The sequence below is a fragment of the Anabrus simplex genome, chromosome 11, assembly GCF_040414725.1.
Source record: "Anabrus simplex isolate iqAnaSimp1 chromosome 11, ASM4041472v1, whole genome shotgun sequence".
Lineage (NCBI taxonomy): Eukaryota > Metazoa > Arthropoda > Insecta > Orthoptera > Tettigoniidae > Anabrus > Anabrus simplex.
In genome coordinates, this window is record NC_090275.1 from 133,616,603 (window position 1) to 133,760,781 (window position 144,179).

Sequence of the window (144,179 nt, forward strand, 5' to 3'; positions counted from 1 at the left end):
TAATTCTTCATTCATGTATCCAGAATTGCTTTAACAACTTTGAAGTTAATATTTTAGCAACACTTTCTTTCTAGCCGTAATTTATTTATCTATTTCTGTATATATATTTCCATTGATATTTGAATTTGGCGCGAATTTTCAGGTCACGCCACTAGGAGCGCCACTTGCGAATTGTCTCCCATTTTAACAAGACTAAATCCGGGAGTGTCGCGTATTGTCTCTACTGTATTTGCGCATACTGGGTGTGATGCTTCAAAATCACGTCCGTTGTATTTGGAATTAATGTTCTCTGGTTAGTAATGTTTATCGGGAGGGTAAAGGCCTATCTGTATTTCCAAAAACATCTCTCACATTTGTCGTCTGGAAAAAATCTACTACTGTGTATTTGAAATTTTAAGTCTAGCATGTTATTATTATTATTATTATTATTATTATTATTCCTTCGTTATGCCCATTCATAGAGCGCGTTTGAACTTGATAGTTGGTTTGATGGTTTGTGCCTTCTTAACCTCCCAAAATCTCTTCATGAATGCACTGTGTTGCATCTTGCGTTCTGTCGACCACTTCCTACCAGTTGTCTTTTTTGGTTTCTCCCTAAATTTATGATTAGCTACTTTGGTTCTAAAAGCTCCACGATTTTCCATGATGTCGTCTGTAATATTTATTTCTTGGAGGTCCGCCTTAGTTTCTTCTAGCCATTTTATTTTGACCTTCTTTGAGTTGATTACTATGAATAATCTTTTAGTTAGTCTGTCGCTGTTCATTCTGTAGATATGGCCATAGAAATTAAGGCGCCTTTTCCGTACAGCATCAGTAAACCTGTCGGTGAAGGAGTAGAGGTCCGCTGTTTTCCTCTTAATCCACATTCCATTTTCTCTCGTAGGACCATAAATTTTCCTGAGAATTTTCCGCTCCTGCTTTTCAATTTCTGTAATTTTAGAGTGACCACCTAAGCATATGGTTTCTGAGGCATATAAAGCTTCGGGCAATACAACTGTCTTGTAGTGTCGTAATTTTGCATTACGCGATATGACTCTTTTGTTGTAGTAATTCCACGTCAGTCTGTATGCCTTATGTAGTTTGGTGTTTCTTTCTACATTGGCACTACTGTCTAATCCTGATGGTAGTATAATTTCTCCAAGGTATTTGAAGGAGGGCACCTGTGAAATTGTGCCGTTTTCCATCTCTAGCGGAGTTCTTTTGCTATTTTGACGTAGATTTTCCATGTACTTGGTTTTCTCGTAGGATATCTGGAGGCCTGCCTTTGATGCTATATTGTGTAGTCTCTGTATGGCATACCTTGTTTCATCCTTGGTCTTAGTAATGATTGCGAGATCATCAGCAAATGCTAAACATTTCACATTGACCTTGCTTCCCAAATTTCCGATGTTCACACCCTTGATATCCTTTTCCCACTCTCTAATAACTTTGTCTAGAACTAAGTTAAACAGAATAGGGGAGATGCTGTCACCTTGACGAACGCCCGTACATATTTCAAAAGGCTCAGAGATTTCTCCAAGGAATTTCACTTTAGAGGTCGTACTTGTGAGGGTCTGCTGGATAAGTGCTCTGGTCTTCTTGTCCACTCTGAGTTCTTCTAGGGTATCAAATACTGTCTGTCTGTCCACAGAGTCATACGCCTTCTTAAAATCCACAAAGGTGACGATCGTGCTGGCACTTCGGCGAATCCTTAATATCGTCTTCAAGTTCCATATTTGTTCTGCACATGATCGACCTTTCCTGAAACCCGCTTGGTACTCGCCAATCAGATGATCTGTCTGTTCTTCTAACCGGTTCAAGAGAGCTTTGGAAAGGATTTTGTATGCGATTGGCAGTAGAGATATGCCTCTATAGTTGTTTGGATCTGCCTTGTCACCTTTCTTGTGCAATGGGTGTATTAATGCACACTTCCAATCCTGTGGAATCATTTCGGTTTCCCATATTTCTACTAGGATTGCATGAATTTTGCTTACAAGGTCATCTCCAAGTTTACACATCTCCGCAGTGATGCCGTCCTCTCCAGGAGCTTTATTATTTTTAAGCGATCGTATAATCTCTGCTGTTTCCTGTATTGTCGGTGGCTGTGAATCGGGGTTGGGCATGGGCTTTTCAAAGTTCAGTCTTTCCTTTGGAGGATCACAATTGAGGAGGTCTCGGAAGTAGTCAGCTAGAATAGTGCAGTTCTCTTTGGTGTTCGTTTCTAATGTTCCATTTGCTCGACGGAAACATAAATATGGTGGTTGATAGCTAGATAAATTCTCACGGAAGGTCTTGTAGAAATTCCTGGAGTTGTTTCTAAGGAAATCTTGTTCGATTTCCATGAGTCTATTTTTGTCATAGGCTCGTTTCTCCCTGCGGATTATTTTTGAGGAGATTTTCTGAACTTTTAGGAAGGTCTCCCATCTCTTAGTTGTTTGATGTCCATTCCACTGATTCCATGCTTTCATCCGTTCATCAATGGCTTTATCACAGGTCGTGTTCCACCACCTATGTTTGCGTTTCCTTGGAGGCTGCCCTAATTTCATGGCTGATGTCTGAAGTGTTTTACGAAGGCCTGGCCAGTCCTTGGGGTCCTGGTCTCGTATGTCTTGTAGAAAGGTCGTGGCGTTCTGTCGAAGACATTCTGGATCAACTCTTAGAGATCTTTTGTGTTTAGGTCTGCATCTGTTGGGTTGGAATATCACTTTGATTTGTGTTAGGTAGTGGTCCGAGTCGACAAATCCCTTCCGTACTCTAACATTTTGGATCTCACACATATTCTTTCTGGAGATTGCGACGTGATCGATCTGGAATTCGCCCAATAACGGGTTTGGTGATTTCCACGTTTTCTTCTTATGTGGGGGTCTCGCAAAATGCGTAGACATTAGTTTTAAGACAAATGTTTTACAGAAGTCTATAAGACGTTCTCCATTCTTGTTCGTTCTCCAATGTGCCGAGTGATGACCAACAATCCATTTGTGTTTCCTCTCTCTGCCAACCTGTGCATTAAAATCACCTACTAAGATTTTCACGTGGTGCTTTGGAATCTTGCTAGTGGTTTCTTCTAAGAGTTCCCAGAAGGCTTCCACTTTCTCTGGGTTTTTTTTATTGTCAGTGTTTGTGGGAGCGTGGGCATTGACCAAGGAGTAAGCTTTATTGCCAGATTTCACAGTAAGTACTGAGATTCTTTCAGATGGGGATGTAAAGTCAAGTACAGAACTGATGATAGTTTTTCGTACCGCAAAAGCTGTTCCAAGTTGTGTTAAGTTCCCATGGATTCTTATGGCAGGTTTACCCTTAAATATCCTGTACTCTTCAGAGTCAAAATGGTTTTCATCCTGGTAGCGCGTTTCCTGGAGTGCTATGATTTGAATATCGAACTTATCCAGGGTGTCCGTTAGCTGTTTAAGCTTGCCTGTTTTCAGTAGGGTGTTGACATTAATTGTACCTAAGAAGGTCTTTTTCTTGGGACGAAGAGATTTTGAGAAGCTCCGACTCTTCTCTGCATGATGCTCCCGATCCCCCAGAATCCGATGATCGGGAGAAACCGGACTAGGTGTGTCCAGAGCCTGGGGTATTTGCTGTGATAACGTGTTATCCATCATGCCAATGTTGCAAGTTGAAGATACATGCAGGGGGTGATCATACTGGTATGATCACAAGGTTACAACTCGATAGTTAAGATCGAGAGGTGCCTCTTGGTGTCTTCCGGCTAAATTATCATTTACGATTACTTAGGAGTCCGTGGTTAGAACTTCGGTTGTAAGCCAAAGAGCCAGTTCTTCCGCTCTCTCAGCCGTTGGGAAATATCCTCTTCCGCCGTCGAGACCGTTGACTGCAGTCCTTTTTGCCTCAGTTGATCCGCGGGTGCTTATTTGGCTTGGCCTTATTCACACCTGTCCTGCATATCTACAGGAGCATCCCCTATCAGCCATATGGGACGCGCCGTGTCGGGGTTGAGGCCCCCCGCCCCAGTGTCTTCCGAGGAGTTATGTCTAGCGCTTACTCAATTCGGTGCCAGACCCCCACGAAAGCTGGCTGGGCACGGTATTATTATTATTATTATTATTATTATTATTATTATTATTATTATTATTATTATTATTATTATTATTAAGGGTATTTCTCAAACGAAGATTTATGGATGGTAATTAACCAAGGTAGTTTCCACAAGGGTTTTGAGATTTTGGCTTTATCCCAATCTTATATTTACCTTTTATTTCTCTTTTAATTTTTAATTTATCTTGATATTTCTTGGGGCCTTTGGCTGACTTGATTCTCTTTTGTTCTTTCAATGTAATCTCCTCTTGTTGTCTTACAGCCTTGTGATTGGCCCTTCCCTTTATATTTCCGTGTATACGTATCGGTGGTGATCATAATACCTCGATTACCGGTTTTTAATTGTTGTTGATTGGTGATTGAAGTAATTCATTTCCCCTGAGTAAGATTTGGTCTTGGTGGTGTTATTACATGCTGATTTTCGTCTTTAATGTCCTTTGGTGCGTTTTCTCACCTCTTCTGCGTTGATTTTCTTTCCCCTTTGCGTTGGCTTTGTAACCGTATTAATTTCTATCTTGGAAACGTGATTCAATTGTTTTCTTGTGGTAACTCCTTGAATCTAAACCAACTTAAAAATGGCCGGCCAGTCATGATAAATTAAAGTTACAACTTTTCCTACAACTTAAATCTTCTCAAACCTTAGTAACCTTTTCTCACTTAATTTCAATTACTAGGGTTATTTTTTACTTCGTTTTTCTCTTTCTTTAAATTCGATGTATTAATTCCAAATTGGTCCCTAGTAATTTTAAATCTTTAGGGTTAGTTAATTGAGCACTAAGTTAGTCACAACAAGTTTTGTTTCTTTCAAACGAGGGTGTCCATCTTATCTTGTTAACTTCATTTTAATTATTTTCTTAATTAAAAACATTTTATTTTCCGAAAGAAGAAAGTGTTGTTTTTCTTTGGTTAACGCTTAACAATTCTATACATACAGTAACAGGTATTTACCTTAATCCACGGTTCATTTGATGACACGCCTACTTGCTCAAGGTATACTAAGTTTTTGTCTATTTTGGTTTCTTGTTGTGTCTTTTGGGGATGGTTTTTACGCCTCCTGGTCTATTCTTGCTCGTACTGGCTCATGGGCAGTATAGCCCTTGTCGGCAAGGGAAACTGTAAAGATGACTATCAAAATGTGGTGAAAGTAGGAAGAAGGATATCACTGATCTAGAATGTGATGGCTTATATATAAAAAGCCCATCAAATTTATCAACAATAACATTACATTGACTATTATATTTTCGTGATACGCTTTGTCTCTTCTCCCACCACGCATCTCCAATAGATGGCATCTATGTTGCGTGCACACCTTGCCTGAATATTGGGGGGAAGTAGTTAGCATGGCATTGCTCAGGTCATTAGCTAGTGGTACGTGACGCGTGGGTTCAGCTATTCGATCCCTGCTATGGGGCGCACACTCAACGGAAAACTGCAGACCAGTGTTTATGGCCGGATAGTTCCAGCGCCCGCGCAGTACTCTTGGTGAAAAGTGAGAAACTGTTCCGTTTGATCGTCTGACGCACGCATTCTCCACAAGGGGTACAGACTTTGACTTCCTGTCGCAAAGAAGAAAGTATAATAATTTGAAACAAAGTTGTCACGATCGTTACAGGAGTGCCAATGGCTTGCTGATCGCAACAACGACGATATTCCAGAATTGGTTTTAACGCGACATTGCAGTCCGTTAATGTCTGACTTACAGCATAAGTTGTTGGCTATTTACTTTCCGATATAGTCAAAACTAAGGACAGTCGATAAGGAATGTTGATATCGAGACGTTGTACAGTCTTTGTACTTCTATCAGTAATATTTGAATATCAACCGGATTCTTGGCTTTCTTTAAACGGTAGGGAAGAAAATATCAATAATAATACTAAAAATAAAAATATGAAAGTACAAAGGTCCACAAAGAGCAAGGACAGGTGCACCTCCAAATTTCCAAAAATAGAACTCAGAGAATTAGGATAGGTGAAGCTTTATCTGTCCCTGTAAAAATTAAGAGGGGAATTCCTCAAGGCAGTATTATTGGACCTTCGCATTTCCTTATATATAAATGATATGTGTAAAGAAGTGGAATCAGAGATAAGGCTTTTCGTAGATGATGTCATTCTATACAGAGTAAAAAATAAGTTACAAGATTGTGAGCAACAGCAAAATGACCTCGATAATGTTGTGAGATGGACAGTGGGCGATGGTATGATGATAAACGGGGTTAAAAGTCAGGTTATGAGTTTCACAAACAGGAAAAGTCCTCTCAGTTTTAATTACTGCGTTGATGGGGTGAAAGTTCCTTTTTGGGATCATTTTAAGTACCTAGGTATAAATATAAGGAAAGATCTTCATTGGGGTAATCACATAAATACGATTGTAAGTAAAGGGTACAGATATCTGCACATGGTTATGAGAGTATTTAGGGGTTGTAGTAAGGATGTAAAGGAGAGAGCATATTTGTCTCTGGTGAGACCTCAACTTGAGTATGCTCCCTCCTATGGTTAATTACTTGATTCAGGAACTGGAAAAAATCCAGAGAAAAGCAGCTCGATTTGTTCTGGGCGATTTCCGACAAAAGAGTAGCATTACAAAAATGTTGCAAAGTTTGGGTTGGGAAGACTTGGGAGAAAGGAGACGAGCTGCTCGACTAAGTGGTATGTTCCGAGCTGTCAGTGGAGAGATGGCGTGGGAGGACATTAGAAGACGAATAAGTTTGGATGGTGTCTTTAAAAGTAGCTAAGATCATAATATGAAGGCATAGTTGGAATTCAAGAGGACAAATTGGGGCAAATATTCGTTTATAGGAAGGGGAGTTAGGAATTGGAATAACTTACCAAGGGAGATGTTCAATAAATTTCCAATTTCTTTGCAATCATTTAAGAAAAGGCTAGGAAAACAACAGATAGGGAATCTACCACCTGGGCGACTGTCCTAAATGCAGATCAGTAGTGATTGATCTCGGGACCAAAATGTAAACATGCACACGCTAAATGATTTCTGGAGCTAGTTGGTGCAATGAAGAAACAGTAGAATGAGTTAGGAGATCCGAAAACACAAATCGTGGCTTTACGAGCAAAACTCGTTAAGTCAAAAATTTTACTTCTGAGAGAAGCAATTTGAAAATTTGATATTTGTCATTGGTGATAGAATAGGAAAATTTGTGTTTGAAATTATAAAGTGGTCTTGTTAGAATACCCTGTACCTGAATGTCCTGCCTGAGTTCTTCCTTTCACTAACTTTAATAGTTCTCACTTATTCTGCTCCCTCCTATGGTTCATTATCGCTACTTGTTGATGATGCTGGAAGGTGCCGGGAGTGTCTGGTCACCTGCTGACCTGCACGCTACGTGGGAGACAGTGAAGAACCACCATCAAGAGCTTCATATGAACACTACCGAGAGGTTTAGAATTCAGGCCGAGATTTTAGCACGCAACCAACACCTTTCCTAAGCTGTTGGCCCACCAATGAGACCCGAACCACTGGGTCACCATGGAAACACAACCATAAGCTATATCGGCAAAAGAATGGGAGGGATCATGTAGCAGTTTGCATGTATCCTTCGTGAATATACGCCAAGTTACATGTTAAGTACGATACAGTTCCTGCTCCCAAGTTGTGCGCTTGTTTCTCTGGCTGAAGGCTCGTGAAACCTCCCTTATTATCTGTAAACTGGCTCTTCAGTTTCTCCCGTGAAGTGACACGCACCAACTTACTCTGACAATCCGTTAATTACAGTCGTACGATAAATACACTAAATAACAGCCTTTTGATAGACCTAATTTAAAACATTTAAAATATTTATTATTAAAATTCGATATCCATAAAACGTCTTAGCCAAATGTCTTAAAGAAGGCTGATTTCATCCAGCTCTCTACCAGGCGCTGGATGTGACATTCCTACGCACTAGAGCTATGCTGATGTGTTGAATAAGACACGCAGTTGATCGGGTATCGCCAGAAATCCGAGCAATTGGTTGGCCAAACTTTCTGATAAAATTAAGGCCATCATTACCCCAGCCAGCAGTCAATTCAATGGCTACTAGCAGGAAGAAGAATTTGTCCAACAAATCGCTGTATTTTGTTCTTTTAGTATTGTCCCTATTCACGCCGGATGTGTCTGCCTTTACTTTTCACAGAAGATAAGCCATGGGGGCCACGTCGGTCAACGTAGGCACCACAAGCTGAGCAACAGCTGCACCCACACGTAAAGCCACAGAGATATGGAAACCGTCATCGGAAGGATGAGGACGAAGAGAACGCGAAGGTAATGCTTGGAGCCATGCACCAGATTCAGCAGACGAAGCAGTGAAGAGACTGGCTCTGTCTTGAAGACTACCAGTTGGCTCCTGTAGGAACGATTGGAGTTTGCTAATAAGAGGAGAATCCCAAGCAGATTGAATACTTCTTTTGCCAATATCAGAGGGAACTAAGTCGACTAAGCTTGACCACCGAGATGTGCTCTCTTGTACGTCAGCATCTGGATCCAGGCATCCACCAGGTGGAAGGAGAGTCTCGACAGAACGTGTAACCAGGGAACAATTGAGGCCAGTTTTTAAAACACAATCGAATTCCTCCAATAGTGGGGTCTCACGCCAATACTCACGAAGTACATCAATCGCGGGATGGAAAACGAAGCACAGACCAAGAAGAAGGCTGAATGTGCCGAAATCATGGAGAGGTGTGAAATAAATAACTTCAATTTCGACGTCTTTTCAGCAAAATAACCTGCACAGAGCTTCAGGGGATAGCGCAGCGCCACGTAGACAAGTATTGGATGTTGTTACCAGGGGCAGTATCTCATCTTATTCCCAATGCACGCCAAGAAAACCTGCTTCGCACATAGACAAATTAAGATGAAGACGAATGTTTGAAGCTTATGTGCAAATGCTATCAAGAGATGAAAGGACGAATTCAGGTTCATCAGCAGTAGCGCTATCATCGAGATGGCTGAACTCCACATTGTTATTATTATTATTATTATTATTGAATTTCCCATTACAAACCCTATTTTACAAGTACTATATTAGGGTTATAGATAGTGAGACTAAGTTAATACATGACAATTCAATTAAAATAGAGATGACTTATAAATTAGATGGAGAAATTTAACAAACATTTTATAACAACATCTTCTCTGAAATACCATAGTGAGAGGTGCTTGGTATTCTATATTACACATGTTTAAATGCATTAATATTTCATATCTACTCCTGTTAAAAATCGGACACTCAAATAAGAGATGAGGAACAGTTTGTTCCATTTCACAGGTACAACTGTGGAGCTTCTGAACGCTGATTCCAAACCTCTCGAAGTATGATCCAAACTTTCCATGTCCTGTCAAAAACTGAGTTGTAATATGTTCATGTTGCAACAACCTACTTTGTAATCTGTCTTGGATATTTGTTAAGAACAACTCTCTTGTTAGCCGGCCATTATTGCTGGTGATCCATTGGTTGTTCCACATATCTTGGGTATACTCCCTCAGTTCCTTTTGTACATGAGACAAAGGAGACTTCAACAAGACGTCAGAAGAAGTAGTAGCTGCTTTGGCAAGTTCATCAGCTCTCTCATTTCCGTCTAGCCCGTCATGACCTCGGACCAATTTCATGCAGATATGGTTACTGTATCCTAATATGTGTGATCTTATATTAACAGCTACCGGATGAAAGTTATATTTTTCTTGGATTGCTCTCAAAACTGCCTGAGAGTCACTCAATATTTGTGCAGCACTCCACATTGATAAAGTGTAAATTCTTTACCAAAGAAAAGGTCACTAGACTGGGAGTAGCACTGATAGATGGAAGGAAAGTAATTCTTCACTGCCAACAACATACCATCACGATGTAACTCGTTGCAAGCATTGCGAAAATCTAATATAGCGAAAGATTTCGGGCACTGATGAGGAGACGAATAATCGACACGTCCGGTATGGACATTGGGAACACACACTCCAAGTTGATAGGGAGGTAAGAAGTGTGTACGGATTCTGTAGCATAAAATTTTCGCAGCCAGTCGACGCCAAACGGTACCGACAGCAAGAGGGTGGTTGCCACCACATTTCTTCAGAGGAGTGAGAGAGGTACCAAGAATAGAGGAACTCTGCCGGAGATGATGAGATCAAGTTGAGTTGTTCCTTACACATTGGAGAAGGTCTTTCAGGGCCAACGGACGAAGGTCATCCACTCCACCAGCAGATCCTGAAGGAAAATAATTTCTGCGGTCGTCACTCTGGGAACAAATGTTCATGTATTTGGACGATCCAGAAAACGACTGTGCCTAAGTGGGCAGGATGAGAGTGTACTCATAAATAAGCAACCGAACGTCACCGCCAAGCTTAAGACGGCATCGCAGTGAACCTCATTCCGGCATTGAACTCCCAGTTTAACCATCTTATCTGATGTCTGAGGAACACGGAGAACAGCAAAGATCAGTCCGGGCACTAGCATCGTTGGTAACCACCATACGGCCAACAACTTTACATAGGGCGTCAGCACCTACAGCCGCACGGCGCAGAACAGGGACACCAGATTTTAAATTGACAAGAAACGGACCGATTTTCGATAGTGCCACATTCTTCATTTCCATGCTGTTAATGGGTATACGTTTCGATGATCCTTCTTGATGTTGGGTGACTCAGAATTTCTTCTAAGTACGTCAGTATTTGACTTACTAATATGGATCGCAAGACGCACGAAGAATTTACGGCAGTGAGGACAAGACACTTCGTTTATACATTTTGACACATTACTAACGCTACTTGTATCCTTAACAAACCCTACTGAAGGAACTTCATTGTCCTTCACGTTAAAACCGTTTTGAAAAATTGTGTGCAATCGAAAAGGAAATTTTGTCCCACTTTTAGCACAGAACGCAAATTTCTTAATAATTTGACCACGGATTCTCAGAAATAATGTAGATGTGCACGACGTCCTGAGATTGTAAAAGTATGATGTTGTGATGGTCTTGAAATTCGGCACGGTGTGTGTTTCAGCTAATAGAGTCAAGAGCTAATTGTGACGGTGCTATGTATGAAATCCGGTGACATTCATTAGTTCCGAGTTCTTGCTAACTAGTTGATGCTGTTCCGCTTCTGAGAGGAGCACGACCTTGTAGATGATCACAGCCTGCTTGCGATTATTATCTTCCAAGTGGTTAAACAAAAAGGCTGCACTTCAAGACTCGAAACAATCAGAAAGAATAAACACAAATCTCATTAGAACACCAATACGAGTGAAAACTCACTTATTCAGTTAAAGAGAGCAACCCTGTCCTGAATGAGAGTGATGACATGTGTGCCATATCCAGGCCACTTCTGCCTTTATCTGGTTCGGTTTACTGACGTGTACCGTACCCAGGGGTAATAACCCACCAGGACGATCCTGTTTAAACATCCGACTAACTCAGGTTTGGGTAGAGAAGTGGGTTGGTTGTCGAAGGGCAAGTCTAAATGTCAAAGTTTACCACTTAATTATAAGTATATGACAGGAAATGGAGGTTTAACTCGAACGAGAAACAAAAATATGGTGTAGGATGAGTTTATTCAATACAATAACCCCGAATCATACTAACACAAATGAAATTCAAGTAATAAAATGATTATAAAATTGTCAAAGAAATAAAAGAAAAAAGAAAATGGACATCAAAAACGTTAAGTACGCAATCAATTAACTGCAAAATGAAAGTTCAAACACAACATTGAATATTTGTGAACTTCAAATGACTTCACATCAGTGTCCAGTGTTCACGTTCATATTTGTATGCATATGCGAATTTGATTCGTATGGAGTAACACGATTTTAAGTACCACAATGATACGGATTTAAAATTCAGGAGAGTTGCCGCAAAAATTAACATTAAACAAAAATTAAGACGCAATGGGACATGATATGAACTATGAAAAATACTAGTGGCATTTACCTACGCTATATTTACAATGATCACAAAATAATTAATATATCTCAAATATTTACATCGGATTAGGAAAGGAAAATCTTATATACTACACTGACTCGACGTGAAACGTGGTTCACCAACGAGATCTAGTAAGAACTAGAGATTGACCACCAACATTCACTCAGCACTCGGGCTGTTCCCCATTAAACAACAAGACAGCATATCAAACAACATGAAATTACACAATCAGCATCCTGTGAGATAAAAACATATAATGTACTTTACTTTGCTAGTTGCTAGTTGCTTTACGTCGCATCGACACAGATAGGTTTTATGGCGACGATGGGACAGGGAAGGGCTAGGAGTGGGAAGGAAGCGGCCGTGCCTTTAATTAAGGTACAGCCCCAGGATTTGCCTGGTGTGAAAATGGGAAACCACGGAAAACCATCTTCAGGGCTGCCGACAGTGGGGTTCGAACCTACTATCTCCCGAATACTGGATACTGGCCGCACTTAAGCGACTGCAGCTATCGAGCTCGGTATAATGTACTTTAATAAACACGTGGAAAGCAATGGGCAACATTGCGTTCCTCTGCTGCATTTGCGCACCAGAAAGTGCGTTCATCTGTCACATATTTCCTGCTTTGCTGTGGGCTGAAAAGAAATATTAAAAGTCGATACTGCACTGAGGGCTTGGTCACTGTTCGACAAGATTGTATTACGGAAACGACATCTCATTCACATTGTCTATGTAAACACGGCTGATACGTAAACCTGTAAGGCGAGCTCGTATTTCCTCAACTGCTCGGAAATTCACATACAATCGTACTTCTTGCTAGCATACTATTATAATTCAACACACACATCAGACTCACTGGCCTGACATTAATTTCCCGTCAATTCTGATTCTCAATAACCTCTCAGAATACAATTGCACCACTATTCTCACTGCACACAATTCTTATCACTTCATCAGGCATGCAATCGGCCTGCATAGCCAACTTCATAAATCAGCATGCATTAAATTCACTTGTTTTTCGTACAATCCCATCAGCCTTTCTCATTATATATCCGGGTTCGATTCCCACTTAAATCATTGTACGAAACAGTTTCCAACCCCCTATTCTAGTCAACGTTGCGATGCAGCTGTGCACGGGTCACAGCTCTTGAAATAACATGTGTCATGCAATCTAACTGTTATGAATCTTTCTAAATGGAACAATTGAATTTACTCTCAACGCAGCAAGTGTTTAACTCGGAAAGTGGATGATATTGTCAATCTAATCCTCCTACCTCTAAGATACAAGAATATCAGAATGATCCTAAGCTAAGTAACATGCATAATGGCACAAAAACAAAGTAAATCCTAAAGTCTCCCTCAATATCCCATCTAACTAATCGTAAAGTAAAAGAAAAATATAGAAACCATGCGTTCCCCTCCTATCCGTATCTACAGCACCACAAATGCAAAATAAACACATGCCGTCCGGCAAAAATTACGTTAAATAAAAATCCCTACACTAAGCTTCACTAGTATTAAACATAATTCATGTAACATGCGTCTTCATCCTCGCAGCGATGATGTTCTACTCCATCTTCAGCACCAATCTTCTTTCTTCTATGGGCGGTGCCATCTTCTTGACTCTTCACCGCTCTATGTGCATGTGCCGAATAAACCCTTGTCAGCTGTGAACTAAGCCAACAGAACAGCATACGTAAAATTAAGAACACACATTTAGGGTTTAACACAGTTAGTTAGAGCAGCTCGCGGTTCGGTACGCAAGTCCTTCGGTATATGCGACCGACTCGAAAATACGATGCAGCTGAACGTCCTCCTTCACTCACCAGTCTGCGGCTGATATTCCTGTCTATGACTTTAGAGTAAAACTTTGCGCCATAATATAATCCACTGCACCAGTTAATTTAGCAAACTTCACAACTAAATGCACTGTTTTTCGGTCGAACTGTTATATGTCTACCCACGTGGCAACATTATATAAGAGCAGTATAGAACAACGTTCACTCCCGACGACTCACACTATCAGAATGACGCTCCGAATGCTTGGGACGCTTACGAAGCTTAGCTAACGCCGTTGTCGCTAGGGGATTCCCGTCTGTTTTGAAGAATCACCAATCAGCGTGCTTCTTATTTACAATAACTTTTATATTAATTAAAATTAACATAAAATACACTCCTGATGACTTAAAATGACTCTAGATTATTTCTATGGCGTATTCCTGGTTATTTTTCACTTTCAAACCTGTGGAAATCCATCAACTAACAGAACTGATTCCTCTATAGCGATGTCTTCTTCATGCAGATATCCATCTTGGTCAACCTGGGATTTTAATTCCGTGCGATCCCGACTTCATACTGGCCACACCCACGCGTTCTGATTGGCTGAATGTTCCTCTTGGCCAACGTCTTCTACACGTGCCGAGATGTGCAAAATTCTGGTAACGCTGAACCTTTCCCCGGTCACAGGGAAGCATCGCGCAATATTCAGCGACTTTATGTCTCCATGGACTTCCGGTCTCAATTATCCTGCGATCTACTACTTTTACAATGCCTGACTGAAATTTATCTCGACATAATTATTTAATATGGCAAATATATATCTAATTGTCTACTAGGATACGGCTCAGACGAACTACTTGCGTACTCATTGATTTCGATATCATGGCCGACACTTTGAAATATACTGTACAAGCAAATTTAGTCCAAGGAGATCAAGATGTCACCTTTGTCCTCCCGTAGCTTTACGACGTCTGTTCCCGATCTTGTCTATCTAGTTCTTTCTCCATTGCTCTTCTTCAAAGACTTCATTCTTAGTGAAGAGTTATGGCAGGCGACACAATGTTCGCATGGCTTCCAACGTGCCCTTGCACATATACAGTGTGTACGGCCTCATTAAGGTAATATAACTCTCATTCAGTAATGGGTGTGGCATTTATTTATTTTTGGCTGGTTTTTCTATTCATGTCGTTGTCCATATAACGTTATTTATATTCAGCTATGTCTTTTCTGTGTCACAAATCGGTACATTGATCTGCGTCTTACTATTACGAGTGTCTGTATTGCGTGAATGAGCTCTGTTTTAACTTGGATATATTTTACGCCGCATTTATTCTGCGGTTCATGTGTGGAAGTGTCTATATTATTATAATTCATATACCAAATTGCTATCCTATATCCCCACTATGTTTTCGCGTATTGGAATGGCCTGTACATGGATGGTTTGTGCTGTTTTGGCATTTGAATAGTATATAAGAGACGTATTGATGATGTGAATTGGGCCTCCGATCTTGTGTGGTTTTGGACTTGAATATACACACGAGACGTTATTTAAAAACTGTACTTCTACATTTGGGTCCTACGGATCATTGCTCTCTTTTATGCGTTCCCTGTTTCTTGGGCCCTTTCAACCTATTGTGCGTGTGTTCGAATGTGAGGTATGTAGGACTCATATAATTTCCTTAGTGGTGTCGTTTATTCTTAATTTGCTTTTGGGGCCCCTGGCATTTTTACTGTGTATATATTTCCCCTGGTTACGCTTTGTTTATATCTGATACCGGCCTCCATGCCTGCGCGCGCCTCCTTCTCTTGATCTTTGGTCCGGCCTTACTTGATCTTTCTTCCTTTTGTGTTCGTTGGAAACCATTGTTGAGTGGCATCCCATTAAATGGCCGTGTATAGCGACCGTTAAAGACTCGCCCTATTGATATGGAGATAAGTAATATTTTATTATTTGGGGTGAGTTATGCGTCACACATTCTTTGTATAATTGTTCTCAGGTAACAATTTCTGTAATTATTTTGTAATTGACTGTGTTCTGCGTGTGATTGAACCTGTTGGTTGATTCAGGTTATAAGGAGGCGCGATGTTATGAGGAAAGTGAATTGTGTACCGAGCTAATTTTGTGTTTCTATCTGAGCCTATTTCCCATTTTTGGTGTTATTTTATTTGCTCTGATTTATGTGTGGGCATCTATGATTTGATTTAATTCTTATTTAATAAACCCCTTCTTTAAATCGGCGTATTATTTTTGTAATAGGAGGGGTAGGTAGCCTTTTAAATTTTATCTGTTTAATTTAATAGGCTCGAATTTAGTTCAAGACTTCGTCTCTAGACATTTCGACCCCGTCTACGTGAACATCTTAGGTAAGTATTTATGTATCGGCCCGTTACCTCTGGTTGATTTGAGTTTCCACTGATTTTTTATTGTTTCCACTTTTGATTATCTTTCTGCCTGTATATGTGTTGTGTTTCATGGTGCCCAGATATGCCGTGGATATGCGAGAAGACTAACATTTAGTATTCGTCGTGGAAATTACAGATTCATTTTGCATTGCATTGGTGTAAGGGGGTGCAAATGCCATGTTCACCGCCTTGTTTCGTCATGTCGGAGTGTAAACTCACTGTTTAGATCCTCCTGAAAGACACCCAGTTTATTCAGGGATTTGGTAAAAGTTCAGCTTTACTCACACAAGTTTATAACATAGTAATCATGGCTGACGGTGGACGAATGGACACTGCCATTGGTAGAAGGCTACTCCAATGAAATGTCGTTCCCATAATTCAATACAGGCAGAAGTTATGACAACTTACGCGATGGAAATACCTAAGAGTGAGGCAATGTAAAAGAATAACCATATGAAACAAATAAGACTAACAATATCTGCCTATCTTGAAGTATGGCAGTGACATTTCATAGGGCAAATCTTCAGGCGATGGCACAGTCCATTCGTGCCACCGCCTGCAACGCCCTCAAGCAATACACAAAATGACAAGCGTCATTGGGACGTGCGCATACAAAATAACCAGTAAACAACATCAACAAAAGCAAAAATGGAAGTGTGCAGGACCAAACCCAAAGAAATAAGATTAGAGGATGGGATCATTAGGAATTGCGACAGGCATCGCCCAAAAAACACCAACATGAAATGTTAAATTAATTTATACTTAAAAGAAAATTCATTCTTACATATTATTTAAAAATAAAAGACAAATCATTAGACCTCAATTAACGTAATAAATAAAAAAATAATTATATTCCTTCTGGCATCCACCAAAATAAAACAGGTGACAAATCTAGATATAAATAAAATTAATATTCTTTAAAATAAGTCTTCTTTGTAAAATAAAATTCTGGTGCACCAGTCAGCTAACTAAATAAATAACTATAAGTTTTCGTGAACAACATAAAATATTAATAAAATTTACAATGAATTATTTAATAGAGGGCTTCGACACGTCCCAGCCGAAGGATTATTCCTCACAAACTCACATAACGTAAATAAACAATGCAAGAAAAATAACGGGACATTACACTACAACCCACCAATATGAAAACACAAAACGTACAATAGTTAAAATAAAATCAACACTAATACATAATAAATAAAATCACTACACATAGTAGATGTGGGAATCGGTAACAACACGACCAGAAGTGTGCAATTTAATGAGGCGGAACCCACATTACAAGATAGAAAAACACACGATTTTTCCACAATACCGCAAAACAAAACATCATACTAATGACAGCGGTATGCGACAGCCGATGCTAATGCCCCAAGACAATAATGAACAATAACCGTTGCGTAACTGCCACACGGCGATAAGATAAGATAAGCAACAATACCGAGAAAAGAAGATAAGCCCCAAGCAACAATCACTCCACACTAGGGATGCCCAAAACCCTCAATTAAATCTTCAAATTTTTACATTGTTAAAGAATTTCATCGTAGTAATAAATGTAGGTATCCTAATATTATAGGGCAATAATAAAATAAACCACCCGCAAAAATGCAATAAATATACAATCCTATTCCCTAGTCATACGTATGAATTAAAATAACAACTATGAAAAATCCAACTAATAATAATAATAATAAAATAATGATGCCCTTAAAAGGAAATGGGTGGCTTTCAGTGCAATCGTGGTAGTTAGGTCGTAACACGAGTAACGGAAGGCCGAAACACGAACCGAATCACAAACAATAATATGGGAACAAAATATCAGAGAGAACAGACGAAAGAGTGCATCACAATAAACACGGCATAATGAAGATGCAATTTAATAAAAGAAACAGCACACGGATCAAATAATACACCAAAACACACGTAGATACATCAGAAACAAGAATAAACGAAGAGAATCACAAATTTAGAAAAGGCAGGAACGGATTTTGACTGTTACCTGGAGCACACTGCACTTCGCCGTTACGCAGCACACACTTCAAATATGAACTCCATCACCAAGCCGTAGCTTACTTCACTTACAATAAATACACTTATAGAATACAGAAAACTACATCAAACGGTATATACACATTAATAAGACCTAAAGGCGAACTTTGAGGTGATCAGTAATGCTCAGGTAACATCCTCGTGCTATCACGGCACTTCACAAAAAGAAAAATTTACGAAAGACTTACATTCTAAAAACTAATATGATTAAATACTAAATTCTACATATTAACTTCCTTGTTAGGCGAGGTGTACTCGTCTTATCACCCGATACCTACAGTTTGCATTAGAATTGTTTTAATTACAGAGTAGCCGTTAAACATGGCTTAGCTGCCAGCCACGAGCGAGTCCAACAGCTAAAAGACGACTTTCACACACCGTCACTAGGCGCGACACAGTCTCAACCCCCGCTACACGCTCTGGCGGAGGCCGCTGAACCACCAAGATAAGTTCCTAGCCACTCTCACAGATGGCGTAGGCGTTCATGTATCGTTCCACTATGAAATCATATCATGCAGAAGTATTACCAAGCACAAAACAGTGTTCCGAAAGGTCACCATAGCCACGTTTAGACAGGAAATATGACCAATATTCCAACAGCTCACAGCGCTCATGTTTTAAAATAATCAAGTCTACCAGACTCAAGGTTTTAGTCTTTCCATAGAGTAGAATAACAGTTCCATATGAACGGGAAAATCACGCCTCAGTGCAATACTTAGCCCGTGAACATAATGTCCGTAGAGGAATTAGTAATTGACCATTTCCGATGAGAGACACCATATAAATGTATGTCGCGTAGATAGTAGATAGTTCACACATATATATATGTATCACAGGTAGCGTGTTTATTAATAACGCTACAGTCTCCCCCGCCGAAAGAGGACCACCAGGGGCCACGATGAGCAGGTAGAGTTCAGTCGTATGCACCAGGAGAGGTACCACACAGTCACAAGATACCAGAACCTTTCTAAATGTTCGGCACGTCTTCACATGTCAAGTCCATTATAATTTAGGCGTCACAAGTTTAGGGTCAGAATTTCTCGACGTCGAGTATGTTTCCATTCATGCATATAGAATAACCTTGGAATAGTCTTACTTGGTAATGGGTGACATGGAAGAAACAACACTGGGCACACATGGACTGTTCAATGTGCAAGAAGACGGTGTTCAAATGGCCAGTAAGGACAGCGTACAACGCACCAGGTGGAAAACAGACACATGACTTGCAATCAGCAGCACCAAATGTTGAGCTCCCATGACATCCTGTGATGTACCAGTCCTCGGGCGCTTCAGGAAACAGCAGCTTCAGGATGGAGTATGCGCGCACAAGCTACAACATGAACGAGGAAGCAGACGAGGGAACAAGCACACCACACATATACTAATAAATGCAAAATGGTCCAGTCACATATATTTAGGGTGTACATTTAATACGAACTGTGTTCTCATGACCCGGAGTAACGATAAGGTTTTAGAAAAATCACGGGGCAATAGTAAGTTCCAACACTTACAGTGACATGAGATTTCATCTCAAAATTTTCGATAAAAAAAATACTTGCACACAGCACGGGAAACAGTTTTACAATTCGGCAAGGTCTACCATAACAGGTACCGACTCACAAAATTATTGCACGGAGTGATAAGGCGCACCAAATCCTCACTACTTACATAGGAAATACTTCTGCCATCAAGGCCATACACATGGAATGTTACATATTAAAACATACAATTAGAGTCTAACATTTACAACGGACATAAATTGATAATTTAAGCTGGTTTTACTTGGCCGAGATGAACTCGCCTGATTCTTTTAGAAATGGGATCATTTACCAAAACAGAAACAGGGGTCAAAAACTCTAAGATAGTACAAGGACCATGGAAACGGGGAGCAAGCTTACGACTGAACTTATCAACCGCCTTACTTTGGTAATGAGTCTTGATATAGACTTCGTCACCAACAGCCGGGTCAGTGGGTCGACGGCCCTTAGTATACTGCTTTTCCACTTTAGCATGTGAAACTTTTAATCTATCTTTAGCTTTCTTCCACACTCTTTTAATCTCCTCAGGATCCTTTTTCTCAGGAAGCAATTCATCAATCCTCAACAGATTAGAAATGGGTGAAAAGGGGGTGAAGGAGAACATCAGTGACATAGGAGTTTGCATATGAGACTCATGAACAGCTGAATTTAATGCATATGTTAGCCAGTGCAGAGAGGAATCCCAATTTTGATGATCCTTATGATGGAACGCAATCAACGCAGATTTAAGATTCCTATTCACTCTCTCAGCATACGATGGGGCAGGATCGTAGGGAGAAGTAGTGACATGGGAGATAGATAGCTCAAAACAAAATTTCTTGAATAGATTACATGAGAAGTACTTAGCATTATCAGTTACCAAAAATTTAGGAGGCCCAAAAGAACTAAAGATGGAGTTTAAACATTTAATAACCGTAGGAGCGTTAGCCGACCGAGTCGAGAAGGTCCACGAAAAACGGGAATATCCGTCTACACACACAAGTATGAATCTGGAGCCTTGCCTCGAACGGGGTAACGGACCAACGAAGTCCACAAACAGTCTTTCCATAGGGGAGGAAGCTTGGGACGATGCTAACATACCAATTTTAGTGTTCAACGCCGGTTTGCTAATCGCACACCCACGACAAGACCTTACCATTTCAGCAATTGGAAAATCCATGCCCTTCCAAATGAAGAAATGTCTGATATTTTGACGGGTTTTGAAGATACCAAGATGTCCACCAATAGCAGAATTATGGTAGTATTGAAAAACAACCTGAATCAAGAGTTGAGGACATACAATTTTCCATTTCTTATCGTTACGCGCCTTGCAACACAAGATACCATTACGCATACTATAGGATTTTACCATTTTACCAGCTTTGATGTCATTGATGATCAAATTCAACTCAGGATCATCTTTCTGATGCTTACTGATGTCTTGATATAACAGAGGGCAGTCAGATAATAGAGCATTGACACAACCGGAGACACAAAGACATGGTTGAGGAAGATCGACAGTTACAGGATCAATATTCTCAACAGGGGAGTCACCAAACATACGACTTAGACAGTCTGCAACAACATTATCAGTACCTTTTATGTGACGTACTTCAAACTTGAAGGCAGAAATGCGAATTGCCCATCCAGTAAGACGACCAGTACGACGCGGGCGATTCAGAAGCCAACTTAAGGCATGTTATCAGTTTCCAAGAGAAAGGGGGCATGCTCAATATACATTCGAAATTTTTCTAAGGCAAAGATGACTGCCAAACATTCAAGTTCATACACGGAGTACTTAGATTCTAATGAACTCAATGCACGAGATGCATACGCAATGGGGCGTCTTCCCAGTTCAGACTCCTGAAGAAGAACACCAGCAACAGCCGAACAAGAAGCATCAGTCTGTACTATGAATTTTTTGGAGAAATCAGGAATGGTCAAGACGGGAGAGTTGGCCAATGCGGTTTTCAATTTTTGGAAAGCTTCTTTTTGGGGTAGGTCCCATATAAATTTGGCATCTTTGCGCCTTAACGCATTGAGAGGGGCAGCGATTTCAGCGAAATTTGGCACAAATTTCCTAAAGAAATTAGCCATGCCAATGAAACGAGCAACGTCTTTTTGGTTTTTGGGAAGAGGGAAGTCGTGAATGGTTTGAGTTCGACTTTTATCGATAGCACCCCTTCGGGAGATACAATGTGGCCGAGAAAGGACATCCGGGGTTTTGCGAAGGACACCTTAGCGATTTTGACAGTCAGGCCAGCTTTCTTTAACCTAGTAAGTACCTCATGGATATGTTGGACATGTTCCTGGAAGGTTTCAGAATAAATTATCAAATCATCCAGATAATGATACACGTAGTGAAATTTAATGTCCGAAAGGATGGAATCTAGGAGGCGTGTGAGAATAGCAGCACCAGTCGACAATACGAACGGTACGCGACAGAATTCATACAGATTCCAGTCCGTCGCAAAGGCAGTAAGATGACGAGACTCTTCAGCAAGAGGAATCTGAAGATACGCGCTGTTCAAATCAAATGAAGTATAAAATTTAGCACCATGAAACCAGGAAAAACAAGAATGAATGTCAGGTAATGGTACAGACTGCAGAGCCACCTTGCGGTTTAATGCACGATAATCCACGACAGGACGATAACCACCGTTAGGTTTGGGCACAAGAAAGATGGGGGAGGAATAGGCAGAGGTGGATGGACGTATGACACCCTCATTCAACATATCTTGGATAATGTCTTTCAGAACTTTCCTACGGGGAGGAGCCAAACGATAAGGAGGGGATCTGACAGGGATATTGTCGGACACATCAATTTTATACTCAAGGACGTTAGTTAACCCAAGCTTATCGGTGAAAACGTCGGGAAATTTTGCACACAAATCGCGGATCTGTACAGCTTGGTCATCAGGTAAATGCTGCAAGTTAATTTGGGCGATTTCAACATTAGAAGCACTCTCAACAGAAGAAATAAAACTGGATGGAATAATATGCCTGCCAATTAAAGGAACATTCGAATCAGGAGAAAACTTGAAAAATAATTTTCTTTCCTGAAGGTCAATCACTAAACCAACATGGGTCAAGAAGTCAGCTCCTAAAATAAGATCACAACACAATTCCCTAACTACTATTAACTTAAATTTCCACGTGAAGTTTACAATTCTGATTTTGACAAGTATAGACCCAACAACACATACGGTAGAACTGTTAGCGGTGACACAATTTATAGTTACCGGTTGGAGTTCAGGAAGGTTACAAGGGGATTTATACCTTTCATACCAGGACATGTTGACTAAGGAGTGCACGCTCCCAGAATCCACGAGAGCAGACACAGGCTCTCCGTTGACCTCAGCTGGAATAAAAGGTAAGTTAACACATACATGGGCAGAAATACACTGGCAATCAACATGACACAGGATATCACTATACTGATTACCCAAGTTCACATGTCTAGTTGAAACCGGAGACAAATTCACAGGTACCTTCGCTTCGGCTAGTCATATTCTTGATTGATTCTGAGGATAATTTGTTAAAAGACTGGGCTTATTTGGACAATAACGTTTAACATGTTGTTTGGACCCACAAATGAAACATGTACGATTGTTGTTGTTAAAGTTCTGAGATGCACTTGATTGTTTTAGACTCGGGCACTTGTCCCGAAGATGATCTCTGGCACCACATGCATAACACTTCTTAACGAGCTGTACAGCCGGAGGTAATGTTAGAGAAACATCCCGAGTGCAAAGCGAGGGTGGGGGAATGTCCGCCACGCGGCACGAATCCTCATAACGCACACTCTCTGCCTCAACACAAGCCGCCTCCAGTTCCTTAAGGGTTACAGGCCTCGGCGTAAAGCACATGTAAGAACGGTACTGCGGCGAGATACCCCTTACCAAATGATTCACCAAATTCGTTTCAGAAATGGATTGCCTGAAGACCTTGCAATAGTATTTCACATCTCTTATATAACTGGACAATTTCTCATTTAAGGATTGCCTACGGAAACAACAACTTTGAACGAGAGACTGTTGTGCAGTCCAAGGAATATACTTATTCAATATCGTGTCATGAAAGTCCTCTACAGTGATGTTTTCAGTAATGGCATCCCGTAGCTCATCCTTCAGCATGCCCTGACAGTGAGGGAAGCAGACACGGAAAACATTTAGCGAAGGTAGTTCAAAAACATGTGCAGTTTCCAACAATTCTATCCAGAATCTTAAAAATCGAATCGTTTCTTCGATAGAGTCCACCGAGAAATCAGGCAAGCCTTTAAATAACTCTAAGACAGGAGGAGGTACAACAAAGGAGTTCACCGGTAAACATGCTTGACATTTGCCTTCTCCTTGCGGAGTCAATGTACGAGACGGGAGGGAGGAGGATGCATCAACCTGTTCGACCCTACTCGCCTGTGGATCAACATCAATGATTGTAAGTTTTTGTACATCGATAAACATCTCAATTGCAAGAACATCACAGGACAAGGCAATGGCCACGGACAATAGTTCAGAAATTTCTTGGCGATGGAAAGGATTAAGTTCTAAAGTAAGCAGATCCTCGATTCGATTTAAATAGTGATCTACCCTAACTTTAATTCTTTTCAGTTGCGCCTTAGAAGGCGTAACGTCAGTAAAAGAAGAACATAATTCTCTCAATTCATCAATGTTATCTTGAATAAGGGTAATCGACACACCAACTGCCTGCCGGTCCAATTCGTGTACCATGATGGGAAAGTGGGCGGATTCCCTCAGTCTTTGAACTTTGACAGCATTGATTCCACTGGACTCGCATCCACGAATGTTCAGTTCGTAAGACAGCTCCTCGCTTCTCAGCATGCTCGGATCCATTATCGACCATCCAGCCATCATGGGGGTGTACATGAAACAAAAGCCAAGATAATCAGTGGGGTTCACCTCAGCTTACAAAGACATACATAAATATTTACTTATTTCTTGGTGTCATTCAGGCTGCCTGCGTGGCAATTTCATAACTAACTGTACTGCGTAGCTTCATCACAGAAAACCACGCTCTATAGCTACCACCCCTGACACCAGGTCGAACAGGTTGATGCATCCTCCTCCCTCCCGTCTCGTACATTGACTCCGCAAGGAGAAGGCAAATGTCAAGCATGTTTACCGGTGAACTCCTTTGTTGTACCTCCTCCTGTCTTAGAGTTATTTAAAGGCTTGCCTGATTTCTCGGTGGACTCTATCGAAGAAACGATTCGATTTTTAAGATTCTGGATAGAATTGTTGGAAACTGCACATGTTTTTGAACTAACTTCGCTAAATGTTTTCCGTGTCTGCTTCCCTCACGGTCAGGGCATGCTGAAGGATGAGCTACGGGATGCCAATACTGAAAACATCACTGTAGAGGACTTTCATGACACGATATTGAATAAGTATATTCCTTGGACTGCACAACAGTCTCTCGTTCAAAGTTGTTGTTTCCGTAGGCAATCCTTAAATGAGAAATTGTCCAGTTATATAAGAGATGTGAAATACTATTGCAAGGTCTTCAGGCAATCCATTTCTGAAACGAATTTGGTGAATCATTTGGTAAGGGGTATCTCGCCGCAGTACCGTTCTTACATGTGCTTTACGCCGAAGCCTGTAACCCTTAAGGAACTGGAGGCGGCTTGTGTTGAGGCAGAGAGTGTGCGTTATGAGGATTCGTGCCGCGTGGCGGACGTTCCCCCACCCTCGCTTTGCACTCGGGATGTTTCTCTAACATTACCTCCGGCTGTACAGCTCGTTAAGAAGTGTTATGCATGTGGTGCCAGAGATCATCTTCGGGACAAGTGCCCGAGTCTAAAACAATCAAGTGCATCTCAGAATTTTAACAACAACAATCGTACATGTTTCATTTGTGGGTCCAAACAACATGTTAAACGTGATTGTCCAAATAAGCCCAGTCTTTTAACAAATTATCCTCAGAATCAACCAAGAATATGACTAGCCGAAGCGAAGGTACCTGTGAATTTGTCTCCGGTTTCAACTAGACATGTGAACTTGGGTAATCAGTATAGTGATATCCTGTATCATGTTGATTGTCAGTGTATTTCTGCCCATGTATGTGTTAACTTACCTTTTATTCCAGCTGAGGTCAACGGAGAGCCTGTGTCTGCTCTCGTGGATTCTGGGAGCGTGTACTCCTTAGTCAACATGTCCTGGTATGAAAGGTATAAATCCCCTTGTAACCTTCCTGAACTCCAACCGGTAACTATAAATTGTGTCACCGCTAACAGTTCTACCGTATGTGTTGTTGGGTCTATACTTGTCAAAATCAGAATTGTAAACTTCACGTGGAAATTTAAGTTAATAGTAGTTAGGGAATTGTGTTGTGATCTTATTTTGGGAGCTGACTTCTTGACCCATGTTGGTTTAGTGATTGACCTTCAGGAAAGAAAATTATTTTTCAAGTTTTCTCCTGATTCGAATGTTCCTTTAATTGGCAGGCATATTATTCCATCCAGTTTTATTTCTTCTGTTGAGAGTGCTTCTAATGTTGAAATCGCCCAAATTAACTTGCAGCATTTACCTGATGACCAAGCTGTACAGATCCGCGATTTGTGTGCAAAATTTCCCGACGTTTTCACCGATAAGCTTGGGTTAACTAACGTCCTTGAGTATAAAATTGATGTGTCCGACAATATCCCTGTCAGATCCCCTCCTTATCGTTTGGCTCCTCCCCGTATGAAAATTCAGATATGTTGAATGAGGGTGCCATACGTCCATCCACCTCTGCCTATTCCTCCCCCATCTTTCTTGTGCCCAAACCTAACGGTGGTTATCGTCCTGTCGTGGATTATCGTGCATTAAACCGCAAGGTAGCTCTGCAGTCTAAACCATTACCTGACATTCATTCTTGTTTTTCCTGGTTTCATGGTGCTAAATTTTATACTTCATTTGATTTGAACAGCGCGTATCTTCAGATTCCTCTTGCTGAAGAGGTGGAAGCGTGCTGGGCCCATAACCCAGAGGTCCGTGGATCGAAACCACGCTCTGCTACCACTACTGCAACGCCCTCAAGCAATACACAAAATGACAAGCGTCATTGGGACGTGCGCATACAAAATAACCAGTAAACAACATCAACAAAAGCAAAAATGGAAGTGTGCAGGACCAAACCCAAAGAAATAAGATTAGAGGATGGGATCATTAGGAATTGCGACAGGCATCGCCCAAAAAACACCAACATGAAATTTTAAATTAATTTATACTTAAAAGAAAATTCATTCTTACATATTATTTAAAAATAAAAGACAAATCATTAGACCCCAATTAACGTAATAAATAAAAAAAATAATTATTTTCCTTCTGGCATCCACCAAAATAAAACAGGTGACAAATCTAGATATAAATAAAATTAATATTCTTTAAAATAAGTCTTCTTTGTAAAATAAAATTCTGGTGCACCAGTCAGCTAACTAAATAAATAACTATAAGTTTTCGTGAACAACATAAAATATTAATAAAATTTACAATGAATTATTTAATAGAGGGCTTCGACACGTCCCAGCCGAAGGATTATTCCTCACAAACTCACATAACGTAAATAAACAATGCAAGAAAAATAACGGGACATTACACTACAACCCACCAATATGAAAACACAAAACGTACAATAGTTAAAATAAAATCAACACTAATACATAATAAATAAAATCACTACACATAGTAGATGTGGGAATCGGTAACAACACGACCAGAAGTGTGCAATTTAATGAGGCGGAACCCACATTACAAGATAGAAAAACACACGATTTTTCCACAATACCGCAAAACAAAACATCATACTAATGACAGCGGTATGCGACAGCCGATGCTAATGCCCCAAGACAATAATGAACAATAACCGTTGCGTAACTGCCACACGGCGATAAGATAAGATAAGCAACAATACCGAGAAGAGAAGATAAGCCCCAAGCAACAATCACTCCACACTAGGGGTGCCCAAAACCCTCAATTAAATCTTCAAATTTTTACATTGTTAAAGAATTTCATCGTAGTAATAAATGTAGGTATCCTAATATTATAGGGCAATAATAAAATAAACCACCCGCAAAAATGCAATAAATATACAATCCTATTCCCTAGTCATACGTATGAATTAAAATAACAACTATGAAAAATCCAACTAATAATAATAATAATAAAATAATGATGCCCTTAAAAGGAAATGGGTGGCTTTCAGTGCAATCGTGGTAGTTAGGTCGTAACACGAGTAACGGAAGGCCGAAACACGAACCGAATCACAAACAATAATATGGGAACAAAATATCAGAGAGAACAGACGAAAGAGTGCATCACAATAAACACGGCATAATGAAGATGCAATTTAATAAAAGAAACAGCACACGGATCAAATACTACACCAAAACACACGTAGATACATCAGAAACAAGAATAAACGAAGAGAATCACAAATTTAGAAAAGGCAGGAACGGATTTTGACTGTTACCTAGAGCACACTGCACTTCGCCGTTACGCAGCACACACTTCAAATATGAACTCCATCACCAAGCCGTAGCTTACTTCACTTGCAATAAATACACTTATAGAATACAGAAAACTACATCAAACGGTATATACACATTAATAAGACCTAAAGGCGAACTTTGAGGTGATCAGTAATGCTCAGGTAACATCCTCGTGCTATCACGGCACTTCACAAAAAGAAAAATTTACGAAAGACTTACATTCTAAAAACTAATATGATTAAATACTAAATTCTACATATTAACTTCCTTGTTAGGCGAGGTGTACTCGTCTTATCACCCGATACCTACAGTTTGCATTAGAATTGTTTTAATTACAGAGTAGCCGTTAAACATGGCTTAGCTGCCAGCCACGAGCGAGTCCAACAGCTAAAAGACGACTTTCACACACCGTCACTAGGCGCGACACAGTCTCAACCCCCGCTACACGCTCTGGCGGAGGCCGCTGAACCACCAAGATAAGTTCCTAGCCACTCTCACACATGGCGTAGGCGTTCATGTATCGTTCCACTATGTAATCATATCATGCAGAAGTATTACCAAGCACAAAACAGTGTTCCGAAAGGTCACCATAGCCACGTTTAGACAGGAAATATGACCAATATTCCAACAGCTCACAGCGCTCATGTTTTAAAATAATCAAGTCTACCAGACTCAAGGTTTTAGTCTTTCCATAGAGTAGAATAACAGTTCCATTTGAACGGGAAAATCACGCCTCAGTACAATACTTAGCCCGTGAACATAATGTCCGTAGAGGAATTAGTAATTGACCATTTCCGATGAGAGACGCCATATAATGAACCCTTGAACTTACCATTCCATCGTTGGTCGGCCACGGCTGCTTCAGTAGAACAATTTAGAACTCTTAAATCCTGGGTCGTTGCGGGAATAAATTCGGTCACGATCTTAACCAAACGATGGGGTTCAGAAGAGAGGCTAACTACTTGAAATGAGGAGCAAAAATGTACTTACTAAATTTTATTAAATTGAAAGAGTACGATAACATCATTAATTTAATATGCATTCTTGCCAAAAAATTAAAAAAATTATAAATTATTGATTTTTGAATGTTCCAAACACAGTCACATTACATAACGTCACTTCGTTTCTTCCAATGTCGAAGAGTTGCTTCGGAGAAGCTAATATGTTAGTGGACAGCGAAACTGAAAAACTGAAAAAGGGAAGACCTGAAAACCAGGCACCTATTATTCCAAACGAGAACTGAGAGTTAATCCACACGATCCGTGGAAAATCTGACTTTCAACAAGTAGAACGCCTGATTTTCTCTCAATTAAGGTTATCCACCAGTCAAATACCCTTCACGGATACGGAACACCCGCCGAATGGACCCTTAGTCGAACCAAACTGACTATCAGTTGCTTTGGATAGGTTGCGAAATATTATTGGAAAGCATGGTGTTCACTACAAGTTAACAACATCATTCACAATTGAGATAAAATTCCACCATGTATTTGTCATTCATGACACCCTTAAGTGATAAGATAATCCCGATGCTAAATGTGCATCACCCCAAACAGCTGTTCGGAAGGAACCAACAACAACATGATCCGAGAGGATCTTACGTTATGTCGTTCTAAAGGAACAAAACTGCGAAATGCAGGAAACAATTACTAATCATGCATTTAGAAGAAATGCCAAACACTGAAGTTAACTAAAAGTGGAAAGTCACTTGAAAAGTATTATTATCGAACCGATTTTCAGGTTAGAAATGGGTTTGTTATGCTTAATAAAATTACCAGTCCATGCTAAAATTTGCTACATTTTAAGGAATTCTTTCCCTTGGGAAACAATGCTACCAGTACAGATCTCTCTATTTATTGTCTGTCCCAACACACTACTGGTAAAGTGATTACTTACTTACTCTAACTATGAATAAAAATGAAAGTACGACAAGATGAAAATAAAATAAAATACTGGCTGACGAATCGAAACCGCATTCGCAACTCAAGTCTCACTCTAATACACTGAGTGTCAATATGCACACTATATAACGAGAACGGACGTCAAAGCGAGAAAACAATAAAGTCCGTAAAATTAAATTAACTTCTCGAAGTCATACAGCTTAACACGCACGAAGAATCACAGTAAAATATTTAATCTAGATCGGGTCGATGTCCCACACTTGGACAGCCCTCACTTGTCAACAGCAGTCCCGTTATCTCAATGGAGAGCTACGCATTGACCCTCTACAATAAATCATATCGTACTGTAACTGCTACCTTCCTCCAGGCCACTTCCACAAAAAGAACAAACAAAAGAAACATCGAAACCGAGACTTGAGTGTGTACAGCTACCATCCCAGACCTATCGTCGGGCTCACTTGAAATCTGTACACCCTAACACTAATCATTATGTACATGATGCCTTCCAAATTCTATTGTCGGGCGTGACCTAGGACGTCTCATCATCAGTGACTCCAAGAATAACATCAGACGTCCTAATCCTATCGTCGGGCGTCAAAGTGGGTCGTAATACGCCTCCCTTAACATATCAGGCGAACGAGCAATTTCAAACACCTCCAACATTAACACTAAATCTGGTCAGACAAAATACGCACGACGGAACTACGTCTCTTACTATCAAATGAATGCAAGTCGAAAAACACAGTGAGTCTCTACCATTACAATACGTGAACTCCAAAATAAATGTACGTGACGAACGATTCTCCACCTCGAACACACTCTCAGCCTGTGCACAGAAGTGTTAGAGAAGCAAATGAAAATTCCCAACACATATTTGCCGTTTAGTGGATACCTGCAAAATAATAATCATCACTACCGCATTCGAAATTCTCAAATCGCCTATCATCAAATCCAACTATATTTATCAATGACCTATCCAGTGAACCAATTCAATACAACCCAACCATGGGTCCAAAGTGCTCTTCGATACTTGAGGTCGTTCATTATCTTATTATCCATACGGGCTTTACGTAACAGAAATCGCTGGATGTGTACTACCCAGACTTTAACATTTACTAGAGTCGTTTTCACTTGGAATCTTTCTATAAATTCACACCATAGTCGTCTCAAATTCGGATTGATTGCGGAAAACAATACAGCCTGTTCCAACACAGCCTGTTCCTAAATTCTTCCTCTACAAAATACAGCTTGTCTCAACACAGCCTTCTCCTCGCTTTATTCCAGCGGTATCACTTCCATCTATCTCGTCTCCACATACATATAAATCCATCGCTCTCAATCCCCTTTTCCTTCAAGACCCTTTTTCATACATCGATCCCCTGGTGAAAACGACAACCATTATTAAACACATCTCTTACTTTACTATTATTACGACTTTCGAACCTCGAGAGTCCAAGAGCACCCAGCGACTTTTCGTATCATTGATATACACGATGTCTCAAAATTTCCTTCCCATTAATGACTGTGACTCTAACAAATTTCACCGAAATCATCTAAATATGCCTGCGATCTTTGTGAAAATATACTGGTAAAATGCACTTTAACATAGAAAAATTTCCTTATCCCGCGGTAGACATTATTATTATTATTATTATTATTATTATTATTATTATTATTATTATTATTATTATTATTATCGATCAACATTTCTGAATTCAACTGGCATCTGAGATTAAGATATTCGCCACGACAAATTTACACTTATAACGTTCCAAAAATCCACGCTTTGAATGATATCTCCTCGAACATTCAACACAAAATTTTACGCGTCGCATTTTACCGTTCTTGACATGAACTTTACACACTGAAAAATTTCACACGCTGACCAAACATTACAACACCTTTCGCCTGATAATTACGCACATCAACCCGACAATCATCTGGAAAAGTTGGTTGGGACAGACAATGACTAACTAATTACAACATAATATAAAATAGACAGACCTGCACAATGGTGACATTCTCAGCATTCTGATTACATCGTCGCCAGCTGGCCTCAGGCTTAGCCGCTCATTTTCACAGATAACATTTTCATTTCCAAAAACTCACTCATACAAAACACTACCCTTCACACACACGACATTAAAATTACCACATAAATCAGGCACTTTCTCCGTAACTTGCACCACGAACTTCCCTCGTCCTGCAGTCGACTACAACTGTCTGATGCGTTCCCAGAATGGCTTCTCTCTCCGTTACCTCAATAAACAGGTGTTCGGCCGATAAGGGAGCAAAACTACTTTGACTAGCTTCCTCCAAGACTCTGCTTCACTTTCAAATGTACCTGAGATGATATAAATAACCTACTGCGTATATTTCAACCAGCCTACACCTTCCTAGTTCGTCGGCAAACGTTCAAAACTTTCCCAATCACTTTTTCTTCTTAACTAAGTATATGGACCTTAGCCACGGACATGTATTTAATTATTGTCGGTCAATCTGGCGCGAATTTCCAATGGCGACGGGCGCAAGCTCCCGCGGCTTCAAGTTCCAGATCGACACTGCCAAATCTACGGTGGGGGGTTTCTTTTATAATTTCAGGAGGGACGCTATCCCCTCTATGAGGCCTGGTTGTGTAATCTGCCAAATTTGCGTCTAACAGACCGATTTTGATAAGACTTGTCCCAGAACTCCGGACAGACTTGCACTTATGTTAGGTGTTAATTTTATAAATTTTCTACACTCACAACAGGGGAAATAAATTGTTTCTGCCCGTGCGTTTCGCGCGTTTTCTTCCTTCCCTGACCTTGGCACGTGTAGCTGGTTCGCTGGTCTCACGCTAACATGTACTTGGGCTTAACTGCACTTAAGTTTTTCCCTGGTGACTCTGTCTTCACGGAGGGTGTACGAATAATTTTGCTCATTTATTTCTTCATTTACTATATTGTCAAAATCCCTCGTTGTGCAGAATTCCATGAATTTAAAGGATTGTCGGGCACTCGAGTCCCACCGAGGTGTCCCGGCAATTCACGAGCTCGCCGTGAGGGAGAACCTTCCCATGCGACATCGGGGCTCGTAGGAGCGCAACATGGCTGCCTTCAAACATAAAAGTACTTTCTTAATGCCAAATAAATATTGGAGAAAAAAAAAATTTTCTCACCGTAGAATTATGGGTTCAATAAATGTATGTCGCGTAGATAGTAGATAGTTCACACACATATATATATATATGTATCACAGGTAGCGTATTTATTAATAACGCTACACGCCAGCCACGATTATGTAAGAACCTGTTGAAATAGTTGAGACGTTTCGATGCAGTAATTACGATTCTAAACACTACAAACCATACAAAGAAAGTATTTTTTCTAGCACTGGCATACCAACCACATTCCCGACCCCCTTGTACTCGGCGACGACATGAAAAAACAACACGATTGAACTTCTCATTCACTAATAATTTAACGTCACGAACACACCTTTCACATACTCTGCTATTTGAAATCAAATTGTGACGTACATACAATTGAACTAAATCATTAAATTTGTTCTTGTAATTAGATGAAGAACGTGTAACATTAATAACGCATCCATCGCACGATGCCATGTCAATAGAATTAGATATGTTTTCTGCATCAACAATGGACAGATGCACCGCTGCCTAGACGTGGGGGCACTATGTACGAAGAAAGACGTAGGGAGTAGGCTTTGCTGCTATCAATCGTATCATTCTCTGACCAGTAACCCACATAGAATGCCGTGGTTTAGTGATGTGAAAAGAAAGGTAATTGTGGTCCAGGGCAAAGTGCTGTAACATGTGAAAAGAAAGGTAATTGTGGTCCAGGGCAAAGTGCTGTAACATGTGAAAAGAAAGGTAATTGTGGTCCAGGGCAAAGTGCTGTAACATGTGGAAAGAAAGGTAATTGTGGTCCAGGGCAAAGTGCTGTAACATGTGAAAAGAAAGGTAATTGTGGTCCAGGGCTCAGTACCATAACCAATCCAGACCAATGGTCTTATCCATGCCCTACCCTAACCAGTACAGACAAAGGGCCTTACGCCCCCAGACCCCCTTTGCTTGCCGTTCGTGACTTCAGACTGGGGCTTACCCCCCCCCCCAGACTCCCTTTGCTAACAGATGGACTAGTTCCTAAGTACAGTGGTTGGCAGCTTTGTGCTTCGTCATCGGCGAGTCGTCTGCGAGACATAAACATAGGACAGTCATACCGCGCGTTCGGTAACCATGGTACTAATGCTGCGTGAGATGGACTGAACTTTTAATATAATTTTGGCCTAAAACTTTCCCAAGGACAGGCAGATTCCAAATATGAAGTTTGGTAGAAATACAAGCCAGTAGTTCTCTTTTCATAAGAACTCAGACAAACATGCAAATGGTCATTATTAGACCTGAAACGAATAACTGTAAGAAAATGTCGCCAAAATATTCAATGTACAGACACACGGTTGTTACGATTTTATTTATATAGATAAAATGTTTCGCAAAACCAATTTGAACAGAAATGTTTGCAAATGCTCTTCATTCTTCCTGAAATCACCGTTAGTTTCGGAGATTTTATAAGGATATGTACCTAAAAAGTACATAGTAATCGGCGAGCAGGGAATCACCATGGCTGATATGACATTAGATGGAAAGGCCCTTGTGATTGTGTTACAGTTCAACTTGACAGGATGTTGGTCAACGCAGGAATGGGATCCAAATTTAGAAAACAAAAACGCATTCGGCACTGCAAAATTTTTCTGTGCAACGGTGATCTTCTGTTCGAAAATCGTTCGTAAGCCGTGACGTATAAATGCACAGCAAGGAGAAATTGGAGGGAATTACTAGGAAATTGAATCTAACAAAGTAGTCAGCTGTGGATAACATGATGGCAAGCATAATTGGCGGTCATACAAATTTTAGTGAAAAATGGAGGAGTATGTATAGGTATTTTAAGGCAGAAACAGATTCCAAGTAGGACATTCCAGGAATCATTAATGAACAAAGGGAGTGTGTACGTGAGGATCTTCAAAAGGCAGAAGTATTCACTCAGCAGTATGTAAAGATTGTTGGTTACAAGGATAATGTCCAGATAGAGGAGGTGACTAATACTAAAGAAGTATTAACATTTATCTATGATAACAATGACATTTACAGTAAGATGTAAAAGTTGAAAACTAGAAAAGCAGCTGGAATTGATAAGGTATCGGGGGATATACTAAAGACAATGGTTTGGGATATAGTACCATATCTGAAGTACTTATTTGATTATTGTTTGCATGAAGGAGCTATACGAAATGAATGGAGAGTTGCTATCGAAGCCCCTGTGTATAAAGGAAAGGGTGATAGACATAAAGCTGAATATTACAGGCCAGTGAGTTTGACATGCATTGCATGTAAGCTTTGGGAAAGCATTCGTTCTGATTATATTAGACATGTTTGAGAAATTAATAACTGCTTCGATAGAAGGCAGTTCGGTTTTAGGAAAGGTTATTCCACTGAAGCTCAACTTGTAGGATTCCAGCAAGATATAGCAGATATCTTGGATTCAGGAGGTCAAATAGACTGCATCGCGATTGACCTATCTACGGTATTTGTTAGGGTAGATCATGGGAGACTTCTGGCAAAATGAGTGAAATTGGACTTGACAAAAGGGTGACTGAATAGGTTGCTATATTTCTAGAAAAGAGTAGCGTTACAAAAATGTTGGAAAGTTTGGGCTGGGAAGACTTGGAAGAAACGAGGTGAGCTGTTCGACTAAGTGGTAGTTTTGGCGGTGTCTTTAAAAGTAGGAAAGATCACAATATGAAGATAAACTTGGAATTCAAGTGGACATATTGAGGCAAATATTCGTTTATAGGAAGGGGAGTTGGAATAGCTTACCAAGGAGATGTTCAATAAATTTCCAATTTCTTTGCAATCATTTAAGAAAAGGCTTGGAAGACAACAGATAGGGAATCCGCCCCCTGGGCGACTGCCCTAAATGGAGATCAGTAGCGATTGCTTGCTTGCTTGCTTGCTTGCTTTATTTATTTATTTATTTATTTATTTATTTATTTATTTATTTATTTATTTATTTATTTATTTATTTATTTATTTATTGACTGATTGATTGGAGGCAGTGCTACCGACGGTAGGATTGGAATCCACCATCACCCGAATGCAAGCGCACAGCTGCATAATGGCAACTCACTCGGTGAATGTGATGTTCACTTTGAAAGGCCGCTGGCACGCAAGAGCTGCCTGTTCATAGAACAGTAATTTGTATGTTATTTAGGATCATATCGCTCACTCGTTGAGTATTGGCATCAGTTAGGGCTGGAGATGGACGCCCGGATCTTTCCTCATCCTTCACCCTCCTGCGACCCCTTTTGAACTGTTCAATCCACTGGTAAATACTTCGCTGTGTCCCCGTATTGTATCAAAGTCTCCTGGTACACCTTCAGACCACAGAACGCTGTTCTTTGCAAACAGAGAGTGCATCCGACTCCTTCAATTTGCCATCCTAAAACTAACCAAACTAACCCAATCGCACTACAGCCCTGAAGGGCCTTGGTCTATCAAGCGACCGCTGCTCAGCCCGAAGGACTGCAGATTACGAGGTGTCGAATGGTCAGCATGACTAATCCTCTGGGCAGTTTTTCTTGGCTTTCTAGACCGGGGTCGTTATCTCACCGTCAGATAGCTTCTCAATTCTAATGACGTAGGCTGAGTGGACCTCGAACCAGCCCCCAGATCCACCTGACCTGGCCGGGAATAGAACTCGGGGTCTCCAGGTAAGAGGCAACCACGCTTCCCCTACAGCTCGAGGCCGGCATCGCCATCCTAGCTCCCCTCTGTTCCGCTCAGTGCATCAGCCGTAGCGTCCATGTCTACCTCAATTCTTTCCTCTCCTGGTGTGACCGGTGGCACCTCAAACTCAACTCCTCCAAGACCCAATCTGTCCTGTAAACGACAAAAAACAGTGCGAGCCGCAACCAAGACCAGCTCAAACTCCAGATCCGAAACATTCCGATGCACGCCCAACCCACTCCGAAATTCCTTGGCATGCTCTTTCCGTCCCCATTTCCTTTACCTGAAAATCAAGACAGCCATCCATTTCCAATTGGTTCGTCGCCTTGCCGGCACCCGGTGGGGTGTTAACTCTTCCCTTCTCCTCCTCACCTTCAGAACCTTCGACCACCTATTACCTACGGCCTGACCACCTGGACAACCATAGCCCAGTCCAACCCTAACGTCTACCCCTCTCTCTTCTCTATTGAACGCCCTCCGCTGCCGTTCCGTGCTCATACCTCCGACTTGTGAGAGCCCTTAACTCAGATCACCCCTCCCTTAACCAACTCCTCTACCGCTTTTTCGGTCCCTCCTCCACCCTAAAATGATGCTTAACTGTAGTCTGTGACGGTACGCCCTCCATACTATTATCCTCCCATCTCATATACAAATAGAAAATGAACAATATGATCTACAGTATAAATTGTTATGGACTACCTTGTATATAAATAATGTAAATAGACACTTAAAACCAAATATGTATTATGTTGAACATCTTCACAAAAGTTAAATGTCCCAACATATGCACTATGAAAACATACAGAATACAAGAAAAGGAAGAGATACGATTAGCCAAGAGGCTAAATCTCACACTTCAGCTTGAATCCCCTGGCCAGAGAGAAGGCGTGCTTCTAGTTGAGGGAGAAGAGCGTGGAGAGGGAGGCTGCTGTCAGAGTTCTCTAACCTAGAGTGAGCTACGAGTGGTCTTAATATTGTGCAACCCCAGCATTTGCCTGATATGAAGATGGGAAACCACGAAAGACCATCTTCAAGGCTGCCGATAGTGGGGTTCGAGCCCACACAGTTCACAGCTGTGCGACCCCCACAGTGTTTGATTACATTTCATTTTGCACGCCTACACTGAATGTGATCACTTAGATACGCTTGGATGGTTCGAATATAAATTGCGTATGACTAATTCCCTCGTTAAATTACGCGTGGAGCTTGCAATGTTGTACAAGGTTCCGTCAGAAGAGCTGCACGATGGTGTCGCTGTTGTTGCTGGTTCTAGGAGCTGCGACCGTCATCGGAGGTGAGTGTTGCGCCTCTACATCAAACTTCAGCTCACATTTGAACAGTTTTGTTCGATCTAAACGACTGACTACGGTCAACGTGGAGTAAGCCCGCGGTAAACCTCTTCCTCTCCTCTGACCACGTGTCCTTGCACTTTTCATTTTGTTCTTCCTGGAATCCCTTTAAAGATTTCTTTTGGATTGATGCCAACTTCCTTCATGTCTTTATTCTTTCTTCTCCCACTTAGTAGTTGCTTTTAATTTGATGGTGTAGTTGAAGATTTTCTTTGTTAGTCGACTTCTTTCATTCTCGTGACGTCCCATAAAACTTCAATCTCCTCTTACGTATGGTGTCTGTGATCTCTATCCTCTTATTACTCCATCTACCATATTTTCGGACCCTACGATCTTTCTCAAGATTTTACTTCCTTTCTTTCTTTCTTTCTTCTCCAGCTCATCCAGTATCAGACATTTTGAACCGTAAAGTCTCTCTGGCTTGGTAACCGTGGTATAGTGCCTGATCTTTGTTCTGTAAGATATCCTTCTTTTATTGTATTAAATCTACTGTATAGGCTAACTTCGTCTTTCTGGCCCTTCCTTTATATGCTCCTTCATCAAGCCCATTCGGCTGGATCCATTCACCAAGATACTTAAATCTATCTGACCTCTTGACTTTCCCATACTTAGTATCCAGATGCTTTTCTTTATTACGTTTGTATTCTATGTATTTTCACAAGCGATCCTGAGTCCTGCTTTCTCTGCGATTTCATGCACTTCTTTAATTCGTGCTAACAATGCCATGTCATCAGCGAATGCTAAACAATCCACTTTCACATACTGCTTCCTTCTTCTTTTGTGGTTTTCCTCCAAGTTCTCATTACATTTACCAAGACAATGTTAAACAGAATCGGTGATAATCCGTCTTTTTGCCTGACTCCTTTCTTAATATCAAAGGGATCTGAGATTTCATCATGAAATTTAACTTTGGAGATGGTTTCTGTCAGTGTTTGAATTATAATTTCCATTGTTTTTTCATCAATTCCAAATTCTTCCAAAACATTGAAGAGTGTCTGCCAGTCGATGGAGTCTACAAACACAACCACCGTATTTTTCTCTCCTATAGTTTTAGTGCCTGCTCCACACAGGATCTTGATGATCTGCTGTTCTTCTGCTATGTTTAGTAGCGCCTTGTAAGAAATAAGTAACAATGAAATTCCTGTATAGTTGTTTGCGACGGTGCGGTCTCCTTTCTTATGGATAAGGGCGCATTTCCAATCCCTAGAGATTTTTTTCACTTTCCCAGATACTCCTCGACTATTTCATCCTCTCCTGGCGCTCTATTGTTTTTGTGTTCATTGTCGATGAGAGTCGGTGGTTTGGATTCATCTGCGTTGGCTTCTCGTAATTCAGCCTTTCCAGTGGTTCCTTGCACTTTAAAAGGTGGCAACTCTCCTTGTTACTCAATGCTAATGTAAAACACAAACTTGCCGGTTGATATTGTTGTAGTTCTTCCTTAAACGTTCTGTACAATTCTCCAGTGTTATTTTTCTGGAAGTTGCTTTCTATATTTTCTGACCGGTCGCTTCTTGGCAGTGGTTTTTCTTTGTTGCCTGAAGACATCCCAGTGTTTGAATGGAGTACCATCTCTTCCATGTCCTTAGCCTCTTTTCAAGTGCGTCATCACATATCTTGTTCCACAATCTGTGCGTTCTTTTCCTTTTTCTTTAGTCCAAGATTTCTGCAGATTTTGTTAACGATTCTCTGATTTCTTCTCAATTGTTCATTTCCAACTTTGATAAATTTTCTTCATATAAAATGTTTTGTTCGAGAATTTCTGTGTCGATTCTTGGCTTCTTATCATCTCTGCTTCAATGTCTATTTGGTTGAAATTTTACTTAATTTCCGATAGGAAATGGCCTGTTTGTACGTACCTTGACATTCTGTCTGTTTCTGGTTGTAATTGCAACGTGGTCTATTTGAATTTCGCTTGACATTGGATTGGGAGACACCCACATTTCCTTCTTCTTTGAGATGCGTCGTGCTTACAAACTGCTTCTGTTCTGTGCAGGCTGTTTCCTCTCTGGGCATTAACATCGCCAACCAGAATTTTAACGTTTCTATGGGGAATTTTAGATGTCTCGTTTTCTAGTGTAAATCTTTTACCTTTTCTTTGTTCCTTTTGTTGTCTTGGTTTATGCGAGCGTGAGCATTGACAGTTCATTGGTTTTGTTTCCGGATCTGAATGATAAGAACGAGATTCTCTCGGAAGGTGAGCCAAAGTTTGTGATTGAATCCATTATAGTTTTCTTGTCCGGCACCATGACTAAATCTTTGGTAGGTTGGCCTTTGGTCACAGAGGTCCCGGGTTCGATTGCCGGCTGGGTCGGAAATTTTATCCATCATTGGTTTATTTCGCTGGCACGGGTGCTGCGTGTATGTGTCTTCATCATCATCACGACGCGTAAGTCGCCTACGGGAGTCAAATCAAAAGACCTGCACCTGGCGAGCCGAACAGGTCCTCGGACACTCCGGCACTAAAAGCCATACGCCAATTCATTTCCTTTCATAGTTTTCTTGACTACGAAAGCTTTTCCAATCTTCCTTTGTACACCCGGGTTTGACGTTATATATCCTAAATTCATCAGACTCCAATGTCTCCTCGTCCAGATAAACTGTTTCTCGTAATGGCAGAACGAATATGTTTCTTTCCTCCAAACGTTTCGTTAATGGTTTCAGTTTCCTATTTGACGGAGTGTATTGATGTTTACTGTTCCAAACAGATGTTTTCGTTTACAGTAGGTTTTATGTTTCGTGATGAGGTTCCAGGAAGCTCCGACCCTTTCGGGCTCTCCAGAATGCAAAGGCCCAGTTTCGTCGTGAGGGATTTGCCCCTGGAGTAGTGTCAGCGAAGACGTCTCCATCATGTTAATTGTTGAAGTCAGTGAGAAAACAGGAGATCCTGTTTTCAAATGTAGAATTGAGGTTGTAAGCCCCAGAGCCCTATTCTCTCAGGGTAGGCCCTTCTCTAACCACAAGGCAATGGTCTAATTAATCAGCCTGAACTAGGAACCAGATGTTCGTCATCTCACTTTCGTTGAGGTTTGCACGGAATGCCTCAGACCAGTGCTAGCAGTGTTTGTTTTTATTTATGTAAGCTGCGTTTTGTCCAAGTATTTACGGAAATTTGAATATTATTAATCGTAAATTACTTACATTCTTAAAAGGCTATAGAGCCTCTTTCAATGCCGTAAGAGCTCATTTAGTGGTGATTTGGTTATTCTTTGTTCTTGTTTATATTTTCAGTTACCTGTGTACTTCAATGTGCTATGTGCCTAGATGTAAGTCGGAATATAAGGCTAGTGGACACACTTCGGTGTTCAGATTTCCATAAAACACAGTAATAAGTCAGAAATGGTTTAAATACATTCATAGGGAAAACTTAGAACAAATTATAGGCCTAATAGTGTTGAGTGCATTAATCGTTTTGATAAAGATACCAAATTTATTATTAGGGAAGATATTATACCCATAGAAGGTGTTGGTCTAGTTCGGATGCCACGCAAACTTCCGAAGTTACCTAATCATGTCTATTCTACCATTTTCCCCTGTCACCTTACTACAAAGAAAAGTAAATCAATCCAAGAAAAATCGGGAAAATCGAGACCAGGATTTATGCTTGAAAGACGAAGATAATTTTAAACGGAGGTTCGTTAACTACGTTAGGGTGATGTGCCGTGTATCGCTGTACTAACTCAGCAATTCACATGGATTTAGGAGACTTGATATTTTGTTAGAGAAATTCATTTGCATGTTTCCATAATGGCGATGTTGTTGACATCTAGTTGCTGGCCGGAGTGAAATATGTTTATAGTGTCTGTTTCAACCTGCGTTCACAAAATAATTCTTCCTTCCTTATTTTCCCAGTGAAATTACAATTAGACTTACAATATAATTACTCCATAACGTTACATCTGGAGTGTAATGAGTTAGTGAGTTGCATTTCATGACGTTCATGACCTTCGACTTGTGATATTCTCTTTAGGTGACTACAAATAAATCTTTCCCTCAACCTCTATACACCGAGTGCATCTATCTGTGGACTGAATTCTAGGCAAAACTTAGGGCACAAAGGGTGCGTAAATTTTGGGCCAAAAATCAACATCCAACGATGTCAAATTCACTAGACAACACTGAATACACGTTATAGTATCACAAACACTGCCAGGAAATCATCAACGAAGCACAGTTCCTTCTAATAGATGGAGAGTTGCTGCATCAAAGCTACACACGTCCATCTACCGCTATCCACCCCATTGTTATTACTATTACTATTATTATTATTATTCTTATTCATCTTATTATTATTATCATCATTATTATTATTATTATTATTATTATTATTATTATTATTATCATTATTATTATTATTATTATTATTATTATTATTATTATTATTATTATTATTATTATTATTATTATTATTATTATTATTAGGAAAATGAAGATGACCATTGTCATGAGAAGGAAGGACGCCGAGCTGAAGCTGATCCGCTGAACACATTACGGATGTGGAGTGCTAAAGAGCCTCCGCCGGAACTCCCTTCTATCTTGATCTAGTTTCTGATCCATTTAGACATTTCCGACTGATCTGGTAACGAGCTCTACCTTCATCATTTCACATTTTTAGCCATCGCTTGTTGAGAACCCGAACTTGGCCTACACGAATGTCGATGTGTACGAGGTGGGGAAAATTAATTTTATTCATATACTAGGTGATGTTCGCTACGGGAAGACTGACTTGGTGGTTTTCCTAACTGAATTCCACGTCAGTATGAATGTAGCGATTGAAAGCAATGCTGTCATATAAAATACTCGATCAAATGAAAAACCGCACACTTTCTCAATTTCAATGAACAGTACTACGGTGCCGATCTAAGAGTCCAAAGTTCCAGAGATGGATTAACCAGGTCGCAGACTGCCGTGAACACTCCTCTGCCATTATTCCGTTAAATATGCACACTACTCATTCCAATCAGTGCCTCAGTGTAGGCATTGAATAGCTCGAAAGTAGTACAATGGGAGAGTTCGGCCGCCTCCTCCCGCGGGAAATTTGAATTCTGGCGGGAAATTTGAATTTTGGCGGGAGATTTGAATTTGTAAACAAAGCCACGTGATTTTTGACAGCTGTCATCGACAACAACGCATCGCTAACCTCACTGCAGCCATCTTGACGGGCCTAAACCTCAGTAGTGCCAACTTAACCTAACTAGCGTGAGGTAAACAAAGCCACGTGTTTTTTGACAGCCACGTGCTTCTGACAGACAACAACGCATCGCTAACCTCAGTACTGCCATCTTGACGGGCCTAAACCTCAGTAGTGCCAACTTAATCTAACTAGTGCGAGGTAAACAAAGCCACGTGTTTTTGACAGCCACGTGCTTTTTGGCAGACAACAACACATCGCTAACCTCAGTACTGCCATCTTGACGGGTATAAACTTCAGTAGTGCCAACTTAACCTAACTAGCGTGTGGTAAACAAAGCCACGTGCTTTTTGACAGACACGTGCTTTTTGACAGCTGTCAACCGCCATCTTTAAACCACAGAGCACTGCGCTGCCCTCATTATCGTAGTAGATGTAAAATTCGTCACCTGTCATCGGCAGTGCTGCCATCTTGGCGGGCCTAAACCTTAGTGCTACCAACTTAACCTCACTAGCTGGAGATAAACAAATCCACGTGCAGCTGCATCCGCCATCCTTAATCTATAGAGCACAGTGCTGCCCTCTTTAGCTACTTACCTTTGAAATGTGGTGGCGGATAATTTGAAAACTGCTTTTTGATAGCAGCCATCTTGCATCGCAAACCACAGTGTTGCCATCTTTAGCTAGATACCTGTGGTGGCAGACAATTCCACGTGACAGCAGCCTTCTTTGAGCACAGTCCTGCCCCTCTTTGTGGCGGCGGGAAATTCCACGTGCTCTTGTTTGGAAACAAATTCACGTGCTATTTTCTAACAGCTGTCATCCGCCATCTTGCATCACAAACCTCAGTGCTACACTCTTTAGCTAGATACCTTTGAAATGTGGTGGCGGCAAATTCTACATGCTCTTGTTTGGAAACAAACCCATGTGCTTTTCTGACAGCTATCATCCGCCATCTTTAATCCAGAGAGAACCGTGCTGCCCTCTTTAGCTACTTACCTTTGAAATGTGGTGACGGCACATTCCACGTGCTCTTGTTTGGAAACAAACCCATGTGCTTTTTTGACAGCTATCATCCGCCATCTTTAATCCAGAGAGAACAGTGCTGCACTCTTTAGCTGAAATGTGGTGGCGGCAAATTCCACGTGCTCTTGTTTGGAAACAAACCTATGCGCTTTTTTGACAGCTATCATCCGCCATCTTTAATCCAGAGAGCACCGTGCTGCCCTCTTTAGCTACTTACCTTTGAAATGTGGTGGCGGCAAATTGTACGTGCTCTTGTTTGGAAACAAATTCTACTCGCTCTTCAGCTGTCATCCACCATCTTTAATCCAGAGAGAACAGTGCTGCACTATTTAGTTGAAATGTGGTGGCGGCAAATTCCACGTGCTCTTGTTTGGAAACAAACCCATGTGCTTTTCTGACAGCTGTCATCCACCATCTTTAATCCAGAGAGAACAGTGCTGCACTCTTTAGTTGAAATGTGGTGGTAGCAAATTCCACGTGCTCTTGTTTGGAAACAAACCTATGCGCTTTTCTGACAGCTGTCATCCGCCATCTTTAATCCAGAGAGAACAGTGCCGCACTCTTTAGTTGAAATGTGGTGGCGGCAAATTCCACGTGCTCTTGTTTGGAAACAAATTCTACTCGCTCTTCAGCTGTCATCCACCATCTTTAATCAAGAGAGCACCGTGCTGCCCTCTTTGTGGTGGCGGATAATTTGAAAAATTATTTTCGACAAGCAGCCATCTTTAATCCAGAGAGAACTGTGCTGCCCTCTTTAGCTGCTTACCTTTGAGGCGGTTAATTTGAAAAATTCTTTTCGACAAGCAGCCATCTTTAATCCAGAGAGAACAGTGCTGCCCTCTTTAGCTACTTACCTTTGAGGCGGTTAATTTGAAAAATTCTATTTAACAAGCTGCCATCTTTAATGAAAAGAGCATAGTGGTGCTATCTTGCGGGTAAATTTTACGTCACAGCTGTCATCCACCATCTTGCATTGCTAACCTTAGTGCTGCCCTCTTTAGCTACTTACCTTTGAAAAAAAATCTATTTGACAAGCTGTCACCCGCCATCTTGCATCGCAAACCTCAGTGCTGCACTCTATCTGGTGGCGGATAATTTGAAAAAATATTTTTGACAAGCAGCCATCTTTAATCAACAGAGCACCGTGCTGCCATCTTTAGCTACCGCCATCTTACATCGCTTACCTCGCTGCTGCACTCTTTAGTTGAAATGTGGTGGCGGTAAATTCGAACAAGTTTAATCACGCATCGGGAAAGCTAGAGTAAGCACGTGCTGCAGTGATGACGTCATCATGCATGTTTAGACTTGTCCGTTTTCTTAAGAGTAAGTCGGTGTAAAGGAATGTGGTAGCGGTAAATTCGAACAAGTTTAAACATGCATCGGGGAAGCTAGAGTAAGCACGTGCTGTTGTGATGACGTCATTGTGCATGTTTAGACCTGATCGTTTTTCTTAAAAGTAAGTCGGTGTAAAGCAAAGCAATAAGTACAACATTTTTTGAATGCGATCAAATATTTATTTACAAATGTACTACAACAGTGTTCGTTTTTGCTGCTGACAAGGTTGGTGTGCTTCTTAACAACGTATGCTTCTGAAATGCCTCCTGCAACATTCAAATTAAAGAAAGCATTTAGAAATATATTATACTAAGTATGTTATGCTTTACAGAGAAGATCATATACTTCTTACCTTGCTGTTATTCCTTTTCGGAATCATCATCATCATCATGAGGTACTAGAGAAAGTTCATTCATACACTGTGTACAGTGTTCAATCCTCGGATTTGGTCCATCCCAATCATCATCACCATTTTCTCCTCGATGCTTGTAATGTCGTTCACAAGTTCTGCATAAAGCTACTTCGATCGACATCTTACTGTGTAGAGGAAGGATGTCTCAAAAATTATGTACGTAAAAGGCAGCGTAAGTATATAAAAATCCTGGTGGTAAGTATTGAATAAGATGTTTCGGCATCGACGATCTACGTTTATAGAACATCTTAATAGCCTCACTCACTCGTGAAAGATAAATAAGATGTTGCGTATGAGCATGCAAACAGCATGCACATTTACAGTTTTGTTCCATAGCGTACGATGTCGAAGCACACACTAATGAAAATGATAAAGATCTATTCTTATTTATAGTCTCGTAACAATATTCGTTAGCGGATGGTAAGTAACATCACTCATATGAATATTAAGACAATAGGCTGCTGTGTTAGCAGGAATGTTTTCAGATGTTTCAAATTCTAAACGAATATCACCTGGAGATTCTTTTATAGATTCTTCATGATAAGAGCAGTCTATAACTACAATCGGTGCTTTATTTTTAAATTCTTGAGGTGTAAATAGCGGACGATCTTCTTTCTGATAATACGATGATTGAAATTTACAAAACATGTCATAGAGCATCCCAAACTTATTTTTCTCAAAGTTAATGTCGATGTTTTCGTAGGGACACGTAATTCCGTTTAGATATAGTCTAACGTGTCTTAATTTGCAGTGATCAAACAGTGAGCTATCTTTTTCGTGATTGAATTTACGATTAGTTTGAAATCCAAAAATAATGTACAAGGGCTTCTCAGTAAAACGTGATGTTTTAACAGCCCAGCTATGCTTGTTTGTAGGTGGTAACACAGGATATTCATGCAGCTCCCAACTTCTAAAACGTATAGGTAATGGTGTATCATTTTCTACAATCTTGAGCAATCGAAGTTTTTCACGATCAGATAAGGTTACATGTGGAATCCGCCACAGTATACGATGCAGTGTTATTTTCGATTCTACAGGTGTTTCTACTGCTTTAAGAGAATTGTAATCACTTCGATCACGGATTAGAATAAGCTCTTGTTTTGCGTTGATTATAATACTTGTAAAGTCTTCTGCGAATCCAAAAATATGTTTCAGTGATAACATACCCGTAAAAGTTCCATCCTCATTAATCATCCAGTTGTTAGTAGCTTTTGGACACCATCCAGCCATCCGCAAAGGATTACTTTCTTCATCACACAAAGAAGGGTAGAGTTTCATTGCACTTTTAATACCAACATTCTTCGTTCGATCTATTTCAACATTATTTACTTCATATCGCGCTTCAGAAAAGAGAAAAGCTAGAGCATGTTTGTTTAGTTGTGAAGTGCTTGGTCCACTTCCATCAGACTTTTCTAATCGTCCTTCAATATAGAGGTAGCTTTCATGTGGTAAGGTGTAAACATCTTGTTGATTAATAATAAAATGAATTTCATCATTGTTATTCAATCCAAACGTAAAAGGTTGATAGGAATGAAGCTCACTTCCTACTACACCTTCACGACTTTCTACTGTATTCGTAATGTCTAGCATTTCTTCCATTCTGTTGTAGTAGTGTATATCCTAAATCTTGGAGTATCTGCTTATGGGTATCTGTTAACTCGATGAGTCTCTGCACACATGTAGTATGTCTTCGGAATGTACACCGTGTTTTATAGATGGTTTTCATACTGGTTTAAGATGTAGTTTGTAAGCTACGTACGCGTGCTGATCTAAATGAATAAGCTGATTATGTTTATTTACAAGTCTAAGAGTAATGTTGCTAATGTGTTTTACAGACACAGGGTGATAAAGAACTACTGCTGGTTTCTCACAAATAGTATATCCACGTTCCTCTGTAACAATAAAGTCGTGCAGGACGTGCGAAGGTTGTAGATTACTATTCAAGTCTGTAATAATATTACAAGTAATGTTCACATTATAATCATCGAAGAGTTTTATAGGTTGATCAGACTCGTAACGTACGTTCGGTAGAGCTCCCTTGATGAAAATCCAAGCAGTGGTCCAATCGAATCAGGTTGTGATTTGAAGTCAATCTTACATGATGATTCAATAATCATTTATGTGTAATGTTGCTTATAGTGATTGAGAACTTGTAATTATGATTACTAAAACTATCTTCCCCAAACTGATCAATGAACGTACTTTCAATATAGTCGTGAATATCGTCTACTGTATAACTACCTGAGGGTAGTGTTAGCACATACTCATCGTAATAGAACTTGTTTACACCATCACGCACATTATAGATTTTATTGTAGCTTTCAAACGATACTAGACCAAGACTAGGCGGCTGATAGCTAAGTTCGAATGGTGGATTAAAATAGACGGTTGTTTCATGTCCTTCTCCACGTACAGCAAACGTTCTTTCACTGTTCGTCATCACGTAGACACTAATGCACTTTCTCTACTGTCTGGGTTTGATATAAGAACATAAGACATAATCGTCCGCACATGCGTGTATTAAAGTTTTGCACACGGTTTTTATTGTAAACAATGTCCGCACTGCTTCCGAAATAACGTATGAGCTCAAAAGGAGGAGGTAAGTCTCCATAGCTATCAAAATACCATACTTTAGATTTACGTTTTACATAAGCAACGTAATGAGTTCCAGGTCCATGACTGTCGTCCAAGTTAATTACGCCACTTTCACGTTCACGTGGGCGTGCTGGTAGTTGATCGCGCATATACACTCCTCGAAAATAATGAATTCCTAGTTGTTTAGCAAACGTAAAAACTTCATCATGCGTTAGAGCTCGATATGGCAGTGCATTCAGTAGACGTTTTTTGGAGAAATGTAGATACCAAGCCCTTTCTTGTATGGCGCTAGCTTCATGTTCATACCTTTGCCTCGTAACGCAATTGCGTCCATCGTCTTGTTATGACGTTCACTCTCCTTCAACTGTTGTTTCGCTTCTTCTACAGCTTTGACAGTTATCGCTACAGCACTAGCACCACCTAGCAATGACCCTAAAGCTGCTAAGCCAGCAAACAGCGCAGGAAGAAATCCTCCTCGTTTTGGTACAGGAATATTTCGTGCACGTTTACTAAATATTGCTCTGCACTTTGGAGAAATTCTCGCTCTTGCTGCGCGTAACGCTTTAGTAATAGCTACACGAGGATTGTATTCCCCTCGAATAGCTTTTTGCGCAGCCTTTATAACATCTTTCCATCCAACAGTTTTTACTTTCTTCTTCTTCTTCATGTCGTTTGGATATCGTTGTTTTACCATGCTGGACACGACTTTACTAGTCAAGAGCAAATCATAAGCTAACCGTTGCCTCTTGTTTCGTTTAATATATATATTACTATTACGTACTTTATGATTCAGTTATCATGAAGATTATAAAGCAGCAAGACACGCTACCTGTTACCGACATTGTACCACATCTCTTACCTAGTTCTAGTACAACTACAGGAAAACGTCATGGAACGTTGTTTCCTTTTACTGTTCGATGTATTATATCAGGCCCGTCGGGATGCGGGAAAACAAATCTTTTACTCACACTTATTACTTCTGTAAATGGTGTACGCTTCGAGAATATTTACGTTTTCGCAAAGTCACTCTATCAGCCGCTATATACTATTCTACAAACTGTAATGCACGATCTAGTTAAAGATGGAATAAGATATTTTAAATTTAATTCGCATGAGCAAGTACCATCACTAGACGATGTGCTTCCTAATTCTCTTATGATCTTTGATGATGTCGCAACAGAACAGCAAAACGTTATTCGTGCATTCTTTAGTATGGGTCGGCATAAATATGTTGATTGCATCTATTTGTGCCAAACCTATTCTCGTGTGCCTAAGCAGTTGATACGCGACAACGCAAATGTTATTGTGCTTTTTCGGCAAGATGAGCGCAACATGCGACATGTGTATAACGATCATGTTAACACTGATATGACATTCGATGACTTTAAACGTATGTGTGCTAAATGTTGGTCATTACATCGTTACAGCTTTTTAGTTATTGATAAAGAAAGTGATGTACAGCATGGACGATATCGCATGGGTTTCGATCATTTTATATGCATTAACACAGAATTACAGTAACTACTTGATTAAAAACCACCATCATGTTAACATCTAGCAAGGAGATCACGAAACATATCATCCAAGCTCGAAACAATATTCGACGGAAATTTAAGGAGCTTAAACGTATTCAAGCAGACACGGATTTATTTTTAAAAACACAACTAAGTACACCACTCAAAGAAATTTTTAATTCTACTTCATTACCGCAGTCTACTTCAAGTTTTGCTTCTATGCAAACGTCATATCAAAAAGAGAAGCATGAAGAAGAAAAGCATAAGCAAGATAAGGAAGAGAAGAAGTAGGATGTAGATCAAGAAGAGGAAGATAAGGAAGAAGAAGAAGAAGAAGAACTTAATGATACATCACCATCTAAGCGTGTTGAGTTTTTAACTACAGATGTTATTGCTGAAACACCTACTACATCGACGCAAAATCTACCAACTTTGTCTGAGGTTATGATTACACCAGAGTATCGCAATCAGTTTAGAACTTTTATTCAAGATACCTATGGATCTCTCTTTGCACCTTATATAGAAAAACTTTTTACAGGACAAACTGACACTACCTACGGTATTCGCTACGAAGATGACTGTTTCCGGATAGGAAATTCAAATGTTAAGATTAATAACAACAAACTCATTGTAAATGGTGTTACCTATAAACCTACGAAAGGACTCTTAGAACTTCTTTTCTCACGAATACCTGACAAGGATATAATTTTACAAGATGATCTTAAAAAATATAAAGCAATACTTTTTGCTACTGACGCAACACGACGTAATTACAAGAGAACAGAAGCTGTAAATGCGAATAAGAGTTACAAGTATCGTGAGGTTATTTCTAAGCTAGCTGCCTCTGTGGATCCGTGGTAGAGTGTCGGCCTCCGGATCCCAAGATAGCGGGTTCAAACCCGGCAGAGGTAGTCGGATTTTTGAAGGGCGGAAAAAAGTCCATTCGACACTCCATGTCGTACGATGTCGGCATGTAAAAGATCTCTGGTGAAATCTCAGCCATAGACGCCCAAGAGAGATCCGGTTTACTCTAGGTCCGCTAGATGGCAGACAGAGTAAACCGGAACGTCGAAATTGACGAGCAGACAGCCAGATGGCGTCAAATCGAAATGTCTGCAAACGGTAGCTGAGGCCATACGATTATTATTATTATTATTATTTCTAAGCTGTTTCCGACTGCACGTAGTATTGATGTTATCTACAAGCCTTTGTTGCCGTATGTGGATGTAAGATACTGGAATGACCCAAACTTACTCGTTGAACGATTACAACTTTTAAGAGCATCGCAAGAGGCTGATCACACTGGTCACGGATCAGAAATTCTAGAAATAGAAAGAGAACTACGTTATGCCGGTATTATTTTGTAATGGCTCGTCAAGAGAAGATTTCACCTGTAAAGGTAAACATCGCACATGAGTTACATAAACCAGCACGTCGCACCTACTGTCGCAGACGCGTTATTACACGAGGAAAAGATGATCTCTGGCAAGCAGACTTAGTAGAAATGATTCCATATGCCTCTAGTAATAAGGGTGTAAGTATCTACTTACTGTTATCGATGTGTACTCGAAGTTTGCTTTTGCACAACCCGTGCGCTCTAAAACAGCAGCTCAAGTTAAAGAAGCATTTAAACATATTGTTGAAGAATCGAAACGCTGCCCAAGGCTTCTTCAAACTGATCAAGGTAAAGAGTTTTACAACAAGGATTTTTCTTCTTACCTCAAGTTACTTGGCATTCAACACTACTCTACGTTCAGCATTCTCAAGGCAAGTGTTGTAGAACGCTTTAATCGTACATTCAAAACAATGATATGGCGAGAATTTACAGCGCAAGGTTCATATCGTTGGGTTGATCTGCTACCTAGACTTTTATCTACCTACAACGATACACCTCATCGCACTATCGGAACAAAGCCACGTCTTGTTACAAATAATACACCTCGTATAAATGCTATTCATCTTGTAATTAAAACAGCTGATCCACATCGCTATCGCTTTAAAGAAGGTGATTTTGTTCGCATCAGCAAACACAAGTCTATCTTTGCAAAAGGATACACACCTAACTGGAGCACTGAAATTTTTCAAATCAGAAGTGTTAAGCTTACTAATCCAGTTACGTATTTACTTCGCGATCTCAGAGGACAGCCTATTGAAGGAGGATTCTACATCGAAGAACTGCAGAAAACAAAATATCCTGATCATTATTTAGTTGAACGTGTTATTCGACGTCGTGGCAATAAACTGTATGTTAAATGGCTTGGTTTTAATAACAGCTTTAATTCATGGATTAATAAAGAGGATGTACTTTAAATCTTATGTGTGTTTTCTTTTAATCCTCTACGTTTCCTTTCTTCTAAGTCACTAGGACATGCTGTAGGATTAAACAACACCTGTAATATGTTTTGACAATTCATATTTATTTTAGAATATATATATATACATTTTTATCCTTTGTTTATTTTACGGTCTTTGACACTCAGTTTTCGTTTTATTACACCAACAACGAGAAGTGCTGCTATATCCTTCTGAGCAGCTAAAGCACTAGGTAATAACACATACACACACAGCATAACTTTACGAAGCAGATTTTAACAGCTGCACGACATACTCTATGCAGGCAGCATGTAACTACGTATCAGGCGAACGTGTTCTAGGGCCGCAGGGGAGATGAAGCACGAAGGAAAGAAGATCAATCACTCTATTGATGAGTCCACGCCCAACATGCTTCCTCATCTTTCTCCCAGCACGTTTCTTCACCTTTTCCTTGTTTACTCTCTCCACAGCCATGATAAGTGTTTATAAGCGAAGACAACTCATTAGTTTTAGGTCCGTGATACAGTTTAATTAGTTGACATGTACGGCACTGTCTCACAGAAGGTCTTCTACCTAAACTCACGTGTTCATGATGTAAACTACACGTTTGAAGCTCTGACAAAACAGGATCTTGAGTCCACTCACGAGGCACCTTATCCCAAATCTTCTTTACAGCATTCGCAGCTAACATTAACCAAAAATGCCTTTGGTAATGCATTTAACTCTTCTTCAGTAAAAGTGTTTAGTTTCTTTTTGCATGCATAAAACTTTACGATCGCCTTTTGAACTGCGTTACACTTAGTATCTGTTAGAAATGACATGATGTCTTTACTCTAGAAATGTTTCTTTTACACTAAGGTTATTTCGACACTGCAGTTTACATATGTTGTTCACTTCCCGGCATGCATTGCGACACAACCAATCAAAGAGCATGCATACATGTTGTAAAGACTGTTTACTTGTTTCTCTACTATGCTCTTTCGGAAGAGTTTTAAATGATGGGCACCCCAATTCATGCATGTCGATAACTTCACACGATGATGGTAGAAAATCACGCAAACATTCTTTCTTTTCACAACCCTTTAAAAGAACAAGATCTGCTGTTGACAAATGTGCATTCATCATTAAAGGTAGAAAACGATAAGGTATTCCTTTTTCTTCCCACTTCAAACCTAAATTGTTTTCAATCCACTGAGTCTGGTTTTTATCTTCATCTGTTTGCAAACAGTAAGGGAACGGTGGACTAAATACTAAACTAACAAATTTGGTGCCCACAACACACTGCAATCTAACACAGCCACCTCTTTAAACACAAATTTGTTTCCGTTTACTTTAAAGCCTTGCACATCAACTATTCATGTTATCGTCATGTTTGCACTCCACACTCTATCACTGTTTCTCGAAGACTAAAGCTTTTAATCAACGAACGGGTTTAAACATGCACAATAACGTCATCACTGCAGCACGTGCTTACTCTAGCTTTCCCGATGCGTGATTAAACTTGTTCGAAATTACCGCCACCACATTTCAACTAAAGAGTGCAGCAGCGAGGTAAGCGATGTAAGATGGTGGTAGCTAAAGAAGGCAGCACGGTGCTCTGTTGATTAAAGATGGCTGCTTGTCAAAAATATTTTTTCAAATTATCCGCCACTACATAGAGTGCAGCACTGAGGTTTGCGATGCAAGATGGCGGGTGACAGCTTGTCAAATAGATTTTTTTTCAAAGGTAAGTAGCTAAAGAGGGCAGCACTAAGGTTAGCAATGCAAGATGGCGGATGACAGCTGTGACGTAAAATTTACCCGCAAGATAGCACCACGATGCTCTTTTCATTAAAGATGGCAGCTTGTTAAATAGAATTTTTCAAATTAACCTCCTCAAAGGTAAGTAGCTAAAGAGGGCCGCACTGATCTCTCTGGATTAAAGATGGCTGCTTGTCGAAAAGAATTTTTCAAATTAACCCCCTCAAAGTAAGTAGCTAAAGAGGGCAGCACTGTTCTCTCTGGATTAAAGATGGCTGCTTGTCGAAAAGAATTTTTCAAATTATCCGCCACCACAAAGAGGGCAGCACGGTGCTCTCTTGATTAAAGATGGTGGAGGACAGCTGAAGAGCGAGTAGCATTTGTTTCCAAACAAGAGCACGTGGAATTTGCCGCCACCACATTTCAACTAAAGAGTGCGGCACTGTTCTCTCTGGATTAAAGATGGCGGATGACAGCTGTCAGAAAAGCGCATAGGTTTGTTTCCAAACAAGAGCACGTGGAATTTGCTATCACCACATTTCAACTAAAGAGTGCAGCACTGTTCTCTCTGGATTAAAGATGGTGGATGACAGCTGTCAGAAAAGCACATGGGTTTGTTTCCAAACAAGAGCACGTGGAATTTGCCGCCACCACATTTCAACTAAATAGTGCAGCACTGTTCTCTCTGGATTAAAGATGGTGGATGACAGCTGAAGAGCGAGTAGAATTTGTTTCCAAACAAGAGCACGTAGAATTTGCCGCCACCACATTTCAAAGGTAAGTAGCTAAAGAGGGCAGCACGGTGCTCTCTGGATTAAAGATGGCGGATGATAGCTGTCAAAAAAGCGCATAGGTTTGTTTCCAAACAAGAGCACGTGGAATTTGCCGCCACCACATTTCAACTAAAGAGTGCAGCACTGTCCTCTCTGGATTAAAGATGGCGGATGATAGCTGTCAAAAAAGCACATGGGCTTGTTTCCAAACAAGAGCACGTGGAATTTGCCGTCACCACATTTCAAAGGTAAGTAGCTAAAGAGGGCAGCACGGTTCTCTCTGGATTAAAGATGGCGGATGATAGCTGTCAGAAAAGCACATGGGTTTGTTTCCAAATAAGAGCATGTAGAATTTGCCGCCACGACAGTTCAAAGGCATCTAGCTAAGGAGTGTAGCACTGAGGTTTCTGATGCAAGATGGCGGATGACAGCTGTCAGAAAATAGCACGTGAATTTGTTTCCAAACAAGAGCACGTGGAATTTCCCGCCGCCACAAAGAGGGGCAGCACTGTGCTCAAAGAAGGCTGCTGTCACGTGGAATTGTCTGCCACCACAGGTATCTAGCTAAAGAGGGTAGCAGTGAGGTTTGCGATCCAAGATGGCTGCTGTCAAAAAGCATTTTTCAAATTATCCGCCACCACATTTCAAAAGTAAGTAGCTAAAGAGGGCAGCACTGTGCTCTATAGATTAAAGATGGCGGATGACAGCTGCACGTGGATTTGTTTATCTCCAACTAGTGAGGTTAAGTTGGTAGCACTAAGGTTTAGGCCCGCCAAGATGGCAACACTGCCGATGACAGGTGACGAGTTTTACATCTACTACGATAAAGGGGGCAGCACAGTGCTCTGTGTTTTAAAGATGGCGGATGACAGCTGTCAAAAAAGCACGTGGCTGTCAAAAAGCACGTGGCTTTGTTTACCACACGCTAGTTAGGTTAATTGGCACTACTGAGGTTTATACCCGTCAAGATGGCAGTACTGAGGTTAGCGATGCGTTGTTGTCTGTCAAAAAGCACGTGGCTGTCAAAAAACACGTGGCTTTGTTTACCTCACGCTAGTTAGGTTAAGTTGGCACTACTGAGGTTTAGGCCCGTCAAGATGGCAGCAGTGAGGTTAGCGATGTGATGCTGTCGATGACAGCTGTCAAAAAGCACGTGGCTTTGTTTACAAATTCAAATCTCCCGCCAAAATTCAAATTTCCCGCTAGAATTCAAATTTCCCGCCAGAATTCAAATTTCCCGCAGGAGGAGGCGGCCGAACTCTCCCATTATACTACTCTCGAATACTATGATGAACCAGTGTGTTACATACCAGATATATCAGGAAATGTATGAAACAGGGGAATGACATGCTAAAGAAGAAAGTTATCTTACTCCCCAGCTACTTCCCGCCAATATACAGGCAGGCTGTTACAGTCGGTACGACCAGGCGTGTTGGCCGTGTGGTAAGGGCGCGCCGCTGTGAGCTTGCATCCGGGAGATAGTGGATTCGAATCCCATTGCCGGCAACCCTGAAGATGGTATTCCGTGGTTTCCCATTTTCACACCAGTCACACCAGTCTGTACCTTAAAGCCAAGGCCGCTTCCTTCACACCACTATTCATTTCCTATCCCATCGTCGCCATATGACCTACCTGTGTCCGTGCGACGTCAAGCAAATTTAAAAAACCTCGGTACGCTGCAGTAATCCTATCTATCGCGGATGAGAGGAAACAGAAGACAAAAAGCACATCACAGCAAATCTTGGTCAATGTAATGTTATTGTTGATAAAGTTTATGAGCTTTCTATATTGCAGGCCTTCACATTAGTTTTCTTTCGACTTTGTGATATTAGGATGTCCTACAAAATTATTTATATCGTAGACTGTAGTTCCTTATTCTCAGACTTTACATACCCATTTTCACTAAATTCTGTTTACCCATTTTCTCGTGATCGGCGCTGATATGGACTTAGTAACAAAAATCCAAATTCATGAATACCTCTGATAAATTGCGGTACGGTAACAATGTATAAGACATAAGTGATCGGAAAATTAATAACTTCTTACATAACTACTACTAACTTACGACATAACTAAAGTTATGTTAGTTATGTAGTATTTATCGATAAGACCACTAATAACATAAATAACTTATTTGATTTCAGACCTTCCCCTAAACTACCATTTCACTCAACGTGAATAAAATAATTTGTAGCCTAGATTGCAGTGGTTCATCACCCGACATTACATACCGATTTTCATTAAATTCTCTTCAGCCGTTTTCTATTGATGTGTGTACAGACAGACAGACAGACAGACAGACAGACAGACAGACAGACAGACAGACAGACAGACAGACAGACAGACAGACAGACAGACAGACAGACAGACAGACAGACAGACAGACAGACAGACAGACAGACAGACAGACATTACGGAAAAGTAAAAAAAAATGCATTTCCTTGTTACTGTGGACATGACAGATACAGAAATATCATTCATTTCAAATTCTGAGCAATGCACTGACAAAACACTTATTTTATATATAGATTACATTTCAGGCCTTCCCCTAAACTACCATTTCACTCAGTGCGAATAACATTATTGATAGCGTAGATTATAGTGACCTATTCCCCGACATTGCATACCAATATTCATGAAGATAGACCACTAATAAAATAAATATTTGACAATTAAATTTCAGGCCTTCCCCTAAACTACCATTTTTCTCAGCGTGTATAGCCTATATTGTAGAGACTTATTTTCCATCTTTGTCTAGCTATTTTTATTAAGACACGACCACTAATAACATAAATATTTGAGAATTAAATTTCAGGCCTTCCCCTAAACTACCATTTCGCTCAGCGTGATTAAAATAATGTATAGCCTAGATTGTAGCGGTTCATCACCCGACTTTACATTCCGATTTTCATTAAATTCTCTTCAGCCGTTTTCTCGTGATGCGTGTACAGACAGACAGACAGACAGACAGACAGACAGACAGACAGACAGACAGACAGACAGACAGACAGACAGACAGACAGACAGATAGACAGACAGATAGACAGACAGACAGACAGACAGACAGACAGACAGACAGACAGACAGACAGACAGACAGACAGACAGACAGACATTACGGAAAAGTAAAAAAAATGCATTTTCGTGTTACTGTGGACATGACCGATACAGAAATACCATTCTTTTCAAATTCTGAGCAATGTACAGACAAAACTCTTATTTTATATATATAGATGTAAGCCAGTAACTCTTACTTCAGAAACCAAAAACTGATCAAAGCAAACAGAAATTTCTCCTGGGCCATAAATAGCAGCTAAGGAAATCCTGTTCGTTGAGGTTGTCATGCAATCTGTGCTAGCGACTCCACATACTTGAGGTGTGTGGTTTTGAAGCAATCTTTTGCGGTGTCGGTCAGGATATGAATGGATACGCCGCGAAGAAACTGGCTAGACTATTGGTATTCCACTTCCCGAGGCTCTTGTGAACTGTTTGTGTTTTCAAATACATTTAGCGCTTCCGAATGTCTGCGTTCGCTGTTCGGTTACACCAGGCACGATGTGCGTACGGTCTCACCTACCATGGAAGTTTGTCATGTGTTTATACGTAAACTTAAAGTTAATTAATGAAACTTAAGAAATCACGAAAATATTCCACAAGTGCTACGTGATACTGTGTCTCTATATTACGTGGTGAGACCTACGGCGACTATTTCTGTTCTGTGACATTCCACCCCGACGAATGGGAGTGCTATTCAAACTGAGGATGTTACTGTCATGTTCACGCAAGCGGAACGCTGGCGATACTAGTGTCCAAAACTCAAGCATAAACACTAAACGAGGCCATACCGCCTGATAGGAATGTCAGAAGGATTGCTGAACAAACGGAAGCTCACTCACACACCATGTCACACAACTTGTCCAAAAAAAAACCAGTGCCAGAAAGGTTCTGATAGCTTTGACAACCACTAACAAAACTTGGCAATGTCTGCCACAACAAAATATGCTGTCAATCAGGACTAGCACGGGCAAGTATACAGTATAACACGAAAATGATTATTTTTGAAAGGAAAATAGCATGATCCCTGGACCAATAGGCCTGATTATTGCACCAAGAATTGACAGCGGAAGTGGGAATAAGGAAGATGCGGGCTTTAAGCTCAGATCCATTTGCCAGTCATGCAATAAGGGCGATGGAAAAGTTAGCGAAAACCGAGGCCATCTGCTATGCTAGATATTTATTACTATAATGCATTCCAACAAGAATAAACATTGCTTCAAATGGGGTCCTGACCTTACCCTATACAAAATGTCCACTAGTCCTTTCATAACATGAGTGGGGTGTTTCTCAAATACATTCTCACTCGAGTATCACAATGTAATTCTCCAATGTTTATGAAGCGTTTGGCCATATGCAAATTCATTTCTACAAGGGCGAAGTAGTACTGACTGCCGAATCTGCCCAACAATTTAGATTGTACAAAAATAAAAGAGGCTCAGCCTCATAACCAACGTCATTAAAAGCCAGTATGGCAGACTAGATTAAAAACAGATCTCATACATTAACATTTCCTTCAAAGAGCTTACTGTTTCCAGCCAACGAGGCCCGTAGCGTCTCTTAGTACAATTGGCAAATACATTACATTTTCAAGATTTAAGAAACTCCCGCCCTTTGCCCCAATTTCTCAGTAAACACATCCGGGTAGGCTTCATACGCTGCGCCTCATCCTCACTCAAAGATCCGACACCAGTTTCGTCCTGACAACACTGAAGCAGAATTACCAATATGCATAGGGATTTTAGTCATTTGAGAAAACTTGAACCAACATGAGCGTTCCTGTATGTCTAACACTAAACCAGAATAATCGAAAAAAATTGAACCAAGAATGACAGAATACGGTAACTTACTCGCAACATACAAAGGAAATTTCCAAGTGAAATTGGAAACACGGATTTTACATTTTACCACTCTCAGAACCTCAAATCTGGGAGAATTAGCTGACACAAATGAAAGTGAAACCGGAGATAAATCGGGAAGTTTACAGACAGCTTTATGCAAAGCGAACCATCTTTCACTAATAAATGACACTACACTACCAGAATCAAGAAGGCCCGAGACTGGTTCATTATTAATTTCAACCTCAACCAAGGGACTCAAACCTTTAACTTCTAAACAGCCCGCAGGGCAAATGGGAGAAGGTTCACCAAACGAAAAATATTTATGATGGTCAACAGGGGAAGGTAATTCGACACCATTGTCCTGAAGCACCTCCCGCTGTAGTCAGGAACTATTTGGAGAGGTCACACAATGCCGCGCGAGATGACCGGCGACTCCACACCGAAAACACATAATATTACTGATTCTAGACGGAACCTCTACTCTAGAACCGGCGCTAACGCCCTGACTGTTACGAGGCCGAGAGGAACATTTATTACGCAAATCATCGGAGGCTCCGCAATTATAACACTTCCTTAATAAATTAGGCTTACGAACAACCGAAGATTCCCTCGCATTAGAATCAACGGGGGGCAAGCTAGTAACACGAAGCGAGTCCTTCGGCAGATACCACCATCGCTTCCAGCTCCGCGAAACTATGAGGTTGAGTTGCAAAGCAGATGACGGAGAAATGCCCTCTACGATCGTAAGAACGATTTCCTCCTCAGTAAAATGTAACGCAAACATCCTGGCATAAAATTTGACATCAGAAATAAATTCTGTTAAAGGATCGTTCGAGCGTTGAACCCTGAAATAAAATTTCAGCACTAAAGAGTTGAGAGCCCTAGCCGGAATAAAATGAGTAAGCAAATGAGCATGAAACTGCTGAAGTGACAACTGATCGGAAATGGCATTGATTATTTTATTGGAAAGCACTCCCGTAGTAGAATTTGCAAGATTTGGATGTGAGTTAGTCCGAACACAAGGGCATGATGTTGAAATTCAACAAAAAATCGCAAAAAGATGACTACATCATCCGCGGAATTTACCAAATAACGAGGAACGTTTTTCAACATGCTATTTAATGGGTGAGGGATACTAGAAAAGGGCAAGTTCACAGAGGGCAAGATTGATTGTTGAATTGGGGAATTAGCCTGGGGAAGATTCCTAGGTAAGGAACATTGCTGCGACTCCAGCAAGCCTTGCGGCCCATCAGACTCAAGATTACAAATACCCTTACTCGATTCCTCCTCAACCCGATTAACACAAGGAATAACAGACTTAGATTTAATGGCGAGTGCGGCCAACCAAGCCTCAACCATTCCTAAAAGTTGGACAGCCTTGTCCTTTAAAGCTCCAACTTGATATACTAATTCCTCCTTTAATTCTAAGGAAAGTAAATATTTCGCCCGATGAACGTAATGGGTCAGACGACCTTATACTCGTTTTAAATAATGGAGGGACGCTACATCGTTTTCTAGAAAATCCATAACTGAGGATATGTCTGTTAAATTGGCCTGAATAAGGGACGCCGGACTCGCAGCCTCACTGTCCGAGAACTTGGGCACTACGATGACTTTGTCTAAAATTGTTCGCAATAATAGCTCGTCCGCTTTAACTGTTCCTTTAGACTCTAAATTACGACTTAATAATTCGTATAATAGCTCCTCTTTTCGAAGAGACAGAGGGTAGGCCACGTCTCGAGTAGCCATAGTGCAAATATCTTCTGCCACCAAACTGTATGGGGAACACTGTAACCGAGAGAGACCTCGCACTCTCAAAATTGCCCGAAAGCACTGGTAGGAGCTCAAATAAATACTCTGCTACCAGAATGCTGCACCAAGAATTGGCAGCAGAAGTGGAAATAAGGAAGGTGCGGGCTTTAAGCTCAGAGCCATTTGCCAGTCATGCAATAAGGGCGATAGAAAACTTAGCGAAAACCGAGGCCATCTGCTATGCTAGATATGTATTACTATAATGCATTCCAACAAGAATAAACATTGCTTCAAATGGGGTCTTACCTTACACTATACAAAATCTCCACTAGTCCTTTCATAACATGAGTGGGGTGTTACTCAAATACATTCTCACTCGAGTATCACAATGTAATTCTCCAATTGTGGCGTAATGGGTCAGTAGGAGGGCCGCTGAACGCTTGAGGCAAGCAAATATTGTTTCACTGGTGGAAACTTGTTAAAACACTGAAAGGCATATGCCCGACACCTCAATAAACTGTAACGACACCAAGAGAAAATTAGTATATCTGGCTTAGCTTTATCCAATCGACAGAGGCAGCGGAAGCTTAGCGGGCTAAGCGAGAGGGCTGTCCGTGGTAGGTACCGAATTCAAAAAAAAAAGAATTAGCAAGGAGTGAGAGGACAGAGGATGCATACATCAAACCAAATACAAGAGTGAAGAATCAATTTAAAACAAGTTACATTTTGAGCATAAATGACTAGAACAGGTAATATATAAATCAGTTGAAGGATAGGAAATACAAACATATGATAAGGGCTCAGCCCACTTGACAACCAGAATACAATCGAGACAAATAATGATTAAGAATTCTTGGGGATACCAGTTATAATATTCAGCTAAAGCTGAAAGAGACAACACAATTAGTACCCAGTAGATTACACGAGTTCCAATAAAAAGGGGGGATTAGTACGCTTCACCATACCAACTAAAGGCCACTCTTACAATCTTTATTTGAAACCTCAAAGAGGGAAAGAGAGCTAAAACACATCGGGAGGAAAGAGAATTACATTACTCAATATCGGAATAAAGGAAATAAAAAGGGGACAGAGTGAGTACGAAAAGAAAGAAAGGAAGAGGAGGGGGGAAATCCTTCCAGACTGCTTAAACACTACTGCTTCGGTGATGTAAGCCACCACTCGGGCCTGTAGAAAATGTCCAAAAGGTGGCAACACTTCTATCATTCGTCCATGCACAATTTTATTAGTCTTTCAAAGTTATGAAATTGATTAAGATTTTTGGTCAGAAGGACTCTTTTAATGGAGACTGAGAAGCCACAAAATGATGATTCATTAAAGTTCAATTCTTGATTAAAAGAACGAAGGACCACAAAAACGTATAAAATCTTTGCTCACCCAGTCTGTTGAAGCACGATGCAGCTATTCGCAAATTAAAAGGAAATAAAACATCGGAACGGGCCAGCCGCCAGCGAACAGTTCGCTCTCTCCACTTGAGTTAACGTGCACTAAATGTCTGACCGTCGAAACGAAGAAATGGCTTGCTTATATACGAAGTGAAGAGATTCGAGAAGTTACCCGACGAAGATCACGTAGGTGTGACGTCACAGCCAGGCAGCAAGAGCCGTGCCGGAGAACAAGCCAGTCAGTAAACAGCTGGGCGAGCGAGCAGTAGAATGCAACAGATGGCAGAAGGTAAGATGTCGCAGAACCCTCCACGCGGTGAATCCGAAGGATGGGGGAGATGACGACGACGGTCCAGAAGATAAGAGGAAAGTCCCAGCACCGCAGGAACTCGTAGAACGATGAAGCAGAAACCAAACAGGCATAAGAAACAAGAAAAAGGAAAAGGGAGAAGGAAAAAAAGGTATAGGATAGCGTGGGATAGAGGGAAAAAGGAAAAAAAGGGTATAAGGAAAAAGGAGGAGAAAAGGGATGGGGATAGAAAAGAGAAAATTACAAAAATATACATATATATATTAATAAAAAAGGGAGTGGCCTTAATATATAAATTAACAAATGCAATAAAGATAGATGTTTCAGTAGGATAGATGTGATTTTAAAGTAAAATTTCCCATATTGAAAAACAAAATGGGATATAAAACCCAAAAAATTGTATATGGGAGAGTCAGACATGGGGCAAGGGTAAGTGGAGAGAGCAAAACTGGGTGAGCAAAAGGAAAAGAGAGAAAAAAGACTCAAAAAGGGACGAATGAAAGAAGATAAATAACCTAACCAAAGGACACAACAAAGATAGCCTGGAAGAAATCCCTATCCCTGACCCTCAGGAACAGAAAGAGGAAAAAATTTCTTCAGCTGAGAAAAATGAGCCTTCTTAACATCAGTAGGAGTGTCAAGTGATTGGAGAAGGGTAGTAGTCGGGGAGGGAAAGGGGAGGATACGAAAAGGGCCAATCCACCGGGGAGAGAGCTTAGCAGATAGATTGTGAGAAGTAGAACTAATGGGGTCATTCTTTAGTAATACAAAGTCAGAAACTTGAAAAGATGGAGAACGGACTCGGGAATTACAGGCCTTACTGTGAAGATCTCTGGCGTGAAGGAGTTGTTGAAGCGCGTGATTCAGTTGGGTATTTGTGAGATGATGGGGGGTATCCAATAATGAGGGTAAGTTCCAAGATAAAGAAAGGGGTGTGTGTAACTCTCTGCCAAGAAACAACTTGGCAGGGGTGAAGGAGGTAGAAGAGTTAATAGTAGCATTTAGTGCCAAAACAAAATGGGGGAGTTCAGAATCCTAAGATTTATGGTCGGTAGAATGAAAAATAGAAAGAAAGGTTTTGAGATTTCGATGGTAACATTCTACCATGTTACCCTGAGGGTGATATGGGGAGGTAAAAACTTTCTTGATACCATGAGAGAAGCAAAAATTATAAAAGGCCTCAGAGGTAAAGATAGAAGCATTATCGGAAATTAATACTTTGGGAAGACCAATGATAGGAAAGATCTGAGTGGATAATAAATTAGTGATAATTTGGGAAGAAATATTTCGTAGCGGACGAACAATAAGAAACTTTGAAAAACCGTCGAGCAAGGTGAATATATAAGCATTTGCTTTTGAAGATTTAACTAATGGGCCAACAATATCAATATGGAATTTCTCAGCGGAATGAGTGGCAGGGGAAGTAGCATAGGTACCATAGGGTTGGTGGTTGAGTGGCTTACGTTTTTGTCAAGAATCACATAAACGAACCCAAGAATATATGTCTTTTCTCATCTGTGGCCAAGAAAATAAAGAGGCAAGACGAGCATAAGTTTTGGCCATGCCAAAGTGGCCCCCAATAGGGGAACCATGAACATACTGAAAAATCATAGGACGTAAATTTGAAGGGAGAACGAGGCGAGAAATAGCACGTGGAGTAGGTTTAAAGACGAGAGGATGATTTTGCAAACGGAAAGGACCAGAGTAATTTGGAAGAGAAGGGTCATGAAACAAATGTTGGCAATACGGATCTTGTTTCTGGTGGTCTACACACGACTGAAAAGAAAGAGGAAAATTGGTAAGGGAAGAAAGAGAAGTAATAGCATTAACCGGCAAAGAATCAGTTTCAGGTTCATGGGATTGATTATCTTCAAAAAGGTGGGATAAAGTATCAGCAACTGAATTATGAAAACCCGATACAAACTTAAGCGAAAATTTAAAACGAGATAACCGAAGGAGCCAACGACCAGTACGACCTATCTTAGGAGCATTATGAAGCAACCAGGATAAAGCTTGATTATCGGTATTTACTACAAATTCCCGATGGTCCAAGTATTCGGCAAAATGTTCAATGGCTAGAAGAACCCCGAGAGCTTCTCTTTCGTAGACAGAATACTCTCGTTCGCCAGGAGATAAAAGACGGCTAAAATAGGCAATGGGTAAGGTTTGGCCATTAGAAGTTTGTTGTAAGACAGCACCAAGAGCGACGTCAGAGGCATAAGTTGAGAGTTCAAAGGGGAGGGAAAAATCGGGAATTTGCAGAAGAGGGGCATGAGAGAGTTTTGATTTTAAAGTATTAAAAGCAATTTGTTGCGAATTAGTTCAATGAAATTTAACACCTTTTCTTTTAAGGAGATTTAAAGGTTCCGAGATTTGAGAGAATTAGGAATGTACTTGGCATAAAATCCAACCATCCCTAAGAAAGAGCGCAACTGTTTCAAATTCTGAGGAGGGGGAATTTTGTGAATGGCGGAAACACGGTCAGGATCAACAGCGACACCCTGTAAACTGAGGATATGACCAAGAAATTTGATAGATGTTTGAGCGACAAGAACCTTGGAAGGGTTAACAGTCAAGCCAACGGAACGAAGACGTGTAAGAACTTCACGGACCTGCAGTAGGTGAGATTCAAAATCAGGAGGATGAACAAGGATATCGTCAATAAAAGGAAACAAATATTTGTACTTAAGATCGGAAAATAACGAATCAACAAAACGCTGCATAATCTGGGATCCAAGTTTTAAACCAAAAAGGAACTTTTTAAACTGATATAAACCATTTGGCGTAATAAACGCAGTGTAGCGAGAACTAATATCATCAACAGGAATCTGATTGTAAGCGGAATTGAAATCAAAAATAGTGAAATAATGGGAATTGAAAAAATGTTGAAAAGCAGATTGTAATTTGGGCATCGGATAGGCATCATATAGTATACGGGAGTTCAATTTTCTATAATCGACAATAAAACGAAAGGATCCATCAGGTTTATTAACGATGAAGGCAGGAGAAGCGTAATTGGAAGGTGAGGGAATTATAGTGCCAACAGGAAGCATCTTATCAACTAATTCATTAAGAATTTTCATCCTTGGAGGTCTGAGAAAAAATGGAGAAGAACGAACCGGAGTAGTGTCAGTCAGATCGATATGAGCAGTGACGTTCTTAACAGTACCTAAATTAGGGGTGATCACATCAGAAAATTCGTGGAGCAGCGACTGTACCTGATCAGAATAAAGGGAATTAATTGTGAGGGAGGAAGGCTGATGGGAAAAGGGACAATCAAACAGGTTTATCAATGGAACAGACTTAGATGAAAAGTGAAAGGAAACGTGGGAGTTAACTGAATCAAGAATGAGACCAGTGTGAGAAAAAATCAAAACCTAAGATAAGAGGAGACGATAAATGTTCAACCACAAGAAAGGTAAAAGGCCAGGAAAAGTACAGCATTTTAATGCTTAAAGATACAGTGCCAAGGACATGAAGGGGTTGGTTTGATGCGGAAATACATTGTCGAGAAGATGGAATATACTGCCAATAATGAAAATTAGCTTTTGATGATTCAAAAAATGGTAAACTAATAAGGGATACAGCCGCACCTGAATCTAAAAGAGCAATCGATGTCAAATTATTCACAGTTATCAACACATGAGAAGTACATGGAAGAGAGGAAGCACTATTTATAGTGGAAGAAAATTGAAGAACATTTTGAACAGGAGAAGAGATAGATGAAGACAGGTTTTCCACAATAATACGACGTGGGCGAAGCAGTACAATACTTAGAAATATGTTCCTGACCTTTACAACGGACGATTGGTGGATGGTGAAGGGGAGACGGAAGGCGAAGGTAACGAAGTAGGTGAAGGAGGGAGGGCGATACTAGGTGGGGGAGTAGATGAATAATATGAAATCTCTCCTGAAGAATTAATGACATGAGACTGAGCCAAATTATATAGCTGAAGCACGGTAGTGGGGGGTTTAAGTGCATCAATGAGCTGACGAAAGGAAGGAGCAGCATAAAAACGGCCAATTGAGATTAACTCAGAAGTATTATAAGCGATGTTTAATACATCACTATAGGTGGTAAGAGAACCAAGATAATCATGTGTAAATTCAGCGGGTAATTGGTGGCGACGGACAAACTCGGTACTTAATTTATACCGAATCTCATATGGCAAAAAATAATTGTGTATAATAGTCCGTAAGTGAAACCATGAAGAGAAATTAGACATATTATCAAGCCATAATTTTGAAAAGAAACCCGTAGTTTTAGCCGACAAAAGGCCAATTAATTGAGGGAAGGAAGCAAGTGTAATATTTAAAAATTTTCTTACAGGAAAAAGCCAAATGATCAAGCTTCGAGGATCAGTAGCCTGTAGTTGAGGTACAAGAAGCAATGACTGTTTAACTATCTGAATATTAAGTGCACTATCAACAGAATTGGGGTGAGGGGAGGAAGAAAAATGGGATGGTGGCGACGGAAACATTGCATGTTGAGAAAAGATTGGAGGAGGTTTGATGTCATCAGGGGAAAGCATTGATGAATTAGAAGAAGGAGAGGAAGAAATCAAGTTCCCAACAGCAGGGTTGGGCAAGGACAAATTATGATATGAAGGAAGTGGTGAAGAATTCGAACTGTCACCCAGAGGAAAGTTATCGGAGAAACATGCCATAGCTAGAAGTAAAAAAGGAACAGGGCATATAGTTATTAGAAAGAATTGTCTGCTACCATTTGTGGCGTAATGGGTCAGTATAAGGGCCGCTGGACGCTTGAGGCAAGCAAATATTGTTTCACTGGTGGAAACTTGTTAAACCACTGAAAGGCATATGCCTGACACCTCAATAAACTGTGACGACACCAAGAGAAAATTAGTATATCTGGCTTAGCTTTATCCAATCGACAGAGGCAGCGGAAGCTTAGCGGGCTAAGCGAGAGGGCTGCCCGTGGTAGGTACCGAATTCCAAAAAAGAATAAGCAAGGAGTGAGAGGACAGAGGATGCATACATCAAACCAAATACAAGAGTGAAGAATCAATTTAAAACAAGTTACATTTTGAGCATAAATGACTAGAACAGGTAATATATAAATCAGTTGAAGGATAGGAAATACAAACATATGATAAGGGCTCAGCCCACTTGACGACCAGAATGCAGTCGAGACAAATAATGATTAAGAATTCTTGGGGATACCAGTTATAATATTCAGCTAAAGCTGAAAGAGACAACACAATTAGTACCCAGTAGATTACACGAGTTCCAATAAAAAGGGGGGATTAGTACGCTTCACCATACCAAATAAAGGCCACTCTTACAATCTTTATTTGAAACCTCAAAGAGGGAAAGAGAGATAAAACACATCGGGAGGAAAGAGAATTACATTACTCAATATCGGAATAAAGGAAAGAAAAAGGGGACAGAGTGAGTACGAAAAGAAAGAAAGGTAGAGAGGGGGGGGGGGAATCCTTCCAGACTGCTTAAATACTACTACATCAGTGATGTAAGCGACCACTCCGGCCTGTAGAAAATGTCCAAAAGGTGGCAACACTTCTATCATTCGTCCATGCACAATTTTATTAGTCTTTCAAAGTTATGAAATTGATTAAGATTTTCGGTCAGAAGGACTCTTTTAATGGAGACTGAGAAGCCACAAAATGATGATTCATTAAAGTTCAATTCTTGATTAAAAGAACGAAGGACCACAAAAACGTATAAAATCTTTGCTCGCCCAGTCTGTTGAAGCACGATGCAGCTATTCACAAATTAAAAGGAAATAAAACATCGGAACGGGCCAGCCGCCAGCGAACAGTTCGCTCTCTCCACTTGAGTTAACGTGCACTAAATGTCTGACCGTCGAAACGAAGAAATGGCTTGCTTATATACGAAGTGAAGAGATTCGAGAAGTTACCCGACGAAGATCACGTAGGTGTGACGTCACAGCCAGGCAGCAAGAGCAGTGCAGGAGAACAAGCCAGCCAGTAAACAGCTGGGCGAGCGAGCAGTAGAATGCAACAGATGGCAGAAGGTAAGATGTCGTAGAACGGTCGTAACATAATGTTTATGAGGCGTTTGGCCATTTGCAAATTCATTTCTACAAGGGCGAAGTAGTACTGACTGCCGAATCTGCCCAACAATTTAGATTATACAAAAATAAAAGAGGCTGAGCCTCATAACCAACGTCATTAAAAGCCAGTATGGCAGACTAGATTAAAATAGATCTCATACATTAACATTTCCTTCAAAGAGCTTACTTTTTCCAGCCAACGAGGCCCGTAGCGTCTCTTAGTACAATTGTCAAATACATTACATTTTCAAGATTTAAGAAACTCCCTCCCTTTGCCCAAAAGAAAGTTGGCGAACAACATTCTCCCGACCTCGCGAATGGCCGTGGCCGTGTTGAAACACCGGATCCCGTGAGATCTACGAAGTTAAGCAACATTAGGCGTGGTCAGGAGTTGGATGGGTTGCCACGCGTTGTTGGTGGGGGGTAAGGGAATGGAGGAGCGGAAAGTAACTGACCTCCCTACCGCACGTAAACTCCGGCCCAGGAACACCGAACACCTCTGCGGAGGTTCGGACCTGCCTTCGGGCAGAATAACCCTTACCTTACCTTACCTCCCTACTTCGAGATGAAGTGAGCGGAACATGCCGCAGCGAGCAATCTGAGGGAAACATCACACGAGGCACTGATCTCCGTCAATACGCGCCACGAGACGGGTGTGAAGATCGGAGGATGGCTTGCCAACATAAAGATGGGGAAATCCACCAGGGTGGAAGTAACTTCCCTTTTCCCTGGGGTCAAAAGGGGGAAGGGGCAAAATATAACTTATTAAAAAACACAGAAAAATAACTCAATAACAAATAATACAGAATACACACAGATCGATCTGGACAAATAGATAAGGCTCAAGAAAAGAAATGAACGGCGAGGGAGAGTATTTCATGGTACAATTATAATTAATGAGTTATGGGAACAAGTCAATAACATCAAGCAAAGCAAAGAAGTTCAAAGAGGCTTCACACACAAAAGTATTACTTGAACAGAAGACATACTGAAGCGCAGTGACGTAGTAGAATTCCTAGTCGAAATGTAGCGAAGTATGTATTTCTCTAGTGATCCATAGCCTGTTTCCAGTCATTCGACCGTGTCCGGAATTTAATGAATGAAGCCCCCATCTAGCGGCGAGGATTGGAATTGTGCCGGCTGCCGAAGCCTGTCGTACTCCTCTGGGGCAATGATTGATGAATGACAGATGAAATGAATTGATATTGGAGAGTGTTGCTGATGTCCCAGCTCAAGTGACCCAGTAGTGAGAGGGCGGCCCGCTGCCGCCTGAGACATTTTTTTAGTAATAATGGTATTTACTTTTACTCTTGATTTGGTAAAAACAATTACGATCTTTCATTTAGGGCAAGAATTATAATGAAGTGTCATGTGTATGATTTGTTGACGTAACCGGAGAGATGAAAGCAAGGGTCGCCACCTCCACGCTCCCAAGTTAAGTTAGTGCTGACACATGTTGGGGCTGCGATAGCTCGTAAAGAGCCTGGTTGCACATCAACTGCACCCGGGGTGAAAGTTTTACCTTAGTTCTGTGATTTCCTCAAGGTGCAGTGTTCTGTAGGAACACCGAACTTTGCTGCACGGAGCGAAAGCTAGGTACGGTTGAAACTAACCGACACGAAAGTAGATACAAACAGGCGGGAAAATGACAGGAGAATGAACTCGATTGATGAAGACTGGCTTCGTTGGTGGGGTCATGTGAGGCGAATAGAGGATGATAGGTTACCCGGCAGAATAATGGACTAGGTCAGGAAGGATAAGAGAAGTAGAGGGAGACCAAGACTCAGTTGAGCGTCATGAGTTCGGGTAAATGTTAGGGTATTTTCTCCAAGTTACTAGAGTGGAAGATTGTATACTCATAAATAATGACTAGGAACATTTGGAAAGACGTACAATTTATTCCAAATAACGGAGTTTAAAATCTCAGAACGACAAAAGACAATGTCCAGTGGGTGGAGAATGAATGACAAAACTTACAACAAAGGACTGCCTCATCTGATCTTTTCTTTGAAGACGATGCCATCAATGGCCGTATGAGGCTAACCTATTAACAATGCACAATTCGTATTCCATTCAGTAAGGTTAAAACATAAGCTCTACTCCCTAACGCTTATATTGAGTTAAGGAACTGATTTAACCGTTTAAAGACTTGAAACTTGGTATTTGAAATCTCCTTTAAAAACAAAGAAGTTAAGAATGGGGTGCATTTTTAAAATGAGTACGTAGGTGGACAGACGTCTGTTAGGCCGTGCCACGATCCGGGCCAAAAGGAAGAATTGGGGAGCGGGCCATTTAAAGTCGTGTCAGCACTTCGAAGCCGGACGCACAGATATCACGGACAACCATCGCGAAGACAGCCCCGCAATGTCCAGGACCCGTGCAGAGGTCAACAGTGTGAATGCGATCATTAGACAGAAGCGGCGCATTAAACTGGGAGAAATCGCGACGTAGCTGAACATGTCGTATGGCAGTGTGTTCGCCATTGTTCACGAGGACCTTGGATATCGTAAGCTCTGTCAAAGATGGGTCCCACGTCTTCTCACCGATGAGCACAAGGAACAACGTTTCCAATCCTCCCTGGCATTTCTGCAATGCTATGCCACAGACGGCAACGGGTTTCTGCAGCGAATCGTTACAGGCGACGAAATGTGGGTCCACCACTTCACCCCCGAAACGAAGCGAACATCAATGGAATGGATGCACCCTTCATCACCACAACGAAAGAAGGCCAAGGTTCAACCTTCAGCCGGTAAGGTTATGGCGACAGTGTTCTTTGACGTGGAGGGTGTGCTGCACGTGGAATTCATGCCGAAAGGAACGACGATCAATACGGCGTCGTATTGTCAAACGTTGCACCGGTTGCGTAAAGCGATTAAAGAGAAGCGCCGGAGGAAATTGAGCGCCGGTGTGATTTTGTTGCACGATAACGCAACACCTCACAAGGCCCGCCAAACGAGAGAGCTGCTGCAGCGTTTCAAGTGAGAAGTCTGGCAACATCCACCCTACAGTCCCGACATGGCGCCATGTGACTCTCATCTGTTCGGTAAGCTCAAAACGGAGCTCGGTGGTCGACGTTTCCAGACCGATGAGGAGGTGAAGGCCGCTGTTTCCGAGTGGTTGCAGAACGCTGGAGGAAATTTCTATGCATCCGGCATCGACAAGTTGGTCGTGCGTTCGCAGAAATGTTTGGAGTCTCTTGGAAACTATGTGGCAAAGTGGTGTTACAGTGTATGTCGCTATAGGTGGTGCAATAACTGGGAAGTGCAACTTATTTTCTGATCTGCCCTCGTAAATCTCAAAATCTAATCATGCTACAGACTTAAAAATTGGTATTCGGAATCTCTTTTAAAAATAAAGAAACATATTTTTGTTTTCGAAAAATCCATTTAATGGGGAAAAGGCTAAAATAAATGAAAAAGAGGATGAAAGAATTTTTTATGAGGATGATAATATTTCAAAACCGAACGTATTACAGGCGTAAAAATTGGTGTTTGGAATTTCCTTTAAAAATAAAGAAACATGTATTATTTTGTTTTCGGAATATTCACTTAAGGGGTGAAAAAATTGAAAAAACTGGTGAATTTTTAAATGAGTATATCTACAGTATTTCTCAAAAACGTAATGTGTTGCAAACGTGAAAATTTATACTTGCACTGTCCTTTAAAAATAAAGAAACATGTATTTTCTTAAGTATCGGGGGGGCGGGGGAGGTGTGAACAGGAGTTGAATTCTTTTTATGATCATATTTTATCTAAAAAATTGAAGATGTTACAGACATGGAAATAGGTGTTTGAGTCTCCTTTAATAATAAAAGAAAACATATTCTTTTATGTCTCGAGAGAGGACTGTTTCACACATGTATGTCGCATATTCCAGTAGCCTGGTCATCTTTGTACCGTCAATGAGCCAGTATTTTAGGAAGCACAAAACACAACATTAAAAGGATGACTTACCTTCAGTAGGTCAAGGTATCACAAATTACTCTGGATCAAGGATATTTAGTACGATACCATGTTGCCAAGAAATAACCAAAGAAAAAAATAACACCTATTTAAATGCTTGTTGTTTTAAGGGACCTAACATCTAGGTCATCGAATTTTAATTAAGAAGAAAGATTCAAATTAAGGTAACAAAACCTTCGTCCTCTACGGGTAAAATAAAACCTTTGGGACAAATGTTCAGTTATTGAGTTAGAAAAATGAAATTAAGCTTACTCGTTGCCGGCCGACCCAAGAAATGTGTAGTTTCTGTAACATTGTACTTTTCCTTAATCTTTCACTTAATTTCGTTGCACTTCGTTAGGGAGCTTTCGCAAGGAAATCGAAATTCTTGGTCACAAGACAGAATTTACTTTGTTTACCAAAACCACCCGAAAGGAGGGAGAAACGAACACGAATCAGGTAAGGAAAATCATTAAAAATAACTGAAAAGGGAGAATGAACATGAAAACGCACCATTAGATCCAAATGCTTTACGGGAGAAATCAATTACACCAACCAGGCCAATCAACAATCAACAATAGTAATAATCACCACCATGGATTGCCATGGTAACGTACACACGCTACAAGCAAAGATATCGACCAATCCCTAAAGCAAAGCACAACAATAGAAGCTTACATGGGAAGAACAAAGGGAAACTAACTCCAAATTACAGTTCAATAATAATAACAACAGAAGGTAGATGTTTAAAACCTTTGCGAAAACTCACACGGTTGTTAAACCTCTCATTAACATGATTTATAACATACAACATAAGGCCTTTTTGGCGATATGAATTTCTAGTAAACATGTCTACATTTTCAAATACTGTACAGAGGAAGAGTAAAATTTAGAATTTCATATAAGGGACGTAGTTTCTAAGAGTAATTTCAAACCCACGAAAGTTCATGAAGAGTAGTAATTCCTTTTAAAGCCAATATCACAGTCCATGACGGAAATCATAAGATTAAATGCATGAAGTAAACTTGCAGTTTCAGTGATATGTTAGCATGCGTTACTCCATACTCACAATAGATGAGCTTAATTCACTACAAATCCAAAAGAATGTGAGGACGGTTACTCAAAAGAGCAAAAGAAACTTCTCAGGGTGAGAGCACCCTCGAATTAATGGATTTATCCACGATCCATGATCCAAGCCGCGTCTTCTTCCTCCATCGTAGCAGAACAGCGAGTCATGGCTTCTACCAGCTTACAGAGAAGCCGTTACCAGCTCAATAATGGCTTCGAGCTCGCATTGACCAGAGACAGCGGCCACAGGTTGAACCAATTGCCGTAGAGAGCAGCACAAAGCAGAAGCGAATGAGCACGTCAAGAAGTGTTTGAATAATAGGAGCTTAACGCTCAAGGCGAAACTGATATTATAATCAACCATGTGACGCCAAGTCACATAAATAATAATAGAAGAAGTCAAATTGGAAATAATTTCCCAGTAACACAGATTTCTACGGCAAATTTGCCACCTCTAAACCGTTAACGGAGAGGGTCGCAAAAATTTAACCTCGGTTTCAGGTTTACAAAGAGTTTCTGGGGGTAAATGAAACGCAATGTGTTGGTACTTCTGATACGTTGATATAACGTCTTAATGCAGTACAGTATCAAATTACGAAATCCACGTGCTTGAAGCCACGGGTAACAATGCAGATAACTTGAAGCGATGAAGCGTCATGACTATAAACTAAAACTTGTTCGAAGACAGACACATTAACCCCTCAATCCCGAATTATCTTCCGGCGTCGAAAAAAAATACTACCTAGCAGACCCCTTGGGATTCTTTTAAGCCATACTTGAAGAAAAATGTTTATGTTGCCGTTGCTTTAAAATATATTCTTGTCCAATATAATGGACACTGGGTCTGGGAGGTTATAAGACCAGGAAATCTTAGGTGAATAAAATGCTGGTTTAAAAATATTTTTATTGCATAATATGACAATACATTGTTAATATCAATGATGTGTATAAATAAATCACAAAATAATCTAGACTCACTTATACTTCAAAAGAAATACCCCCGAGAAAGAAAATAATTGGGATTGACTTCATATTTTCACATTTATTCCAAGAAATTTAATCAGTTTGCAGAAGGAACATCAGTATTTCTTTTGGGGAAAATCAAATGACCGTGCAGGCCATGACATAGCTCATGTGTATGCAAATCAATGCTTTTGGTACTTTTGAAATTTGTTTGGCATAAATATTTGAATATTTTGCAAAATTTTCAAAATCATCATCTGTGATGTACTTGATGAAGAAATCAATAGGATATTCTTCAAAACCTTGAACAATACTGAAATCATGTTGCAACTGAATAAAAGAAGAGAAACTACGATGCCTGTATTGAATTCCAGTTTGTTTGTTTTTTCCCGGGGAGTTAATCCTACAGGTGGTCATTGCTTGTTACAAGTCTCTCACCAGTCCCTAATACCTTCTTGATCTCTCACAACACTTTCACATCCAATATCATCTGCCAGCCCCATGTCTTCCAGGACTAAAAGCCTTGTACATCCTATCCTGACGTGTTAGCCAACTACAGCTGGAATACCTTCAAAATTATCCTTTTCATCTGAAATATCTATATCAGACAGATGTGCAGCTTGAAGCATCTCCATGGCATGAGTTTCATTCAGAACATTGATTTTTCCTACATCCTAGAAGTAAAACTAAGTATCACATTTGTACTAAAATCAACGACACATTTTTGAATGTTGAAGGGCAAAACCTAATTATTATTCATTTCTTGATGAATTATGGTGTAATTTAAGCCAATAATACCTTCCAAAAGCTTAACAAGTTACGAACTCTCATCAGCATCCATGTAATATACCAACTTCTGAAGAAGTATGATCATCGGACATTAACTTCCATCGCTTAGGCAGCTCAAGTAAACTTCTTTATTCAGTTATCATATTACAAAACTGGTACTTAGGTTGTATCAATCAATCAATCAATCAATCAATCAATCAATCAATCAATCAATCAATCAATCAATCAATCAATCAATCAATCAATCAATCAATCAATCAATCAATCAATCAATCAATCAATCAATCAATCAATCAATCAATCAATCAATCAATCAATCAATCAATCAATCAATCAATCAATCAATCAATCAATCAATCAATCAATCAATCAATCAATCAATCAATCAATCAATCAATCAATCAATCAATCAATCAATCAATCAATCAATCAATCAATCAATCAATCAATCAATCAATCAATCAATCAATCAATCAATCAATCAATCAATCAATCAATCAATCAATCAATCAATCAATCAATCAATCAATCAATCAATCAATCAATCAATCAATCAATCAATCAATCAATCAATCAATCAATCAATCAATCAGTTACTACTGATCTGCATTTAGGGCAGTCGCCCAGGTGGCAGATTCCCTATCGGTTGTTTTCCGAGCCTTTTCTTAAATGATTGCAAAAATATTGGAAATGTATTGAACATCTCAGTAGTATAATGCAGGGATTCTGCCGCCTCCTCCGCCGCCCGTGGCGCGGGAAATTTGAATTTTGGCGGGAAATTTGAATTTTGGCGGGAGATTTGAATTTTGGCGGGAGATTTGAATTTGTAAACAAAGCCACGTGCTTTTTGACAGCTGTCATCGACAACAACGCATCGCTAACCTCACTGCTGCCATCTTGACGGGCCTAAACCTCACTAGTGCCAACTTAACCTAACTAGCACGAGGTAAACAAAGCCACGTATTTTTTGACAGCCACGTGCTTTTTGACGGACAACAACGCATCGCTAACCTCAGTACTGCCATCTTGACGGACCTAAACCTCAGTAGTGCCAACTTAACCTCACTAGCATGAGGTAAACAAAGCCACGTGTTTTTTTACAGCCACGTGCTTTTTGACAGACAACAACGCATCGCTAACCTCAGTACTGCCATCTTGACGGGCCTAAACCTCAGTAGTACCAACTTAACCTAACTAGCATGAGGTAAACAAAGCCACGTGCAGCTGTCATCCGCCATCTTTGAGCACTGTGCTGCCCTCTTTCGTCACTTGTCATCGGTAGTGCTGCCATCTTGACGGGTCTAAACCTTAGTGCTACCAACTTAACCTCACTAGCTCGAGATAAACAAATCCACGTGCTTTTTGATAGCTACATGCAGCTGTCATCCGCCATCTTTAAACCACAGAGCACTGTGCTGCCCTCTTTAGATCCGCCATCTTTGAGCATCGTGCTGCCCTCTTTAGCTACTTACCTTTGACAGCTGTCATCCGCCATCTTGCATCGAAACCTCAGTGCTGCCTGGTGACGGCAAATTCCACGTGCTCTTGTTTGGTAAACATAGCCACGTGCAGCTGTCATCCGCCATCTTTGAGCACCGTGCTGCCCTCTTTAGCTACTTACCTTTGAAATGTGGTACGTCATCCGCCATCTTGCAACCGAAACCTCAGTGCTGCCTGGTGACGGCAAATTCCACGTGCTCTTGTTTGGTAAACATAGCCACGTGCAGCTGTCATCCGCCATCTTTGAGCATCGTGCTGCCCTCTTTAGCTACTTACCTTTGAAATGTGGTACGTCATCTACCATCTTGCATCGCAAACCTCAGTGCTGCCCGGTGGCGGCAAATTCCACGTGCTCTACAAAGCTACGTGCAGCTGTCATCCGCCATCTTGCATCACAAACCTCAGTGCTACACTCTATGTGGTGACGACAAATTCTAAATGCTTTACAAACCTATGCCCCTTTTTTTTGACAGATATCATCCGCCATCTTTAATCACCGTGCTGCCCGGTGGCGGCAAATTCCACATGCTTTACAAACCTATGTGCTTTTCTGACAGCTGTCATCCGCCATCTTTAATCACCGTGCTACCCGGTGGCGGCAAATTCCACGTCCTCTTGTTTGGAAACACAGCTTTTAATCCAGAGAGAACAGTGCTGCCTCGGTGGCGGCAAATTCCACGTGCTTTACAAACTTATATGCTTTTCTGACAGCTGTCATCAGCCCAGCAATTCTCTTTCTATATAATAATTTCGAGTGGCTATTTCTAGCCAAGTGCAGTCCTAGTCTTGTTACATCAGGAAGGGTAACTGGCTAAATCCTGGTCTTTCAGCGTCAGGAAGGGCAACCGGTCGAAATCCATAGTGTAAGAGGCTAGATACTACCAGTTTTGCGTCAGGAAGGGCAACTCAACAAATTCTTGCGATTTAAAATCTTAGTCAGGAAGGGCATCCAGCAGTAAAACAATAGTTCGTGATTTAGAATCTAAGCTAGCTGTAAATCCCCCGATTCTCGACGGATTCTTATTCCGAGTTCTTTGACGTCAGGAAGGGCAACCGGTCGAAAACCATAGTGTAAGAGGCTAGATACTCCCAGTTTTGCATCAGGAAGGGTAACTCAACAAATTCATGCGATATTTCATGTAGCTATTTCTAGCCAAGTGCAGTCTAAAAAATAAATCCTAGTCTTGTTACATCAGGAAGGGTAACAGACTCTAGAACGAGGAAAAAATATTCTGGGATAGCATGCCTACACACACGCGCGCACGCAAGCTGCATCCGGCTCGCTAGCTCCTCGCTGGAATGTGTTTGCCTCAGCAGGGTACAGAGTCCGCTACACGCGTACAGTTCGCATTAAAATTATTAGCAGCATGTCGAGCTGAACTCAAACCCCTCACGACAATGTCCGACCTCAGTAGGCTGAAACTTGGTTTCTTCCGAACATTACAACATAGCCTACTCCTACCGATGAAGCCTGCACAAGGCTTATTGCCTCCATCCGACAAATGAATCACCCTCAACGTCTTGTACTCAAAAAATCATTTTCGAAGGAGTCTGCACAAGGTTTAACGTCCCCATCAACAGCCCTTACTTATTGCTAGCTTTTTTGCACACCCCGCCTCACACCATAGTTTTACGACCGGTTGCCATTCCTGACTAGGATTTTAAATCGCAGTATACGCAATAAATTTGTTATAGCGGGTTTTATAACTAGATATCCCGGTACCGGTACATAGCCTACTCCTACCGAAGAGGCCTGCACAAGGCTTAATACCTCCATCCGACAGATGAATCACCCTCAACGTCTTGTACTCAAAAATCATTTTCGAAGGAGTCTGCACAAGGTTTAACGCCCCCTATCAACAGCCCTTACTTATTGCTGGCTTTTTTTTGCACACCCGCCTCTTAGATCATACACCTTAGTTTTACGACCGGTTGCCCTTCCTGACTAGGATTTTAACTCGATGTTCCGACATAGCCTACTCCTACCGAAGAAGCCTGCACATAGCTTAACGCCTCCATCCGACAAATGAATCACCATCAACGTCATGTACTCAAAAATCATTTTCGAAGGAGTCTGCACAAGGTTTAACGTTCCCCATCAACAGCCCTTACTTAATACTGGCTTTTTTGCACACCCCGCCTCTTAGATCATACACCATAGTTTTACGACCGGTTGCCCTTCCTGACTAGGATTTTAAATCGATATCCCGACATAGCCTACTCCTACCGAAGAAGCCTGCATATAGCTTAACGCCTCCATCCGACAAATGAATCACCCTCAACGCTCTTCAATCATTCTCACTACTTCGGGGGATAGCGGGTTCGAACTGGAAGCCGTAAATGCTAGGTGAGGAGCCCGCGCGATCGTCATTACATGATCTAGCTTTAGCTCGATACCTACAGGTAAGGAATACCGCGTATGTACCATCGAGAAGTCGAGGATCGCGCGCTAACTTTCCAAGGCTCGATCCGCTGTAGAACTCTTAAATTCTGACACCTCGGCATCAACAGGAGGTTCGATTCCGGCTTAAATACGTCAGCTTGCGGGACTACAGGGGGAGAGCTCTTGTTGCATAAACACTTCGTTCCGACTGTACTGCAGTTGTCAGCGATTTTTTCACATCCGCTTGGTAACAAGCAGCATATTTACTCGCTGCAGTCTGCGCGAAGTGCTCACAGTTCTCTGTATGCGTTTATTACGTACACACATATCCCGTCTGCTGTGAATATTATTCTTCAGCCTTTATCTTAAGGTAAGGTAGAACTGTTAGTTATTTTTTTATTTGCAAAGCAACTTCTACGCTAGACATCTACATTCATATATGTTTGTTCTTTTTTAGGTACCGTTCGAAAGTACGCAATTTTTCATCCGAGTAACAGTCTGCAGCACGTGCATTTTTTTAAAGGTATGTTTTTCGAACTTTGAGTTGTAAAGATAACTAGGTTAGACGATGTACCCTACACTACATTCATATATGTTTCTTCTTTTTAGGTACGACCAGAATATTATCATTCGAGTTTCAGGCTTGAACGCACGCATTTTATTTATCCGAGTAACAGTTTGCAGCGCGAAGATTTTAAGGTATGTCTGACCTCTATTCATTGAAACTTGGTTTCTTCTAAAACATCGTAACTTTAAGCTAATCATAAATAGTTGTTCTCTTCAATCCTCATACTATAGACGAGGTATAATTTCAAACACGCACACATAGCTATGTCTGTCCTCAACAGGCTGAAACTTGGTTTCTTCTAAAACATCGTAACTTTAAGCAATTGATAAATAGTTGTTCTCTTTAATCCTCACGCTATAGACGAGGTATAATTTCAAACACGCGCACATAGCTATGTCTGTCCTCAACAGGCTGAAACTTGGTTTCTTCTAAAACATCGTAACTTTAAGCTAATCATAAATAGTTGTTCTCTTCAACCCGCATACTATAGACGAGGTATAATTTCAAACACGCGTACATAGCTATGTCTATCCTCAACAGGCTGAAACTTGGTTTCTTCCGAACATCGTAACTTTAGTCCATTGATAAATAGTTGTTCTCTTCAACCCTCATACTATAGACGTAGTATAATTTTAAACACGCGCACATAGCTATGTCTGTCCTTAACGGGCTGAAACTTGGTTTCTTCTAAAATATCGTAACTTTAGAGTATTGATAAATAGTTGTTCTCTTTAATCCTCACTCTATAGACGAGGTATAATTGCAAACACGCGCACATAGCTATGTCTGTCCTCAACGGGTTGAAACTTGGTTTCTTCTAAAACATCGTAACTTTAAGCTAATCATAAATAGTTGCTCTCTTTAATCCTCATACTATAGACGGGGTATAATTTCAAACACGCGTACATAGCTATGTCTATCCTCAACAGGCTGAAACTTGGTTTCTTCTAAAACATCGTAACTTTAAGCTATTGATAAATAGTTGTTCTATTCAACCCGCATACTATAGACGGGGTATAATTTCAAACACGTAACTTTAGTCCATTGATAAATAGTTGTTCTCTTCAACCCTCATACTATAGACGTAGTATAATTTTAAACACGCGCACATAGCTATGTCTGTCCTTAACGGGTTGAAACTTGGTTTCTACTAAAACATCGTAACTTTAAGCAATTGATAAATAGTTGTTCTCTTCAATCCTCGCGCTATAGACGTGGTATAATTTCAAACACGTGCACATAGCTATGTCTGCCCTCAACAGGCTGAAAATTGGTTTCTTCTAAAACATCGTAACTTTAAGCTATTGATAAATAGTTGTTCTCTTTAATCCTCACGCTATAGACGTGGTATAATTTCAAACACACGTACATAGCTATGTCTGCCCTCAACGGGCTGAAAATTGGTTTCTTCCGAACATCGTAACTTTAAGCTATTGATAAATAGTTGTTCTCTTCAACCCGCATACTATAGACGTGGTATAATTTCAAACACACGTACATAGCTATGTCTGTCCTCAACAGGCTGAAAATTGGTTTCTTCTAAAACATCGTAACTTTAAGCTAATCATAAATAGTTCTTCTCTTTAATCCTCATGCTATAGACGGGGTATAATTTCAAACAGGCACACATGGCTATGTCTGACCTCAACGGGTTGAAACTTGGTTTCTTCTAAAACATCGTAACTTTAAGCTATTGATAAATAGTTGTTCTCTTCAATCCTCGCGCTATAGACGAGGTATAATTTCAAACACGCACACATGGCTATGTCTATCCTCAACGGGTTGAGACTTGGTTTCTTCTAAAACATCGTAACTTTAGAGTATTGATAAATAGTCGTTCTCTTCAACCCGCATACTATAGACGAGGTATAATTTCAAAAACACGTACATAGCTATGTCTGTCCTCAACAGGCTGAAAATTGGTTTCTTCTAAAACATCGTAACTTTAAGCTAATCATAAATAGTTGTTCTCTTTAATCCTCACGCTATAGACGGGGTATAATTTCAAACAGGCACACATAGCTATGTCTGACCTCAACGGGTTGAAACTTGGTTTCTTCTAAAACATCGTAACTTTAAGCAATTGATAAATAGTTGTTCTCTTCAATCCTCACGCTATAGACGAGGTATAATATCAAACACGCACACATGGCTATGTTTATCCTCAACGGGTTGAAACTTGGTTCCTTCTAAAACATCGTAACTTTAAGCTAATCATAAATAGTTGTTCTCTTCAATCCTCACGCTATAGACGTGGTATAATTTCAAACACGCGTACATAGCTATGTCTGTCCTCAACAGGTTGAAACTTGGTTTCTTCCGAACATCATAACTTTAAGCTAATCATAAATAGTTGTTCTCTTCAACCCGCATACTATAGACGAGGTATAATTTCAAACACGCACACATGGCTATGTCTGTCCTCAACGGGCTGAAACTTGGTTTCTTCCGAACATCGTAACTTTAGTCGTTCTCTTCAATCCTCATGCTATAGGCCTAACTCACAGCCATGTCCAACCTCTATACGTTGAAACTTGGTTTCTTCCGTAACTTTCACCTAATCTCTTTCGGTCGTTCTCTTTTCAGATGTTCCCCTGCTGCGAGGAATGTAATGTAACGTTTGCAAGGCGTGATAACTTCATGCGCCATATGAAATCAAAACACCCTTGCATAACATCTGCTTTATGTAAAGTTTGTAGTGTGTATTTCGCTAACGTAGTGCGATACGAGGCTCACTTAGCAGAGGTACATCAAATATCTACTTGCCCTCAGGTAGTAGTAGGGAAAAAGCGTGCAGCTACTGATGTAGCTGTAGAAAGTACTAGTAGTAAAAAACCTAGAAAAAATCATGAACTTTAAAAGTCTGTAGTAGGTCCTCTGTATTATACATGTCATAAGAAGAGTACTCATGTTAATTTACTCTATATTGAAAACAGTGTGAATATCCACTTTTGCTGGATTAAAAATCTGAGTAGACTTGTTGGTAGTCAGTTATCCAAAGAAAGGTGTAAAAAGTGGCTATGTGATGGATGCTTGCAGTATTTTAGAACAGAAGATCAGTTAACGAAGCATTCCAAGAATGACTGCAATCATGTACGTACAGAGATACCTACTACAGGCAATAATGTTTTAAAATTTACAAATTTTCACAAGCAGATGTGGGTACCGTTCGTGATTTATGCAGACTTTGAAGCCATCCTCACGCCATGCAACACATGCTCACCTAATCCTGAAAACTCTTTCACTAATACTACGCACATGCATGTCCCGTATAGCTTCGCGTATTACATCAAGTGTAGTTACGATAGTACGCTTAACAAGTTAGAGCTGTATCGAGGACATGATGCTGCTAAAGTATTTTTAGAAAGACTTGAAAGTGATGCAGTTCGTCTTGGTCGTATTCTGAATAGTAATATTCCTATGAAGCCACTCACCGAAATTCAGTTAAATGATCATGAACGTGCTACAAAGTGTAGCATTTGTGATGGGGAATTTTCCGAAAATGACCCTAAAGTTTTTTGATCATGATCATTTAACTGGTTTCTACAGATGTGCCGCTCATTATAGCTGTAATCTTAAGTATAGAGTTCCTAAATTTATCCCTGTAATTTTTCATAACTTATCTGGTTACGACTCTCATTTCATCATTTCACAATTTGGAGCTTCAGATGAAAAAGTAGATATAATCCCTCAGAATAAAGAGCGGTACATTGCGTTTGCAAAGTCTGTAAAAGTAGATGCTGAGCATTCTATAAAACTGAGATTCCTTGACTCGTTTCGCTTTATGGCGAGTAGCCTTGATAAACTTTCTAGTCATTTACAGCCTGAACAATTTACGGAAATTCGACGCGTTTTTCCCGAAGAAGCGCAGTTTAATTTACTTCGGCGTAAGGGTGTTTTTTGTTATGAATATCTCGACTGCTTAGAACGCCTCGAAGAACGTGCCTTACCATCGAAACAATCCTTTTACAGCTCGCTGAATTCAGCAGATATTAGTGATGATGACTATTTACATGCACAACATATTTGGGAGCAGTTCCACATTCAAACGCTGGGTGAATACTCCGATTTATATTTAAAGACGGATGTACTTTTGTTAGCTGATGTTTTTGAAAATTTTCGCTGTGTTTGCACGAACACCTACAGCCTTGACCCATGTCAGTATTTTACTGCACCTGGGTTAAGTTGGGATGCTATGTTGAAACACACGCATGTGAATTTGGAACTGCTGACCGATATCGATATGGTGCACTTCATAAAATCATCAATTCGAGGCGGTCTAAGTCAGTGCAGCGGGCGGTATTCGAGGGCGAATAATAAGTACATGCCGAGTTTCGATTCCAGTCAGGAATCTCGGTATATCGTTTACCTCGATGCTAATAATCAGTATGGGTGGGCGATGAGTCAGCATCTACCGGTGAGTGGTTTCCGCTGGCTGACGCAATGCGAAATTGATGCTTTACAGCTACACGCCCTAGGAGATGAAGCTGATAAAGGCTATTTCCTCGAAGTTGACTTACAGTATCCTAAAGAGTTACACACTTCTCATAATGACCTACCGTTCTGCCCTGAAAATATGAAGCCCCCGTACATTGCATCAACGACGAAAATGCTCATTGCTAATTTGTGCGATAAATCTAAGTATATCATTCATTACCGAAATTTAAAACAGTGTTTGCAGCATGGTTTGAAGTTATCCAAAATTCACCGCGTACTAGAATTTAATCAGTCACCGTGGCTAAAGCCATATATCGATCTGAACAATAATTTAAGAACGAATGCGGTTAACGAGTTTGAAAAAGATTTCTACAAGCTCATGAATAACAGTGTGTTTGGTAAGACTATGGAAAATGTTGACAAACGCGTTGATGTAAAATTGATTACAAACTGGGATAATATTAAGAAAAGGTATGGTGCTAACTATTTAATAAGTAAACCAAATTTCCACAGCTGCACCATCATACATGAGAATTTAGTTATTATACAGATGAATCGTGTTAAGGTTAAGTATGACAAACCTACTTACGTCGGCTTTGCAGTACTTGAATTGGCTAAAACACTCATGTATGAATTCCATTACGATTATATGATGAAGAAGTACGCGCATAATGCGCAATTGCTCTACACAGATACCGATTCGTTTATTTATCAAATCAAACCTGATTACTATTACAATGATATAAAGCCAGACTTGGGTAGGTTTGATACGAGTAACTATCCTGCAGATAATCAATATCATCTACCGCTAGTGAACAAAAAGGTTCTAGGTAAAATGAAAGATGAATGTGCTGGGAATATTATCGATTCATTTGTAGGTACTAAATCCAAGTCATATTGCATAAAACTCTTAAATGAATTACAAATAAAGAGATTGAAGGGGGTTAAAAAGAATGTCGTTCAGAATCAGCTAAGTTTTGAAAACTATAACAATTGCATTAAAAGTAATCCGCCTGTTTTGCATAAGCAAATGTCTGTCATTAGAAGCAAGAAGCTCCAGTTGTACACTCTTTTAATTAGTAAGGTAGCCCTTAATAGCGATGATTGTAAACGGTTTGTCATTCCAAATTCTACCAACACGCTAGCCTGGGGGCATAGTAGTATTGATAGGTACTACTTTACATAAACATTATGCTAGAGGTGTGTACTTACGTTACGCTGTCTTACATCACAATTCGGGAGAGGTACGCTGAGAGCGTAGTACAGCAAGTTTAAACTTGTACATTCAAGAATTGCATCGAAAAGTACGCAAACATCACTAGGGTAAAATGATTTGAGATAAAACTTGTACATACAAGATGTAAATAAATAATGTAGAATTGGCATATTCTTTTATTTTAGGTTAGGTATTACCTTCCTCCCGCTCCTTATTTGCAAGATAGAGTTTTTGTTTATTACTCATAGAAGAAAGAAGGTGATGAGCAGATTCGTAAGTATAGTATCGTCTAGTTCGGTAAGTATCTCGAGAGCAGAATTTTTTGTCAGAAAAGCATATAAGTTTGTAAAGCACGTGGAATTTGCCGCCACCGAGGCAGCACTGTTCTCTCTGGATTAAAAGCTATGTTTACCAAACAAGAGCACGTGGAATTTGCCGTCACCAGGCAGCACTGAGGTTTCGGTTGCAAGATGGCGGATGACGTACCACATTTCAAAGGTAAGTAGCTAAAGAGGGCAGCACGGTGCTCAAAGATGGCGGATGACAGCTGCACGTGGCTATGTTTACCAAACAAGAGCACGTGGAATTTGCCGTCACCAGGCAGCACTGAGGTTTCGGATGCAAGATGGCGGATGACAGCTGTCAAAGGTAAGTAGCTAAAGAGGGCAGCACGATGCTCAAAGATGGCGGATCTAAAGAGGGCAGCACAGTGCTCTGTGGTTTAAAGATGGCGGATGACAGCTGCATGTAGCTATCAAAAAGCACGTGGATTTGTTTATCTCGAGCTAGTGAGGTTAAGTTGGTAGCACTAAGGTTTAGACCCGTCAAGATGGCAGCACTACCGATGACAAGTGACGAAAGAGGGCAGCACAGTGCTCAAAGATGGCGGATGACAGCTGCACGTGGCTTTGTTTACCTCATGCTAGTTAGGTTAAGTTGGTACTACTGAGGTTTAGGCCCGTCAAGATGGCAGTACTGAGGTTAGCGATGCGTTGTTGTCTGTCAAAAAGCACGTGGCTTTGTTTACAAATCTGTCAAAAAGCACGTGGCTGTCAAAAAACACGTGGCTTTGTTTACCTCATGCTAGTGAGGTTAAGTTGGCACTACTGAGGTTTAGGTCCGTCAAGATGGCAGTACTGAGGTTAGCGATGCGTTGTTGTCTGTCAAAAAGCACGTGGCTGTCAAAAAACACGTGGCTTTGTTTACCTCATGCAGGTGAGGTTACGTTGGCACTACTGAGGTTTAGGTACGTCAAGATGGCAGCAGTGAGGTTAGCGATGCGTTGTTGTCGATGACAGCTGTCAAAAAAGCACGTGGCTTTGTTTACAAATTCAAATATCTCGCCAAAATTCAAATCTCCCGCCAAAATTCAAATTTCCCGCCAAAATTCAAATTTCCCGCGCCGCGGGCGGCGGAGGAGGCGGCAGAATCCCTGCATTATACTACTCATCTCCCTTGGTAAGTTATTCCAATCCCTAACTCCCCTTCCTCTAAACGAATATTTGCCCAATTTGTCCTCTTGAATTCCAACTTTATCTTCATATTTTGATATTTCCTACTTTTAAGGAAACTACTCAAACGTATTCATCTACTGATGTCCTCACAAGCCATCTCTCTACTGACAGCTCGGGACATACCACTTAGTCGAGCAGCTCGTCTCCTTTCTCCCAAGTCTTTCCAGCCCAAACTTCGCAACATTTTTGTAACGCTACTCTTTTGTCGGAAATCGCCCAGAACAAATCAAGCTGCTTTTCTCTGGATTTTTCCAGTTCCTGAATCAAGTACCGGTAATCCTGGTGAGGGTCCCATACACTGGAACTATACTATTGTTGGGGTCTTACCAGAGACTTATATGCCCTCTCCTTTACATCCTCACTACAACCCCTAAACACCCTCATAACCATGTGCAGAGAACTGTACCCTTTATTAACAATCATATTTATGTGATTACCCCAATGAAGATCTTTCCTTATATTAACACCTAGATACTTACAATGATCCCCAAACGGAACTTACACCCCATCAACGCAGTAATTAAAACTGAGAGGACTTTTCCTGTTTGTGAAACTCACAACCTGACTTTTAACCCCGTTTATCATCATACCATCGCCTACTGTTCATCTCACAGCATTATCGAGGTCATTTTGCAGTTGCTCACAATCCTGTAACTTATTTTTTACTCTGTACAGAATAACATCATCTGCAAAAAACCTTATCTCTGATTCCACTTCTTTACACATATCATTGATATATATAAGAAAACATAAAGGTCCAATAATACTGCCTTGAATAATTCCCTTCTTAATCACTACAGGGACAGATAAAGCTTCACCTATCCTAATTCTTCTGAGTTCTGTTTTCTAGAAACAGAACCACCCATTCAGTCACTGTTTTGTCAACTCCAATTGCAATCATTTTTGCCAGTAGTCTCCCATGATCTACCCTATCAAATGCCTTAGACAGGTCAATCGCGATACAGTCCAATTGACCTCCTGAATCCAAGATATCTGCTATATCTTGCTGGAATCCTACAAGTTGAGCTTCAGTGGAATAACCTTTCCTAAACCCAAACTGCCTTCTATCAAACCAGTTATTAATTTCCCAAACATGTCTAATATAATCAGAAAGAATGCCTTCCCAAAGCTTACATACAATGCATGTCAAACTTACTGGCCTGTAATATTCAGCTTTATGTCTTTCCTTTATACACAGGGGCTACTATAGCAACTCTCCATTCATCTGATATAGCTCCTCCGACCAAACAATAATCAAGTAAGTACTTCAGATATGGTACTATATCCCAACCCATTGCCTTTAGTATATCTCCCGAAACCTTATCAATTCCAATTGCTTTTCTAGTTTTCAACTTTTGTATCTTACTGTAAATGTCATTGCTGTCATAGGTAAATTTTAATACTTCTTTAGCATTAGTCACCTCCTCTATCTGGACATTATCCTTGTAACCAACAATCTTTACATACTGCTGACTGAATACTTCTGCCTTTTGTAGATTCTCACATACACACTCCCCTTGTTCATTAATTATTCCTGGAATGTCCTTCTTGGAACCTGTTTCTGCTTTAAAGTACCTATACATACTCTTCCATTTTTTACTAAAATTAGTGTGGCTACGAATTATGCTTGCCATCATGTTATCCTTAGCTGACTTCTTTGCTAGATTCAATTTCCTAGTAAGTTCCTTCAATTTTTCCTTACTTCCACAGCCATTTCGATTCTATTTCTTTTCAACCTGCACCTCCTCCTTAGACTCTTTACTTCCCTGTTATAATATTGTGGATCTTTACCATTCCTTACCAGCTTTAAAGGTACAAACCTGTTTTTGCATTCCTCAACAATTTCTTTAAACCCATCTCAGAGTCTATTTTTTTATTTACCGTTTTCCACCGATCATAGTTACTTTTTAGAAACTGCCTCATGCCTGTTTTATCAGCCATATGGTACTGCCTAATAGTCCTACTCTCTTTGGCACTCATACCATAATTTTCTGAAGTCAGATGAAGCAAATTGCTCAAGTAATTAATACCCAGGAAAACCGGGCGAGTTGGCCGAGTGGTTAGGGGCACCCGGCTCTGAGCTTGCATCCGGGAGATAGTGGATTGGAACCCCACTGTCGGCAGCCCTGAAGATGGTTTTCAGTGGTTTCCCATTTTCACACCAGGCAAATGCTGTGGCTGTACCTTAATTAAGGCCACGGCCGCTTCCTTCCCACTCCTGGGGAAGAAACGCATTTTTTTTTGAATTACGCTTAATTGTGGGGGTGGGGTGAAAAGAAGTGAAAAAGTAGTTGAAATATTTTTATGAGGTACTTATATGTCCAGAACTAAAAATAATTTATTTATTTAAATTTCTTGATACTTCCTTGAAAGAATCGTAGTTCAATCCATTGATTGGTCGGCTTGGTATGCAGACGCCTCGGAATGTCTGCGTCATTGTTGAGAATGTGTCTCAGATTGCTTCAAGGCTTCGGACTCCCAGAACTAAAAATAATACAGACCTGTAAATTGGTCTTCGTTTCACCTTTAAAAATAAAGAAACGTACTTTTTTAATTTGGAAATATCTACTTAACGGGGGTGATGAGAGTGAAAAGGGAGTTGAATTACTTTTATGATATTTCAAATTGAAAAACTGAAGACATTACACACGTAAAATTCTCCTTTGGAAGTATAGAAACACGCTTTTTTTTCTTCTAAAATTCGCTTAAAGAGGGAAGGCTGAATTTTTTTAATGAGTTTATGTACAATAGCTGCAGTATATTTCAAAATATTTATATATTACAGACGGGAAACTTGGTTTTTGGAATCTCCTGCAAAATGAAGAATCACTTTGTTTTTTGTTTTTGGACAGTCCATTTAATGGCGGTGAAAAATAGTGAAATGGGGGTGGAATTCTTTTCATGTCAAAACTGAATATATTACAGATGTGGAAATTGATATCTTCGTTAAAAATAAAGCACTTCTTCCAGATCTTCTGCAGTCTCAGATAAAATGACAAGATCATCGGCAAATCTCAGAGGTTTGATTTCCTTCACCGCCTCTTCTGTGGAGGGGACAAACTGCCTCACTCCTTTCTGGATTGCTGCTGCACATTCTTATCACTGCAATCTGATTTTTGTACAGATTGTAGATAATTCGTCTTTCGGATCCCGATCACCTACAGTAGCTTGGTCCAGTCTTTTCTAGATCTACGAACGGGTTTGACCTTCTTAATTCGGTCCTCTAAGATCGGATTGCTTCACGTGTTTCTTCTGAAGCCAAACTGATCTCCCAACTTGTCTATCGATTTGTTAGTAAATAATACAGATTATTTTGCAGGCATGAGATACTAAACTAATGGTTTTTCACACTTGCCAGCACCGGCTTTCTTGGGAATAGGTATAACAACATTCTGCTGAAAATCGGATGGGACTTCTCCTGTCTCATACCAAATGGAATAACCTCGTCTAGCTCGTTTCTCCTAAGGCGGTCAGTAATTCAGAGGGAATGTCTTCAATTCCTTGTTCCTATTTTGGTCTCTCAAAGCTCTGCCGAAATCTGACCTTAAAACTGGGTCTCCAAGAACAATTGATACAACTGTTGGATATTTCTGCCTTGTCGTTTTGCCATCCAAGACTCTTAATATCGATACCCTAGTTTTCCTTTCTAAAGATTTCCTTGATTTTCCTGTATGCAGCTCTACAGTACCTTTCCTAGGACCATACAACCTTCAACATCCTTGCACTTCTCCTTCACCCACTCTTTATTGTCTGTCCTACACTTTCTATCCGCTTCATTCCTTAATTGCCTGTATTCTTTTCGGCCCTCCTTATATTTTGCATTCTTCTATTTTCGTCGTTCATCGATCAGATCTAGTATCTCCTGACTAATCCATTGATTCTCAGTTGATCTCGCCTTTCTTCACCAGCACTACTGACCTCATTATTCACGACTGCCCATTCTTTCTCTATTGTGCTTCCTTCAGATTTTCCATTTAGTCCTTCTGCGACATGTGACTTGAAACAATCCCTCACACTCTTTTCTTTCAACTGGTCTCGATCCCATCTCCTTGCATTCCTTACCGTCTTCAATTTCTTCACCTTCAGATGGCAAGCTGTGGTCCCTGGGAAAGTAACACCGGTTTTTGAATCTCTGGCTACACATAATGATGTCTATCCAGGTCTCATCCACATATACAGACGCCGTTTCTTGTGTTAGCAAGGACTAAATTGTGATCACTGCAGATTCAACCATTCGACTTCCACTTGTCCGAATCGGAAGTCTCCTACTGTGTTACCTTCTCTTGTTTGACATACCACTGCATTCTAGTCTCCCATCACAATTAGATTCCCATCACCTTTTATTTCTATATAGTATTAAAAGTTCTATGTCTTCATATATTCTTCCAATTCCCTCATTATCTGCTGTCCAGTTCAACTTTCTCTTACAACAATAATGACCACCACATTAGTGTTAATAGAGGATGGTTCTGCAGTTGTAGTTCCTCTTACAACAGTAATGACCACCACATTAGTGTTAATAGAGGATGGTTCTGCAGTTGTAGTCCCTCTTACAACAATAATGACTACCATATTAGTGTTAATAGGGGATTGTTGTACAGTTGTAGTCCCTCTTACAACAATAATGACCACCACATTAGTGTTAATAGAGGATGGTTCTGCAGTTGTAGTCCCTCTTACAACAGTAATGACCACCACATTAGTGTTAATATAGGATGGTTCTGCAGTTGTAGTTCCTCTTACAACAGTAATGACCACCACATTAGTGTTAATAGAGGATGGTTCTGCAGTTGTAGTCCCTCTTACAACAGTAATGACCACCACATTAGTGTTAATAGAGGATGGTTCTGCAGTTGTAGTTCCTCTTACAACAGTAATGACCACCATATTAGTGTTAATAGAGGATGGTTCTGCAGTTGTAGTTCATCTTACAACAGTAATGACCACCACATTAGTGTTAATAGAGGATGGTTCTGCAGTTGTAGTTCCTCTTACAACAGTAATGACCACCACATTAGTTTTAATAGAGGATTGTTGTACAGTTGTATTTCCTCTTACAACAGTAATGACCACCACGTTAGTGTTAATAGAGGATTGTTGTACAGTTGTATTTCCTCTTACAACAGTAATGACCACTACATTAGAGTTAATAGAGGATAGTTGTACAGTTGTAGTTCCTCTTACAACAGTAATGACCACCACATTAGTGTTAATAGAGGATGGTTCTGCAGTTGTAGTTCCTCTTACAACAGTAATGACCACCACATTAGTGGTGATAGAGGATGGTTCTGCAGTTGTAGTCCCTCTTACAAAAATAATGACCACCATTAATGTTAATAATTGTACTTCCTCTTATAACAATAATCACCACCATTGGTGTTTATAGTTGTTCTCCCTCTTACAACAATAATCACCACCATTAGTGTTAATAGTTGTTCTTACTCTTACAACAACTCTCATGTTACAGATTCAGTGGATGTGGACACTCCTTTAATGTACGGTGAATATTTCGATCGCCTCATTGGGGGCGTCCCAGCGTCTATCCAGGAGCTCCCCTTTACTGTAAGTAAGCGCTTGCCTTCAAGGTCTCTTGAGAACTAACGAATCATTTCTTTGGTGGTCAACTCCATTGGAAAGTCTTGTCTAATTTTTTTGTTTTTTTCATTTTACTTTTTCGTTTCTTTTTTCACTTTTATCTTTCATTTGTTATTATTTTATTTTTTATTATCTTTCTTTGATTTTTTATTATCTCGTTTTTGTTTTGTTTTTGATTTTTTTCTTTCCTTTACTTTTCTAATTCTTATTTTACCTACTTATTTTTTATTTTTCATTGTTTTGTTTTTTATTTTTGTAATTTTTTTGTTCTTGTTTCTTTTATTGTCAACATGTTACATTACAATACAGATAATGCAAATACCAATATCCTTCAAAATGAGAAGATTCGGAAACAACAAACACATGCAAAGACTATGTGGGGTAATAGTGATAACGGACACAATATACTGTACAATAATTAGGATAAATGAGCAAAAATTTACATCAAATACACACGCTCTTTATACCAAACAACCAGGCGTCACATCAGTAGCAGCTACACCCTCGTTTACAACTGTTGATGTCCCACTCCTTGTGACAGAGATGAGAAAGTTTACAGTAGGAACAACTTGTACACTGACACTAGTGGGCTCTTGGCTTGTAACACACTGCCTAATAGGAGCACTACAGTACTATTTAGCTGAGCTGGTCTCAAGCTAATAGTCCACTCACAGGCAATATAGATCTTGGGCTGATTTATATCATAAATGAAGTCCCTGCACACCTGTTGTGTGACGTCACATTGCGTCGGTCTATGCTGAGTTGTATCCCTAGGAGCTCGGCAAAACCCACAGGCGTCGTTTTCGTGCGTATAGATGCGATGGAGTTTGCTATTTGTAGGAATGATATCATGAATTACCTTATACCAAGTGTCACGTATTGTTTGAGGGAGAATGCGATTTGAGATGTTCCTCCAGACTCTAGACCAGTTTATTGACACCGCTGTCCGAACTATTGTCGGGGCTTGATACTGCTGTGTATGTATATCCTTATAAAGTTTCTTCGTTGTTATGTCTGGAGATAAAGGGAGATCATGTGAAACGTAGCTCATCTCACAGCGCATATATCGTGCATGTGGCGCGTGCTGGTGGATATCATAAAATGCTGGCGGGTTCTTAATCTCTTCAGGGTTACACAATTCCATTAAGAAGTCGTTGGAGCGACGGTTTGCTGCTGCTTGCATCATTCTGAGATTCCGTAACAAGAAGAGCACTTTACTTTTAAGCTGTACATCAATAAGACGAAGACCTCCTTCCGATGTAGCTAACATGAGTGTAGATCTTGCGATGCGGAAAAGTGATCCTTGCCGGAGATACCAGCCTACTGCTGAAGCTATACGGATACCAACTACTCTTGGCATTGGTAAAATTTGGCTTAAATACCAGATTTTGCGTAGACCATTCATATTGATATATTGCACCCGTTGTTTATATTTAACTTGTTGCAGGATACTTTTCACAGATGCAAGTGCAAGGGACCAATTTTTCTGAATCATCTCATGGATGATATTATAGAACAGGATACCAAGTATCTTCATCTCATCAGTGATCTTGATCCATGAGGGAACATTTTACGAGGCCCTGCTTCGATGCCCTATTCGCATAGTTTTAGTTTTTTGGAAGTTGAGCTGTGCACCGGAATATTGTCCATAAGTGTCTAGCGCGGTGAAAAGACGCTGGTAGTCAGCATTGCGATCCTGACATCGTCAGCGTAGGCAAAGATGTCGATCATACCGGGGGGGGGGAAGGTGCATGATACATTGGTAATACAGGGTTCCAAGGAGAGCACAAAAAGCATCATTGATCAGCGACAGCCTTGCCGTACTCCTCGTTTAATTTTGATAGGGTTTGAAAGATAACCGTTCACAGAAATTTTAGATGAGCCGCCAGTCAGTATCTTACCTATCAGAGCTGTAAATGGCATAGTGAACCGTAATGCTTTGAACACTTCGATCAGATAACCATGGTTGACTCTGTCAACTGCGTGGTCAAAGTCCAAGGCGATCAGCTGTCTCCCTTTATTCTCTATAAGTGACCTACTAATCATATCGCGAATTGTGCAGACAGTGTTCAAAATGTTTCTACCGTGAACAGCTCCTGATTGTTGGCTGGATGTTACATCTGCTAAGAAATTATTGAGCCGTTGTTTCAAACATCGAGTGAGTAACTTGTAATCAAAGTTGGGGAGTGTGATAGGTCTGAAGTCGGCTGTTGTCGTTGGTTTTCCTTTCTTTCGGATTAGAACTATTTGACCTTCCTTCAACGTTTCGATATTCCTTCCAGGTTGCAGGGTGGAGTTGAGTATCAGCACAATTTCGTCTTTTATGATTGGCCAGAGCTGTACATAGAATTCCTTCCCCAGACCATCTATTCCTGGTGATTTATGTGACGCACTCTGCTTGATTGCTCGATATATTTCGTCTTCCGTTAACTCAGCCAGCAGACTGTCTTGGTCACGGTGCTGAAGCCTTCCACGTATTCCATCGAAAAACGTGTGTCGGTGATCAATGTGTGTTACTTCGCCTCCTCGATACAAGTCTTGAAAGAAGTTTTCAAGTATTTCTAGTATCCGTGGGTGGTCTTGAACAATTTCTCCGTCCTGGGTCGTAAGCTGCGACATTCTCGAAGTAATGGAAGGAGTCTCGTCGCTGTTATAATGTTTGTCTTCTGTGCTGTGTTAGAAGCTGAGCTCGTAGCTGCTTGATTCACTGGTACGATCTTCAGTATAGGGCTGTCGTAAACCTCCGTAGTCTGGTTGAGCAACCGGCGACGTTGGGAACTGTATTGTTCGCGGTTTGGCATATAACAACCACCAATCTAATACATCTTGAATATGTGTATGTCTGGCGCATTCAGTGGAGAATTGGTCCTGTACCTCTTCCACGGGCCGGTCCCATAGCCGGATGTCGTATCTTACAAATATAAGCACTGCGGTTCGAAAATTCCACCGGGCATACCTCAACTTCGCGTAGCTCTCCTTGCAAAGGGGGACTTATGTAAATTCGGTCCAAGCGGGATGCTCCCGTGTGGTAACAATATGTATATCCAGGGCTGTGAGGTTGCTTCAGTTCCTACGTGTCTTTCAAGTGTAAACCTCTGAAATTGACCTGTTAGGTCTTTAGGCGAAATTACGGCATTAAAATCGCCTCCGAGGATCATATTACCGTTGTAATGTTGAAGAGGGGGTAAGATTTCTGTCGTAAAAAATATCCGACTTTCGAGTCTGGCGTTCGAGCCCGATTGTGCATAAATATTCGGTATCAGTAGATCGTTAATACGAATACTAATACCGCGGGAGTTTAGAAGCAGAATGGTATCTGTATATTGAATGTTGTCTTTGATGTAAATGGCAGTACCACGTTTGTATTCATTAACATTTAAAATTTTCTCATAGCCAGGTATTGATTGCAAGTCCTCCGTAGCAACTTCTTGAAGAAGAGCAATATTAATGTCCTGTTCACGCAGAAGTTGCCGTAACAAGAGTTGCTTACTGGGAGCCTGGATACAATTTATGTTAAGAGATAGTATCGTGTAAGCAGCAGCATGATCCTAAGAGTGACCAAAATATGTCGTCTTCCGAGTTATTATTGTGAAGTGTAATTGACGAGTATGCGTCCTACTCTTGGGCCGGTGGGTTCCATTCAGTATTGTTATCTTCAGGTTAACAGCCGCATCATTTCCTGAGCGTACAAAGAACAGAGGGGTAAGCGGTGGGGGGGGAGGGTCAGCTCTACTTCCTTGTAGACGCGGATCTCTTGTCGTGTAGGGTTTGTGTTTCTTCCCGCGAATGTCGTTGTGTTTTTAGTTTTGCTGTGATTTTCGCCGTGGTGGCTTCTTTGATTGTTGGGTCGTCTACCTTCATGCTTTCTTGCGTCCCTGACCCTGTATCCTGAGTTTCCATAAGTGTAGAGGTGTCGTCTTCTATGTCCGCAGCCCACTGCATGCTATTTGTCACTGAATTTTGAGTGGAGTTCTGACTCAGTGAAGAGACATTTATGTTCCCCTCCTCAGCTATCTCAGGTACCTTACTAGTTAACACACTCTCCACGTCAGTGTTGGGAGTTTCCTGGTGAACGTTCTTGACAAGCACGCTCTCTGTTCCTACAAAGCTTTCTATCTTCGATTCGCAGATGTTTGTTGTGGCTCGTGTGTGTCCGGTTTTGATTGCTGTGTTTGTTGTTGTGTACATATTGCAGTTGGTGAGGCGACCGGGCTGACTGGTGTCGGCGAGACGACAGTAGAGTGGCTAAATGAGTCATCCTGTGTTGTTGTTCTGCCGCTTGTGATCGTACTGGGACAGGGTTTTCTACGTATACTATGCTTGTAGACATCCTCCCTGACTCGAGTGCATCCGGTGAGTCACTGTTACAGTCTATATTAGCAACTATCTTACTGAGGAGTCTAGGTCCGGATTTATTGCCATTCCCACCGCGCCTTACGGGACAGTCTTATCGAAAATGATCTGTAGCATTGCAAATGAAACAGGATTTCGGTTCCCTCTCGTATACTACCTGCGCCCTGTAGCCATCTATAGAGACAATGGGAGGTACGGCAGTTTTTAGCTCTACACGCATGGCCCTAATTCCACTGTATATATTATAAATATAGGTTGAGGACCACTTCTCATTCCGGATTTCTCGTACCTTTCCATACTTGGTAAAGAAAGACATTATTCTTTCATTTGGCATTTCTATGGGGAGATTCATGATTCTCACTAGTTTGCTATCCACGTCTGCACATGTTATCACCACATTAGATAGAGAGCCATTAAATTTTCGGACCTGTGAGTGTCCGTTGGTCGTGAGTAAGATCTTCTCCATTAACAGTTTACTGGTTAACATGATGTAGACTGCCGTTTCCAAATTGTCAAGTTGTATGGCCTCTTGTTGGTCGATATTTAATTTTAAAGTTTGCTGGATCCACTCGTGTATTTCCGCAGGTCCAGGTTTATTGGCCTTGTCGGGGAAAGCACATTTAATTGTATTCTTCCTGATGCCGTTTGTTGCCATGTTCACTTTAGAGAACAGCACACGTGACACGCAAGGAGGCAGAGTCTCGCGAACCACAGCTCAAACCGGACTAATCTAATGAGGGACGAATGTAGTATAAGAAGTTAAAAGTGAGAATTTCCAGGTGTAAGGCTCACCTCTGAATACAACATGCAACTTAATATTTTGGAGGTGATCAGACCTGGTAAGGGTGGCTGGGGTGGAATCATTTGATAGGAGGAATGACACAGGAAGGAACGTTATTGTAGTCAGTTTATCAAGAGTTAGTATGACCAACAAATGGCAAATAAGTCAATCTGGGAAGGACAGCAGACGTGGTGCTGACGAGCTCTCACGATATGGAGCTAAAATCGAGTGTGGTAGAAAGGAAAGTAGGAATATTATTCTGTACCGTATGGTTAATAATACAGGTTTGAGAGAGCTTAAGAAAGATCAGTGCTACAGTCTGGAAAGGCATGCAGATTACGAGGTGTCGTGTGGTCAGCACGACGAATCCTCACACCTGTTATTCTTGGAGTTCTTGAGGGACCGCCATCTCCCCGTCAGATAGCTCCTCAATTGTAATCACGTAGGCTGAGTGGATCTCGAACCAGCCGTCAGGTCCAGATAAAAATCCCTGACCTGGCCGGGAATCGAACGTTGGACGCCCGGTTAAGAGGCAGGCGCGCTACGCCTACACTGCGGGGCCGGCCCATGATCAGTCCAAAATGATAAATAAAGAAATAAACAGCCTATGGGATGGGCTTCAAGCAGTTGTTGAGCAGTGGCGTATGCCACATGGACTCTGTTGTCTAGGCTCAAGACCTGATCAGTGGAGATGAGTGGTGGTGAGCGACCGAGTTATCTAACGGCAGTCCTGCAGTACAACGATCTGGAAGTAAACTGGGAGTGAAATACCAGCACTTTGAGGAGGGACGTGTGGCTGTTGGTGGCGATCTGATGGACCCCGTCCCCCGGTCCCTGAACGTTCAGCAAGCCGCGCGAGGTGCGTGAAGGGACGTGTGGCTGTTGGTGGCGATCTGATGGGCCCCGTCCCCCCGGTCCCTGAACGTTCAGCAAGCCGCGCGAGGTGCGTGAAGGGGAGAGGGACGTGTGGCTGTTGGTGGCGATCTGATGGACCCCGTCCCCCCGGTCCCTGAACCTTCAGCAAGCCGCGCGAGGTGCGTGAAGGGGAGAGGGACGTGTGGCTGTTGGTGGCGATCTGATGGACCCCGTCCCCCCGGTCCCTGAACCTTCAGCAAGCCGCGCGAGGTGCGTGAAGGGGAGAGGGACGTGTGGCTGTTGGTGGCGATCTGATGGACCCCGTCCCCCGGTCCCTGAACCTTCAGCAAGCCGCGCGAGGTGCGTGAAGGGACGTGTGGCTGTTGGTGGCGATCTGATGGGCCCCGTCCCCCCGGTCCCTGAACGTTCAGCAAGCCGCGCGAGGTGCGTGAAGGGGAGAGGGACGTGTGGCTGTTGGTGGCGATCTGATGGACCCCGTCCCCCCGGTCCCTGAACCTTCAGCAAGCCGCGCGAGGTGCGTGAAGGGGAGAGGGACGCAGTGCCTTGCTCTTGCGACGTTCCTTCTCACAGCTTACATTATAATGTGCTTCATATTTCCATCCTTCTCATTTGAGCCTTGGTAGCCACTGTTGGTGAGGAATGTGATAAACTTTCAAAGTCGTAAGGAATGATAACAAAAAATAGAGACTGGGGAGGAGGTGCATGGTGGAAGAAATAGAGTTGAGGACGGTTGTTGAACTAAGGAAAAACTGAAGGTTCCTTCTAGTTCCACAAAGGACATCGCAGGGAGAACGGGAGTGCAAATGTGAGGATTTTCTCAGCAGTTAGAGGAGTTGACAACAGGTATTTGCAATAAGATACAGATGTTAAAGTGCTGCGTCAATAAGATTTGTGCGGATAAACTGAATGTTTTGAAGTACGAGCGATACCAAGTGAATGGAGAGGTGCTCAGCGTACAAGGGAAACTCGTGTGTGGCTGTGAGTAGTTCGATAGAAGACAGTTTGTATTTAGGAAATGTTGTTCCAATGAAGCTGAACTTGTGAAATTACAGCAAGATATAACAGATATCTTAGATTCAGGAGGTCAGATGGACCTATCATCTGCGATCATTGAAGAAAATGAAGCCTATTGGACTACACGAAATAGTAATTGATTAAATATGTAGAAAAGTGAACTCCAGACATCATCAGATAAAGAACTGGCCTCCCGCAACCTGTACCCCAGACGTCAGACGGAGAGAGGTCCGGTAAAGGAAGATGAAGACGGGACAGTTCCGAACTCTACGAACGTACAGATAGGAGAGTTGCTTTCTGTGGCCATAGCTGTTCATCTTGTGGCAGAACTCAGATCTTCAAGATAACGACATGGCCTGAACGAAAAATACCGGAAGAAAGGTATTCCCTGGACAGATGGGAGAAAGGAGTTACACTGGCAGAAAATGCGGCAGTACCCAGCAAAGACCAAAGCCCATTAGTTGAAGAAGCCTGGTCCAAAGCAGGCCCATTCGAACCAACAAGAAAAACAACAAGAAGAAGAAGAAGGAGATCCTCGTAAAATGGCGATTCTGGATTTCTGTAAGCCGAACCTGTCACAGAAATTCATAAAAACCTACTTATGGTGCCAATAACAGTAAAGGGTACTTTCCCCTGTAGGTATGCTCCTCGGGCTGAACGGTGTGACGCTCCAGTCTGACTGTGGGATCCTTTCAAAGGCGCCCCACACCGTGAACCTCTTCGTAAACGGTGTGTTTCGACCCCTGCGCTTTCTTATAAATATGGTAGAGAATTGTGAGCGAGTGTCGACAGAAGTTGTGCGAAGAGTCATCATCATGTGTTCTGCCGCCCTCTCTTCTTTGACGTGAACTGGGAAGACTTTGCAGAAATAAGACCAGCTGCTCGACGCTGGGAGACGAATGATCTTTAGTGGAAGGGAAAGTGGGAATTCATGAGGGCAAATAGCCTCTTTGTGGGACTGGAGACGTCACCCGCTTCTAGAATACTGCCATTAGTATGATCTTGGTATAATAACAAAGCAAGTGGAAGTTAGAGGAGAAGGTTGTTTTCTTACTAGAGAGGAATAGTGAGCGAGTTGAATTAAATATGACAGTGGAAATTTATAAGTTCGTTTAATTTCTAATAATAATAATGTTATTTGTTTTACGTCCGACTAACTACTCTTTTACGGTTTTCGGAGACGCCGAGGTGCCGGAATTTAGTCCCGCAGGAGTTCTTTTACGTGCCAGTAAATCTACCGACACGAAGCTGACGTATTTGAGCACCTTCAAATACCACCGGCCTGAGCCAGGATCGAACCTGCCAAGTTGGGGTCGGAAGGCCAGCGCCTTAACTGTCTGAGCCTCTCAGCCCGGCCGTTTAATTTCTAAGAGTTGTTTAGGAGACATGTGAATAGTTGTCACCGATCACATCCACAGACTGTATGTCGGTTTCTTTGTCCAAGTAATGCGCTTCGGCCTGGAATACATATTCCACTTCTGTCTTGCAGCCTGACTTGTGTTCTTTGCAGAAGAGCTTTAAATTTTTATGCGTGTGTAAGTCAGTGACTGCACTCACGATTTTTGCTGGAACAGTTCATGTGAGCGGCTCTACCGTTAATTCCATATTACAGTTGAGGTAAAATATAGAGATTTCAAGGCTAATTTCTAATTCTGTAAATAAGCTTCTGACATGTAATGTTCAAATTTCATGCACGAGAAAACCATTTATAATTATCCCTCGGTATGTAACATTTATTGATAGAGTATAACCATTGCATCTTTCGGTATTGTTGGAAGTTTAGTCTTAGTGTTGCGTTGTTTTATGATGTGAGAAGCAGAGGAATTTTGCTTTGTTTTCATTTAAAGCAAGAAAGCGTTGTTTAGCCATTTCTGTTGAAGGTGTCCTCCCAAGTTCCACCCGTGACTACTGTGACGTCAGCATACGAGGTAATATTTGCATTACAGTCTAGCTCGAACAGTTCATTGATATACAACAGAAAAAGAATTGGTCCTAACACTATTCCTAGGGTAGTCCGATTCTTTATCTGGGCACTTTTACTTAAGGTATCGTTGATTATGACTCTTTTTATTCTGTTAGAAGGAACATATTGAGGAATTCCTACCTTTTCACGTTTTATAATGGATTTATTGTGGTCTATGGTATCAAATGCTTCGTTAAATTCAAAAATATAAAAATACTCCTTTTGGGGCTATCAATGGTTTTATACAAATAACCAATTAAGGAGCAGGTTGCATCTTGAACGCTAATGTTGGTCCAAAACCAAACTCATTTGGCGACAATTGTTGAGTAATCTGGCTTGTCTTTAATGTCCTGTGTAACTCACGTTATTACACTAACAGAGAGTTCTTGCACAAACATACGAGAAATAAGAAAAAGAGAAGCGCACACCCCAAAAACAATCACTGCACTTTGTACTTTTGTTTTTCGTTTCTATTCGGATTTCCGTGACTAGCTCCACAAAACAAAAAATGCGTTAGCCACTTGTAACACGTCAAAATCGCTTGACAGAGAGAAACACTCCTGTGAAGCTCAAGACCCCGCTAGACAGCACAACACAGTCGGTAAACAAGCCCCGTGGGCAGACAATTACCCTCCTATGCAAAAATGAATACCGTATAGCTCTCACAGCTTACGCCCTGCTTAGTCGGTTCGTGAAGGAATACGATATCTTATTCCTTCACGAAGTTAATGACACAAACTTCCACTAACTATGTAACGAACGTAAGTGATAACTTCCGAGGAACTGAGATAGTAAAGGAATTCAGCTCACAGGTGTCGTCATGGACGCTGTCTGCCACGTATAACAACACAAGATTGGTGGCCCATTCGCGTCACAGTACAAACAGGAACGAAACGTATTATTTACAAATGAAATAGTGCTCCATTTAGGAACACCTTGTCCAATAGTTCTAGTAGGTGATTTCAACTCGACTCTTCACCCAAACAGGTACTTGTAACTTTTGTCCAGTCTATGCGGCAGCTACACGGCTCAGATGTCAAATTTACACGTTGCCATGGAGAGTCTAAATCCAGGGTAGATAGGATGTATGACAAGTACAGCACCTCGATAGCTCCAGTGGCCTTTAGCGATCAACATCGCGTTCTTGTAGTAATGAAGACAACCATTGGGAAAGAGATTGAATGGATCTGTTTTCAGTAATACTGAGGATGTCAAACGTTTCGCAAATACAAATTAGCGCAAAATTGATACAGTAGCGTTATGGATTGGTGAACGCATAAACTTAAACCAGCAATTAGAATTAGCACAACCAGGACACTAGCAGCAAAAATTGAATTTATGACAGAGTTATGTTTGATCTACATCATAAGGAACAACAAGGCCATAATGTCTCTTCTGCATTAAACTCTATTAAGAGAATTATTTTAGGAATTAAGAAAAGCAGCTTAGATAAATAATTTGTTAATTAAATAGTAATTTTTTATAATTAATTACAAAATCTGTTACTTAAATTCATTAAATACTTGTGTAAATGTACACACTTGCACGGTAATAGTAACATGTATAAATGTAATAATATGGACAATAATAATAATAATAATAATAATAATAATAATAATAATAATAATAATAATTTTATCGAAATGACTTTCCAATGGCTAACACAAGTCAAGCATCAGAAGTGCTAATAATCATCCACCAAACTCAATTAAAAACGATAATTAAATTTCTCAGAAGTTACATAAAAATAAATAAATATGTTAATATTCTAATTAATTAAAATTATAATTAATTCCAAAAATGCATAATTAACCGCTTCAAAAGATTAATAACATGCCTCCATCATTATATTAGGCCTTCCAAAATACTAGGTAAAACATAGTGATAACATACTGAAAATAATAATAATAATAATAATAATAATAATAACAATAATAATCAATTCCCTCGTTTTCCTGTCGACTTGAAATTCCTCTAGTATGTTGAACAGGGTCTGCCGATCTATGGAATCATACGCTTTTTTGAAGTCAACAAAGGTGATTACTGTTTGTTTGAATGAAATAGCCGCAAAAACCGGACTTCAAATTTCATTTGAAAAGACGCAGTTTATGGAAGGAACTAAATCAAGATTCGACAATCAACCATTAATCACCAATTGTGGAATAATTTCCCAAGTAGACAAATTCAAGTATCTAGGTGAAATTATTCAGCCAGCAGGGTTAAATCAGGAAGCTAACAAAGAAAGAACTGCTAAACTGCAAAGGGCTTACAAAATCACATGGAACAGATACAACAAAAGATGTATATCAAAAAATGCAAAATTACGACACTACAATACAGTCATCAAACCAGAGGCACTGTATGCATCTGAAACACTGATCATTGGCGGCAGGTCACAAATGAAAAGCATTGAGAAACAAGAGAGGAAAATTCTCAGAAAAATCCTAGGACCAAAGTTCGAAAATGGACTTTGGATGAAAAAGAAACCACACGAAGTTTTTCAATTCACAGAAAAAATCACAGATACCGTCAGAAAGAGACGACTAAAATTCTACGGACACCTACACAGAATGGATAACAACAGGCTGACAAAGAAAATTCTAAATCTAGCTCTAACCCTGAAAATCCGCAACAATTGGTTAGCAGAAATTCATGAAGATCTACAAGAAATGGGTATTGAGGACGAAACCATTCAAGATAGAATGAAATTTAGAAGCTTAGTAAACAAACATAAATTTGCAGAGAAACCAACAAGAAAAAATACAGGCTGGACAGAAACACGCAGAAAGGAACACAGTGAAAAAATGAAGAGATATTGGGAAGAAAAGAAGAAGAAACATTGTGCAAAATAAGTTCATACGCGCTCCACAGCTGGGCACAACGAATCAAAAAAAATTATAATAATAATTTCTTTGCCAAATAGTTACTGAACCGTCCAACTATAATTCATGGTCCATTAGCATACAATTTCGAAATATATAAATGTTAGTTGAGACCATCCAGTTCAGTAACCATCAAATTCACGGGGTCTGTTGTTGTTGCATTAGAATCTAAAAAAGATGGCGACTAGTGTGATGAGTGAGTAATTTTCGCTCCGTAAACATCCTACTCGATTCGCATAATAAGTTGCAGAAAGCGTTTAATCTGTGCATAGTTGTGGAACATAAATTGACAAGCGTCAGTTCTACACTCCCGTCATGGCTTTGAAAGAAGCAACTAGGAAAATAAGTGAATTTGAAGAAGTGATGAAGGACTTTCAAGCTCGCTTGGACTCCGCTGTAAGTGCTGCCAACCCTCCGACTGTACTTCAAACGCTGGACGGCGAATTCCAGGCATTCAAATCGCAAGTAACAACTGCAATTGGTGACCTGAAGGAACAACTAAGCGCGATAGAGGATAAAATTCAGAAACAGGATGAGGCATTAGATGAGGCAGAGCAATATAGTCGCCGAAATTGCCTACTGCTACACGGCGTCCCGGAAGAACAGTCTGAAGATGTATATAATAAGTCTTTGGATATAATAAAAACTACATTTTCGATTGAGCTCTCAATGAGTGACGTTGACCGCTGTCACCGGCTGGGGCGCCGAAGCCGGACATCTGCACAAGTGGTTGCGCAAGGAAATCGCCCGATTATAATTAAATTCCTGCGCTATCATGATCGTGATCGTGTGTGGCGAACCAAGCGTGCACTGAAGGGGAGTGGACTTCTTATCACAGAGTCCCTCACAAGTGTGAGGAAAAGTATATTAAATCGTGCTAGGGACTTTTGGGGACCAAGAAACTGTTGGACTCAGGACGGGAGAATATGTGTTTTGAAAGATAACACAAAGTTTCAAATATGCACGATTGCGCAACTAAATGCCTTAGCTGTGTAGGATGAACGAGTGGACTGTTAAATTTTATTATGTGTATTTTCAGTAGTTTACGTTTGTGTGTGAGTGAGTGTGTGTATGTAATAATCAGTGGATGTATTCAGTGCTGTTCTCAGGTAAGCTCATCTTATTTCATGTACCTATTATTAGTTTTCCTCTTATGTTGTTAGACGAATCTATCCCTTGTGTCAATGACCCGCATTCCTCGCCTCCCCTCTTAACTCAACCCTCAACCCTCCCATACTCTGAAGCAACGGGATCCATTCTGAGGCGACAGCTGATGAATCACCCGAGAGCTCTCTCGTGTTGTCACCTAAATTCACTATCCATTGCAGCTCACCTAGAAGAACTACAGGCAATTTTCGAAAATAATAAGGTGCATTGTATTGGCATATCAGAAAGTTGGTTACGTGGAGATTTGCCGTCATGTGCTGTAAATCTCGACGGATACTCGCTCTTACGACATGACCGTACTGACAGACGAGGTGGTGGAGTAGCCTTTTACTACAGGAATGATTTAAAATGCAAGATTATCTGCACCTCAGACCCAAGCCTTCCCCTGCGACCTGAGTATATGTTTGTTGAACTCGACTGTAATAAGAAAATATTAATAGGAATTGTATATAAGCCACCTAATATTAGACAAATGGGGGAATTCGAAGCAGCTTTAACTGATCTTATCTCGGTCTACGAAGATGTCATAGTCATGGGGGATTTTAATACTGACTTGTTAAAACAAACTAGTGAATCGGATAAGTTGCGTCACATATTCCATGCTCTGAACATGGAAATCCTACCACTTAACGCTACGAATCATGTCTACTACCCTGACCACTCGACTCACACTTTAATTGACCTTATAATTTCAAGTCAACCCCAGAAAGTCGTTAAGCACGGACAGATCCCAGCTCCTGGGATTTCAACTCACGACTTATTGTACTTATGTTACTCTATCCGAGGACCGAAGTATAAAGCACGCTACGTTATTTTAAGAGACATAAAACTCATTGAATTAGATGACCTACGTAATGACGCATATAACATACCGTGGGATGACATACGTAATTTTCATGACATTGACTCAAAAGTCAACAGATTCAACTCATTAGTGCTGAACTTGTATGACAAACATGCTTCGGAGAGGCAGGTAAGATTTACCCGCCCCCCTTCTCCCTGGCTGACGACCGAGATAAGATCTGTTATGGCCAGCCGTGACCGTTGGTACAGACAATTCAGACGAACACGTGACAAAGATGACTTTGAGCAATACAGGATACTTAGAAACAAAGTTAAACAGCTAATTAGAAACAGTAAATGCCGCTACTTTCAACAGTTAGCGAGAAATAATAATTTAAACCAAACCTGGAAGAAGTTACGATCTCTGGGCATAGGCAAAGCCGTAGAAGAGCACATTCCCACCATATCTCTAGATACCTTAAATTATTACTTTTCTCAGCCTAAAGTCGGACCAGTTCCATTACCAGCTAATCCCACAAACTTAGCACGCTCTTCCGAGTGCGACCAGTTCTCTTTCCACACCGTTAGCGCAAATGATGTTAAACGTGTGCTGTACTCTATCACTTCCGATGCGACAGGTAATGACGGTATCTCTATAAAATTAATTAAAAACATCATCGGGGCTGTACTACCAATACTGACTCACATATTCAACTACTGCCTGACCAATGGAGTATTCCCTAACGTTTGGAAAGACGCACTAATAAGGCCTATCCCGAAAAACAATACCTTGGATTCTCCATCAGATTACCGCCCTGTGTCCATCCTGCCACCCCTCGCAAAAGCACTCGAACGTCTGATTCATGCACAAATCACTGTATACCTGACCCAAAATTCCCTCCTTGACCCTTTTCAATCCGGCTTTAAAAAAGGACATAGTACCGCGACAGCATTACTGCGAGTTACGGACGACATCAGACAAGCGATAGACCAACGATATGTGACTGTAGCAACACTACTAGACCTAAGCAGCGCCTTTGACACAGTTAGCCCTGGGTTACTATTGCTGAAACTCCGTAGTCTCAACTTTAATATGACATCTCTTAAATTTTTTAGCTCCTATCTCACTGACCGTCGGCAACGAGTATCAGTAGGAACAATGTACTCAGGATGGCACAACAAATCAATAGGTGTCCCGCAGGGGTCGGTTTTGGGCCCACTTTTATTTGTTGTTAGTGTGAACGACATAGGGGACGCATTGAAATATAGCAAGTACCATATCTATGCAGATGATCTTCAGATTTATTATCACTCATATCCACAAGACATAGATGTAGCCATTGACAGAGTAAATTTTGACTTACGACGACTAAATGACTATGCAAAAAATAACAGCTTGCTAATAAATCCTAACAAAACTCAGGCTATTATATTTGGTACCAAAATAAACCTCAACTTGTTAAAAAGTAGACATGTACCCCCAATTATTTTAAATAACATTGTCGTGCCCTATTGTACGTCAGTAAGAAACTTAGGCGTTATAATGACTGAGACCCTCAACTGGACTGAACAAGTGACAAATACATGCCGTAAAGTGCAGAAATCCCTATTTCCTCTCAAACGCTACTCTACTATATTTCCAAAAAATCCTAAAATACAACTGGTAAAATCCCTAATCTTACCAATTCTAGACTACTGCGACACTGTACTTACGGTCATATCTCAAGACAGTAACAAGATGCTTGAACGGAGTTTGAACACCTGTATTCGATTCATATTTAAGCTGCGATATGGTTCTCACATTTCACCTTATTACAGGGAGTTGTCATGGCTTCGTGTTCATGAGCGTCGCAGTCTCCACATGTTGTCCTTTCTGCATGGAGTTCTAAACACAGGTGTACCGAATTATCTCTCTTCTCTCTTCCTCCTATCATAACCACGATACACGATCTGGCTCCTGTTTAACAATATCTCTCAGTCACTCCAGGTCCTACAACCGCTCCTTTGTAGTCACTGCCGCGAGGCTGTGGAATACCCTACCTGCTACCATTAGGGATTTGCGTTCTCGTAGGAGATTTAAGATGGATTGCCGAAATCACTTTCTGAATACCTCTAGCTGACTTTCGATGTGTGTAGTGTGAATGAATGTGTGAATGAGCATATATTCATAAAAATTAGAAATATATTTACTAGTTATAGGTTTTTTTCTTCTGTGTTTCCGTCTCTTATTATCACTACTGTTAGTTTTATATTTATTATCATGTACACTTAGATTGTAGTGTTGTAGATTCTATAATAGTTTTTAATTACAATCTCCAAATTTTCTATTAGTACCATATTATTTTAAAAGATCTGTTGTATTTAAATATTATATGTACGTTAATCATTTTAAATATTGTGGTTAAGTGTAAGAGAGGGCCTTGAGCCCTAACTTCGCCACGAATAAAGACGAATTACTTACTTACTTACTTACTTACTTACTTACTAAAACATTTCCTTATCCTGTACGCGAGTCGTACACTAAATTAATCTAACTTAAATCAAAGAGAAATAACTCTCCCACATCAGATTTTTTTTGTCCGTTTTGCTCTACGATGCACTGTTTTCGAGATATTTAACATTTTGCATTTAAGCCTCAAATTTAATGAATCGAACCTGCACGGCACGTTATACTATCTACCATAGCTAGACTTGATCATGTTACGAAGACTTGCTTCATTACAAGCTGAAACAGAGCTAATGCCAAAATGCCTAAGTAGGAACCGAACCGTTGATCTCATCATTAGACTATGTTTTCATATGCTATCAGTAGAATAATTGGACAGTTCTGCGGCCTCCTCCCGCGGGAAATTTGAATTCTGGCGGGAAATTTCAATTTTGGCGGGAGATTTGAATTTTGGCGCGAGATTTGAATTTGTAAACAAAGCCACGTGTTTTTTGACAGCTGTCATCGACAACAACGCATCGCTAACCTCACTGCTGCCATCTTGACGGGCCTAAACCTCAGTAGTGCCAACTTAACCTAACTAGCGCGAGGTAAACAAAGCCACGTGTTTTTTGACAGCCACGTGCTTTTTGACAGACAACAACGCATCGCTAACCTCAGTACTGCCATCTTGACGGGCCTAAACCTCAGTAGTACCAACTTAAACTAACTAGCGCGAGGTAAACAAAAACACGTGTTTTTTGACAGCCACGTGCTTTTTGACAGACAACAACGCATCGCTAACCTCAGTACTGCCATGTTGACGGGCCTAAACCTCAGTAGTACCAACTTACCCTAACTAGCGCGTGGTAAACAAAGCCACGTGCTTTTTGACAGCGATCATCCGCCATCTTTAAACCACAGAGCACTGTGCTGCCCTCTTTATCGTAGTAGATGTAAAATTCGTCACCTGTCATCGGCAGTGCTGCCATCTTGGCGGGCCTAAACCTTAGTGCTACCAACTTAACCTCACTAGCGTGAGATAAACAAATCCACGTGCAGCTGTCATCCGCCATCTTTAATCCATAGAGCACAGTGCTGCCCTGTTTAGCTACTTACCTTTGAAATGTGGTACGCCACACCTGTCATCCGCCATCTTGCATCCGAAACCTCAGTGCTGCACTCTTTAGCTAGATACCTTTGAAATGTAGTGGTGGCAAATTCGTTATGCTCTTGTTTGGAAACAAAGTCACGTGCTTTTTTGACAGCTGTCATCCGCCATCTTTAATCCAGAGAGCACCGTGCTGCCCTCTTTAGCTATTTACCTTTGAAATGTGGTACGTCACAGCTGTCATCCGCCATCTTGCATCGCAAACCTCAGTGCTGCACTCTTTAATTTGAAATGTGGTGGCGGCAAATTCCACGTGCTCTTGTTTGGAAACAAAGCCACGTGCAGCTGTCATCCGCCATCTTTAATCCAGAGAGCACCGTGCTGCCCTCTTTAGCTACTTACCTTTGAAATGTGGTACGTCACAGCTGTCATCCGCCATCTTGCATCGCAAATCTCAGTGCTGCACTCTTTAGCTAGATACCTTTGAAATGTAGTGGCGGCAAATTCCACGTGCTCTTGTTTGGAAACAAAGCCACGTGCGGCTGTCAACCGCCATCTTTAATCTAGAGAGCACCGTGCTGCCCTCTTTAGCTACTTACCTTTGAAATGTGGTACGTCACAGCTGTCATCCGCCATCTTGCATCGCAAACCTCAGTGCTGCACTCTTTAGCTAGATACCTTTGAAATGTAGTGGCGGCAATTTGAAAAATTCTTTATGTTCCTGTTTGGAAACAAACCTATGCTTTTTTGTCAGCTATCATCCGCCATCTTTAATCTAGAGAGCACCGTGCTGCCCTCTATGTGCTGGTGGTAAATTCTACACGCTCTTGTCTGGAAACAAACCCATGTGCTTTTCTGACAGCTGTCAACCGCCAGAGAGCACCGTGCTGCCCTCTTTATGCCGGTGGCAAATTCTACGTGCTTTTTGACAGCTGTCATCCGCAAGAGAGCACCGTGCTGCCATCTTTAGCTAGATACCTTTGAAATGTGGTGGCGGCAAATTCCACGTGCTCTTGTTTAGTAAACAAAGCCACGTGCTTTTTTGACAGCTATCATCCGCCATCTTTAATCAACAGAGCACTGTGCTGTTATCATGCGGGTAATTTCGTTAGCCGTCATACACCATCTTTAATCTACAGAGCACCGTGCTGCTCTCTGTAGTAGCGGGCAATTTGAAAAGTTCTGTTACTTGTCATCCGTCATCTTTAATCAACAAAGCATCGTACTGCTATCTTTAGCTACATACATTTAACATGTGGTGGCGGATAATTTGAAAATAAAAAAACTTCCGTTAGCTATCATCCGCCATCTTTATTCAACAGAGCATCGTGCTGCTATCTCTAGCTACATACATTTAACATGTGGTGACGGCAATTTGAAATTCTATCTAGATGCCATCTTTAATCAACAGAGCACCGTGCTGCTATCCCTTTGAATTGTGGTGACGGATAATTTGAAATTCCGTTAGCTATCATCATTAAACATTAGTGCATTCGCTAACCTAACCTCTCATCTACTATCTTGAAGGAGATTATACGACACCTCCCCTACCACCTCCGCCTCCTCCTCCTCCTCCTCCTCCTCCTCTGTCAAGGCATAACTTTATCGAACACGCATCGCGAAGGCAAGAGTGTGCAGCGATATGCATGTTTAGACTTGCGGATTACGAAAAAAACATAACAAGACTTGAATCGAACCCTGCACTCGATGTCGTTAACTTCAACATGTGATTAAAACATTGTCTGGTGTGTTCAGAACACTACATAAGTAGAATCGAACGCTGTACAACATGTTAGGAGATAACTTTGTTCTAAGAAGATCAGATTGAAACATAACAAGACTAGAATTGAACACTGCACTCGATGTCGTTAACATTAACATGTGATCAGAACATTGATTGATGTGTTCAGATCACTAAACAAGTAGAACCAAACACTGTACAACATGTCAGGGGATACCTTTGTTCTAAGAAAATTAGATTGAAACATAACAAGACTAGAACCGAACACTGCACAACATGTTAGGGGATACCTTTGTTCTAAGAAGATCAGATTGAAACATAACACGACTAGAATCGAACACTGCACTCGATACAACATGTGATCAGAACATTGATTGATGTGTTCAGATCACTAAACAAGTAGAACCGAACACTGTACAACATGTTAGGGGATACCTTTGTTCTAAAAAGATCAGATTGAAACATAACAAGACTAGAATCGAACACTGCACTCGATGTCGTTAACCTTAACATGTGATACGATACAACATGTTAGGGGATACCTTTGTTCTAAGAAAATTAGATTGAAACATAGCAAGACTAGAATCGAACACCGTAAGAACATTGTTTGATGTGTTCAGAGCAAAAGTACAACTTTAATGATTTACCTAGTGTAAAAATCAAAAACACACACTGTGCACATATCGCATAGCTATCTCGCCTATCACTTGCCTAGTATGAAAATCAAAAACACACTGTGCACATATCGCATAGCTAACTCGGCAACACTTCAAATGATTTGCTTAGTACGAAAATAAAAAAATCTATACCGCGTAGCTAACTCGTTCATCACACTGCTAAGACGCTTAGTAATTACGAATACACTGATATATGTCATACGAAAATCAAGAAAGCATACTGCGTAGCCAACTCGCTCGGGTCACTGGCTTAGTAATTGCAACACGACTAGAACACTGATACACGTTACTCTTTTTTTTTTCTCGAAACACATACACACACGGATAAGAATGTTCCGAGATACTACATTCTTACGTGTGTTTTTTTTTAAATAGGGGGATGAAAGATCATAAATTATATGTACACATGTTGTCTCCTCCAAGTTGTAAGACGAAATAGACGCAGTACTGGGAGTTTCCGCTCTAGCTAGCGAACGGAAGTAGCATGATATCTCAGCAAAAAAATACGCGTGAGCTTGCATACATGCAAGTCAGACACAACTTATCCCGTCAGGAAGGGCATTGGGCTAGATCATGTTATGACGATCGCGCAGGTCCCTCGCCTAGCATTTGCAATTTTTTTACGGCTTCCGACAGTAGGAGTTCGAACCTGCTATGTCCCGAAGTAGCGGGAATGATTGAAGAGTGTTGAGGGTGATTAATTTGTCGGATGGAGGCGTTAGGCTGTGTGCAGGCTTCTTCGGTAGGAGAAGGCTATGTGCCGGCACTAGGATATCTAGTTATAAAACCCGCTACAACAATTTTATCGCGTATACTGCGATTTAAAATCCTAGTTAGGAAGGGTAGCCGGTCGTAAAACTACGGTGTATGATCTAAGAGGCGGGGTGTGCAAAAAAAGCCAGTATTAAGTAAGGGCTGTTGATAGGGAGCGTTAAACCTTGTGCAGACTCCTTCGGAAATGATTTTGAGTACAAGACGTTGATGGTGATTCATCTGTCGGATGGGGGCAATAAGCCATGTGCAGGCTTCTTCGGTAGGAGTAGGCTATGTGCCGGTACCGGGATATCTAGTTATAAAACCCGCTATAACAAATTTATCGCGTATACTGCGATTTAAAATCCTAGTCAGGAAGGGTAACCGGTCGTAAAACTATGGTGTATGATCTAAGAGGCGGGGTGTGAAAAAAGCTAGCATTAAGTAAGGGCTGTTGATGGGGACGTTAAACCTTATGCAGACTCCTTCGAAAATGATTGTGAGTACAAGAGTGTTGAGGGTGATTCATTTGTCGGTTGGAGGCGTTAAGCTGTGTGCAGGTTTCTTCGGTAGGAGTAGGCTATGTGCCGGTACCGGGTTTTACCCTCTCCCTACTATTGTATATTACATTCTTAGGTAGTTTCAAGGGCGTGCAAAAAAGCCAGCATTAAGTAAGGGCTGTTGATGGCAGGTGTTAAACCTTGTACAGGCTCCTTCAACAGGAGTAGCCTACATGCCGGCGCCGTGCAGCCTCTTTCGATAGGAGTGGGCTATATGCTGGCACTGTGTTTTAACCTCTCCGTACAATCATGATATTTTATGTTAGGAGCTTACACGGGCTGAATGCTACTCAGCTAAGAAGACGTTCCACGAGTTACAAGTAGCTTATCACCACGCAGTGTCTTCGTTCAAGGTTAGTGCTGCCGGAAGATGCGTGTACAATTTCAGCCAACACATGCATTCCGCGCCTCGCTCTGGATGACTGCGCCGATACAACTTCAAAGACTGTGGAACAAAAAAAAATGTAACCTATAGCCTACAGTTTGGTTTAGTTCGCATGCCTCTCACCCGGCAGTCTCATGTTCGATTCTCTTGGGAATAAAAATATGTTTTACAGATTTTAAATCGCAAGAATTGTTTTAAGACTAGTTGCCCATCCTGACGCAAAACTGGCAGTATCTAGCCTCTTACATCATACACTATTGTTTTCGACCGGTTGCCCTTCCTGACGTCAAAGAACTCGGATTAAGAATCTGTTTTACAACTTCTAACACGAGAATCGGGGATTTACAGCTAGATGCTCTTCTTAGATTTTAAATCGCTGTATCATGAACTATTGTTTTACAGCCGGATGCCCTTCCTGACGCAAGACTAAGATTTTAAATCGCAAGAATTTGTTTTAAGACTAGTTGCCCTTCCTGACGCAAAACTAGCAGTATCTAGCCTCTTACATCATACACTATTGTTTTCGACCGGTTGCCCTTCCTGACGTCAAGGAACTCGGATTAAGAATCTGTTTTACAACTTCTAACACCAGAATCGGGGATTTACAGCTAGATGCTCTTTCTAGATTTCAAATCACTGTATCACGAACTATTGTTTTACATCCGGATGCCCTTCCTGACGCAAAACTAAGATTTTAAATCGCAAGAATTTGTTTTAGGACTAGTTGCCCTTCCTGACGCAAAACTAGCAGTATCTAGCCTCTTACATCATACACTATTGTTTTCGACCGGTTGCCCTTCCTGACGTCAAAGAACTCGGATTAAGAATCTGTTTTACAACTTCTAACACGAGAATCGGGGATTTTCAGCTAGATGCTCTTCTTAGATTTTAAATCGCTGTATCATGAACTATTGTTTTACAGCCGGATGCCCTTCCTGACGCAAGACTAATATTTTAAATCGCAAGAATTTGTTTTAAGACTAGTTGCCCTTCCTGACGCAAAACTGGCAGTATCTAGCCTCTTACATCATACACTATTGTTTTCGACCGGTTGCCCTTCCTGACGTGAAAGAATTCGGATTAAGAATCTGTTTAACAACTTCTAACACGAGAATCGGGGATTTACAGCTAGATGCTCTTCTTAGATTTTAAATCGCTTTATCACGAACTATTGTTTTACAGCCGTATGCCCTTCCTGACGCAAAAATAAGATTTTAAATCGCAAGAATTTGTTTTAAGGCTAGTTGCCGTTCCTGACGCAAAACTGGCAGTATCTAGCCTCTTACATCATACACTATTGTTTTCGACCGGTTGCCCTTCCTGACGTCAAAGAACTGGGATTAAGAATGTTTTACAACAAGTCGCCCTTTCTAACATGAAAATCGGGGATTTACAGCTAGATGCTCGTCGGATGCCCTTCCTGACGGCATAAGTTGTCAGGATTTGAATCGCGGTATCCATCATTGTGTCTGACTTGCATGTATGCAAGCTCTCGCTTATTTTTTTGCTGAGATATCATGCTACTTCCGTTCGCTAGCTAGAGCGGAAACTCGCAGTACTGCGTCTATTTCGTCTTACAAATTGGAGGAGACAACATGTGTACATATAATTTATGATCTTTCATCCCCCTATTTTAAAAAAAAAAAACATGTAAGTGTCTAGTATCTCGGAGCATTCTTATCTGTGTGTGTGTGTGTGTGTGTGTGTTTCGAGAAAAGAAGAGTAACGTGTATCAGTGTTCTAGTCGTGTTGCAATTACTAAGCCAGTGACCCGAGCGAGTTGGCTACGCAGTATGCTTTCTTGATTTTCGTATGACACTTATCAGTGTATTTGCAATTACTAAGCGTCTTAGCAGTGTGATGAACGAGTTAGCTACGCGGTATAGATTTTTTTTATTTTCGTACTAAGCAAATCATTTGAAGTGTTGCCGAGTTAGCTATGCGATATGTGCACAGTGTGTTTTTGATTTTCATACTAGGCAAGTGATAGGCGAGATAGCTATGCGATATGTGCACAGTGTGAGTTTTTGATTTTTACACTAGGTAAATCATTGAAGTTGTACTTTTGCTCTGAACACATCAAACAATGTTCTTACGGTGTTCGATTCTAGTCTTGCTATGTTTCAATCTAATTTTCTTAGAACAACGGTATCCCCTAACATGTTTTATCGGATCACATGTTAAGGTTAACGACATCGAGTACAGTGTTCGCTTCTAGTCTTGTTATTTTTCAATCTGATCTTCTTAGAACAAAGGTATCCCCTAACATGTTGTACAGTGTTCGGTTCTACTTGTTTAGTGATCTGAACACATCAATCAATGTTCTGATCACATGTTGTATCGAGTGCACTGTTCAATTCTAGTCGTGTTATGTTTCAATCTGATCTTCTTAGAACAAGGGTATCCCCTAACATGTTGTGCAGTGTTCGGTTCTAGTCTTGTTATGTTTCAATCTAATTTTCTTAGAATAAAGGTATCCCCTGACATGTTGTACAGTGTTCGGTTCTACTTGTTTAGTGATCTGAACACATCAATCAATGTTCTGATCACATGTTAAGGATAACGACATCGAGTGTAGTGTTCGATTCTAGTCTTGTTATTTTGCAATCTAATTTTCTTAGAACAAAGGTATCCCCTAACATGTTGTACAGTGTTCGGTTCTACTTGTTTAGTGATCTGAACACATCAATCAATGTTCTGATCACATGTTAAGGTTAACGACATCGAGTGCAGTGTTCAATTCTAGTCTTGTTATGTTTCAATCTGATCTTCTTAGAACAAAGGTATCCCCTAACATGTTGTACAGCGTTCGATTCTACTTATGTAGTGTTCTGAACACACCAGATAATGTTTTAATCACATGTTGAAGTTAACGACATCGAGTGCATAGTTCGATTCAAGTCTTGTTATGTTTCTTTCGTAATCCGCAAGTCTAAACATGCATATCGCTGCACACTCTTGCCTTCGCGATGCGTGTTCGATAAAGTTATGCCTTGACAGAGGAGGAGGAGGAGGAGGAGGAGGAGGAGGCGGAGGTGGTAGGGGAGGTGTCGTATAATCTCCTTCAAGATAGTAGATGAGAGGTTAGGTTAGCGAATGCACTAATGTTTAATGATGATAGCTAACGGAATTTCAAATTATCCGTCACCACAATTCAAAGGGATAGCAGCACGGTGCTCTGTTGATTAAAGATGGCATCTAGATAGAATTTCAAATTGCCGTCACCACATGTTAAATGTATGTAGCTAGAGATAGCAGCACGATGCTCTGTTGAATAAAGATGGCGGATGATAGCTAACGGAAGTTTTTTTATTTTCAAATTATCCGCCACCGCATGTTAAATGTATGTAGCTAGAGATAGCAGCACGATGCTTTGTTGATTAAAGATGACGGATGACAATAACAGAACTTTTCAAATTGCCCGCTACTACAGAGAGCAGCACGGTGCTCTGTAGATTAAAGATGGTGGATGACGGCTAACGAAATTACCCGCATGATAACAGCACAGTGTTCTATTGATTAAAGATGGCGGATGATAGCTGTCAAAAAAGCACGTGGCTTTATTTACTAAACAAGAGCACGTGGAATTTGCCGCCACCACATTTCAAAGGTATCTAGCTAAAGATGGCAGCACGGTGCTCTATTGCGGATGACAGCTGTCAAAAAGCACGTAGAATTTGCCACCGGCATAAAGAGGGCAGCACGGTGCTCTCTGGCGGTTGACAGCTGTCAGAAAAGCACATGGGTTTGTTTCCAAACAAGAGCGTGTAGAATTTACCACCACCACATAGAGGGCAGCACGGTGCTCTCTAGATTAAAGATGGCGGATGATAGCTGACAAAAAAGCGCATAGGTTTGTTTCCTAACAGGAGCATAAAGTTTTTTCAAATTGCGGCCACTACATTTCAAAGGTATGTAGCTAAAGAGTGCAGCACTGAGGTGTGCGATGCAAGATGGCGGATGACAGCTGTGACGTACCACATTTCAAAGGTAAGTAGCTAAAGAGGGCAGCACGGTGCTCTCTGGATTAAAGATGGCGGTTGACAGCCGCACGTGGCTTTGTTTCCAAACAAGAGCACGTGGAATTTGCCGCCACTACATTTCAAAGGTATCTAGCTAAAGAGTGCAGCACTGAGGTTTGCGATGCAAGATGGCGGATGACAGCTGTGACGTACCACATTTCAAAGGTAAGTAGCTAAAGAGGGCAGCACGGTGCTCTCTGGATTAAAGATGGCGGATGACAGCTGCACGTGGCTTTGTTTCCAAACAAGAGCACGTGGAATTTGACGCCACCAAATTTGAAACTAAAGAGTGCAGCACTGAGGTTTGCGATGCAAGATGGCGGATGACAGCTGTGACGTACCACATTTCAAAGGTAAGTAGCTAAAGAGGGCAGGACGGTGCTCTCTGGATTAAAGATGGCGGATGACAGCTGTCAAAAAAGCACGTGGCTTTGTTTCCAAACAAGAGCATAAAGAATTTACCACCACTACATTTCAAAGGTATCTAGCTAAAGAGTGCAGCACTGAGGTTTCGTATGCAAGATGGCGGATGACAGCTGTGATGTACCACATTTCAAAGGTAAGTAGCTAAAGAGGGTAGCACTGTGCTCTATGGATTAAAGATCCCGAATGACAGCTGCACGTGGATTTGTTTATCTCACGCTAGTGAGGTTAAGTTGGTAGCACTAAAGTTTAGGCCCTCCAAGATGGCAGCACTGCCGATGACAGGTGACGAATTTTACATCTACTACGATAAAGAAGGCAGCACAGTGCTCTGTGGTTTAAATATGGCGGATGACAGCTGTCAAAAAGCACGTGGCTGTCAAAATGCACGTGGCTTTGTTTACCACGCGCTAGTTAGGTTAAGTTGGTACTAATGAGGTTTAGGCCCGTCAAGATGGCAGTACTGAGGTTAGCGATGCGTTGTTGTCTGTCAAAAAGCACGTGGCTGTCAAAAACACGTGGCTTTGTTTACCTCGCTCTAGTTAGGTTAAGTTGGCACTACTGAGGTTTAGGCCCGTCAAGATGGCAGCAGTGAGGTTAGCGATGCGTTGTTGTCGATGACAGCTGTCAGAAAGCACGTGGCTTTGTTTACAAATTCAAATCTCGCACCAAAATTCAAATCTCCCGCCAAAATTCAAATTTCCCGCCAGAATTCGAATTTCCCGCGGGAGGAGGCCGCAGAACTGTCCAATTATACCACTGCTATCATGTTCCTCAAACTGCGAACCGAGGTATTGGGCAGAAAAATTTTGTCAGTATTTTGTCTGTATTATTTACAGCAAGAGAGACAGCCAAATGAAATAGACTAACACGTTAACAAAAAAAAAATATTCGAAACAACTATCACTGACTATTTACAAATGTATACTAAAAGTCGTATCTAAAACTTTTCTCAAAGAAAATCATCACATCAGGTTATCGCATTTAGTTCAATGTCCAGGTAATAGTAACTCACTGAAACAACCATTGACCACGACCATAAACCAATTACTTTCGAGGTTCATTCAACCTGATACACAGTGAAAATCATTATATAAGCTCATAAAATGAGGTTCATATCAACACTAATGAATGTAGCACAAAAAAGAATGCCAAAATAAAAAATATTTTAATAATAATATGCAGTGTCGCACAAAAAGTAGTTCCTGAAGGTAAGCAATAATCTAACAATCTTAATAAATCAATTGGGTGTTCCACGTATCAACACGATATGTCAGTGGCAATCTAAATATTCACTAACGTTTTACCTATCAATAATCGATGTTGCGTCACAAGTAGCCTACAAAAGCGTCATTAGGTCCTTTCAACTACTTAATATTTTCAACTGGTTCAGCAGCATATCTGCCTTTCAATACTATGTTACTTCGGCTTCATAATGCCAGCATACAATTCACATCAGCTGCATGGCTGATTTCTCTACACATTCCAGTCAACAACTAATGCATAATCTCTCAATTATCCTTTGAGAATGACATCACATATCACACTATTCTGTTAAATATAGACCTCAACAAATCTCTGACCCCTATCGTCATTCAACATCGCATTTCACTTCAGTGACAAATAGTTCTTACTCGAGGCTATAAATTTTATACTGATAACAATCACCCAATTATTTACTGAGATTCCACTACAAAAAAGTAACGATTACTATCATCTTTACTGAGATTATGATAGTAACTCAAATAACTCCTGGTCAATATTGAATTAAGTTACCACAATCCTAACTCGATATGCTGGATCACACAAATAAAATGACACTATTAATTAATGAATGAATTAATTATAAAAATATTTTCCAACGACGCTCCTATAAATATCTCAAAATAGATATGTTTACGACACCACATTAAACTGAAATTGTGCTTCACACAATCATAAAAATCATTACAAATAACCTGAAGTAGCCCCATATTAACAACAATAATAATAATAATAATAATAATAATAATAATAATAAAAATATTAATATTAATAATAATAATAATAACAACAATAATACCCGTGTGGGGATTTTCCGGTTACTTCCATCGGGCGCGTCCCATTGGAATTGGGGAACCTCGTTGGCTCTGCCGCCAGCAGAGTCAGAGGGTAGTAGGGAAATAAAATACCACCGTGAAAAAAAAAACTGCCCCTTGCCAGGGTTACGACAAAGACTGGTAAATGACCAGAAGCCAGAAAACATCTTGAGGCAACCTCTAGGGCTAACAACCCTACTTGTAAAAGGATGGGTACCCGTCCAAAGCAAAGTCAAGTCAAAAAGCATGATCGCACAACATTTCAAGAAACATACCCCAAGGAGTAAATCTTCGAATAAATCCCTCGTCGTGAACGCCACGGCGCACGAGTCTCGTTCGGATTCTGGGGGAGACTTGACATCATGCAAGAGACGAGTCGGAGCGTCTCGGTGTACCCCGAAGAGTCAAAAACGCAGGCCAAAATCTAAAACCTTTCTAGCAACTTTCAACATAAATTCACTTACACAAACTGGCAAGCTGAAAACCCTCACCAAAGCTCTTCACGAAAATCAGATATCCATAATGGCCGTACAGGAAACAAGGTACCCAGATGAAGAGATTTTTGAATCGGAAGGCTACCGATTTTTCAAGAGCAAAGCGCAAAGAGGAATCCTCAATGGAGCTGTGATGCTTGGAACCGCGTTTGCTGTTAGAACCAAGATCCTTAAATCGGTTGCAAATTTCGAACCTGTGAATGACAGATTGTCTATACTCACAATTAAATGCGCGAACAAAACCTACGCTCTAGTTAACGTACATGCTCCTACAAACGATAAGAACAAGTCTGATCCAGACGAAGTTAATAATTTCTGGGATCTACTGGATGAAAAATTAAACAAAATCCCCAAACACCATGTCAAGCTTCTTTTGGGTGATTCAATGCCCAACTAGGTCATGAACAAAAGTACAAGAAAGTTATAGGAAATTACCCTGCTCACAAAAGAACCAATCCCAACGGCAAAAGACTGGTGTCCATTTGCGAAAATCACAACCTGCAGGTCATGTCGACCCACTTTCGCCATCTACCCAGAAAGCAAATGACTTGGCGTTCTCCCGTCCAAGCTCTCGGAGAGTTCCAAATTGATCATGTTGCAATCTGCAGGAGAAACAGCCCTGAGATTATGAATGTCAAGGTAAAGAAAGGCATCAATGTGGCCTCAGATCATTATATGTCTCTTATCAAATTCAAACCAATTCCCGCAAACACAAGGAAGACAACCAAACAGATCACACGCTTCGACAATGATAAACTTCGCAAAGGGTCGAGGAGTTCCAGGAGAAGGCTAGACCAAATGACTGTGACTTTAACAACGCCAAAAGTCTCCTTGTTGAGGCCGCCAAAGACGTTGCAGAAATCAAGAGAAGCAAAAAGCATGCCTGGTGGAATGGTACCTGCGAATCAGTCCTCCAAGAAAGACTCAATGTGTGGAAACAGTACTACTCTACGAAATCAGAAAATGATTGGGAAACGTACAAAACACAACGTGCCCAAGCAGCTAGGGTGTTCAGAACTGAGAACCGTAAATACGAAAAATCTCTCATTGAAAAGATAGAACACAACTTTAGGAAGAATGAAAGCAGAGAGTACTACAGAGCCTTCAAACGCAAACTCACTGGCTATAAACCACCATCTCTATGCTTTGAGCGAAAGGACGGCACACTGGCGACGTCAAATGAAGAAAATTGCAGCATTCTGGCAGATTACTTCAAGAATTTACTTAATTGCTCTAAACCGCAAAGCGCCATTGAGACCGAGGAACCCTTACTCAGGTACCCAGATTCCAGACCACCCGACAGAGATGAAATCAAGCGCCATATTGCCCGTCTCAAAAATAACAAAGCGCCGGGAGAAGACTCAGTAGTAGCAGAACTATGGAAATATGCCCCAGAGGAATCACTTGATATCTTGCAAAAGCAAATAGAAGAAATTTGGAACAAGGAGACCCTACCCGAAGATTGGAAAATAGCTTTGATCCATCCATTACATAAAAAAGGCAGCATGAAGAACATCAACAACTACAGAGGAATATCTTTGCTATCCGTGACTTACAAAATGTTATCACTTGCCATCCTGGAGCGTTTGGAAGCACAAGTCGAACATCAAATAGGTGAATACCAAGGAGGGTTCAGAAAAGTTCGCTCAACAGCTGAACAGATCCAAAATCTCAAAACGATCATCAGATATTGTGCAGTAAGGTCCAAGCAGTATGTGTCTGTCTTTGTGGACTTTAAGAAAGCGTACGACTCCATTGACCGGGAAGTCCTGCTAAACATCTTAAATGAATTTGGAGTTGATTTGAAAATGGTGGCATTAATTAGAGCCACCCTGACCGATACAAAATCCAAGGTGAAGTTCCACGGATGTCTCTCGAATTCCTTTGACATCAAAACAGGTGTCCGACAAGGTGATGGGCTATCCCCGATACTCTTCAACTGTGTTCTTGAAAAGATCATCAGAACCTGGCGGGTGAGATTACAGGAAACCAACTACAGTCCATTGAGAATAGGAATCAAATCCAAGGGGATCACAACAGACTGCTTAGCATTTGCCGATGATATTGCTGTTCTCTCAAACGACATAGAAACCGCTAGAGTCAAGTTGAAATTTTAAAGGAAATTGCCGAACAAACTGGTTTGCAGATATCGTTTGAGAAAACAGAAGTAATGACTAACATCAAAGAGGCTCCACCAAAACTCCATACAAAATACGTGGACATCACCCGAGTAGACAAATTCAAATACCTGGGTGAGATCATCATGAAAAATGGACTGGACAAAGAAGCACTTCAGGAGCGAGTACGCAAACTGGAAATAGCCTACCAAACATCCCGCACAATCTACAACAAAAAAAAATGCCTTTCCCAAAACACCAAGATACGTCACTATGAAACAGTTCGGAAGCCAGTAGTTCTATATGCAGCCGAAACCATGTCTCTAAAGGCCAACAAAGGACTCCTTGAAGAACTGGAGAAAAGAGAACGCGAAATTGTGAGAGGAATCTTGGGATCAAAGTACAGAAATGGAATCCATCAAAAGAGATCCAACAAGGAAGTCTACAGCAAAATAGACAAAATTACCGACACAATCAGAAAAAGACGGGCACGATTTTACGGTCATCTGAAAAGAATGGACGAAAGAAAGATAACTAAAGAAATATTTCACTTTTTTGATTCAAACTCCAAAACCACAATTCCCTGGTTTAGAAATACCAAAGAAGACCTGCAAATGCTACATAACTCAGCTGAGGACGCCCTTAACAGAGATCTCTTCCGCAAGAAAATATTGACAAACGGGCTAAACCGAGACGAGCAACCGAAGAGAAGACACGGTGCCCCTTGGACAGAGGAGCGTAAGCAGGCCCACTCACAAAGAATGAGGGAAATTTGGGCTCTAAAGAAGGCCAAGTTCAGTGTCAAATGCAACAAGACTTAACGTGGTCCTTGATGGCCCCAGCGAATTATATAATAATAATAATAATAATAATAATAATAATAATAATAATAATAATAATAATAATAATAATAATAATAATAATAATAATAATAATAATAATAATAAATATAATAATCATATCTAAGCATATTAACACGACGAGAAAAATACCCTAAATAATTTCACTGTGCCCTCGTGTCTAAATCTACGACTCGCGAACCTACATCTAAATCACAAGAAAGATATGTTTTAGACTCTACATAATAATATGAGAATAATACTCACATATAGCAATTACTCCACCCGTCAGAGAACCCCGCCATAAGAAGTTAGTATTCCATGTTACTTCCGTTATTATTCTTCATTTTTCTTGATGTATCCATATTGCTTAATCACTACTTATTGTTTAACACAGAAATATTATTTTTGATGATTTACACTTTCACACGATATTTTCACTGTACTTTGTATAAAATATCAGAACACTAATCAGTTAATATGTACACATCCTATCTCGTGCTCAACCGCAAAAGACTTAATAACATTCTTCGTCTTAGACGTCTTTTCGTTTCATACACACGCCGTCAAATACCTGGTGTTGTCGGCCTTCTCCGCGGTCTTGACAAAATAAAGTTTAAGATGCGAGGTTGCGTTTAGCCTTGAGAGAGCCCGCTGGTGAAGGTGCAGATTACCCCAAATAGCTGTTGCCAGCTGACTTACTACCGCAGAACAAGGAAAGTGTTCTCAAGACTGCAGTGATCTCCTTGCATGTTAGAATGTCAAAATTCCGTCACTAGTGAGCATAACAAACTCGTATTACAATTGTGTAGTAATTATTACGCAACTCAAAATCTCGTGTCGGCAATATGTAAATGAACTCATAGAATATGTTTTCCCATCATTTTCGTTCCCCGATATTCTGAAAAACACTGTTATTGGCATTTTGTGTTTCTATGACTTAACTTTGTATGTATACACAGACATATACACTTTGTTCACTCTAAATAATTACGAATACGGAGCGATACTCATCACGCGTATTATCATCACAACCCCTTCTGAAGAACTGACTGTTGCGAATTGCGGGCTTTGCTGTGGTGGAGTTACTTCTCGGCGGAAGGATACATACTTTTGTCACACAAAAATCCCAGTTGGAGTGCGTCTCCTAATAAAAATGTTCAAGAGATGAAATGCTTTACTTAATTAATTATATAAAACAATTGTTCGTAATATTTTTTATAATCTTGATAGCGTTAGTCGAATTAATTCTCCCCTTGCGCTGTCGAACCAACTCCCTAGTATCGGGAACTGCACATTTCTGTAACTAACTGAGAATTCAGTGCGCAATTAATATTTTCGATCACCATTAATGCATTTGCTTGGTCCTAAAATTACTTGATCAATATCAATATCCTGCTGTTATAAAGTTCATCTTAATTATTTGCCTTTATTGCAGATAGATTTAATATTCCGTCCCGCTAATTTTGAAATTATTTGAATGGTGAAACCTGACTGGACCAGATATATTCGCCAGTCGAGTCCATTGCAGGCAGCAATGTCGTTTCCTGTCTGACTCATCCGGTGGAATTTTCCGCTATTACTGCGCAATTTCTATTCTGATGCAACAGACCGGATGTTGACTGTTTATCTTACAAAAATAGCATTTTCTTCCAGAAAAGAAAGGAAGCTTAGGCTTATTCTAATTCTTTGTTCACTTACAGTGGCCTCCTGAGTGTCCCATAATTTTATAATTTTGATGATATATATGAACACCTCCCATCCAATAACAAATATAATTAATTAAATTTTCCAATCAGGCTCAAATGATGAGTGCACTACGTCAACAGTCGCCATCTTGGATTGGCCTAACCTCTCTTTAACGGCTGGATGCCCTCCGACGCTATCTTGAGTAGTAGGACATGGAGATTCGCATAAGAGAACACACCTAAACACATGGAGGAGCCTAACCACTCAGGGCGCAGTTTTACGATCAGACGCCTTTCCCGGCGCGATTTTGGAGGGGCCTAACTACACAGGGCACAGTTTTACGGTAAGATGACCTTCCCATGTCGACGCCATCTTGAGTAGTAGGGCAATGGGGATTCTCACGACGCCGTCTTAGGTAGTAGGGCAATGGGGATTCACATAAGAGAGCATACCTAACAACATGGAGAAGGCTAGGTATACAGGGCCTAGATTTATGGTCAGATGCCCTTCCTGACACCGTTTTGGAGGTGCCTAACCTCAGTTTTACGTCACATGCCCTTTCCGACGTCAATTGCACATGATGGTGGCTTTACACAGGCTCTTATGGAGAAAGCTGGTCTAGAGGCTACTGGACAAGATGGCGGCTATACACAGGCTCTTATAGAGAAAGCTGATCTAGGGAAGACATGGGGCTCAAGGAAACGTCCTAGGGACGATTGCGAAAGATGGCGGCTATACACAGGATCTTATGGACAAAGCTGGCCCAGAGGCTACTGTACAAGATGGCGGCTATACACAGGCTCTTATGGAGAAAACTGATCAGGAGGCTACTGCACAAGATGGCGGCTATACACAGGATCTTATGGACAAAGCTGATCCAGAGTCTACTGCACAAGATGGCGGCTATACACAGTCTCTTGTGGAGAAAGCTGGCCCAGAGGCTACTGCAAAAGATGGCGGCTATACACAGAATCTTATGGACAAAGCTGATCCAGAAGCTACTGCACAAGATGGCGGCTATGCACAGGCTCTTATGGAGAAATCTGATCCAGAGGCTACTGCACAAGATGGCGGCTATACACAGGATCTTATGGAGAAAGCTGATCCAGAGGCTACTGCACAAGATGGCGGCTATACACAGGATCTTATGGACAAAGCTAATCCAGAGGCTACTGCACAAGATGGCGGCTATACACAGGATCTTATGGAGACAGCTGATCCAGAGGCTTCTGTACAAGATGGTGACTATACACAGGATCTTATGGAGAAAGCTGATCCAGAGACTACTGCAAAAGATGGCGGCTATACACAGGATCTTATGGACAAAGCTGGTCCAGAGGCTACTGCACAAGGTGGCGGCTATACACAGGCTCTTATGGACAAAGCTGGCACAGAGGCTACTGTACAAGATGGCGGCTATACACAGGATCTGATGGAGAAAGCTGGCCCATAGGCTACTGTACAAGATGGCGGCTATATACGGGATCTTGTGGACAAAGCTGGCCCGGAGACTACTGTACAAGATGGCGGCTATACACAGGCTCTTATGGAGAAAGCCGGTCCAGAGGCTACTGCACAAGACGGCGGCTATACACAGGCTCTTATGGAAAAAGCTGGCCCAGAGGCTACTGTACAAGATGGCGGCTATACACAGGCTCTTATGGACAAACCTGATCCAGAGGCTACTGTACAAGATGGCGGCTATACACAGGATCTTATGGACTAAGCTGGCCCAGAGGCTACAGTACAAGATGGCGGCTATACACAGGCTCTTATGGAGAAAGCTGATCCAGAGGCTACTGTACATGATGGCGGCTATACACAGGATCTTATGGACAAAGCTGGCCCAGAGGCTACTGCACAAGATAGCGGCTATACACAGGCTCTTATGGACAAAGGTGATCCACAGGCTACTGTACAAGATGGCGGCTATACACAGGCTCTTCTGGACAAAGCTGATCCAGAGGTTACTGTACAAGACGGCGACTATACACAGGATCTTATGGACAAAGCTGGCCCAGAGGCTTCCGTACAAGATGGCGGCTATACACAGGATCTTATGGAGAAAGCTGATCCAGAGGCTACTGTACAAAATGGCGGCTATACGCAGGCTCTTATGGACAAAGCTGGCCCAGAGGCTACTGTACAAGATGGCGGCTATACACAAGCTCTCGTGGAGAAAGCTGATCCGGAGGCTACTGCACGAGATGGCGGCTATACACAGGCTCTTATGGACAAAGCTGGCCCAGAGGCTACTGTACAAGATGGCGGCTATACACAGGATCTTATGGAGAAAGCTGATTCAGAGGCTACTGTACAAGATGGCGGCTATACACTGGATCTTATGGAGAAAGCTGGTCCAGAGGCTACTGTACAAGTGGCGGCTATACACAGGCTCTTACGGAGAAAGCTAGTCCAGAGGCTACTGCGAAAGATTGCGGCTATACATAGGCTCTTAAGGAGAAAGCCGATCTAGGGGATGCATCGGGCTTAAGGGGACGTCCTGGGGGTGATTGCGCAAGATGGCGTCTATAGATAGTCTCTTACAGAGAAAGCTGGCTCAGGGGCTGGGGCATAGGATTTAAGGAGACATCCTTGGGGCGACTGCGCAAGATGGCGGCTACGTACAACTTCCTAGTTCTAGGGCACCCGATGGTATCAGGATGACAGCTGCTATCTTGACAGGTCGTAACCACGTGCACTTGTTGAACAAGGGAACGTCGCTAACCTCGCTGCTGCCAAATTAAAAGTCCCTTACCTCACTGCTGCCATCTTAACTCTGTGGACTCGGAATTTCTAAAAGTAACAGTTGTGAAGGTGACATGACAGGTCCTAACCACGTGGGTGTACGATGTTAACCTTACTGCCATTATCTTGACAGGACACAGCCAGGGGCCCTGACTGCAGAGGATTATAATTTTAAGGCTAGCTGCCTTTCTGGACACCATCTTCCTCCTCCTCATCCTCCGACGGGGCTATAGCCCCGTTCCTCCTCCTCCTCCTCCAATGGGGCTTAGCCGCGTACCCCCTCCTCCTCCGACAGGGCTTATCTGTGTTCCTCCTCCTCCTCACAAATTTACGTACAGATTCCCTCCTGTGCTAGATAGCTCTCCCCCTCTACACCGTCGCTAAGGCTTTATGTGAATATCCGACGCGTAACCTGAACAGGACAGAACATGTTGACAATCTCACAGGTTCAATCCTGTTACAGAGGACATAGAACATATATATATATACACTGACTGACAGAGCAAATGCAACACCAAGAAGGAGTGGTTCGAAAGGGATGAAAGTTGGGGAAAAAACAGAGACGGCACGGACGAATAATTGATGTTTATTTCAAACCGATATGCAGGTTACACAATGCGCACGGCATCGACTCAGTAGGATGTAGGACCACCGCGAGCGGCGATGCACGCAGAAACACGTCGAGGTACAGAGTCAATAAGAGTGCGGATGGTGTCCTGAGGGATGGTTCTCCATTCTCTGTCAACCATTTACCACAGTTGGTCGTCCGTACGAGGCTGGGGCAGAGTTTGCAGACGGCGTCCAATGAGATCCCACACGTGTTCGATTGGTGAGAGATCCGGAGAGTACGCTGGCCACGGAAGCATCTGTACACCTCGTAGAGCCTGTTGGGAGATGCGAGCAGTGTGTGGGCGGTTATTATCCTGCTAAAACAGAGCATTGGCCATCCCCTGAAGGTACGGGAGTGCCACCGGCCGCAGCACATGCTGCACGTAGCGGTGGGCATTTAACGTGCCTTGAATACGCACTAGAGGTGACGTGGAATCATACGCAATAGCGCCCCAAACCATGATGCCGCGTTGTCTAGCGGTAGGGCGCTCCACAGTTACTGCCGGATTTGACCTTTCTCCACGCCGACGCCACACTCGTCTGCGGTGACTATCACTGACAGAACAGAAGCGTGACTCATCGGAGAACACGACGTTCCGCCATTCCCTCATCCAAGTCGCTCTAGCCCGGCACCATGCCAGGCGTGCACGTCTATGCTGTGGAGTCAATGGTAGTCTTCTGAGCGGACGCCGGGTGTGCAGGCCTCCTTCAACCAATCGACGGGAAATTGTTCTGGTCGATATTGCAACAGCCAGGGTGTCTTGCACATGCTGAAGAATGGCGGTTGACGTGGCGTGCGGGGCTGCCACCGCTTGGCGGCGGATGCGCCGATCCTCGCGTGCTGACGTCACTCGGGCTGCGCCTGGACCCCTCACACGTGCCACATGTCCCTGCGCCAACCATCTTCGCCACAGGCGCTGCACCGTGGACACATCGCTATGGGTATCGGCTGCGATTTGACGAAGCGACCAACCTGCCCTTCTCAGCCCGATCACCATACCCTTCGTAAAGTCGTCTGTCTGCTGGAAATGCCTCCGTTGACGGCGGCCTGGCATTCTTAGCTATACACGTGTCCTGTGGCACACGACAACACGTTGTACAATGACTGTCGGCTGAGAAATCACGGTACGAAGTGGGCCATTCGCCAACGCCGTGTCCCATTTATCGTTCGCTACGTGCGCAGCATAGCGGCGCATTTCACATCATGAGCATACCTCAGTGACGTCAGTCTAGTTGCCGAGCACATGTTTCGCAGCCTGTGCGCTACTGTTGGAGTGTTTCAGTACTGGAGGATTTTCTTCACCCCTATAGCAGTATCAAAGGAAACTGTTGATGATCTTGTGATATCAGCCTGTATCGTCCACAACCTTCTCCGGAATGAGCAAATTCCTTGCCCAAATTAACACTTTATTGGCTATTTGGAATTAACAGGAGAAAACATGATTCCTCTGGCAGCTGACAGCGGAGGTAATTCTGTACATGATGCTTTCATGATAAGAGACAGCTTCACGAAATATTTGTGTAGCAGGGAGAGAAAATCGGTATGACAAAGAGAAATACTAACAGGGTGGAGTGAACGTTTTTTTCTAACGGACAAACATGTATTTGTTTACCTATAGTTTACTTTTTCTGTGGCCCAATTAGCATAATAACGGAATGAACATCGTTATTAAAATAAAACACGTGATTTTATTAAATGAACAATACAAATTTTGTAAAATTATATATATTTATTGGTTGATGTATCATTTCTAAATCTGTTAATAATTTAATCCTTTGAAACTGAACTCATTATATTTGTTATAAGTAACATTGATAATAATAATAATAATAATAATAATAATAATAATAATAATAATAATAATAATAATAATAATCCTCTGCGAACCATGTGACCTTGCCGCGGTGGGGAGGCTTGCATGTCCCAATGATGCAGATAGCCGAGCCGCAGGTGCAACCATATCGGATGGGTATCTGTTGAGAGACCAGACTAACGAATGGTTCATTGAAAGGGGCGTAGCAGCCTTTCGGAAGTTGCAAGGGCGGCAGTCTAGATGATTGACTGATACGGCCTTGTAATAATACTCAACATGGCTTAGCTGTGTTGATACTGCTATACGGCTGAAAGCAACGGGAAACTACAGCCGTATCTACCTCCCGAGGACATGCAGCTCTCTCTGTATGAATGATGTACTGATGATGGCTTCCTCCCGGGTAAAATATTCCGGAGGTAAACTAGTCCCCCATTCGGATCTCCGGGTGGGGACTACACGAGAGGGGGCGATCATCAGGAAGAAGGATACTGACATTCTGCGAGTCGGAGCGTGGAATGTTAGAAGTTTGAATCGTTGTGGTAGGTTAGAGAATCTGAAAAGGGAGATGGATAGACTAAAGTTAGATGTAGTTTGTATAAGTGAAGTACGTTGGCAGGAAGAACAAGATTTTTGGTCAGGCGACTACCGAATTATCAACACGAAATCAAACAGGGGAAATGCAGGAGTTGGTTTAATAATGAATAAGAAAATAGGACAGCGGATAAGCTACTACGACCAGCATAGTGAAAGAATTATTGTTGTCAAGATAGACACCAAACCAATGCCCACCACAATAGTGCAGGTCTGTATGATTACTAGTTCAGCGGATGATGAAGAAATCGAAAGAATATATGAGGAGATAGAAGATTTAATTCAATATGTAAAAGGTGACGAGAATCTAGTTGTGATGGGAGACTGGAATGCAGTGGTAGGCCAAGGAAGAGAAGGTAGTACAGTAGGAGAATTTGGATTGGGACAAAGGAACGAAAGAGGAAGTCGGCTGGTTGAATTCTGCACTGATCATAATTTAGTCCTTGCCAATACTTGGTTCAAACACCACAAACGACGGCTGTATACGTGGACGAGACCTGGAGACACTGGAAGGTATCAAATAGACTTCATTATGATTAGGCAGAGATTCAGAAACCAGGTGTTGGATTGCAAAACTTTCCCAGGAGCAGACGTGGACTCTGACCACAACTTGTTGATCATGAAATGCCATCTGAAGTTGAAGAAATTGAAGAAAGGAAAGAATGCAAAAAGATGGGATCTAGACAAGTTGAAAGAAAAGTGTGTGAGAGATTGTTTCAAGGAACATGTTACACAAGGACTAAATGAAAAGGCTGAAGGAAACACAATAGAGGAAGAGTGGAGAGTCATGAAAAATGAAGTCAGTAGGGCGGCTGAAGAAATGTTAGGAAGGAAGAAAAGATCAACTAAGAATCAGTGGATAACTCAGGAGATAGTAGACCTGATTGATGAACGACGAAAATACAAGAATGCTAGAAATGAAGAAGGCAGAAAAGAATATAGGCGATTAAAGAACCAAGTGGATAGAAAGTGAAAGGTAGCTAAGGAAGAATGGCTGAAGGAGAAGTGCAAGGATGTCGAAGACTGTATGGTCTTGGCAAAGGTAGATGCTGCATACAGGAAAATCAAGGAAACCTTTGGAGAAAGGAAATCTAGGTGCATGAATATTAAGAGCTCAGATGGAAAGCGACTTCTAGGGAAAGAAGACAAAGCAGAAAGATGGCAGGAGCATATCCAACAGTTGTATCAAGGTAACGATGTAGATAATTTGGTTCTGGAACATGAAGAGGCTGTTGATGCTGATGAAATGGGAGACCCAGTTTTGAGGTCAGAGTTTGACAGAGCTGTGAGTGACCTAAATAGGAACAAGGCACCTGGAATTGATGATATTCCCTCTGAACTACTGACTGCCTTAGGAGAAACCAGCATGGTAAGGTTATTTCATTTAGTGTGCAGGATGTATGAGACAGGAGAAGTCCCATCCGATTTTCGGCAGAATGTTGTTATACCTATTCCCAAGAAAGCCGGTGCTGACAGATGTGAAAACTACCGCACCATTAGTTTAGTATCTCATGCCTGCAAAATTTTAACACGTATTATTTACAGAAGAATGGAAAAACAAGTTGAAGCTGAGTTGGGAGAAGATCAATTTGGCTTCAGGAGAAATGTAGGAACACGTGAAGCAATCCTGACTTTACGTCTGATCTTAGAGGATCGAATCAAGAAGGACAAGCCCACGTACATAGCATTCGTAGATCTAGAAAAGGCATTCGATAATGTTGATTGGACCAAGCTATTTATGATTCTGAAGATGATTGGGATCAGATACCGAGAACGAAGAATTATATACAACCTGTATAAAAATCAGTCTGCAGTGATAAGAATCGAGGGCTTTGAAAAAGAAGCAGCAATCCAGAAAGGAGTGAGGCAAGGCTGCAGTTTGTCCCCTCTCCTTTTCAATGTTTACATAGAACAGGGAGTAAAGGAAATCAAAGAGAAATTTGAAAAGGGAATCACAGTCCAAGGAGAGGAAATCAAAACCTTGAGATTTGCCGATGATATTGTTATTTTATCTGAGACTGCAGAAGATCTCGAGATGTTGCTGAATGGTATAGATGAAGTCTTGGGTAAGGAGTACAAGATGAAAATAAATAAGTCCAAAACAAAAGTAATGGAGTGCAGTCGAACGAAGGCAGGTGATGTAGGAAATATTAGATTAGGAAATGAAGTCTTAAAGGAAGTAGATGAATATTGTTACTTGGGTAGTAAAGTAACTAACGATGGCAGAAGTAAGGAGGACATAAAATGCAGACTAGCACAAGCAAGGAAGAGCTTTCTTAAGAAAAGAAATTTGCTCACTTCAAACATTGATATCGGAATTAGAAAGATGTTTTTGAAGACTTTCGTGTGGAGCGTGGCATTGTATGGAAGTGAAACATGGACGATAACTAGTTCAGAAAGAAAGAGAATAGAAGCTTTTGAAATGTGGTGTTACAGAAGAATGCTGAAGGTGAGATGGATAGATCGAATCACGAATGAAGAGATACTGAATCGAATTGGTGAGAGGAGATCGATTTGGCTACATTTGACGAGAAGAAGAGATAGAATGATAGGACACATCTTAAGACACCCAGGACTTGTTCAGTTGGTTTTTTGAAGGAAGTGTAGGTGGTAAGAACGGTAGGGGTAGGCCAAGGTATGAATATGACAAGCAGATTAGAGCAGATGTAGGATGCATTAGTTACGTAGAAATGAAAAGGTTAGCACAGGATAGGGTGGCATGGAGAGCTGCATCAAACCAGTCTATGGACTGATGACTCAAACACACAATAATAATAATAATAATAATAATAATAATAATAATAATAATAATAATAATAATAATAGACACCCTACCACCGATCCACAGAGGCAGCTACCACATCAATGAAAAAGCAAAGAATCCCAAGAACGGAGGTTCCAAATGACAGTAAATTAACATTAATCGTCTGGTACCTCCGTTTTTGGAGATTCTATTTTTACGAACTCTTTCCTTCTCAAGACCATCGTATACTACATAAAACTAGCAACATTTATTAGCTGTTCTATCCAACTTCAGAGATATCATTTTCCATAAGTTGTCTTTCACAACGTCGTTTTGTAGCTCTTGTGTTGTAAGTTATACAACACTGGGTGTATTCGAACTTCTTCAATCAGTTCCTCGTCCATAAAGCTCATCGTGTTGCTTAAAACAGTAAAAACAAGAACGGAAACAATGTCGCCTCGCGCAAATCTGGCCGGACGAATCACTGCGAGGTTCCGCGCAGCTTGAGAAACCACTTGCATAAGCTCGTGTAGTCTGGGCCTCGCATGCGTCGGTTCTGAGAAACCAAGCCTTTACAGTAAAGATTTGAATAGTCAGCATATATTGCCATCGCGTTTATAACCGAAAAAGAAATAACTTACCTTGATAAAAGGCAGGCGCGGTAACATGAGAAATTAAAATGCAGGCAGATGATGATTGCATGAAATAACCCTTTCTCTCCCTAATAGTCACCGTAAATGGAATAAAAACAATCATGGATTTGAAATCTGTTCAGCATTAGAATTTAAAAAAATCTCTAATATATGGATTTCGAACCCTGAAAAAATATGGATTCGAGATCTGTTTATTGTTAGACGAATATCATTGTGTGGTTAGCATAAGGTTTTATGCCCCCATCCGACAAAGAAATAACTATGGACACCGTCCTCTCGTTGCGGAGAGGATATTTTACACAAAATAGAATATACTTAGGCAGAATGGCTTGAACGGCGAAAGCCTTCTTCATGATACCTACTATTTTCTAACGCAACATACATACGCCTACATACGTACATAATTATTATAGACCTTTATGCCTTCCAGCTTCTGTGAATTTACTAAACGTCGCCACAATCCTCGATTTGCAACTAGTGTTGTGGCCTCATTAGTTCTATACCTCTTATCTTTAAATCGCTAGAAACTGACTCTAACCGTCGTCGTCTTGGTCTTCCTCTACTTCTCTTACCCTCCTTAACAGAGTCCATTATTCTCCTAGGTAACCTATCCTCCTCCATCCGCCTCACATGACTCCCCCACCGAAGCCGGTTTATGCGTACAGTTTCATCCATCGAGTTCATTCCTAACTTAGCCTTTTTCTCCTCGTTCCGAGTACCATCCTGCCATTCTTCCCACCTGTTTGTACCAGCAATCATTCTTGCTACCTTCATGTCTGTTACTTCTAACGTATGAATAAGATATCCTGAGTCAACTCAGCTTTCGCTCCCATAAAGCATAGTTGGTCTGAAAACAGACCGATGTAAAAATAGTTTCGTCCAGGAGTAGTATAATACAGGGATTCGGGCGCCGCCACCGTCACCGGGCTCCCAGTGGCCACCTCCACCACCACCACAGCCAGAGGCCTCCCAGAGGCCTCCTCCACCACCCGCGGGAAATTTGAATTTGTAAACAAAGCCACGTGCTTTTTGACAGCTGTCATCGACAACAACGCATCGCTAACCTCAGTACTGCCATCTTGACGGGCCTAAACCTCAGTAGTGCCAACTTAACCTAACTAGCGCGAGATAAACAAAGCTACGTGTTTTTTGACAGCCACGTGCTTTTTACAGACAACAACGCATCGCTAACCTCAGTACTGCCATCTTGACGGGCCTAAACCTCAGTAGTACCAACTTAACCTAACTAGCGCGTGGTAAAAAAGCCACGTGCTTTTTGACAGCCGCGTGCTTTTTTGACAGCTGTCATCCGCCATCTTTAAACCACAGAGCACTGTGCTGCCCTCTTTATCGTAGTAGATGTAAAATTCGTCACCTGTCATCGGCAGTGCTGCCATCTTGGCGGGCCTAAACCTTAGTGCTACCAACTTAACCTCACTAGCGTGAGATAAACAAATCCACGTGCAGCTGACATCCGCCATCTTTAATCTATAGAGCACAGTGCTGCCCTTCTTTAGCTACTTACCTTCGACGTGCAGCTGCCATCCGCCATCTTTAATCTATAGAGCACAGTGCTGCCCTCTTTAGCTACTTACCTTTGAAATGTGGTGGCGGATAATTTGAAAAATGCTTTTTGACAGCAGCCATCTTTGAGCAGCGTGCTGCCCTCTTTAGCTAGATACCTGTGGTGGTAGACAATTCCACGTGACAGCAGTCATCTTTGAGCACCGTGCTACCCTCTATGTGGTGGCGGCAAATTCTACATGCTCTTGTTTGGAAACAAACTCACGCGCTTTTTGACAGCCGTCATCCACCATCTTTAATCAACAGAGCACAGTGCTGCCCTCTTTAGCTACATACCTTTGAAATGTGGTGGCGGCAAATTCCACGTGCTCTTGTTTGGAAACAAAGCCATGTGCTTTTTTGACAGCTGTCATCCGCCATCTTTAATCAACAGAGCACCGTGCTGCTATCATGCGGGCAATTTCATCAGCTGTCATCCGCCATCTTTAATATACAGAACACCGTGCTGCCCTTTTTATGGCTACTACCTTAAATACGTAGTAGTGGGCAATTTGAAAAGTTCTGTTAGCTATCATCCGCCATCTTTAATCAAGAGAGCACAGTGCTGCCATCTTAACTAGATACCTTTGAAATGTGGCGGCGGCAAATTCTACATTCTCTTGTTTGGAAACAAACCTATGCGCTGTCATCCACCATCTTTAAACCACAGAACACCGTGCTGCCCTCTTGCGTTAGCTGTCATCCGCCATCTTTAAACTATAGAGCACCGTGCCGCACTCTCGCGTCAGCTGTCATCCGCCCAGCAATTCTCTTTCTATATAATAATTTCGTGTGGCTATTTCTAGCCAAGTGCAGTCTAAAATATAAATCCTAGTCTTGTTACATCAGGAAGGGTAACCGGCCGTGAAACAGATTCTTGCGATTTAAACTCTTGCGTCAGGAAGGGCAATCGGCTGTAAAACATATTTTTAATCCCAAGAGAATCGAACCCGAGACTGCCGGGTGAGAGGCAAGCACACTAAACCAAACTCTAGGAGCCGGTAATTCTCTTTCTATATAATAATTTCTGTGGCTATTTCTAGCCAAGTGCAGTCTAAAAATATAAATCCTAGAGTTGTTGTATCAGGAAGGGTAACTAGCTAAATCCTGGTCTTTCAGCGTCAGGAAGGGTAATCGGCCGTAAAACGGATTCTTGCGATTTAAGCTCTTTCGTCAGGAGGGGAGGGCACTCGGCTGTAAAACATATTTTTAATCCCAAAGAGAATCGAACCCGAGACTGCCGGGTGAGAGGCAAGCACACTAAACCAAACTGTACGCTATAGGTTACATTTTTTTTGTTCTACAGTCTTTGAAGTTGTATCGGCGCAGTCATTCAGAGCGAGGTGCGGAATGCATGTGTTGGCTGAAATTGTACATGCATCTTCCGGCAGCACTAACCTTGAACGAAGACACGGTGTGCTGATAAGCCACTTGTAACTCACGGAACGTCTTATTAGCTGAGTAGCATTTAGCCCGTGTAAGTTCCTAAGATAAAATATCATGATTGTACGGAGAGGTTAAAACACAGTGCCAGCATATAGCCCACTCCTATCGAAAGAGCCTGCACGGCGCCGGCATGTAGGCTACTCCTGTTGAAGGAGCCTGTACAAGGTTTAACACCCCTCCATCAACAGCCCTTACTTAATGCTGGCTTTTTTGCACGAAACTACCTAAGAATGTAATATACAGCAGTAGGGAGAGGATAAAACCCGGTACCGGCACATAGCCTACTCCTACCGAAGAAGCCTGCACACATCTTAACGCCTCCATCCCACAAATGAATCACCCTCAACACTCTTGTAATCACAATCATTTTCGAAGGAGTCTATCATAAGGTTTAACGTCCCCATCAACAGCCCTTACTTAATGCTAGCTTTTTTCACACCCCGCCTCTTAGATCATACACCATAGTTTTACGACCGGTTACCCTTCCTGACTAGGATTTTAAATCGCAGTATACGCGATAAATTTGTTATAGCGGGTTTTATAACTAGATATCCCGGTACCGGTACATAGCCTACTGCTACCGAAGAAGCCTGCACAAGGCTTATTGCCCCCATCCGACAGATGAATCACCATCAACGTCTTGTACTCAAAATCATTTTCGAAGGAGTCTGCACAAGGTTTAACGCCCCCCTACCAACAGCCCTTGCTTAATGCTGGCTTTTTTCACACCCCGCCTCTTAGATCATACACCATAGTTTTACGACCGGTTACCCTTCCTGACTAGGATTTTAAATCGCAGTATACGCGATAAATTTGTTGTAGCGGGTTTTATAACTAGATGTCCCGGTACCGGCACATAGCCTACTCCTACCGAAGAAGCCTGCACACAGCTTAACGCCGCCATCCGACAAATGAATCACCCTCAAACACTCCAGTACTCGCAATCATTCTCGCTACTTCGGAAGATAGCGGGTTCGAACTCCTACTGTTGGAAGCCGTAAAAAATAGCAAATGCTAGTTGAGGGGCCTGCGCGATCGTCATAACGTGTAATTACATGATCTAGCTAAATGTACTTTTAGCTCAATACCTTTAAGTGCCTACAGGTAAGGAATACCGCGGATGTAGCTTAGTACCCTCCCGTTTAAGTCCAGAAGTCGAGGATCGCGTGCTAACTTTCCAAGGGTCGATCCGCGGTAGAACTCTTAAATTCTGACACCTCGGCATCAACAGCAAGTTCGATCCCGGCTTAAATATGTCAGCCTGCGGGACTCAGTGTAAGACCTTCAGGAGAGCTCTTGTTGCATAAACATTTAGTTCCGACTGTACTGCAGTTGTCAGCGATTTTCACATCCGCTTGGTAACAAGCAGCATATTGACTTGCTGCAGTCTGCGTGAAGCGCTCACAGTTCTCTGTATGCGTTTATTACGTACACATCTCCCGTCTAAGTACTGTCTGCTGTGAATATTATTCTTCAGCCTTTATCTTAAGGTAAGCTAGAACTGTTAGTTACTGTTTGCAAAGCAACTTCTACGCTAGGTAATAGACATCTACATTCATATATGTTTGTTCTTTTTTTTTAGGTACCGATCGAGTTACAGGCTTGAAAGTGCGCATTTTATTCATCCGAGTAACAGTCTGCAGCACGTGCATTTTTAAGGTATGTTTTCGAAATTTGAGTTGTAAAGATAGCTAGGCTAACTGATGTACCCTACACTACATTCATATATGTTTGTTCTTTTCTTTTTAGATTCGACCAGAATATTATCATTCGAGTTTCAGGCTTGAATGTACGCATTTTATTTATCCGAGTAACAGTCTGCAGCACATGCATTTTAAGGTACGTTTTCGAACTTTGAGTTGTAAAGATAGCTAGGCTAACTGATGTACCCTACACTACATTCATATATGTTTGTTCTTTTCTTTTAGGTACGACCAGAATATTATCATTCGAGTTTCAGGCTTGAACGCACGCATTTTATTCATACGAGTAACAGTTTGCAGCGCGAATTTTTTAAGGTATGTCTTACCTCTATTCGTTGAAACTTGGTTTCTTCCGAACATCTTAACTTTAAGCTAATCATAAATAAATCATAAATAGTTGTTCTCTTCAATCCTCATGCTATAGACGAGGTTAATCTTATAATTTCAAACGCACAGCAATGTCCGACCTCTATACGTTGAAACTTGGTTTCTTCTAAAACATCGTAACTTTAGTCTATGGATAAATAGTCGTTCTCTTCAATCCTCATGCTATAGACGAGGTTAATTTTATAATTTCAAACACACACATAGCTATGTCTGACCTCAACAGGCTGAAACTTGGTTTCTTCTAAAACATCGTAACTTTAGTCTATTGATAAATAGTTATTTTCTTTAATCTGCATGTCATAGATGAGGTTAATCTTATAATTTCAAACTCACAGCAATGTCCGACCTCTATACGTTGAAACATGGTTTCCTCCGAACATCGTAACTTTAGTCTATTGATAAACAGTTGTTCTCTTCAATCCTCATGCTATAGACGAGGTTAATCTTATAATTTCAAGCTCACAGCTATGCCCGACCTCTATACGTTGAAACTTGGTTTCTTCCGAACATCTTAACTTTAAGCTAATCATAAATAGTTGTTCTCTTCAATCCTCATGCTATAGACGAGGTTAATCTTATAATTTTAAACTCACAGCTATGTCCGACCTCTATACGTTGAAACTTGGTTTCTTCCGAACATTGCAACTTTAGGCTAATCTCTATTGGTTGTTCTCTTTTCAGATTTTACAAGACGAGATACCCTCACGCGTCATGTAAAATCGAAACCTCGTGAGGCGTCTGATACGTTCACCTGCGAGCAGTGTGAGGCATCGTTTACGAGGGTAGATGGCCTTACACGACATAAAAAAGTAAAACACCCTAGCATAACATCCGCTTTATGTGAAGTTTGTGGGGTGTATTTCGCTAATGTAGAGCAATACCAGGCTCACTTAGTAGAGGTACATCAAATATCTACTTGCCCTCAGGTAGTAGTAGGAAAAAAGCGTGCAGCTACCGATGTAGCTGTAGAAAGTACTAGCAGTAAAAAACCTAGGAAAAATGAACTTCAAACTATTCACTGCGAGCACTGTAACACCGATGTACCATCTTCGCATTTTCAGGGACACTTACGGAGTAATGCGCATAAAAATAATGCGTGTAGAAGTGGTAGTAACGCAAACATCGAGGAAATTAATACAGCATTTAAAAGTAGGATTGCTAGTTACCGAATTCGCACCAGTCAAAAGTTTCAGAGCACTTCAAACTTTTTAAATTGTGTTCAACCGGATGTACAACAGCTTCTTGCTAAATCTTTGTCCAGTCATAGTTTATTTAAAGTTAATTTTGAACTTTTCGCCTTGTATATTAAAAGCGCGGATGAATCCGAAATAACGGACATTAAATCATTTAATACGAAGAATTTTGTCGTAAGTGAGTCGACTAATTTTGGTGATGTACTTAGGGATGTCTCTAACACTATTTCAAGTAAGAGCGAGGAATTTCAGGAAAAGGAATCAGGGTGGGCTTTAGTTGAAATAATGTATCTAGAAGTTAACATCATTAAGTACAGTCCTATGCGTGGATCTTCGCACATCGAGCTGCCGACATGGATTTAGCGAAAAGAAGCTGTTGTAAACATCCAAAACAATGACGAAGCATGTTTTGCATGGGCGGTGATGTCGGCTTTAAATCCTGTGAAACGGAATGTAGCGAATAGAACATCATCGTATCCACACTATTCAACGCAACTAAATTTCGATAGTATAGAATTTCCTGTGCAGATAAAGGATATTAAGCGCTTTGAGGAACTAAATAACATTAGCATTAATGTGTATGGTGTAGAGAAAAAGTCTGTAGTAGGTCCTCTGTATTATACATGTCATAAGAAGAGTACTCATGTTAACTTACTCTATATTGAAAACAGTGAGAATAGCCACTTTTGCTGGATTAAAAATCTGAGTAGACTTGTTGGTAGTCAGTTGCCCAAAGAAAGGTGTAAAAAGTGGATATGTGATGGATGCTTGGAGTATTTTAGAACTGAAGATCAGTTAACGAAGCATTCCAAGAATGACTGCAATCATGTACGTACAGAGATACCTACTACAGGCAATAATGTTTTAAAATTTACAAATTTTAACAAGCAGATGTGGGTACCGTTCGTGATTTATGCAGACTTTGAAGCCATCCTCACGCCATGCAACACATGCTTACCTAATCCTGACAACTCTTTCACTAATACTACGCACATGCATGTCCCGTATAGCTTCCCGTATTACATCAAGTGTAGTTACGATAGTACGCTTAACAAGTTAGAGCTGTATCGAGGACATGATGCTGCTAAAGTATTTTTAGAAAGACTTGAAAGTGATGCAGTTCGTCTTGGTCGTATTCTAAATAGTAATATTCCTATGAAGCCACTCACCGAAATTCAGTTAAATGATCATGAACGTGCTACAAAGTGCAGCATTTGTGATGGGGAATTTTCCGAAAATGACCCTAAAGTCTTTGATCATGATCATTTAACTGGTTTCTACAGATGTGCCGCTCATTATAGCTGTAATCTTAAGTACAGAGTTCCTAAATTTATCCCTGTAATTTTTCATAACTTATCTGGTTACGACTCACATTTCATCATTTCACAATTTGGAGCTTCAGATGAAAAAGTATATATAATCCCTCAGAATAAAGAGCGGTACATTGCGTTTGCAAAGTCTGTAAAAGTAGATGCGGAGGATTCTATAAAACTGAGATTCCTTGACTCGTTTCGCTTTATGGCGAGTAGCCTCGATAAACTTTCTAGTCATTTACAGCCTGAACAATTTACGGAAATTCGACGCGTTTCCCGAAGAAGCGCAGTTTAATTTACTTCGGCGTAAGGGTGTTTTTTTGTTATGAATATCTTGACTGCTTAGAACGCCTCGAAGAACGTGCCTTACCATCGAAACAATCCTTTTACAGCTCGCTGAATTCAGCAGATATTAGTGATGATGACTATTTACATGCACAACATATCTGGGAGCAGTTCCACATTCAAACGCTGGGTGAATACTCCGATTTATATTTAAAGACGGATGTACTTTTGTTAGCTGATGTTTTTGAAACTTTTCGCTGTGTTTGCACGAACACCTACAGCCTTGACCCATGTCAGTATTTTACTGCGCCTGGGTTAAGTTGGGACGCGATGTTAAAATACACGCAGGTGAATTTGGAACTGCTAACTGATATTGATATGGTGCACTTTATAAAATCATCTATTCGAGGCGGTCTAAGTCAGTGCAGCGGGCGGTATTCCAAGGCAAATAATAAGTACATGCCGAGTTTCGATTCTAGTCAGTAATCTCAGTATATCGTTTATCTCGAGGCTAATAATCAGTATGGGTGGGCGATGAGTCAGCATCTACCGGTGAGTGG